We start from the raw sequence: 127,619 nt of genomic DNA, 5'->3' as shown, positions 1-127,619 counted from the left end.
TATTAGTGACGATAAGCAAATGTTAGCGACATTTTTTTGGCGAAAATTTGCAACTATTTGCCAATCCGTTGCCACTATTTGTGAACGTTTGTAACTCCTGGTACTCGATGGGTCAATTCTATATGAACCATATTTCACTGAGCAGCAAATGCTTGCGAACGTTGCGAATTTGGATTCGCCAACTTTTCTGACGAATGTTGGCGAAAATCAGCGACATTAAGTGACGTTTAGCGACAATTAGCAACATTTGAGCGAATGTCTCCGAAAGTGTTTGCGAAAGGCAGTTGGCGACTATTACCGACTGTAAACAAATGTTAGCGACAACTTTTGCGAAGATTAGCAACTATTTGCCAATCCTTTGCCACTATTTGTGAACGTTTGAGACCTTTTTCTAACTACTGGTACTCAATGGGTCGATTTTATAAAGGAACCATATGGTAACGTGGTCGCTAGCTTTGGCGAAAAACAGAGAACTGACGAAAACAAAAAGCAAAACCGTTTAACAACCGTTCGCAAAGGCTTACGACTGTTTTGCAAACGCTAACGACTGTTTTGCAATCGCCTGCAACTGTTTGCGGAAAAATAAATTCGCAAAGAAATTTTGAACATGTTAAAAATTTTGAACATGTTCAAAATTTCTTTGCGACAAGAAAAACTGTTTACAACAAAGAAAACTGTTTGCGATCTTTCTTGCAACCTTTTATAACATTTTACAAACTCTGCCGAAACCCCAAATTCGCTACGTTCGCAAGCATTCGCCGCTCAGTGAGATAGGCCCTTACGTGGTAGCTAGCATTGGCGAAACAAAAAGAACTGGCGAAAACAAAGAGCGACACCGTCTTTATACAACCGTTTACAAAGGCTTACGACTGCTTTGCAAAGGCTTACGACTGTTTTGCAAACGCTTGCAACTGTTTTTGCGGGAAAATAAATCCGCAATTTTTGCTTGAACATGTTCAATAGTTCTTTTCGACAATGAAAACTGTTTGCTAACTTTCTTGCAACCTTTTGCAACCTTTAAAGTACCCTGGCGAAACCCCAAATTTTACGTTCGCAAGCATTCGACGCTCATTGAGATACCCCCTTTCGGCCTTCTTGGGGACAGCCGACGACGTGTCATGATATAATGGTAAACATGATACATGCATGTGCATTTATCAGTGTCATGTTCTGTTAGTCAATGCACACTGTCTTCATGTTCCTCTTTCCTATGCCACATTGTACATATCTCCCTCTCTCTCTCTCTAATGTAATTATAGAACGTGTCCACTCTCCAAATTTCTTAGGAGTTATTATCGATCAACATTTATCATGAATTGAACGTATATTTACTATATCTAAAGGAAAATATCACGGAATACAGTTGTGTCATTAGCAAACTGCGCCACCTTTTGCCTTGTCTTCACTTCTCTTATTTTGTGTTTAAAGTTCAATGTATACTTTACTATATATCCTATGTGAAATTATGTTCTCCATTTAAAATATGTTTTCAATGTACTTTTTTTAAATGGACTTAAATTAATTAAATTGAATTGAAAAATTGAATAATAGTTATCGCCATTCTGTTAAGTTTGAAGAAAAAACAACGGTTTACAGACCTTTAGTTAAATACTTAACATAGCCTTCCTTCGTAATACCCCCTTCCCATCTTAATGATATTATTCTGTCTTTTCTTTCTTCAACATTTGATAGGAAAGTGTATAACCTGTCTCCTGTGCCATGAGTTACCTTATTTCGCCCCATATTCTGGTTACGCACATCAATCCTGCTCCGGAAACCTTCATGAGATGATATGCCCTCAGGGTATCTCAACTTGTATGACTTGGACGGGCAACTATGTGCATGAAACTTCCTATGGTAAGTGTCTACACCCCAGAAAGTAATACACTTACTGGACATATGGTGGTATAAATGTAAACAGTGGTTTACCCCCCCCCCCCCTCCCCTGCCTCAAACTTAATATGGCAAGAAGGAAGAAGTTTAAATCAAAAATATTATGAATACTAGTAAAAACAAGTTTTTTTTAGCATCTCTGTCTAGATTGTCTTTCTGTAACTAACAAAATACACAAATCAATTTTTAGCCTTTATTAGAAAACTTAATGGGGAAAATGTTTATGGTTATTTTTGACCGCCCACAGCAAATTAGTAGTTCAGACCACTTTTGTGAATTCTAGGCGATGTAGTTCTTGACCAATAACAAAATAAAGCAAACACAATTACAAACTACAATCAAACATGAAAAAAAAAGAAAAAAGAAAAAAGAAAAAAACGATTTCCCCTAGCACCATCCCGTCAAGGAAACTTTACCGTTTTATCATCATTCCACATCAAAATAAAAATAAAAATACCTTTTTCATTTAATAACAGGCTTCAGCAGGGCTAGGGTGCATATACCCCTTTAGAATTGCAAGCAAAGAGAACAATATAAAGAGAAAGCAAAGGAAAGGATTACCAGAATAATGACATCCAACACTCGTCTTTTTTCACCGCTAAACCGAAAAATACATGTCCATGTACTTTATTATCATATCTTACTTTGTTTTATATATTTTTATGTATTGTATTGTAAATATGTTATGCTCTCATACCCCTGAAGGGGGTCGATAGAGTCAAAAATAATGTTATCTTATCTTATCTTATCTTATCTAGCGATTGGGGTTATAATTATCTTAATGTTATTATTATCAAACGAATCATTATTATTATATCTTTAATAATCATAATCATAATTTTAATTATAATGATTATTAACATTATTGATAATTTGCTTTACTATTATCATTACCATCAACAACGAAATCAGTACTACTATGGCTCTGTTCATCCCAACAGCTTTAGGATCACTTCATAGCCACCCATTTAAACGACGTAGTTGTGCCTCTGAAGACATCGTCTCCTCGATTTCTTCGGGAGACCACTGCGTAGAGCAGTCCGTAGTCGACGCTTACTTTTCCGCCGTACTGAATTCATCTACATATACTTTTCTCAAGTTCGTTGGCATCACAAACGCAAGCATCTGTGTCTGCGATAGCACCGACAAGTGCACCCCACCTTCCCCCACCTTTGATTCCACTGCAGTGGGTGCAGAGAGCGTGCCAGGCTCTGGAGAAGCTGAGGGCTCTCCTGAAGCATCAGGTAATATAGCTGGCGGAGTAGACGTACCGTTTTAGAAACCACTGTCAAACGGACTAGTACATCAGTAACACTGACGAAAGGGTACACGTTTTCAATAAATACTATTATAAAATAAAGCTAAAGAGAGTGTTTACTAATTAAGTTACAAAATAGTTCTAGTTTAAAACAATTCTTTTGTAGTATAGTCGCTTACATGTTGACGCCACTGCCAAAAACATTAGTCCATGGCTAACACTTTCGAGCCCGACCCCAGAACGAGAATACTCCGAGCAAGATGTGATATATTCCGACAAATTACAAACAATTGGTTGGTTTGAAGTTAACTCATACTATCATTCGTTTTCAGTTAGTAGATCACGTTTACAATTTGATATCTTCAAAGGTATAATGTTCAATAAATATATTAAGAATATAGCGTCTACTAATAATCCTAATGGCGAAACAATTCTGGTTTTCCACATTTTTCGATATGGAGGTAGATATTTTGAATTGCTACCAAGCACGACGATTCTCGTTTCTTCTAATATTTATAATTTCTTTCCCCCGCTGAACAGGAAATTTGAGAAGCTGCATCACGTGCAAGGAGATAACTTCAGATGATGTCGTCATAGATCCTGGTGACACTGAACTTGTCTCGTGTGCGGACAACCCTGGTCAGATGATATGCCCCGAAGGTATCTCAACGTGTATGACGGGCGTGGTCAACATCGCCTATATGCTTGGGTCGGGTGAGTGCCAAAGCTCCCATTACTTTGCGCACGAGGCGTTATTTATCGACGTGAGACTCCGTCAGCGAATTGTGAGGTCTCCGATGAAGCATGTGATGGCTGATTGAAAAAATAGACAACGACAAACTTAAGTTTCATTAATGGTTTAAGATTTGATTATATTAAAAAGAATAATTAGCGCAAGTTGAATTGCATGGAAATTGTGCGATATGCATTTAGAAAACAGATTTTGACCTTGAGTGATTCCGTGCACACTCTTCTCACTTGCATGAATATTTAGCATTTGGAATTTGAGTCCGTCCGTTATCCATTTTATTCCTTTGTTTTTAAGATTTAGGTTTCCTAAATGAACGATAATTCCCAACATTCATTTTCCTCGATTAAGCAAATAAACCATTTTATGATGGAAATATCAACAGGTTTTTATTCATTCGGGCATTTCTACAAACAAGCTCCTCTTTTTTGCAGTTTTTCTTTCGCTTCCGTTTTTACTATACAACTGGAATAAAATCTCATTGTTCCCCTTCTGTCAATCATGTTAATTATTTTGTTTTCTCATCATCCTTTTTTCCGTATTACCCGAATAGGGCAAACCGTTACGTTGACGGACAAGCGACGTGCTTGTGCCCCCCAAAACGTTGTCGCCTCCACTTCTCCAGGAGACCACTGTGTAGAACGATCCGTGGTTGGCGCCTACTTTTCCGACAATGATCCGGCTGAGTTGTTCCCAGATACAGAGGAAATGATCTTCGATCGCCTCTTAAACGCAACCTTCTGCGTCTGTGACAGCGCAGACAAGTGCACCCCTCCTTCTCAAGCGAATGGTGCAAATGCCTGGGCTAATACTGGAGGGGATAATAGTCGCACAAAGCCCACGAATAGCGCAGTGAACCTCGAATCTACTCTCGGTCTCTTCATTGCCTCGCTTATTTATGCCTTATTCTGTGGGTTAAAGGATATGCGATAGAGGGCGTCTCTTTGTTGTCCCAAATTGCTAGTTTAAAGGGATAGTTACGACACTGGAAGTAAATTTTGTATGGATCCGTCATTTCATGGATCTCCAAATAGTTTCCTCCCACCAGCATAAATTGCTTGTGGGGGGGGGGGGGGGGAATTCTTTGGGGCTCGATCGTTTGACACTATGAGTGATGACAGCGTGTACGCGCATGTCACAAACATCTCTCCCATACGCTATGCTTATCATTAGAGATCATATAAAGAAAAGATTCATCATCCCATATTGGAAAATGAAAACATCACATGTTTTGTATGCAAAGATGGGGTGTTCATGTCGGAACTCAATTGAATTGAATTCTCTTCAAGACAACGTCTTTGATTGTCGTGGTGCCGGTCACGCCGGAGAAACATAGAGAGGGTAGAGGGTGAAAAAGGGAATATACCCTCAAATCGAGGGTATAGATTAGTATACCATACGTGCGGGAATGTATACTTATGTATTTTAATATTCATTACGCATCTTATTCTGAGTTTGGCTCTTCAGTTATTAAGGACGTTCGGCAGTAGTAACTCATGTTCGTGCGCACATCAGCTGCGGGGGGCCAGCTGATCAGGTATTTACCATGTACAATATCAGGAACTCCAGGCATTGTGCATAAGGAAAATATTTAACCAACTAGCCCTGCGAAAAAAGCTGGTCTACCACAGTCCACTGCAAACCGAATATTGTACAACCAAATGAAAAATAGATATAAGATCGAAAGTCCTTTATTTTGTTATCTTGATCATTTACAAAAGTTCATTTAAAACAGTTGTACAAACAATCAAAAGGCTAATGCATGCATGTTTTGATTAAAAAACAAATTTAATACAATGAGAACAATTATATTACTATGTACGTGTTTTGTTTTGATGTTTTATGTGTGAGCCGAAGGGGGCGGGCTAAATACCGATCTGAAGACTAATACATTTGTAATTATTTATAATTTTAAATCATTACCAGGAACATAAAGGAAGATAACAATAAAACAGAATTCATGACAACGAATGACCATATATAGTTGTAATAAAAACACTAACATAAGAAAAGGAACAGCCAACGAATGCCTGTCGATAAACAAACGAATGGTGTAGGTAGGAAGTTCTTCTCATTAGCTGATGGTATACAAAAACGATGTATGTACGTTTTCATAAACAAAAAAAGCAAGCCAAGCATTCATAAATAAGTATATTAAATTGAATAAATCGAAAAGGCAAGTTTCCATTTCACCATAGAAAATGAAAATAGAATACAGCCACTTTTTAATTTGTACTAATTTTACTTTTTATTGTATTTATTGTTGACCTCTTTATGAGAATTCATAAACAAGTGATGAAGCTATTGATTAAACTATTTATTTATATGCATCAACAATTATGCAAACGATTTATTGCCTCCTTCCGTAGAATATGTTTTGAGAACTGAAAAAGTAACAATAAAACATCTTTGACATTTTTTTTTCTCTTGGCTTTTCATATGTTACATTGTATGAACTATGATATGGAAAACAGAAACGGGAGAAACGCCGCTCAACGGCTCCAGGAGCGTTTGCGATTCATTTGATGTGGCAACGAAACCGGGATACCATCAGGGGCCCGTTTCACAAAACTTATCATTAGTGGAAAATGACAGTATTTGTTATAAGCTACTGAAATCCTTGCTTCCGATTGGTTACCAGCTGATCTGTCACTGATTTTTGTCATATGTCATTAAGAAGAAGGCTTTGTGAAACGGGTCCCTGGTGTATTTTCTTGTGTTGTTGTTGTTTTTATTTCCGTATAAAAAATAATCATATACAAATACAAATACAAATATACGGCTGGTTGCCCATATTCAGCTGCAACGATAATTGTTGCTGCTGGTCTTCCATGGGGCCAGTTTACAATATACAAAATATACATAATATTACAAATTAAAAAAATAAATAATTACAAAGTATCAGTCGAAAACTTAATACAAATACTTAAAGGAAAAACAAACAAAAAACGAACAAATAAACAAACAAACAAACAAAACAAACATCATATAAACATACATGAAGAGGTACTACAACAAGGTGATTATAGTCTGTTTAGGTTAGTCTTAAAGGTGGCAAAAGTGGGTAGTTGACGCAAATCAAGGGATAATTTATTATATTGAAAAGAAGCTCTGTACACAAAAGTTCTTTTACAATAATTAGTTCTTGGTTTAGGTAAAGAGAGATTATATGCATTACGGAGGGAGTATGGAGAGGGTTTAAACTCAAATATGTCTTTCAAATATTCAGGGGTCATGTTATGTATTGTTTTGTAAGTTAGGAGTAATAAATGGATTTGTTGCCTTTCACGTATCATTTGCCAACCAAGACAGCTATGAATTTGACTGGTAGAAGTATGCGAATAAGGGTTAACTTTAAGTATGATTCTACCGGCCCTATTTTGAATTTGTTGAAGTTGTATTAAACTGTTACTGCAGGCAGATTGCCATACTACATCCCCGTAATCAAAGTGCGGCAATATGATGGAATTATAGATTAATTTCAATTCAGACATATTCACAAATTGTCTTAGTCTACATAAATAACTAACCATTTTACTTAGTTTGTTACACGTCTGTTTAATGTGAACATCCCATTTTAATTTTTCATCCACATGTACACCGAGATATTTAAAGCTTTTTATTTGGGACAACTGTTGTTCTTTGATTTTGATATTCAAAAGCGGTTGTTTTTTAAGCATGTTATGTGTTCCTAGTAAGATGCATACAGTTTTGTCGTAATTGATCTTTAAGTTGTTTTTATTCATCCACGCATCAAGGCCATAATTTCTTTATTTAAAACAGTTTCCACCACTTTTGGATTTTTATGTGAATAATAAATGATTGTATCATCTGCATAAAGATGGACCTTGCAGGTGTTGAAAGCAGAATTGATGTCATTTATAAAAAAATAATGAACAACAGGGGCCCCAGCAAAGAACCTTGCGGCACACCTTTCGTAGTTAATCTTTCATCAGAAAGGACATTATTTACCGAAGTTCTTATTCTTCTGTTTTATAAATAGTGTTTGAACCATTGTAATTCTACACCAATTACACCCATATAGATTCAAGTTTAGATACAAGGATTAGGTGATCAACCATATCAAATGCTTTTTGCAAGTCTACGAAAATTGTTCCAACGTAATTACCTTTATCGATAGAGTAAAACCAATCATCTGTGACTGCGGCTAGTGCTGTCACGGTGGAGTGTTTTCGACGAAAACCTGACTGATTTTGGGAGAGCAAGGAATGACACTTTAAATAATCAAGCAATTGTCGCTGAACGACTCTTTCCATAACTTTAGAGGCGCAAGGCAACAGTGAGATCGGCCTATAATTATTGAAATCAAGTTTATCTCCTTTTTTGTGTATTGGTATTACTTTTGCGACTTTCCATTTGTCAGGCACAACCCCTTCCGATAAAGATTTGTTGATTAAAAAGGTAAAAGATTCAATCATTTCAGATATTGACTCTTTAAGAATATACATAGAAATTTCATCTAACCCGACGGACTTTTTTGTTTTCATTGACATTACTTGTTTCAAGACATAAGATTGAGATACATTAACAAATTTAAATTTTCTGTCAGAAACCTTTTCACCATGGACAGTTAAAATTTTTGTGAACAAGTTGTTTAAAAGTTTAAACAACTCTTGATTAACGGGTGACCTGATCTGAGAGTTGTTTAAAATGTTAAGCATCTGGAGTTGTTTAAAGTTTAAACACTTAAAATCACAATTTAAACAACTGGTGTTGTTTAAAGACGGTTGTTTAAAAAGGAGCTGTTGTTCAGTGGGGGTTGTTTACACCAACTGGGTTGTTTAAAGAAAGTTGTTTAAAAAGGAGCTGTTGTTCAGTGGGGATTGTTTACACCAACTGGGTTGTTTAAAGAAAGTTGTTTAAAAAGGAGCTGTTGTTCAGTGGGGGTTGTTTACACCAACTGGGTTGTTTAAAGAAAGTTGTTTAAAAAGGAGCTGTTGTTCAGTGGGGATTGTTTACACCAACTGGGTTGTTTAAAGAAAGTTGTTTAAAAAGGAGCTGTTGTTCAGTGGGGGTTGTTTACACCAGCTGGGTTGTTTAAAGAAAGTTGTTTAAAAAGAAGCTCTTGTTCAGTGGGGGTTGTTTACAACAAAAGGGTTGTATAATGGGGTATAATTTGGGTTTGATACTCTGAATAAGTGCACCACTACTTCTGGGTCTCTATATAGGTATATGAAGACTAACAATATGGTAGGGTAATTCTGCAATTCATGAATTAGCGCCAAAACAGTGCCCATTTTGCATGAGCGCGCATGCACGCACGTATAAACTGCATATCTAGGGATGCATGCAATCTCTATGGCAAGGAATTTAGCACACGATCTATAACCGAGTGCGCGATCAGTGCCGCACTGCATGACGCGACGATTTTAAGTCTACCTATATTCTGACATTTGCGTACAGATACTGAAAATTTTAACTGTGAACTTACGCTATAAGTTAAAAACTTCAAATTGGTTAATAGAAAAGTGATTTCAATACAGCCACTGAATCCCTGCAGTCACTTAGAAGCGCGTTGGTAGCTTGGTCGGCCATGATGTGTGTTGTGTTGTGGGTTGGAAAGTAATAACTATTAAGCTAAATAAATGTAAGTTTAGAGACAAACACAATGGAGCCTGCAGAAACACGTGTGGTTGCTTTGGTAGTTTAATCCAGACTCAATGTCCATGTGCTTTTACATATGTACCAATCTGTGTAGTCAACAGAAGACCCTTACATATACTTGCATTGTGTGTATGCATCTAATATGAATAACAATGAGCTGTGCCTGAACAGCTGCACTGCATTTCTAAGTGGCATGTTAATTTCAATTGCATGTTAGTTTCAAGGAACCTGTTTCTAAACATAACAATGTGAAATAAAGCTTTTAGCCAGCGCGCACTTTACTGGCACGAGACACATGACGTCATATGTAAACAACACTGTCTAAAAGCTCTCGTATAGTAAATATAGCAGTCATTAAATTTTAAACAACGAATATTTAACAAAATTACTTTCGTTTCGAGCAACATTGTTTACAATTTGTTCAACTGTTGTTTAAGATAGTGTACAACTGTAAGTGAACATCACTTTTTAAGCAGCGTTTTTACTGTGTGGGCATAAAGCCGGTTATTAGCCCTTGTGTTATTTGTGCATACATTTGTCGCTATATCTGCAAAGTGGTTATTAAAATCATTCGACATTACACTTGAATTTTCTTTTGGAAAAGTGCTGTTAGAAGAATTACAATTACCCATTAAACTTTTGAGTGTTGTCCAAGATTCATTTCTATTGGTGACTTCAGACAGTTTATCACATATGTGTTTACGCTTGGATTTTCTTATCTCGATGGTAACTTTATTTTTCATGCGTTTGTACAGTTTCCATAAGTCATCACTGTTTCTCTTTTTGGCTTTCAGTTTTGCTTTATCTCTCTTTTTCATTAAAGTAAGTATTTCACTATTCATCCATGGGGAGGGTTTTTTTCTCACTCGTCTTGTCTTTAATGGCATATGCTTGTTAAATACTTCCAACAGCAACTTTTCCCATTCACTAACTGCATCATTTATATCACTAAACTCTTTTACTTTCTTCCAGTTTTGATTACGCAAATCAGACCTGAAAGCTTCTAAATCTACATTTCTCGACTTTCTGAACGATACAAATGTTTCACTTTGGGAAGTATGTTTAAATTTCTACACCAAGTAACTGATATGATGGTTACTCATACCATTTTTAATAACACCAAACGATTTCACCTTATCGGGATAATCCGTTAACATATGGTCAACAAGTGTGCAGGATCTATCGGTTACTCTTGTATACAATGTATCATTTACCTGTTTCAAACAATATATATCATTTATTTGATTGTAGACTTTCGTATTTCCTTCAAAAGGTTTTTTCGTGATATCACAGTTAATATCACCCATAATAATGAGTTGCCCATTGAGACCATTTGCAAAAACAAAAAAATGTAAATGTTCGGGGATAACTATCCCTCGTGATATTGCAGCATTCCGGGGGGGGGGGGGGGAAATACAAATAGGTGCAACTTTGCAAATTGGATAAATACCCCCCAAATCAATAGAGTCGAAGAATCGTAACAATGCACACAATATCCTTTAAAGATGGCAAGTACCTTTAAATTTTGATTCCCTCCCTTCAACACGCGTCCGGGTAATCGGTTTACAATTACGCGTGGTATTTAAGATTCAGCTCGAGCCAACCAGAAGCATTGTTGCTGTTCACGGAGGTAGAGGACAGTTCAAATTTAAATCCGTATTCCCAGAGAAACTGTAAGTATTATTTCAGTTTGTATTCTTAGCTGGTTGATCATTTCTAACCGATGTAATCATGATGTTGAAGAATGCCAACTTTTGGTAAGGGTTACAAAGGTTGTTAATTTTTTTTAAATGACTAGTGAGGACATTGTAGAATTACATCAGAGAAAAGAATGGCTCTAGATCTTAAAATGTCCTTCATTTGTTAATGTCTTTCATTTGTTAACGTCTAAGTTTGACGCGAAATATAGTTATGTTTGGACCAAAATTTAAAAAAATATGTTAGAAGAAAAGAAAAGAAGGGGGAGGGGGCGTTGGGGGATGTCCAACATTGCCTCAGACAAGCTGTGTTAATGCATATACTGAATGAAAGGAAAGTATGTAATAATGTTCTTACTCCCGTGGCAGGTATACCGACATGAATGTCCTCATCGTTATTGGGCTACTTTTTGGCCTTTTTACTACAGGTAAGTGAATTTCGATACTTTACTTATACAAAATACCCGACAAAGAAAGACCATACCAAGAGCAGGCTTCATTTGTAAACACTTCATGTTTTTCTTCCATTTTCTTCCCTGTTACCAACATATACGAAAACAATGGTAATACCAATGGAACTAATGAATAAATACAAAAATATATAAAGATATAAATCAAAGGATGAATGAACGCATGGATAATAGATACATTTCCTTTTTTTTGTATGATAACGTACTGATAACAATTATAATTCGAATGGCAATGATGATGTTGATAATGATGTTGTTCATGACGATGTTGATACTAATACCAATGACAATACTAGTATTGATGATAACAATAATAATAATAATACTACTAACACTACTATTACAAATCCCATGTGCTTATCATGTGCAAACTGAATGATAACCTTTAAAGAAAAAAAAACGTTATTCGGCTAGAGCCCTTCTGCTTCGTCAAGGGACTGTAGCATCCAAGGAATCTCGTATGGGTCACAGTACTTCAGTTACTCCAGCGTAGGCATATTGCCACTGGACCACATGACTCGTCAGCTGTCTGCAATAAAGGCCGCTACTGCAAATGAAATTAAAAAGATCTTAAGGGGGTATCTCACTGAGCGGCAAAAGCTTAAGAACGTTTACGAATTTGGATTCGCCAACTTTTGTGACAAATGTTGGCGAAAATCATCAACTTTTAGTGATGTTAAGCTACATTTAGGAACATTTGAGCTAATGTTTCCGAAATTGTTTGAGAAAGACAGTTGGCGACTATTAGCAACGTTTAGCTAATGTTAGCGACAGTTCTTGCGAGAATTAGCAACTACTTGCCAATCCTTTGCCACTATTTGTGAACGTTTGGGATCTTTTGCTAACTCTTGGTACTCGATGTGTCGATTTTATAAAGGAACCATATGATAACGTGGTCGCTACTATAGGCGAAACAAAAATAACTGGCGAGAACAAAGAGCGACACCGTCTTGCAACCGTTTGCAAAGGCTTACGACTGCTTTGCAAAGGCTTACGACTGTTTTGCCAACGCTTACGACTGTTTTGCAAACGCTTGCTACTGTTTTTGCGGGAAAATAAATGTTCAATACTTCTTTGCGACAAAAACGAATGTTTGTGACAATGAAAACTGTCTGCGAACTTTCTTGCAACCTTTTGCAACCGTTTAAGTACCCTGGCGAAACCCCAAATTTGCTACATTCGCAAGCATTCGCCGCTCAGTGAGATACCCCCTTTCGGCCTTCTTGGAGACAGCCGACGATGTGTCATGATTAAATGGTAAATATGATTACATGCATGTGCATTTATCAGTGTCATGTTATGTTAGTCAATGCACACTGTCTTCATGTTCCTCTTTCCTATGCCCCATTCTACATATCTTCCACTCTCTCTCTCTCTCTCTCTTGTCTCCCCCCTCCCTCTGTCACACACACACACACACACACACACACACTTTTTTCTATACCCAATCTTTTCGCTCCGTCTACACATACATGTAAATAAAAATAAAATAGTCGTGCTTTGAAAATAATAATGAACGAATATTGTAATCGTAGTTAAACGGGTTTATTGATAGAAGACAAATTAAACATTTTTAATGACACTCAAAGACTAACATCAATTTAATTCACCAAAGATCACAAGTCACATTTCAAAAACAAATATTGATATTGGTTAGAAAAATGAAAGGGACAGACGAGATCAAATTTGAAAGAGGAAAAAAGTGAAAAAATACATGTTTATATAAACATTACAATGTTGAACAAGAACATGATTTTAAACAATAGTGAGAGACATTAATTAGAATACAAACAATGTGCGAGAGTAAATAGAATAATCAAAATATCAATAAATGTTTGAGTTATATATTCGCCCAACGTTTAATATAAATAAAATAGAAAACACATAACCCTTGAAAGTATATGCATGAATAAAAAAAACGCAGAACTAGAAATCGGAAGTGTTTTGACAAAGTGCATAAATAATAAATGGGAATATGTGTATAACTTCCTGAAAAAGAAATTATTAATGAGGAGTTATGTCATGTTTCACAGTGGTTTAATTGTAATAAGTTATCTCTTAATGCCGCCAAATCTAGCATAAGCAAAATACAATTACAGAAATTGATATTAGTATGAATAATGTAATTATAAACGTGTCCAATTTACAAATTTCTTAGGAGTTATTATCGATCAACACTTATCATGGTTTGAACATATATTTACTATATCTACAGAAAAATATCACGGAATACAGTTGTGTCATTGGCAAACTGCGCCACTTCTCTTCTTTTGTGTTTAAAGTTCAATGTATACTATACTATATCCTACGTGACATTATGTTTTCCATTTAAAATATGTTTTCAATGTACTTTTTTTTTAATTGACTTGAATGAATTAAATTAAATTGAAAAATTGAATCGAATAATAGTTATCGCCATTCTGTTAAGTTTAAAGAAAAAACAACGGTTTACAGACCTTTAGTTAAATACTTACAATAGCCTTCCTTTGTAAAACCCCCTTCCCTTCTTAATTATATTATTCTGTCTTTTCTTTCTTCAACATTCGATAGGAAAGTGTATAACCTGTCTCCTATGCAATGACTTCTATTTGTTCCCCTCATATTCTGGTGACAACCTATATCAATCCTGCTTAGGAATCCTTCGTGAGATGATATGCCCTCAGGGTATCCCAACTTGTATGACTTGGACGGCCCACTATATGCATGAACCTTCCGCAGGTAAGTGTCTACACTCCAGAAAGTAATACACTTACTGGAAATATGGTGGTATAAATCTAAAACAGTGGTTTACCACCCCCTCCCTCCCCTGCCTCAAACTTACTATGGAATGCAAAAAAGAAGAAGTTTAAATTACAAATGTTACGAATACTAGTAAAAAAAAAAAAGAAGGTTTTTAGCATCTCTGTCTAGATTTTATTTCTTTAACTAACAAAATACACAAATCAATTTTGAGCCTTTACTAGAAACTTAATGGGGAAAATGTTTATGTATATTTTTGGCCGCCCAAAGCAAATTAGTAGTTCAGACCACTTTTGTGAATTTTAGGCGATGTAATTCTTGACCAATAACAAAATAAAGCAAACACAATTACAATCTACAATCAAACATGACAAAAAGTGAGAAAAAACAGAAGAAAAAAACTATTTCCCCCAGCACCATCCCGTCAAGGAAACTTTGGCCGTTTTATCATAATTCCTCATCAAAATAAAAATTAAAACACCTTTTTCATTTAATAACAGGCTTCAGTAGGGCCAGGGTGCATATACCCCCTTCAGAATGGCAAGCAAAGAGAACAATATAAAGTGAAAGCAAAGGAGAGGATAACCAGAATAATGACATCCAACACTGGTCTTCATTCACCGCTACACCAAAAAGTACATGTATATGTACTTTATTATCATATCTTACTTTGTTTTTTTTATATATTTGTCTGTATTGTATTGTAAATATGTTATGCTCTCATACACCTGAAGGGGGTCGATAGAGTCAAATAATATATTATCTTATCTTATCTTATCTAGAGCTTGGGGTTATATATATCTTAATGTTATTATTATCAAATGAATTATTATTATTATATCTTTAATAATTATAATCATAATTTGTATTATTATGATTATTAACATTATTGTTAATTTGCTTTTAAAACCATTACTATTATCATTACCATCAACAACGAGATCAGTACTATTATGGCTCTGTTCATCCCAACAACTTTAGGATCACTTCATAGCCACATACATAAACGACGCGGTTGTGCCTCTGAAGACATCGTCTCCTCCATTTCTTCGGGAGACCACTGCGTAGAGCAGTCCGTAGTCGACGCTTACTTTTCCGCCGTACTGAATTCATCTAAATATACTTTTCTCAAGTTCATTTACAACACAAACGCAAGCATCTGTGTCTGCGATAGCACCGACAAGTGCACCCCACCTTCTCCACCTTTGATTCCACTGCAGTGGGTGCAGAGAGCGTGCCAGGCAAGGGTGTCGATTTGTATCCGTGGTTGGGGGGGATGATAGGTGCCAAAATATTTTCGGCAATGGATCAAAGCAACCAAAGTGGTAGAAGCGTGTGGCAAGTTGCACCCCTCCCAAGCGCGTAGCCAGGATTTAATTTAAGGGGGGGCGGTAGTTAGCACACGAAGCGCGGTTCCTAGGGGGTTGGGTGCAGGGAGGGGGAGTCCCCCCCCCCCCCGCAAAGCGAGGAAGCTTTGACGTTTCACTAAATTATTAGAGAAAGAAGACGATTCGTTGGACCGTTCTCGACTCTTAATCCTTGTTTGAATTAAATTCTCCTTCCTCCGCGCGTAGCGCGGTAGCTCTGACGTTTCATTAGATTATTAAAGAAAGAAGACGATTCTATGTACCATTCTCGACTCTTATTCCTTGTTTGAATCAAGCTCCCCTTCCCCCGCGCGTAGCGCGGAAGCTCTGACGTTTCATTAGATTATTAAAGAAAGAAGACGATTCGATGTACCATTCTCGACTCTTAATCCTTGTTTGAATCAAGTTCCCCTTCCCCCGCGCGTAGCGCGGAAGCTCTGACGTTTCATTAGATTATTAAAGAAAGAAGACGATTCTATGTACCATTCTCGACTCTTAATCCTTGTCTGAATTCATTTTTACCCAATCCTGCGCGAAGCGCGGAAGCTTTCACATTTTATTACATTATTAGAGAAAGAAGACGATTTGTTGTATCGTGTCCTTCATGAATTCAGTTTCCCCCCTACCGCGCGAAGCGCGGAAGCTTTAATGTTTCAATAAATTATTACTCTTTATCCTTGTCTGTATTCACTTTCGCCCATTCCGCGCGTAGCGCGGAAGCTTTCACGTTTTATTAAATTATTAGTAAAAGAAGACGATTAGTTGTATCGTGTACTTTGACGTTTCATTTGATTATTACTCTTAATCCACGTCTGAATTCAGTTGCCCCCCTAACAGCTTTGCCCTGTTCGCTAAATTATTAGAGAAAGAAGACGATTCATTGTACTGTTCTCTATATTAATCCTTGTCTGAATTCAGTTTCCCAACTGAAAATAAGTTGTGACATAATAATCTTTCTCCAAAAATGAAAAATGTTTTAGGAAATATCAGGAAATAAAATGAGTGAAAAAAATAAAAATAAAGATACAATGACGTGAATTTTAAAAAGGGTGAACGGAAACAACATAACAACTAGTGAACTATTTTATAAGTCATACTAATGTCCGAAAATCTTTCTCTTTGTCTCCGATCTCATCACGAAATCGTCACAGAGTTCATCTATGTTTACACTGTCCAGGATTGTCTGATGTGCATTGCAGATTGCTACTTTTGTGCTTCGCGCTTAACATTTAGCTCGTTGCTTTTGATGCTGCGTCTTTGCATTTGGCGCACTGCATTTCTATGATATGCTGTTGATTGAACAAATTGAATAAATTCATCAATTCCTGATGAAGCCGTATGAGCGAGAATTCAATTTATTCTTGTCTCATATACGGTTGTCTTATTAACTTCGTATATAATGTATGTATTATGAAAATGAGATAGCAAAATGTGTATATTGATGGTCATCTTGCGAGTAATAACAATTAACTACTCTCATCGGACTCTCATCATTAATTTTTCTCTTCATTTAAAAAAATAATTTTATGGTGAATTATTGGGGGGGGATGATTGTACAGGCCATCCCCCCCACCTGAAATATTGGGGGGGATATATCCCCCCCATCCCCCCCGGGATCGACACCCATGGTGCCAGGCTCTCCTGAAGCATCAGGTAATATAGCTGGCGTAGTAGACGTACCGTTTTAGAAACCACTGTCAAACGGACTAGTACATCAGCAACACTTACGAAAGGGTACACATTTTCAATAAATACAATTATAAAATGAAGCTAAAGAGGGTTTTTACTAATTAAGTTACAAAATAGTTCTAGTTTCAAACAATTCTTTTGTAATGTAGTCGCTAACATTTTGTCGCTAACACTGCCGAAAACACTAATCCATGGCTAACACCTTCAAGGCCCCACCCGAGAACGAGAATACTCCGAGCAAGATGTTATATATTCCGACAAATTACAAATAATTGGTTAGTTTGAAATAAATCGGGCTATCATTTGATTTTAGTTAGTAGATCACGTTAATATTTTGATATATTCAAAGGTATAAATGCTCAATAATAACATTTTGAAATAAAGCGTCTACTAATATAAGGCCTAACAAAAAAGATGTTGTATTGCCCTTTAGGTGCGAGAACATGAGTCGGTCGGAAATCAATTTTTCTGTTTTAATACTTTTTTTTTTCTTTTTACTCCCTCTTTTGGCATATATTTTTTTGAATGCTTTAATTTATTTTTTTCTTCTAAAAAAAAAAAATAAAATAAAAAGCCAACCGTAGATTTCAAGATTTGTTGGTCGGTCGCAAAGCGCAATACAACATATTTTTTTCTTAGTTCTGTTTTAAAACAAATTGTTGATATGGTGGTAGATTTTTTAAACTCCTACCAAGCACAACGATTCCTGTTACTTCTAAAATGTCTTCTTCTTTCCCCCGCTGAACAGGAAATTTGAGAACCTGCATTACGTGCAAGGAGATAACCTCGGATGGTAGCATCATAGATCCTGGTGACACTGAACTTGTCTCGTGTTCGGACAACCATGGTGAGATGATATGCCCCGAAGGTATCTCAACCTGTATGACCGGGATCATAGACGTTGCCTATAGACTTCAATCTGGTAAGTATCTACACCCCAGCAAGTAATTAACTTGCTGCAGTTAAGGTAGTCCTGAATCTGCCCGGTCCTTTATAATAGGTCATTTCGTAGTTAGCACATGGGTCAAATGACCCCACGTATCCACAGATCTGTTACTCATGGAGAATACCCAATTTGTGTATTTTAGAATAATCAATGCCGAAGTCATGTATGTGCTTCATGAAAAGCTCTGTTTTCCCTCTGGTATCATAAGAATGTACACGTAGGTGCACACATAAATAATAGGGACTTTTAGATTTGCGGGGACTGATACGTGTGACGTCCATTTAAGGCAGTGCATTAAAAGGACGTCGATCGTAGCAATCTCCATTGTCTTCGTGCGAATCTAAAAGTCCCTAATGATTACATAACATGATCACGTATTCCTGTCGGTGGGTTTTACAATTTTATCAGAAATGAATTTAATCTGCCCATGCGCAAATAGTATTTACGAAAAGTATTTACGAAAAGGCTTATTCCCTACATACTTGATTCAAGCCGTCGAAGATGGCGTTATCAACAAACTCATAATCGGGTGTCCTAATTTAATGATCACGCCATCATCGGCTGGTAGTAAGTAAGTAGGGAGAGGTATATCATTGGCGTGGTGGAGATCAAAATTAAATAGGCCAGATTCTGGACTATAGTTATGGTGGATTGTATCTAAACTTGTGTTCACCCCCACACACACACACACACACACCTCCAATAAACTACAGACTGCGAAAAAAAAAAGAAGTTTAGACTAAACATTTTAAGAATACTTGTATAAAGGGATTGTTTTTATTTATGTTGCAAAGAACTAATAAATGTTTAATTTGTTCGCCTTTCTTAAAACAGAAAAGTAAGTTGTAATTGATTTCTTTTCTTCATAGATTGGTTTAGCCGCCTATAGTTGGTCAATTCAATTTTGAATTTGATTAATTTAGAATCTTTGTTCATCCTTTTTTCAATATAATGGTTAGGACTTCTAGGAAGTAGAATTCTGCTTGTAACCGGGGCCCTGTCACAAACAAGAACCATAACGAACAGAATATTCCATTATATGTATATAAAAGAAAATTGCAAGCCCAACAAATGACAAGGTTAATTTCCAACGGCATTTGAAAGACAATGCTAATTAAGAACTTCCCTCTAAGCGAAAGGGATTGAAAATGGCTTTTATTCGGAAAATAACGACTATTAGTTGTAGAATCAACTTAAGCTATTGCAATCGCTTAAGTAGTAGTATGATTTTCAAACCCTTTTACATAATGATCGTAGGTTTTGTGCTGCACAAAGATTCAATTAGTTTAATATTGGCCACTTCAAGTAGTGGGTTATTGATGTAGACAAATGCTCATGTACCTGTAACAGCTCATTTTTTGGTATGTCATTACCAAAGAAAAAAAACAAGATGTCAGTCAGTCACTCATTAGTGTCTGACAGTAAAGTCTAGAAGATAAACAGGTTTCCTTGCATAATTTGAATACTAGGACACTGCTAATGTTTAAATCCCACAGATAGGACAAAAATGACATATTCAAAATTCCTGCAAAGTTCTACAGGATTTGATGTTGGCTGCAAAAGGGACATAGTATCTAGAAATGATAGAGATTGGGGTTATTATAAAATGTTGTCATTATTTTTTGTATTCATAATTAGAAGTATTGCTATTTCATCAACAGCATCTTTATCAGTTTTCCTATTGCTATTCCATTAAAATAAAATAGGACAAAATGTGACCATCCGAGATGTGAAACGTGCTTGTGCCCCTGAAGAGATCGTCTCCTCGATTCCGTCGGGAGACCACTGCGTAAAACAGTCCGTGGTGGACGCCTACTTTTCCGACAATGACCCAGCTGAACTGTACCCAGATATAAATGGTATGCTATTCCTCGGGATCACAAACGCAAGCTTCTGCGTCTGTGACAGTGCCGACAAGTGCACCCCACCTTCACCCACAGTTGATTCACCGTCAACAGGCGCAGAAGGCGGGACAGGAACTGGAAAAGGTGAGAGCTCTCATGAAGCATTAATATGTAGTTGGAACGATTTTCAAGCTAGTCCCTGGGCATAGCCTCTATTCAGTATGAGTCCACATTTGATATTAACTATAGAGGTTCGCACATAGCACATTAAGGCTTGTTCATATATGATACGGTAAACCGCCAAGGATTTTTGTTTAAGAGTACACGAATGGCAACTGCGCACAACAAAGGACTTCACCGAGATCTGTAAATGAGACGGCCATCGCAGCCATCGGACGCTAGAAGAACTTAATTTAACTTAATTTAATTTAGGAATTTTATATTAAATCTTGAGCTAAGGAGACACAGCGAACATACCAAGAGCTTTGCTTTAAAAAAAATGTAAAGCGTACGTATTACAATTTACGTCATCACAAACAAAAAACCTTTTCGCTTTTTCCTCGCCATGTCTGAACCGGCCTTTAAAATCATAGTCTCACCAAATAAATGACAAGTTCAAATTACAGTTACTACTTTTTGGTCTTTCTGTTTAAATACTATACGCTACAGAAAATTTGAAAATACGAGTAGCTACTGATATATATTAAAACAAATTGCATTTGAAAACGCTTAAGGAAGGAGGAGGGTAGCTCTTGCAGAAAACAACTTTTTTCCATTATCGTGGGTCGTTATTGTTGGAAGAATTAATACAATATCAAGCCGTTGACCGATTCAAAGCTTGAATGATAGTTTTCACAAAAATATATTTTGTGCCACTAATCAATTCTTCTTCTTCCATTCAAAATATTCAACAGGAGATTTGAGAACCTGCATCAATTGTAAGGAGATAACTTCTGATGGTAACATTACATACCCTGGTGACACCGAACTTGTCTCGTGTTCGGACAACCCTGGTGAGATGATATGCCCTGAAGGTATCTCAACCTGTATAACGGGTGTAGTCAACATCGCCTATATGCTTGGGACGGGTGAGTGCCAAAGCTCCCATCACTTTGCGCACGAGGCGGTATTTATCGACGTTAGAATCCGTCAGCGGATTGTGAGGTCTCCGACGAGGCATGTGATGGCTGATTGGAAAAAAACAACCAACGCACAAATTGCAGTTTCATTAATGGTTTAAGATTTGATTATATTCACAAGAATAATTAGCGCAAGTTGAAATGCATTGAAATTGTACAACAGGCATTTAGTTAACAGATTTTTACCTTGAGTGATCACAAGCAAACTCTTACAACTTGCATGTTTATTTGGCATTTGGAATTTGAGTCCGTCCGTAATCCATTTTATTCCTTTGTTTTTAAGATTTAAGTTTCCTGAATGAAGGATAATTCTCAACATTCATTTTCCTTAAATTAAGCAAATAAACCGTTATATGATGGAAATATCAAAATGTTTGTATTCATTCGGGCATACCTACACCCAAGCTCCTCTTTTGGCAATTTTGGTTTCGCTTCCATGTTTCCCATACACTTGCATGAAATCTCCTTGTTCCCCTTCTGTCAATCATGTTAATTATTTTGTTTTCTCATCATCCTTTTTTCCGTATTACCCGAATAGGGCAAACCGTTACGTTGACGGTCGAGCGACGTACTTGTGCCCCCAAAGACGTTGTCGCCTCCACTTCTCCAGGAGACCACTGCGTAGACCAATCCGTGGTTGGCGCCTTCTTTTCGGACAATGATCCGGCTGAGTTGTTCCCAGATACAGAGGAAATGATCTTCGATCGCCTCTTAAACGCAACCTTCTGCGTCTGTGACAGCGCAGACAAGTGCACCCCTCCTTCTCAAGCGAATAGCGCAGTGAACCTCGAATCTACTCTCGGTCTCTTCATTGCCTCGCTTATTTATGCCTTATTCTGTGGGTTAAAGGATAAGCGATAGAGGGCGTCTCTTTGTTGTCCCAATGGCTTGCTTAAAGGAATAGTTACGACACCGGAAGTAAATTTTGTATGGATCCGTCATTTCATGGATCTCCAAATAGTTCCCTCCCACCAACATAAATTGTCCGTGCGGGGAATCGTTCGGGGCTCAATCATTTAACATGAGTGACGACCGCGTATATGCGAGTGTCACAACCATCTCTCCCCCCACACTATGCTTATCCTAATGAGATTTCCTTCATATAAAATGTTTACTATCCCATGATGGGCAAATGTTTTTTGTTTTTTTTGTTGTTGAATGTTTGGCGTTCATGTCGGAACTCTATCCAATTAAATTATATTCAATCTAACAGTTATTCAACAGTCTCTGATTGGTCTGATGCCGGTCATGCCGTAGTCTAGTTCTGGACCCTTTTAATGATTTTTGTTTATTCGCCGACTATAAGCGTTTAGCCGAGTGATGGCGTGATCTTTAGTGACGGCGTGATCCGACCGGTTCTCGGGATCACGCCGTCACTAAAGATCGCGTCATCACGGCGAATAAAAAAAACTGATTAAAAGGGTCCAGAACTAGACTATTTATTATGGTGTGACTGAGTATTGTTACTGGATTTTCCTGAACCATGTATGATTATAAGAAATGGAAAGGGGCGTGCCTGTTTACCTAAGTGTATATAATATCCATTATGAATCTTATTCGGAGTTGCCTCTTCAGTTATAGCAAGGACGTTCGGCAGTAATGTTCGAGCGCACCACAGCTGTGCATGGGCAGCTGATCATATATTCGCTTTGGGGAATGCAAGGAACTTCTGGACCAGGCATTGTGCACGAATATTACATTTGACCAGCTGGCCCTGCGCAACTAAGGTGCGCATGGTCGTTAAAACTGGTCTACTGCAGAGTATTGCAACATCAAATTGTACAATCACAAGAAGAACAAAATCCGAAAATGTATTTCTCTTGATCATGTAAACAAGTTAAACAACTTTCAATAAAACGCAATTGAAAAGAAACCCAGATGCTTTTATTTATTTATATTTATTTATTTGTTAGTCTTTTTTAGCAGGGTGGCTCCATCAGTAGTTAAATACTGTTTTCTGTTTTGAGTTAGATTGTTTGCTTTATTGTATGAAAAACAGGAACGATTAAAGCACCACTGAACGGATTCATGAGCGTTTTTGATTCTGTTAATGTGGAAACCAAACTGGGATACCGTATTAAATAATTGGTCTACACAAAGCTCAAAAAGCCGTTTGAGTACTCCTTGGTTTCTAAAATTTATAATCCTTCTGCTGAACCTAAACAGTCTTGAACATTTACATTTAATGACGAAATCAACATGTTTTGACCAGGAAAGCTGGTCACGTGATAAAATAAATGACAATATATTCATGGGAATCAACCACCTGACCAGTATTTGAAGTACAGTGACCTGTCAAAGTAATTGTGTTACTTTCCTTGATTATTTGTATACATGATGTTGCAATGCTCACCAAACACCAATCATGCTCGCCATAGACCAGCATTAATGCACTTTTATTATGCATTGCGTAACACCGTGTACTTAACGGGAGCCCTTATGGCAGCCGGTTTCTAAATTGAAATGCAATAGCTATACTGTCTATTATATGGCCATGTAAGTAGTAATTAATTTGATAGCTTCTTTGAGAGGGTCAACGTAGACTGGTGGCACAAACCAGTATTAATCACATAACGTCGTAAACTTAAATGAGCTTATCCTCCGATGTCTATTAAACTTTAGTTGACTATTTTCCCATCTACTGTCTTTTTATTCTTTGAACAAGAGGCCCTTACAACATAATGCTGGTATCATAATAGACAAGTATGCTGCTCATTATATAACACTGTAATTTTGAGTTTAATTATACTTTTCCTGGTGCCATCGTAGACTTCTGACGCCAAACTTGTAATGTCTTTCTCTTATAAAATAAATGAAGTTATCCTCCAATAAACGTGGTTCCTCTGTGTTTTCATTCTAGTGTATTTTCTTTAGTTTAACAAAGACTCATCCTTGTGCGCTTTTAACAAACCGCTGGAAAATTGAAGTGCATGGAAGAACAGGAACATTTTGAAATTGTTCTGAAATGGGCTATCCAACCGTTTGTCTATACTTTACACATTTACTTACTTTCTTATCATTTGAAATGTGTTTTATATGTATGTTTTAAAAACTTGTATGAATATATGGATTTCGGAAATAAAAACAAACGAACACATAAAATGCAGCCCATTATGATGCATTGTACTTTTGTAAAACCCTTTTTCCCCGGTTTCATAGTAAAATCCTGACACTGAACATATAAATAATTGCAACTTATGCATTTAAATGAATGTGTCTTCCCATGAACCTCACTTGCCAATTTTATCATCGACTGTACTTTTTATTTCATCAATCAACAAAAGGCTATAACTACTAGGGGCTCTGTGGGTGAGAAAAAAAAACTCAATATAAAAGTAGATCATTAAACAGTACTTGCATTAATATACACAATGGGAAATAATTATGATAGTAACACAGTTCTATCAAATTTCAAGGCAACATTAACAACAGTATTACTAATTGTGTAATAAAAGAAAATGACGAGTTTTAAATATTGAAAAAAATCACTACGTCAAAGGGAGAATAACTGTGCATTGTTTGTTTCACTTGAACGTTAGTACTTGAAATACAGTTAATAATAATAACAGTAATAATAATAAATACAGGAAGTTATATACAATGATCATATACACTGTATATATCAAGCGCTTTTAGCGAATTTTTCAAAGCGATCTTCAATATTGAAAGCATTAATGGAAAATGTAACAGCAAATGAATACACAATCAATTACATCATACAACTTAAAGATAAAGAACAGCTATGGTCATGCGATTGTATTGTGAAAGAAACGTTGTGGAATCGATCAAAAAAGGTTGATCATCTAGCATATAAGTATTGGTGTGTACTGCAAGGTTCTGGAATCATCAAAATGAAAAGAAATTTGGCTCAGTCTTCGTAAAGTTACAAGCACTGTACACAGAAAAAAATGTATATGGGACTACGTACACGGGCGCAACACGTGCGTTTATCTCTCACACACCAATAGATAATCTAATTTACCAAATATATCAATTAGTAGGCGGTTTCCCGGCAAATTGTTTATCATCATGTATTAGTCAAAACATACTCTTTCACATGATTGGTAATAAGAGCTTCCATTTCATTTTTTTGAAATTGGTGCGTTTCCAATACTGGTCTTTACCTTTAAGAACTAACAACGATCAAATAACGGTAGTTCAGTATACGAAGGATAACATCATTAAATATAAAGCATCGAACTTAAGTACACAGAGTTTTAAGAATCATTCTTAAATCTACTATAGATTTAACAAGAAATAAAGAGATATGAACTGGAGGTTTTGATATGGAAATTAAATTATATGCAATATTTTGGGAGAGCGTTTGAAGTTTACCGACTAAAATGAGAGAATCTTACAAATGCCTTAGAGAATGATTGTCTTTGCCGCTTGTGGTTAAGCATTGTTGAAAATCGGGATTAACACAAGAATATAGTCTGAAGACTGTTTTATAACGCGGTTTTAGACCACTGGTCGGTTGTAACTGATAAGTAAACTAGTTAGCCAGCTAGTGTATCTCAAGGGGTATTTTTGTTGACCAATGGACTCATTTTCCAATTCCAGTATCAAAAAAGTTCATACCAGTACATATAATATACCTACCACGTACTCCTACCCAAGTGAGGTCGTAAACGGTTTTTTGTGTTGCAATGCCTTCGCACTTCATCCCTGCTCCTTGCAAATGAAAGTTTATTCACCCTCATATAAAAAAAAATCTGGATCCGCCCACATGTAGCCCCCTGGCCCCATATCAACTGTACAGTTTTCATTTTGTATTTAAGCGGGTGATCTTTCATGTAAAACGTTTAGTTGTGTACAAATAATCAGGAGCATCGGACCAGTTGATGAGCTAGTGGACAGTTTACTTTTTAATCGGTGTTTACAGACAAAATGTAAGTGACATGTTACCCCTTCTTTTTCGAATAACTTCCTTCACTTTGAAAATACCCAATATTAGGTATCTTATTTTAGAAAATCGAATCGTTCATTAATACGTTGTTTTTTGTTAACCTAAGTCGTTATAAATTCCTCTTATTAAGTGTAGGTCGAAAAGTAAGCACCCATGCAAGTTTCTTTGATTGTATTTGTTTTTCTCGTTTACACCATGGGTTCAATATAATTTCCCCCATACATATTCAACAGATTAACATAACCGAAAACAAATTGAAGTAAATGTTACCTTTTATTTAATAGCGGGGAATTTTACATAGAGTGTTAAAAGAAAAGAAAACTTAAGTTTAATACTCCGATATAACAAAACCTTCAGTCCACTTTATATGCCATTTGCATTTGGAGTGTTATTTTGTATAGTCCTTCTATTTATATATGCTTTAGTTTCATATTAATTCATTCGGTTTTTGATTGACGTTAAATAGTTTTTTAAATATGCAAAGTTCAACGTACCAGAGGACAAATAAATTGTAAATATATATTCGTACCGTATTTGATTTATTTATCAAAATGTGTTCAGAGCGTTTTTTTAGAAGAAAGTACAACTGTTAATTCCTATATCTACTGCCCGCTTTAATTCCAATAAAGAACAATCACCTTCATTTTCAAACCTATTGATAGGCATAATTTCTCTTATTTCCTTCTCCCATGACAGAAATCAAGATGAAGTTACTTATCGTCGTTGGGCTACTTTGCTGCATTTTTATATTCGGTATGTATTACATAATATATTAGAACAGCAAATGATCCACGTAAAATATCTGTTGCTTGTTTGACTGCCTACAAATTAGCTTTATTTTGACGTTTTTCTTTAATAATTTAATGTATAAAATTGCCCGCCTTAATGCATTGATTTATAACAATTATATTCGAAATTGTAAACTCTTTTAAGCGACCTGGGAAAATTAACTTCAATTCAGATTGGGAATGAATTAATATTTTGTAACACTTCATTACAAATAAAATTGAGTTTTGGTAAAACAAAAAATAAAATAAAAATTCTTATAGAAACAAACGAAATTTACACTGAATGTTCAAGATTACAAATAAATGTCATTTGCCAAACAATTTTGGCAAAAAATGTATTCTGGCTGAGTAATGGGCATATAAAGATAAAGAAATCAAGGTAGGTAGCCCCCGACACCATTTGTGTAGTCCCATATACACCTTTATGTGTACAGTGCTTGTTACTTTACAAAGACTGGGTCGAATTTAATATGATTTTGATGACTTCAGAACCTTGCAGTACACATCAGTACTTACATGCTACATGATTAACTTTTTGTGATCCATTCCACACCTTTTCTTTCACAATGCAATCGCATGACCTGGGGCCCGTTTCACAAAGCCTTTTTTCAATGACAAAAGACAAAAATTAGTAACAAATCTGCTGATAACCATTCAGAAGCACGGATTTCAGTAGCTTTTAACAAAAACTGTCATTTGCCACTGATGACAAGTTTTGTGAAACGCCCCCCTCCCCGCCCCCGGAACTAATGTTGACCGACCAAACGCTAGCGCGTTCATCATCTTGATCATGGGCATTGGTTTATAGCTGATTTAGCTGGTGAATACTTTTTAAAGAATTGCATGAACCCTTCGCCATTTCTGAACAGGATGCATACATTCCTGAAACGTTCAGTTTTACATTTAACTTAAAGGTATAGACCAGTTATGGTCATGCGATTGCATTGTGCAAGAAACGTTGTGGAATCGATCAGAAAAAGGTTAATCATCTAGCATATAAGTATTGGTGTGTATACTGCCAGGTTCTGGAATCATCAAAATGATAATAATTTTGGCCCAATCTTGGTAAAGTTACAAGCACTGTACACAGAAAGATGTAAATGGCTATACGTGATATCTATCCAGTCCGGGTAAATATAATAATTTACCAAATATATCAATTAGAAGGCGGTTTCCCGGCAAAATTTGTATCATCACGTATTAGTCAAAACATAATTCTTTCACATGATTGGTAGTAAGAGCTTCCATTTCATTTTTATGAGAGGAGGGCGTTTCCAAAACTGGTCTATACCTTTAACTAAGAAGTGCTTTATTCTGAAACCAGTAGGAACTAATCGCTTAAAGGCAGGGAATGTCATTGACATCACAACCACTGCTGTAATATACCATCAATTGCGCCATATTTCGGTGAAGGCGTACCTAAACTCAGTTCCTTCAGGCAGGTTAGCACGCATTATGGACATGGCCGTCGACACATAGGGACAATGTGAACAGCAAATGGCAGTATATGTATGAGTGAGGTAGTCCCGGTGGGGTCACTCACTGTGACTTAGGGACCGCATGACCGTTACCAAAATCGAGGAAAAAGGGGTCAATTTCAAGCAATGTCCGCGGACAAAATATTCCTCGAAATATAGAAAAAAAAGGGGTGCATAGGTGTCCTCGAAATTGATAAATAGGGGTCAGGCAAAGGGAAAAGAGAAAACCGGGAAGAAAAATTCTCGGAGCCGAGTCTTGTCCTTGAAACAAGGTAAAATAGGGGTAAATTTTCGAAAGTGTCCTTACAATCAATAGTGGTATTTCAAAGTTGGCGTAAACAAGTGGGTTAAATATCACAAAATGTCCTTGAAATTGACCGCAATAGGGGGGTATTTGCCTTTGTGGTAACAGTCATATGCGTCACCCTCTTCTTTTGGAGGTTAATCAATTCAAAATTATTCCGTAATCCACTGGTTTCCGAATTGATTTGTAATTTGATGCCATCTTTTGTTTATTTCTTTAGAATTCAGCTTGTATTTACACTGGAAAACGAATCGATCTGTTATAATATTACTCGTTAAAATCGTGTAGATTCATTGCTCGTTCAAATGTGAAACGGTTAACAGTCGCAAAAAAAAGGTCCAACTCACATTCACTCAGCTCTCTATCATAAGTTTCAGAGATAAGAAGCCTAACAAATTTATGTCATAAAAAATGAAACAAATAAAACCTGCTGCGGTTCAATGAGGCATTTGATAGATGTAAATGTAATTTATATTATTGAAGAGGAAATTAATCTATCGTAATCCTGGTAATAAGGACTGCTTGACTTGAGGGAGACTTGATAGATGCGGGTATCTCCGAACATTCAACCCTCTTTTTTGTCCAGGTGGTATCAATGCAGGTTTCTCTGTGTTCGCATGGTTGTTAGAAATTGCGCGCGCAAGGGGTACATTCTAGGGATGTTGGGGAAGATTGTCGGAAAGCGATTATTTCTCACTATGTTGGGAAATTGTGTAATAACGAATCATTTGTTTGTTTGCTCTGTTTTGTTTGTGTGCTTTTAATGAATATGTACCCTATGATCCTAGTTCAAAGTTATATTTAGAGTCCTTATCATACCTGTCTAAAAATGTTTGAATTCTGGGTGAAAAAACTTGGTTTCCATATATCAAGATTGTCTAATAAGATTTAACAAGGGAATGCATAATACAACAATGACATACATGTAACATAGAGAAATAATGATGATGTAACTTATGAGAAGCCTTTTATTAAACAAAATTTGTTCTCAAATATGGGTAATTTCTTATCAACTTACTGTCGTCAACAGAAAAAAAATAAGCAGATGAAGAATAAATTACAGTGGACAATCAATGAGCGTTGCGAACACGACTGTGGAAATAAAATTGTAAGACTCGTGACTTAAAACAGTTCATCATGTTATCCAAAATATCCGATTCTGCCTAGTTGCTGAAAACATTTCTTGGTTAACATTATAGAATTAATGACTGCTTTGAGAGAAATAGTTGTTTTTATACGCTCAAGGGAAGGTTAGAATTGTGCTATTACCCGAGGCGTGCCGATGGCAATAGCCCAATTGTAACCTTCCCGAGAGCGTATAAAAACAACTATTTCTCGAATATTAAAGCAGTCATTATTACTTTTATATGCCGAAAAAAAATAGACTAAAAAATAAAAAATACAAAATAAAAAAAGTTTTGTCGAAGATGAGATTCGATCTCTTGCGTACAAAAGGTGATGAAACTAAAATCAGCGCCTTAAACCGCTCGGCCAGCGCGCTCTGCATTTGTTGCAGTTTTCTCTAATATATACATTAAAATGGATTGAAAACGGCTCCGCGTGGTAGATGCTTCGCCGCTGCTCCATTAAACGGGCCCTTCTTTTACTTTTGCAATGCATATTGGCACGAACTTAGATCAAGATCTATCGGCAGATGTTGTTTTTTTTGTTTTTGGAAGTTTATTTTCGTCTTCATGTCAACAATGCAAGATAAAATTGTCGGTAAGATCGATCGAGATTCAATTGTATTGCAATTACCGACCAATTCTTCGCACACGTACGGTATCCTCGATCGCTCAGACCATTTTTTAACATGTAAACCTATGGGGTAACCATGGAGACTGAACTATTTTCCCGGTAGCGACTTTGCGTTTTACACCCTGGCCTGGACCTTTTCCCAATAAATTTCAAGGAACCGACTGGGAAAAGTCTATCCATGACAAGATATTGCGCGCGCACGTAGCTCTTCTGCAATGCTCAACGTACGTCCTATATGTCCAGTGTCGCGGTACGCGGTACATGTACTTTTGTATCGAGACGTACGAGTGAGAGAAAAACAACGAATAACAACAGAAGGAAATAGAGAAAAACAATAAATAATTAAAGAACAGAGAGGAAACAAAGAATGTCATAAGCAGAGAGAGAAAACAAAAACTAACTTGAAAGAAAGAGAGAAATTAGAGAAGGAATTAATCAAAGTAAGGAAAGAGAGAAACCAAATAATATTATGGTTTTTGTGGTTTAATTCCGCCTTCTTCAGGGTTTCAATTTTTGACGTGTAGCCTACTTTCAAACCATTTGCTGATTCGGACCCCCCCCCCCCCCCTAACACACGTGTACACATATCGACACATACACAGACTACACTCGACATAATATGTGTAATGGTAATGTAATACATAAACTGTGATTTAAATATTGCACTCGTACCATTTTCTATTATTGTGGGATCACGTCTTTCATTTTTTAAATTCATGTCATTTGTTTCTAAGACCTAATTTCTCTAATTCTCTTGACCCCTCTCCCTTTATATTTGTTTTCTAAGACCTCCCCCCCCCCCCTCATCTCTCTTCATATTTGTTTTCTAAGACCCATTTCTCCCCCGCCCCCCCCCCCCCCCATCTCTATTCATATTTGTTTTCTAAGACCTCTCTCTCTCGACCCACTCTCTCTCTCGTATGTATTTCTCAGACCCCTCTTTCTTTCTCTCTCATTAACCCCCTCTTCATATTTGTTTCTAAGGCCTCTCTCTCTCTCTTCATATTTGTTTCTAAGACCCCCCCCCCCTCTCTTTCTCATTTCTTGATATTTGTTTCTAAGACCTCTCTCTCTCTCTAGCTCTCAATTCATGATATTTGTTTCTAAGACCCCCTCTCTTTCTCACTTCTTGAATTCATATTTGTTTCTAAGACCTCTGTCTCTCTCTCCCTTTCTCTCTTTCTCATTTTAAATTCATGATATTTGTTTATAAGACCTCTCTTTCTCTCTTTTTCCATTCATCACTTTGTCTAGTGTAATGTACAGACACATAACATATAAAGGAAATTATACACCAGTTTTACATGAATTCATTTGCACTTTATTTACTGCTTTACATTCATATACTTTTTTTTCGTGAAGGTAATCTAATCCTTCAATGTCAGAGAAGTAATACAAAAGATACAGGAGTATGTGTATGCATAAATAGTTATATAAAGAAGAAATATGTAGTAAAAGTGAAAGCAAACAATAGTAGAAATAAGCTTCTTAACTTGTTGTTCTGAACTTGAAATCCTATATCTTCTCCCTTAATCTTCAGTATTGCAGCTGCGTACGGTGTGTATAAATGCTGCATCGACGTACGTCTGTGCATGTACGATTCGATTTGGAACTGGCGCGCCCGATCGAGGAGCGTAGACTAGACTCATTCAAGCAGTTTTATTGCTATTTACCGGGAAAATGTCCAGGCCAGGGTGTAAAACGCAAAGTCGCTTCCCGGTAACCATGGTTATTGGGATTTTAGAACTGTTTTAACCATGGTTACTGGGAATTTTCGGGAACAGTTAAAGTTTATGAATGCAATTTCGACCAATCAGATTGCTGGATCACTTAAGTGAGGTATATGATGTATTTTATGTATTTGTATTAATGGTCATTCGTGGAAATAGGCCATTCTCGTAATGTAATCAAATCTAATGGAGACATCTTTGCTAAGTGCCATGTTACAAATCAGTGAAAACTGTTGTTATGTGATACCTACGGAATACAGATTTCCTTCAATATTTACTGCTACATTTTGAAGGATATTATGCCACGGAGAATAGCGACCGAGCGAGAAGATGTGTGTATTATTATTAGTCTAAACGCTGCACTCTTGGACCTTTCAGAGCTTTAAAGTGCGTTGCAGTCTTTACTCAGTATTTGCTATACCTTTTTGTGTGTGCCCTTTTTCAAATTTTCCGGGGGGGGGGGGAGTGGGGGCCTCCTAACAAAATTGAGGAGAGGGGGACGTCCTAATCGTCTTACCGGGATCGCTGCCCCTGCTATGCAGTATGATTTCCCCAGCTCGTAGTTGAATTTTTCACCCGCTCGCAGTTGAATTTTCCCCCGGTCACAATGACCTTCAAAAGTACAGTCGTTAAAACCGATTATAAAACGATGACGTACGTCCTAATCAAATGATTGGTTGAAAGCGTACACGTGGCCATGCATTTATTTAGCCTAACGCGAAATTTGGATAACTACAGGTTATTATCCTATGGTCATTTTTTGTTTGTTTTGTAGCTTTGTTTTATTGTATTCATTCAGTACAAAATATATAACAAACAAACATACAGCTTCATTGATTTACATAACATATCAAAATATAAAGAAAATTGTACATCTCTCAAAAAATACACAGTACATAATGTTTACAAATCAATAATACTGAACAAATATTATAAATCAAAGAGTTACCTACAGACAGACAGACATACCACACACGCTCACATACTCAGACACACATACAAACTTACATATCCCTCCCCCCCCCCCCCATTCCAAAGCTCAACAACCACCCCCCCCCCTCCTCCCTTCCCGGCCATTCACATCTACACATTTGTTGGAAATCCCGTCTCTTCCTTTTCCTTAAGACCAATTAAGTGCCTTTCTCCCCCGCTAATTCCTTTTCTTCTTGCCTATTTTCTATTTTTTTTTTTTCTTGAGGAATTGGGGGTCTATTTATAGTTGAACTATATTTAAAAATCATATGTTTTGTTAAAAGAATAATGTGATTTAACAGTTGTTCTCCTCCCACATTGGATCTTTTTATTCCTATATGAATTTCTTGCCAGTGTAGATTTGTTAATGCTGATAAAGCAAAAAGGTCACCTCAGTCCTTCCAAATATTTGCTACCTGTTCACAGGTAAAAACAGATGCTCATAGGTTTCTTCGTGTTTATTGCAAAAGGAGCAAAGATTGCTCATTAAGTTATATAACATTTTATATTGAAATTCCATAAGCTTTCTGTCCAAAGTGGATTTTCGGGGTCTTAAGAAAATTGTTCTCGTCTCATTTTCGACCATATTGTATGTACGTTCTAAGTTGCATGTAGCATAAGATTTTTCCGTTCTCATTTTTAACAATGTACTATAGATATATTTTGATGTTATGCCTTGCAAAAGACTGTTGGTTATCTTTCTTAGCTCATAGATCTAAGGAGAACTATAGAGCTTGGAAAGGATGAGTGGCGGGAGCGCTATAAGCACTATAGTTCTCCTTAGAACTATAAGCTAAGAAAGATAACCAACAGTCTGTTTCAAGACTACACAAACAGTCCTTTTCAGAACTACACACACCCTCAAGAAAGATAACCGAGAATCCTTTTTCAGGAATGCTCAATTCTCTCTCTCTCTCTCTCTCACATAGTGCACTCGCAATCCTACTGTATGTGTATCACTTTATTATCACGGTCGTAGCTTAGCTCCATTGACCCTAAAAAGGCCGGGCTATTTGAGGTCTTAGTACGGCCGGGGAGGGGGCATTATGCCCCCCTTAAGATCTTGGCCGTGAAACGGCCGATCTCCGCGAAAGTGTGCACGCATGTCAAGTGAAGTGTAAAGCATAATATGATAATTTCAATTTTTTGAAAAAAATTACTCATTTGCATATTTATGGTAATTTATGCAAATGAGGTCATACAATCACAATTTTACCCATAAATCATATATTTTTCATATTTAAGTATTCTTTTTCACTACATATATTCATAAGACCATTTGGAATAATAATGCGACAAAACAATTTGGAAGAGCCAGCCTATTCCTTATGTTATCTCTTGTTTTGATAATTTCTTATAATTTTTGTTGTTTTTGTTGTTTTATTTCTTTTCTAACTACAATTCAACTATTTTGACCTCAAAACAACCACCTAAACTTTAAACAAGACCCAGTAACCAATGTTTGATCTTTCTTTAAGAAAAATGGCATTTCCTTATGCTTTCTACACAAATAAAAAAATGAGCTATTTTGGGGCTGACATGCAAAGACAAAAGGTCACGTGACCTTGTAACTGTAGGTCCGATCTTCAATTTGTTTTGGTTAAAGATTCGCAGGACTCGAAAGAAAAAAGGTCAGCGATCGGCAGGGCGCCATCCATATGCGTTCCTGAACAATCAGACATATCGTGGAGGGTTATTAGGGTTAATAAGGCGCAAGCATTCAAGAAAAAATATGATATAATACGATATAATATAGAATACAATAGAAAATGAAATATAACATTATGCTCAGAATGCTGCAACCAGCACGTGTTCTTTCAAGTGGCAGAAAGTGCTACAATTTAATAATTCCTACACTTAATGTACTACACTGGCTTCTTGTAAAACAAAGAAATGAATCCCAAATTATGTCGTCAACAGGGAAGGTAGTGCATGGATCTGGACCGATGTACTTTTAGACATGAGATTCAGGCAGATTTCGGTCAACGATAAAATATATAAATTTTGTAATTTTATTTAAAATAAATATTTGTTAACCCATTAATACCTAAAGGGAACGAAAGGTCTCTGTATTTAATCACGGGTAAAAGAGATAGAGTAACATCAAGGAGAAGAATTTTAATTCGTTCTTTTTCTGAATGCAGGGGAGGCCCTAACCTGCGACCAGTGCGTAGCGATATATTCAACTAATGATGAGGTTTTGAACATATCAAGTATCGCTAAAAACTCATGTACGAAGCCTACACAGACAGATTGCAAAGGAAATGCCAGCTGCGGGACAATGATCTACAAGTTTAACTTCATGCATAAGACAGGTAAGAACAAACTAAAATAGATATTTCAGAAACCAAACAAGCAAAGAAACTATAACGATGAGGTCTTTAGAAAATGGACGAGCTTTGCTATGAACTCATGTACGAAGCCTCGAGAGGTAGATTGCGATTAAGATGTCACAAGGTGCATGAAGTTAGTTAAGAACACTTAATAAATACTTCAATGACACCTTCACTGACTTCACCACTAAAAATACAACGTTCACCAATGGCATCGAATGCAGAGGTTAAAGACCGCCTGCACTAGTTTGGTCAGGAGGGATTAGACCACCCAGGGTGGTCACTAACAGGTGGCTATCTCATCAACTAAGCTCTCAATTAACATAAGAAAAAGAGGATAATAGGGGACCAATGGTCACCGATTATGCATTGTTTTTTATATAAAGGGCGCAAGTAGCTACAAGTAATACAGTGTGGCTGTAAAAGGTTGTTTGACTAGGAGTAGGAATTTCTACTTAGGGTTAAACGTAATACGCGACTGCTTGTAAGTTCACGGAATGACCTTGAAAGAGCATCTCAAAGATCCCTCAAATCAAGATTTAAGACACACACATATTTTGGGTTTTTGGGCAGACGATATAAACCTAATGATGTTTATTTTGATCACGATCATTATCATTATTATCATTATGCTGATTATAGTTATAATCATCATCGTCCTCAATATAACATGGTCTAATGTATCGGCTTGCAGAAGGACTCATCGTCATGACGGACTTTGAACGAGGATGCAACACCGGGCAGTATAGCCAGTTGATCCCGAGTGGAGACGTATGCCTAGACGATGCGTCAGTCGAAATTATCAAAGCAGATTTGCCAGACCCAGAATCAGTGCTTCCGCCCGTTCTTCGTGCGATGTACCTGAATTCCAGCTTAAGCTTTTGTGTGTGTGACAGCGAGGACCTGTGTACCCCGCCCTTACCAGTCGCTCCGACCCCGCCCTCACCGGTTGTTCCGATGTCTGAGCCTTCCCCAGGTAAATAGTCGCTGCACCATGGCGTATTGAGAGTGAAAGTTGTGACACGCGCGCACATTCGCGCCCTAGGGTCAATATTCATGGAGCTCAGAGCCCGCCCCCCCCCCCACTCAGAGGTCGGAATGACCGCATGCGTGTTGCCAAATTGTCCGGTAAAGGGGTACTTTTCGTGCGACAAAGTCCGGCCCGAGAATTGTAAAAAAAAAAAAGGGTGTATTTGACTTTTCACCCGGAGATTTCTTTAAAAAGAGGGTGTTTTTTTTTCTTTTTCTCTCATGTCTTTGAACTCCTGAGAAATTATTCCGAATTTAGGGGGGTACATTGAGCATTTTTCCTGATTTAGGAGGGTCTCCAAGGCAGGAAAAGCCTGCGAAATGCCCGCGAAAGGGGGGTTCGGAAATATTGGCAGTCCTCAGATAGGGGGTGCTTTCAAAAAGAGGGAACGAGCATATGCGTACCCTATATAACATTGAGTGGGGGGGGGGGGGGGGCTCAGAGAAGCTCCTCTCTAGACCAAACTCTATCCGAGAGAATTTCGGCGCTCCTTGAATGTTGTTGCTGTTAATTTGGAAAATGTTTGCATGTTCGTACTCCATTTTTGAAATGAGAAAAAGAAGGCAAATAAGAAAGAAGAAGAAAGAAGAAAGATGTAGCAGAAAAGGAAGAAGAACGATGAAGAATAAAAAAGGAGAAGAAATAAATACATACTACTACTACTGCTACTTATATTTCTACTTCTACTACTGGTAGTAGTAGTAGTAGTACTACTACTACTACTCCTAATATTACAAATAATAATAGGAATAATGATAATAATCATTAAAATAATAATGATTATAATAATACAAATGGCGTATTATCTAAGGAACAGCCCAAAACATCCGTCCAACTTCTATTATACTTTTTTCACAATTCTCAGAAATAATAAGAAAGGAAATCAATTTTGAAATTGGCAACGCTGGATTAGGGCGATGGAAAAAAACCTACTGTTACTCGAGATTCTCTCCATATTTCGTGCACAGATAATTTTGTTTTCCTCATAAGCTTGTGTATCGTACACACCGGTACAGCTTTGGCGTTGCGATCGTTACTCATAGTCACGCTGTAATACGATCAATCTAAAAATAATTTATGCTAACCTGCTACTTAAAGATAAACTCCAGTTCTGGTTTTTAAAAAAAATTAATTCTCACAGAATCAAACGAAACTTACACTGAATGTTCAAGATTACAAATAAATGACATGTGCCAAACAATTTTGGAAGAAAATGTATACTGGCTGAGTAATGAGCATAGAAAGACAAGGAAATCAAGGTAGTACTAGCCCCGACACCATGTGTGTTGTCCCATATATTGCTTTCTGTGTACAGTGCTTGTTACTTTACCAAGACTCGGCCAAATTTATTATGATTTTGATGACTCCAGAACCTTGCAGTGCACACCAATACTTACATGCTACATGATCAACTGTTTTTGATCCATTCCACACCTTTTCTTTCACAATGCAATCGCATTACCAGAACTGGAGTTTATCTTTAACTTCATTTTGTCGTTTAACAGAACCAGGCAGTGCTATAACGTGTGTCACCTGCATGGATATTACTTCGGAGAGTGATGTTGCCATCGCTGCCGACAAGGGAATTCCCTCCTGTTCAGATAACCCGACCAGTGTGACGTGTCCCGCTGGCGTATCAAGCTGTATCTCAGTGGAAGTCAACGCCTCCTATAGCCGTGACTCAGGTGAGCGTCACCATCGACGTGCGCTGCTTACGAGGTGTCATTGTTGACGCAGGGTTACGTCAACAACTGGCGCAGTTATTGGCGCAACAACTGGCGCAGTCATTGGCGCAACATGTGGGAATGACATCGTATAACGAATGCTAAAAAATAAAAAGTGGTATTATAGTATTAAACTAATGTCACGAACATCATTTGGGTTTACATTCTTCGGCCCTGCTTCTGTATACTGCCATAAAAACATCATATCAATAACAAATGCCAAAGTTATTTAACAAATTTACTTTCAACCAATCGAATACAAGGGTTGCAATAGCTTATAACATGTATTGTAACTTGTCAATGATAACAAGTTCCTGATTAGCGTAGGCTATTTAATATATGAGGCGTCATTGCGGCATTGACAGCGTTGATCAGGCTTGTAAAGGCATCACCAAGACGCTAGTAGTTAAAGGTGCCAGTGCCCAGGGGTGGATCCAGCCGGCGGCAGGGGAGGGGGCCAAAGAGGGGGCCCAATTCGTGAGAAAATATTTAGCGGCGTAACAGCCAGCCAGTGAATACGCGTTTTTACCTGTTTTTCACAGGGGAGGGGGACCGCCCTACCCCCTGGATTAGCCACTCCCTATACCCTTACATAGCAACAAAATAATTCGGTGTTGCAGCTTTATGTTAGGTACATGATGCCTCAGGAACCATGTCTCATTTTAATTGCGTATAATTGAACAAATCAGTATATCAATAAATGTCATTCAGATTAGCACGTCGATAAGCAATATTTTGCCTTTTAGAGAAGTTGCCATCTGTAAACTATTTTCACTGTTTTTATTCTTACCTGCGAAATAAAAGTTAACTTAATTTTTACAATTACTATAAGTTGTCGTTATTATAATTATATATCGTCATATCTAATCTGATTTCAAATGTAGGGCCTAATGTGATGCTGACAAAGGAGCAACGTGGATGTGCATCCCTAGAAGGAGCTTCCTTGATCCCCCAGGGAGATGCATGCCTCGACAAAGCAAGTGCGGAAGAGTACTTGAAAGCGGCTGATTCGCTGGCCGTGATGTCAGATGGAGATGACTTGACTTTCGAGAGCATCTCTGGCGTTACCCTCTGCGTCTGTGACGGCGCCGAAAACTGCATGCCGCCTTCCCCTCTCGCAGACAATACTACACCGCGCGACTGTGATCTGGTGTCCTCGGCTGCAGGGCTTGGCGCAAGTTACGCCTTTGCTGTTGCCTCGATCCTAAATGTCGTTATCTCAATGTTTATTTTCAAGCAGTAAGAATGTGTTGAGATTCCCAACCATGCAGATAATACAAGCCCATTTAATACAGAGTTTGGCCAAACTTGGAAGGGGAACAGGGACCCGTTTCATAATTTTTTTTATCTATAAAAAATGCAACATTTCTATGACAAATTTGCTCTCAGCCAATCAGATGTCTTGATCTCAGTAGCTTATAACAGTAGCTTGTTAATGATATTGATATCAAGTTTTATGAAACAGGGTCCATTTCTTGGCGCCATAATCTGACCTATGAATACGCTAGTGCACGCATAGAGATGCATGTGTCACAACTAATGTTCTCAAATGTGAATTTGAATGCAATTAGCAATAATTGAGTAGAATTTAAATTGAATTTCTATCCAGCATGATGTATTTATCCCTGCTAACTATTTATTTAACATGAAGTATCGATTAAACCCCTGTATTATAATTTCCAGATATAAAATCAGGAGCGGAGATTCATACTAAACGGATTGTATGGTAGTATTTGTGGTTGTGGTGTGGTGCTGGGGTTGTTCGGGTATGTCTGCGTTCGTGTGTGTGTTTTTTGTGGGGGGGGGGGGGGGGGGTAGCTGCCGCCCTGCTCCAGTTACTGACGCCCCCTTGTAACTGGGCCCACGAGGTGTTTCTTGGTGCGATGAATGTTTGGTGGTTTCCATCAATGTGTATTAATATAAATTATCTCGAAGCCTGTAACACCGGCTGCGTAGTCAGCAATTGTTCTTCTTCGTCATACAATGTAACTGATTGTTTCATGTTGTTGTTCTCATCTTTATATTGGCTTATGCATAGCCATATGGTTTTTAAATGTCTATGTATTGGATTAACATAACATTAGTTTGTTTGAATAGACAATTTTATCGTATTTGGCTATCATCGTTTCTTCGTTATACATTTAATATCTGCTGAATATTTTAATGTTCAAGCAGAAAAAATATTGCAAATTCTTTCATGGAGAACAAATATTCAGACATTATTATGTACCGACAATATTATTGCATTTTGCTCCTTTCATCTCTCTAAAGTGTTATATTGCTGATCCATGTTTTTATGCTAACTCATAAAAGGTATATATTAAATGTTAATTTATGGAAAATTTATTAGCAGTTTTTCTCTCATTTCGCGCATCATGCATTTGAATATAAGCACATTTAACAAAGCATAGTAAATTTTGCCACAACAAAACGCAAATAAATGATTTAACATAAAAAGGAGGGCGAATTGAGTGTAAGTTCACTCAATTAAATTAGTAGCATAATGATGCAGAATAAAGAATAAACATACACTAGACAGAGAAAGAAAAAGTATGAAACAAAATATAAAATGTTACTGCAAGAGGGAGAGAAAAAAGGATTAATAGATAGATACATGGTATAGCTGGATAGATAGATAGGTAGGTAGATAAACATATATATATACGTTGGGAGAGAGAGAGAGAGAGAGAGAGATAAAGAGAGATATATATATATATATATATATACACTGTCGCTCATATAGTTGGAATATTTTTGTTTTACCCCAATATATGGAATTATTTTTAAAAGATTTTAAAAATAATAGATCTAGATAATAGGGTACATTCTCAGATTGTATTGAATAATAATTTGCCAATGTGTGTTTTGCGTGACTGCTAAAGCAAGTGTATGCTACTATGCCTATCAATTAGGGGACCTACGCCCTTAAATGACAGTAATGAGGATTAATGCCCAACAAAAGGGCACTAATATAGCACATCGACACGGTTTTGATCCTGGGGCCTCACAATTACGAGGCCATTGCTTTGTCACTGAACCATGAGTGTACGCAGCGGGAGCTAGGGCAGGGGGCAGTTTCCATAAATTTAAAAAACACAAAGGAAATTTTTAGCCCGGTCCCAAACATTAACAAATCCTCTGGACGGCCATGCATTTTTGCTCAAGGCATGGGCACACAGATTTTTTTTATGTTGGGAACCGGGCTAAAATGCAAACAAATATTGACAATTTGGCGGATCCAGACGGCGGCAAGAGGGGGGGGGGGGGGCCTAATTCGTGAGAAAATATTTAGCGGCGACTCAGCCAGCCGGTGAATAAGCAGTTTTTTTCTTTAAAATATTTATTTATTATCATTATTATTATTATTATTATTGCCAGTGGGGGGGGGGGGGGGGGGGGGGGGCCCTGTCGAACACTTTTGTACACGTCATGTGATTCCTGACTGAACTAAAGGTTTATAATTATGATTGCAGCATGAGCTAAGTCCAGCATTTTGTGTGCCAATATCTTAAAAAGAGAGTGCAATCGCCGAAATTGATTGTAATGGTATGTTAATTGATAACGTAGACATTTTAAGTTTCTATGGTACTCTTGTTTTCAGCGCTCCTAAACATGAGTAGTCGTAATAGTAGCGTTTCAAAGTTTCAAAATTCAATCAAAATAGTCTAGGTTAGTGCAAATATCAAAATACTTCTTTGTTATTCAATGATTATTTTTCATGATTAATTTAATGTAATAGATCATTGAGTTTTAAATAGGGCCAAACTTGACTAGTTACATAACAATGTAAGAGAGGTTGTTTTTAAGGATAATACAGTTTAAGCTGTCCGGCTTTTTAGAAATAATGCTTCAAAACAAATCGAACAAGCTGTTTATTTCTTTATTCATGGTCTGTTTCTACTGTTTATCTATTTTTATTGCCAACCCTCGAAAACGAATTTATTATGCATTTCACAGAGGAAAGTTTGCATATTGATAAAACATATGGGCGCAGGTCAAGATTTATACCCACTCAAGTGTGAATTTGGCGCATCTTTCCTCATCTTCTTCAACCAGGAAAAGGACTCATTGTAGCCTTAGGACAGGATGGTGACATAAAATTGAAAAAAGAACATCATAATCAGATTATCCGACCCCGGAAACCCCATGAATTTTAATATCAACTTTTATCATATTGGTCTTTTTCCTTTTGGAACTACTCTTGACCTTTTACTCGGATGGCGGCAATTTTTTATTTGGCCATATGGCCAGCATGACATATCCAAGGAGACCTGTAATTGGTACAAGCAACATCATAATCAGATTCTCTGACCCCGAAAACCCCCTTACTATATACATTTTTTATCATACTAGCCCTTTTCCTTTTGGAACTCCTCTTGACCTTTTACTCAAAAGTGGCAGCCAATTAGATTTGACCAATATGACCAGCATGACAGCCCCAAGTAGACCTCAAATTGGTAAAAGAACATGATATCCAGATTCTGTGACCCCTAAAACTCCATAAATACATAAACTGTTATCATTTGAGCTCTCAGTTTCCTTTTGGGACTCCTATTGACCTGTAACTATTAGATGGCGGCCATTTTGGATTTGACCAATATGATCAGTTTGGCAGCCTCAAGAATACCTCAAATCGACGAAAGAACATCATGATCAGTTTCTCTGACCCCGAAAACCCCATACATATATAAACTGTTATCATACTGGCCCATTTCCTTTCGTATCTACACTTGACCTGTAACTCAGATTGCGGCTATTTTGGATTTGCCCAATATTACCAGTATGACCCGAGGAGATCTCAAATCGATGAAAAACATCATTATCAGATTCTCTGACCCCGAAAACCCCAAAAATATAAAAACTTTTATCATACTAGCCCATTTCCTTTCGTAACTACACTTGACCTGTAATTATCAGATGGCGGCCATTTTGGATTTGACCAATATGACAAGTATGGCAGCCCCAAGGAGACTTCAAATAGATGAAAGAACATCACAATCTGATTCTCTGACCCCCGAAACCCCATAAGTATATAAACTATTATCATACAAGCGCTTTTTCTTTTGAAACTACGCTTGACCTTTTACTCAGATGGCGGCCATTTTGGATTTGCCCAGTATGGCATACCCAGAGGGTGCCCTTCTTGGCGTCCGGCAGAAATCATAGGGTATGGTATAATCTACCTCTGGGCCAAATTTGGTGCTTTTAGAAGAATATGCACCAAACAACCCTTAGTATACTACCAGCCCCCACTATTAGGGAATGATTGTCTTTTCCGCGTTTGGTTAAGCATTGTTGAAAAACAGGATTTAACAAATAATATAGTCTGAAGACTGTTTTATAACGCGGTTTTAGACCCATGTTCGGGTATAACTGATAAGTAAACTAGTTTGCCAGCTTAGTGTATCTCAAGGGATATTTTTGTTGACCAATTGATTAATTTTTCCAATTCCAGATTCAAATAAGTTCATACTAGTACATATAATATACCTACCACGTAATCCTATCCAAGTGGGGCCGTAAATGGGTTTTTTGGCAACGCCCACTTCATGCCTGCTCCTTGCAAATGAAAGTTTATTAACCCTCATATAAAAAAAAATCTGGATCCGCCCACATGTACCCCCTGGCCCCATATCAACAGTAAAGATGTTTTTTAAATTTTTTAAGCGGGTGATCATTCATGTAAACCGTTTAGTTGTGTACAGATAATCAGGAGCATCGGAACAGTTGATGAGCTAGTGAACTGTTTACTTTTTAATCGGTGTTTACAGACAAAATGTAAGTGACATGTTGGGTTGCATTTCAACCACTTCTTTTCGAATAACTTCCTTCACTTTGAAAATACCCAATATTAGGTATCTTATTTTATAAAATCGAATCATTCATTAATACGTTGTTTTTTGTTAACCTAAGTCGTTTTAAATTCCTCTTATTAAGTCTAGGTCGAAAAGTAAGCACCAATGCAAGTTTCTTTGATTGTATTTGTTTTTCTCGTTTACACCATAGGTTCAATCTAATGTCTCCCATACATATTCAACAGATTAACATAACCGAAAAAATGAAGTAAATGTTACCTTTTATTTAATAACGGGAATTTTTTACGTAGAGTGTTCAAAGAAGAGGGAACTTTAGAACTCCGATATAACTGCACCTTCAGTCCAGTTTATAGGTCATTTGCATTTAGGTTGTTATTTTGTATAGTTCTTCTATTTATATTTGTTTTGTTTCATATTGATTTATTTGGTTTTTGATAGACCTTAAATAGTTTTTAAAATATGCAAAGTTCAACTTACCTATATGGAAGACAAATAAATTGTCATTATATATTCATACTGTATTGGATTTATTTATCAAATTGTGTTCAGAGCGTTTTTTAGAAGAAAAATACAAGTGTCAATTTTTCATTTACTGCCCGCTTTAATTCCAATAAAGAATAATTACCTCCTTTTCCAAACCTATTAATAATCATAATTTCTCTTATTTCCTTCTCCCATGACAGAAATTAAGATGAAGTTACTTATCGTCGTTGGGCTACTTTGCTGCAGTTTTATATTCGGTATGCATTACGTAAGATATATTTGAACAGCAAATGATTCACATACAATATCTGTTGCTTGTTTGACTGCCTACAAATTAGCTTTATTTTGACGTTTTCCTTTAATAATTTCATGTACAAAACTGCCTGCCTTCATGCATTGATTTATAGCAATTGTATTCGAAATTGTAAACTGTTTTAAGCGACCAGGGAAAATTAACTTCAAGTCAGATTGGGAATAAAATTGTAACACCTGATTAAAGATAAACTTAAGTTCTGGTAAAAAATATTAAAAAATTATCAAAGAAACATACGAGACTTACACTGAATGTTCAAGATTAAAAATAAATGTCATTTGCCAAACAATATTGGTAAAAAAATGTATACTGGCGTAGTAATGAGCATAGAAAGATAAAGTAATCAAGGTAAGTAGTCCGATATACATCTTTCTGTGTACAGTGCTTGTTACTTTACCAAGATTGGGCCGACTTTATTATGATTTGTATGACTTCAGAACCTTGCAGTACACATCAATACTTACATGCTACATGATCAACTTTTTCCGATCCATTCCAAACCTTTTCTTTCACAATGCAATCGCATGACCAGAAGTTAGCTTTATCCTAAATGTTGACCTACCCAACGCTAGCGCGTTCATCATCCTGATGAGGCGCGTACGCAGGGGGGGGGGGTCGAACCCCCCCCCCCAATTTTTTGTTTGTGTTTGTGTTTTGGAGGGGAAAAAACCCTCAATTAAAAAAAAAAAAAAAAAAAATAGTGCTTATGGGTGACCCAAAAAAGGTGACCTTACCCCCCCCCCCCCCAACGGAACGAATTATCGATGTTCTCTTACCCCCCCCCCCCCTTCATTTTTGGAGAGGAGGGCGTTTCCAAAACTGCCTGTGATACAGATCATGTAGAAAATCCACAAAAATGGAAATGAAATCATAATTGTAATTACTTCTTTTGGATGTTAAAGAGAAGGTTGAGTTCTGGAAAGAGGTAACAAATAATTTGTGAGCGTTATCATTGTTATTATGCAAGGGTGGAAGAACATCAGATTAAACATGTTCCCTGAAAAGCATGGCTCTTCAAATGCCTTCATATTCTAAATATGACATGAAACATCGTAAAAATCCGGGTAGGAATTTTTCGCCATGTGTTCGTGTAGTCCCATATACATCATTCAGTGTACAATGCTGGTAACTTTGCCAAGATTTTGCCAAATTTCTTATCATTTTGATGATTCCAGAACCTTGCAATATACACGAATACTTATATACTAGATGATCAACTTTTTCTGACAGTCTCCACACCGTTTCTTTCACAATGCAATCACATGACCAGAACTCAACTTTATCTTTAATAATCAGTTAAAAATTATTCCGTAATCCACTGGTTTCAGAATTCGTTTGAACTAGGATTCCATTTTTTGTTTATTTGTTTAGAATTCAGCATGTATTTACACTCTAAATGAATCAATCTATTACATGATTCGCTATAATCCTGAAGATTTATTGCCCGTTCAGAAATGACACGGTAAATCGTCGCAAAAAGAAGAAAAAGAGTCCAAGTCGTATTCATTCAGCTCTTTATTTTAAGTTACAGAAGTAAGAAGCCAATTAGCTTTTTGCCATAGAAATGAAACAAATAAAACGTGCTGCAGTTTACCGCTGAGCATCTGAACGAGACGTATGATAGATGTAAGTGTACTCTATATTATTGAAGAGGAAATTAATATATCGACTGCTTGACTTGTGGGAGACTTGATAGCTGCGGGTATCCCCGAACATTCAACTCTCTTCTTCTTTTTTCCAGGTGGTCTCAAAGCAGGTGTTTTTGTGTGTACGCATGGTTGTTAAGAATTTCGCGCAAAAGTGCTGATATCTGGGGGTGTTTGCAAAAACAACTATGTTGGGAAAATGTTAAACGAATAATATGTTTCATTTTTTTTTTTTTTTTTTTTTTTTTTTTGGGGGGGGGGGTGTTTTTGAATGAAAGTTTTTGCTTTATATTTCGCTCTTAATTTGCAACTATTTAACTATACCTGTACTTGCATGTACTTTACTTTGTAAAGCGCATAGAGAAACCTCGGTTTATTATGCGCTCAATAAATCTATCTTTATTATTATTATTATTATTGTTCCACATGCCACATAAGAAGATTGTCTCATACATGATATTTTACTTCGGAATGCATAATAAAACAATGATAGATATGTAATATAGAGAAGTAATGATGTAACATGTGGGAAGCCTTTTATTTAGCAAATTTTGTTCTCAAATATGGGTAATTTCTCATCAACGTACTGTCGTCAGCAGTAATAATAAAGCAAATGAAGAATACATTACAGTGGACAATCAATAAGCATTGCGAACACAACTGTGGAAACAAGACTGTAATACTTTCGTGGCTTGAACAGTTCATCATCTTATCCGGAATATCCAAACAAAAACAAATGAGGGGTGGGGGGACGTCTCCATCGTCTCACTGGGATCGCCGCCCCTGCTGTGCAGTATGATTTCCCCAGCTTGCAGTTGATTTTTTCTCCGGTCACAATGGCCTTCAAAAGTACAGTCGTTATAATTAACTATTAACAATTGACTATTTGCTGGTACTTATATACACAAATACGCTGGGAAGTATTTACTGATCATGCTTTGATGTCGTCTCAGTTAGACAGGGGAATTACCTTATCCCTGTATTTAATGCAGTATGATGTGAACAAATTAGACTAATATAGTATAATATATATTGCCATATAATACATAATTTCATATGATATAATCTACAATGCAATATAAAATGGAAAAAAAATATGATATACAGTATTAACAATAGTAATTACAATAGGTAAATTAATATAGTGCAGCTACTATATATATATATATATATATATATATATATATGTATGTATACTCTACTGCACTTAATAAAAGGTATCACATTAATACCACGACCGTAGCTGAGCTCCAATAATAGGGCGCTTAAGCATTCGTGGAATAACATTATATAATATGATATAATATAATATATAATACAGTACAATATGAAATATAACATTATGCTCAGAATGCTACAGCCAGCACGTGCACTTTAAAGTGGCAGAAAGTTCTACAACGTAATAATTCCTACACTGATTGTACTACACTGGCTTCTTTTAAAACAAAGACATGAATCAACAATTATTTCATGAACATGGAAGGCAGTGCATGAAACTGGCCCGATGTACTTTTCAGACATGAGGTTCAAGCATATTTTGGTCAACGATTATAAATATATATTTTCTTTTTTTATTTAAAAAAAAAAGGATTTGTTAACCCATTAATACCTAAAGGAAACGAAAGGTCCCTGTAATCAATTGTCAGCGGTTTAAAGAGATAAAGTAACATCCAGGGGAAAAACAAACTTACTTTGTTCCTTTTTCTAAATGCAGGGGAGGCTCTAACCTGTAACCATTGTCAATCGGTATATTCAACCAACAATGAGGCTTTGAACATATCAACTATGGCTGTAAGCTCATGTAATAAGCCTACCGAGTCAGATTGCAAAGGCAATGCCAGCTGCGGGACAATGATCTTCAAGTTTTACTTCATGCATGAGACAGGTAAGAACAAACTATAATTGATATTTCAGAAACAAAACAAGCAAAGAAACTATAACGATGAGGCCTTTAAAAACTTACGAGCTTTGCTATGAACTCATGTACGAAACCTCAAGAGGTAGATTGCGATTAAGATGTCACACGTTTCATGGCAAAGACCTTTAAAGGCCTGTTGCACTACTTATAGCTACCTGCGCTCTTTATATAACACACACTGTCTAATCGATGACCATCGGACCTCCAAAATCCTCTTTTTCTTATGTTAATTGAGAGCTGAGTTGATGAGATAACCACTTGGACGTTGCGTAAGACCATCTCAAAGATCACTCAAATCAAGATTTAAGACATACATGTATTGTGTTTAAATTTTTTTTGGTTTGGGGGCAGAGGAAATAAACCTAATTATGTTATTTATCACGATCATTATCATTATTATCATTATGCTAATTATAATTATAGTCATCATCGTCCTCAATATAACGTGGTCTAATGTATCGGTTTGCAGAAGGACTCATCATCCTGACAGACATTGAACGAGAATGCATCCCCGCGCAGTATAGCCAGTTGATCCCGGCTGGAGACGTATGCCTAGACGATGCGTCAGTCGAAATTATCCGAGCAGGTTTGCCAGACCCAGTAACCGTGCTTCCTACCCACCTTCGTGCGATGTACCTGAATTCCAGCCTCAGCGTTTGTGTGTGCGATAGCGAGGATTTGTGTACCCCGCCCTCACCGGTCGCTCCGACCCCGCCCTCACCGGTCGTTCCGATGACTGAGCCCGCCCCAGGTAAATAGCAGCTGCACCATGGCGTATTGAGAGTAAAAGTTGCGACACGCGCGCACATTCGGGCCCTAGGGTCAATATCCATGGAGCTCAGAGAAGTTCCTCTCTAGACCAAACTTTATCTGAGAGAATTTCGGCGTTCGTTGAATGTTGTTGCTGTTAATTTGTAGAATGATGCATGTTCGTACTTACTGTTTAAAATGAGAAGAAGAAGAAGGCAAATAAGAAAGAAGAAGAAAGAAGAAGGAAGTAGAAGAAAAGGAAGAAGAACGATAAAGAATAAAAAGAGGAGAAGAAATTAATAACTCGATGAATAATTGAATACATACTACTACCACTGCTACTAATATTTCTACTTCTACTACTGGTAGTAGTAGTAGTAGTACTACTACTACTAATATTACAAATAATAATAAGAATAATGATAATAATAATTATAATAATAATGATAATAATCATTAAAATAATAATGATTACAATAATACAAATGGCGTATTATATGAGGAATAGCCCAAAACTTCCGTCTAACTTCTATAATACTTTTTTCACAATTCCCAGAAATAAAAAGCAAGGAAATCAATTTTGAAATTGGCAACGCTGGATTAGGGGGATGGAAAAACCCTACTGTTGGACGAGATTCTCTCCATATTTCGTGCACAGATAATTTTGTTTTCCTCATAAGCTTGTGTATCGTACACACCGGTACATGGAAGTTGACACATGTCAGTGCTAACCTGCTACTTAACTTCATTGTGTTGTTTAACAGAACCAGGCAGTGCTATAACGTGTGTCACATGCATGGATATAACTTCGGAGAGTGATGTTGCCATCGCTGCCGATAAGGGAATTCCCTCCTGTTCAGATAACCCGACCAGTGTGACGTGTCCCGCTGGCGTATCAAGCTGTATCTCAGTGGAAGTCAACGCCTCCTATAGCCGTGACTCAGGTGAGTGTCACCATCGACTTGCACTGCGCACGAGGCGTCATTGTTGACGCAGGGTTACGTCAACGACTGGCGCAGTCATTGGCGCAACATGTGTGGATGACATCGTAAAACGAATGCTAAAAAATAAATAGCGGTAACTTAGTATTGAACTAATGCCTGAAACATCATTTGGGTTCACATTCTTTACTCTCAACCAATCGAATACAAGGGTTGCAATAGCTTATAACATGTATTGTAACTTGTCATTAATAACATGTTCCTGATTAGCGTAGCCAATAATACGAGGCGTCATTTCGATTGCGTTATTGACTCTGTTGATCAGACTTGTACAGGCATCACCAAGACGCTAGTACTAGAAGTTGAACGCAGTGTCAGTGAAATGTCTACTATGTTCTTCTTTTGAAGCTGTTAAAGCTCGTTCAAGTGTGACGTTCCAAAACCACGGCTGTTTTTCTTTTCTTCTGATGACGTCAAATGTAACTTATGGATATACTTCACATTCGTGTCTAAGTAAATACGCGCACGTCCTTTGTTGCGCGCATTTGTCGTGTATTAACATGTACACCAACAAATCCCGCCCTAGTTTATATCCTGTTTTCGATGAAAGATCATAACAAGCCTATACCCTCACATAGCAACAAAAGAACTCGGTGACGCAACATTACGTCAGGTAAATGATGCCTCGCGCGCCATGTCTCATTTAAATGGCGTATACAATGAACATCTCAGTATATTAACAAATATCATTTCGATAAGCACGTCGGTAGGCAATCGTTTGCTCTTTAGAGAAGATGCCATCTGTAAACTATTTTCACTGTATATATTCTTACCTGCGAAATAAAAGTTTACTTGATTTTAACTATAACTATAAGTTGTCGTTATTATAATTATATATCGTCATATCTAATCTGATTTTAAATGTAGGGCCTAACGTGATGCTGACGAAGGAGCAACGTGGATGTGCATCCCTAGAAGGTGCTTCCTTGATCCCCCAGGGAGATGCATGCCTCGACAAAGCAAGTGCGGAAGAGTACTTGAAAGCGGCTGATTCGCTGGCCGTGATGTCAGATGGAGATGACTTGACTTTCGAGAGCATCTCTGGCGTTACCCTCTGCGTCTGTGACGGCGCCGAAAACTGCATGCCGCCTTCCCCTCTCGCAGACAATACTACACCGCGCGACTGTGATCTGGTGTCCTCGGCTGCAGGGCTTGGTGCTAGTTACGCCTTTGCTGTTGCCTCGATCCTAAATGTCGTTCTCTCAATGTTTATTTTCAAGCAGTAAGAACGTGTTGAGATCCATCCCCATCCATGCAGATGATACAAGCCCATTTAATACAGAGTTTGGCCAAACTTGGAAGGGGAACAGGGACCCGTTTCATAATTTTTTTTATCTATAAAAAATGCAACATTTCTATGACAAATTTGCTCTCAGCCAATCAGATGTCTTGATTTCAGGAGCTTATAACAGTAGCTTGTAACTTGTTAATGATATTGATATCAAGTTTTATGAAACAGGGTCCATTTCTTGGCACCATAATTCTGACCTATGAAAGCTCTTATTGCGTAAATGCATGTGTCACAAATAACTTTCTCTAATTTGAATCAAATGTAATTATCCATAATTTAGTGGAATTTAAATTGAATTGCTTCTTAGCTTGAGATATTTAGCCCTGAAAACTATTTCACATCAAATATCGATGAAGCACCTATATTATTGATTTTTTTTCTTCGGATTGAGTCAGGAGCGGTGGTTCATCCTCCGAATAAAAAGATTGGGTGGTAGTATTTTTGTGATTGTGGTGTGGTGGTTGGGTTGTTCGTGTATATATGCGTCCGTGTGTTTGGTGGTGGTGGTCAGGCGCGTACGCAGGGGTTTTGGGGAGGGGGGGGGGGAGGGGGTGGGTTAACCCCCCCTTTAATTTTGTTTATGTGTGTAATTCGGAACCAAGCCCCCCCCCCCTTTTTTTTTAATGTCCCCCCCCCCCCAAAAAAAAAAAAAAAAAAAAAAAATATGCCAATGGCTGACCTTAAAAAAGTGACCTTATCTTAATTGTTCTTCTTTTTCATACAATGTAACTGTATTGTTTCATGTTGCTGTTCTCATCTTTATATTGGCTTACACATAGCCATAGGGTATTTAAATGTCTATGTATGGGAACAACATAACATTAGATTCTTGGAATAGTCTATATTATCGTATTTAGCTATTATCGTTTCTTCGTTATACATTTAATATCTGCTGAATGATTTAATGTTCAAGCAGAACAAATATTGCAAATTATTTCATGGGTAACAGATATTCAAACATTATTATTTACCGACAATATTATTGCATGTTGCTCTTTTCATCTCTCTAAAGTGTTACACTGCTGATCCATGTTTCTATGCTAACTCATAAGGTATATATTAAATGTTAATTTTTATGGAATATGTATTTTTTTTCTCTCATTTCACGCATCATGAATTTGAGTATAAGCACATTTAACTTAGCATAGTAAATGTCGCAACAACAAAACATAAAAAGGAGGGCGTATTGAGTGTAAGTTTACTCAATGAAACTAGTGGCACAATGATACAAAAAAGTAATAAACATACACTAGACAGAGACAGAAAAAGTATGAAACCAAAATATTGCAAGAGGGAGAGAAAAAAGGATAGATAGATATATAAATGTTATAGCTGCATAGATAGGTAGGTATATAAAAAGAGTTATATTCCACATACTAAGAATCTCGCTGTACGATTAGTCAAAAGTAAATCATGTGATGAAAGAAGTTCGCCCATTATTGATGGGAGAAGCAAAGAGTTCATTACACTGTGTAGATAGTACTACTATCTACACAGTGCAACGCACTTTCACTGATGAAGATAGAGATACTATTTACACAGTGCAATGCACTCTCACTGAAGATTATCCAAAAGCGCACTAAAACAGGCGTAGTTAAGCGCGCATTACTAATGAGCGCAATTGAAGAAAACACATGCGCGCACCGTACCCTCAAGGAGTTGGGTTAAACTTTTAACTTTTTTGGTGTGATTTTGAGCCTAGGTGTCTTTTATGTAGATGCATACACGTCCTTTTCTTTTTGTAGTTAAATTATTTTAGATGTGGAATATAAAGCAAACAATCACCTTTTGGTTTCAGGCGATGGCGAACTATCACTTCCTCGTCGATCAGAATATATACGCTATCTTTCCTCAGCTTCGCATCGGAAAGATAGCTACACCCAGATAGTTTGTCCCATCACCTTCACCAACGGTAATTATTTGCTTAATATACGTGGAGAGAGAGAGAGAGAGATAGAGATAGATATGGAGAGAGAGAGAGAGAGGGGGAGGGAGAGAGAAAGAGATTATACTGTAGGCCTATCATTATGGTGAAATTCAAGCGCAAATTACATGTACACAACATAATAAGGAATATCCTTATTCAATACTATTGAGATTGCATTCCTTCTTCCGTTACAAGATATTGATATTAATAATATGCAAGACCTATAAAGCACTTAGTAACATGCCACACGCGTTGGAAGATGAAATGAGAAAAGCGAAGGTGTGGGTCATTAATAGGGACTTTTAGATTTGCACGACGAGAACGTGGATTGCTTGTACGTGTGACACCCTTTTAAAGCAATGTGACGTCACTGCCAGTGCCTTAAAGGGACTTTGTAACATTGTTTAGATGAGAGATAGTGGTGCTAAGGTAGTGACTTCAATGCTAGATGTAAAATTAAAGATAATCTAAAAATTTGAGTGAAAACGGACCATTATTCATGGTACAAATTGGGAAAAACTGATCTGATCGATTCCTTAATTCTCCCAACTATATTATTACATTTAATTTACATTTTAGGTGAATAGAAATCGTCACAAAGCAATACAATGGCTCTACATTCCATTCCAGACATTTAAGTGTTGATAGATTTTGTATAGCCTGTTTTATGTCTTTTTTTTAATGGAAAAACGGTTGGGAAAATTCAAAAATGGTTGGGAGAATTTAATGTTAATCACTGAGGGTGTCATACATCGACGTGGTTTAAGAATTTTTTCAGGATTTTGTGCATGTCAGAGGGTTAGTACAGTAGTAGGAATTATAGTAAGCAAATAACTACCGTTGGTGAAGGTGATGGGACAAACTCTCACTTCCGAGGCGATCTGGATGTAGCTATCTTTCCGAAGCGTATACATTCAGATCGCCGAGGAAGTGATAGTTTGCCATCGCCTGAAACCAAAAGGTGATTATTTGCTTTATATTCCACATCAGAAACATTTCACTTCTTCCGTCATTTTAAAGCAACAAGTCATCAATTAAAAGCTAGCAAACGGTGTACGATACGTACAGTGCATGCAGTATGGTGGTGCGACTATAATTCGCGCGTGGCCAAAGTTCGCGTACTAACACTAAAAGCGCTTAAAGAGGAGGGCAATACGCAGCGTATACAATTAAAGTGCGTTGCACTGTGTAGATAGTACTACTATCTACACAGTGTAACGAACTTTTCGCTTCTCCCATCAATGATGGGCGAACTATCTTTCATCACGTGATTTACTTTTGACCAATCGTAGCGCACGATTCTTAGTATGTGGAATATAATAAGTAACATTTTATACAAAAAATTAAGCAATTTTTTCATCAACCTTTAACAATGTAACCAAGTCACTTTAAAAGGACGTCACATTGCCTTAACAGGATTACTCACTTTGCAGTCCACGTTCTCGTCGTGCAAATCTAATACTTCCTAATGATGCAAAAGAGAAAGCAGATAACATGGATAACAAGTCAAAAGAGGAGGGACCAATGGGGAAAAAGTGATGGTTGCAGACGAAAATGTTCACCAAGCAGCCTATCAAGAATGAACAGCGCCATCTCAAGACCGTTAACATAAAGTGGAGCTGCATGACACTTTCTTTTACTGCAGACAGATGGCAGGATATCACGTTTAATCTTCTCCTTTCCTTTATTTTTCTCGTCACGCTCCTACCTCTTATCATCAATGCAGTCATTCCTCCCCTTCTTGCTCTCAGTATTTTAAAATACCCTCTTCGTCTTGCTCTCTCTCTCTCTCAATCTCTCTCTTCCCCCCCCCCCCCCTCTCTGTCTCTCTCTCTCTCTCTCTCTCTCTGTTTCTATCAGGCCTACATACATAGTTAGAAGACCCAATACGAGATAATTGCTCCGAAAAGCCTACATCAGTGCAGGAGGATAACAGGAACAAATAATATTTACAAAAACTTATACGAATATTTAGTACGAATTGGTTCTGATTTACACATCACAACAGATTAACTATACTGTTATTTCTTCAGGTTCTGAATGTATAATAGGCCTAACCCCATCAATTACTAGGTATCCATTTTCCCCTTTGGTTGGGTTTGGCAAATATGGATTAATGTCCTGTCAAAGGACGTTGGTGACGGGTTGGAATTCGAACCTTCAACCTTTAAAGTGAAAGTCAAATCAAGAACGAACCATATATCACATTAACATTTACATAGCTAATGCTATGACTCAAATGTACACTTGCAACTCTCGGCTTCAATAAATCGGACAACGGATATCTGCTACAGAGAACTTGCACTCCTATAATGCGAACTCGACCCAAACAGAGGTACGATTTGATTCATAAGGGGGAGGGGGAGGGGGGAATTAGCGCAGAATTAACAAAAACAACTTGTGTATTCCTATCATGTATAGAGTTACTAACGTTTGTATTCCTATGAAACATTTTATGTGAAGTTGGTAGTCGGGAAAATGTCAAAATAATCACATTAAAAAAAAACTTAACGTGCAGTAAGAAACATTCCTTTATTCGACATGGTAATTTCATAGTTCTAGATTTCATAATGTATTAGTTTCGTCCTGCACTGACGTCTTAGAAGTTCGAAGTTCAGTCACCGAAAATCATTTCCGAATGTCGGAATTGGTTCTTTATAGTAAACTTTACTTGGAATCTGATCATCGGTAAAGTATTTCCGCATTATCGTGATCCGAGTCCCCAGGGACTCGGATCCATGGACACTTTTTACTCTGAAAAAACATTTCCTAACTTCCAAAATTGTATCCACCAAAGCGCGCGTTTAATGGATTTTTACTTTATTTAGTCAAGCCAATCTATCTTGCAGGCCTATTAAGTCATTCACAATTTAAAATAAAGCAAACTACAATTTAAATTTATTGAGTCAAGCATTGATTAGGCTGAATAAATGAATATTATATTTATTAATTTCACTTTGCCGTTAACGATTATTGAAGACGAAATATAACTTTCATTAAATTTGGTTTTAAATGATATTACTGATTTATTTAGTCAAGCCAATTTATCTAGTAGGCCTATTAACAGAAACACTATAAAACTGTCTATATATTCTTCGTGGTGCGAGTCCCCCTTGCGTGTCAAGATTATCGAATTTCCCATAGGAGGGGACTTACACAGTGGCGGATCCAATCGGCGGCAAGAGTGGGGGGGGGGGGGCTAATACGTGAGAAAATAGTTAGCGGCGACTCAGCCAGCCGGTGAATAAGCAATTTTTTTATATTTATTTATTTATTATCATTATTATTATTATTGACAGTGGGGGGGGGGGGGGCTGTCGAACACTTTTGTACACGTCATGTGATTCCTGACTGAACTAAAGGTTTATAATTAGATTGCAGCACGAACTGTCCACATTTTGTGTGCCAATATCTTAAAAAGAGAGTGCCATCGCCGAAATTGATTGTAATGGTATGTCAATTGATAACGTAGACATTTTAAGTTTCTCTTCGAATTCTGCGATTTTGTAAAAGCTATGGTACTTTTGTTTTTAGCGCTCCTAAATAAGCGATAATATGAGTAGTCGTAATAGTAGCGTTTCAAAGTTTAAACATTCAATCAAAATTGTCTAGGTTAGTGCAAATATCAAAATATTACTTTGTTATTCAATGATTATGTTTAATGATTCTTAATGATTAATTTAATGTAATAGATCATTGAGTTTTAAATGCGCCAAACCTGACTAGTTACAAAAGAATGTAAGCGAGATTGTTTTTAAGGATAATACAGGTTAAGCTGTCCTGTTTTTTGAAGATAATGCTTCAAAAGAATCGAACAAGCTGTTTATTTCTTTATTCATGGTCGGTTTCTACTGTTTATCTATTTTCATTGCCAACCCTCGAAAACGAATTTATTATTCATTTCACAGAGGAAATTTTGCATAGGAGAACTATATATATATATATATATCTATAAATATGTTATACAAATTATTTTGCTTTCTTATGGATCCGTACAATATGGCACAGCTTTAGGGGCCTGGAAGAGCCCCTACCAAGGGTTCCGGGCGGAGCCCCAGGATGCTCTCGAGTTTATTTGACTTTCAAGAGAAAGTGTCTCTAAGATACAAAGAGAGGTTATTTCTTAAATGAAGTAAAAGGACTCTTGAAAATAAAATGCCCTTTCATTTCATTTTAGAAATAAACTCTAATCCATCTCTTGATATTTAAATTGCACTGCTCCTACTGTGTGCTTTCTTCACACTATTCCTGATCTATAAAGGGTGCTTTCTTTATTTGATCATCAACAGTCTAATCAAAATGCTAGGCCACGAACTTTTCGAAGCGTGACCAGATTCAAAGAATGCTTCAATGGGGGCATTGATGTATGTAGAAAAAATAGGATTAAGATCCCATGCAACGCTTTGAAATGTTAAAGAAGAATAAGAAAAATAAAGTTGAGATTCGACCTTTATGTCTAGACGTTGCAAATGCAATTCGTATTGGTATTTTATTCCATCTCAGAGTGATTAATAACGTCTATAATCACTCTGTGATGGAATAACAGAGTGATTATAGACGTTTTTTGTAAGGATAATAAAGATAAAGCTGTCCGGGTTTTTAAAGATAATGCTTCAAAACAAATCGAGCAAGCTGTTTATTTCTTTATTCATGGTCTGTTTATACTATTTATCTATTTTCATTGCCAACCCTCGAAAACGAATTTATTATGCATTTCACAGAGGAAGTTTGCATAGGAGAATTATATATATATATCTTAAATATGTATATATATATATATATATATATATATATATATATATATATATATATATATAAACAAATTATTTATTGGGCTTATTTAGCTTTCTAATGGATCCGTGCAATATGGCACAGCTTTAGGGGCCCGTAAGAGCCCCTACCAACGGTTCCGGGGCGGAGCCCCAGGATGCTCTCGAGTTTATTTGACTTCCAAGAGAAAGTATCTCTAAGATACAAAGAGAGGTTATTTCTTAAATGAAGTAAAAGGACCCTTTGAAAATAAAATGCCCTTTCATTTCATTTTAGAAATAAACTCTAACCATCCCTTGATATTTAAATTGCACTGCTCCTACTGTGTGCTTTCTTCACACTCTTCCTGATCTATAAAGGGTGCTTTCTTTATTTTGATCATCAACAGTCTAAGCAAAATGCTAGGCCACGAACTTTTCGAAGCGTGACCAGATTCAAAGAATGCTTCAATGGGGGGCATTGATGTATGTAGAAAAAACAGGATTAAGATCCCATGCAACGCTTCGAAATGTTAAAGAAGAATAAGAAAAATAAAGTTGAGATTCGACCTTTATGTCTAGACGTTGCATAATACAATTCGTATTGGTATTTTATTCCATCTCAGAGTGATTAATAACGTCTATAATCACTCTGTGATGGAATAACAGAGTGATTATAGACGTTTTTTGTAAGGATAATAAAGATAAAGCTGTCCGGGTTTTTAAAGATAATGCTTCAAAACAAATCGAGCAAGCTGTTTATTTCTTTATTCATGGTCTGTTTCTACTATTTATCTATTTTCATTGCCAACCCTCGAAAACGAATTTATTATGCATTTCACAGAGGAAGTTTGCATAGGAGAATTATATATATATATCTTAAATATGTATGTATATATATATATATATATATAACAAATTATTTATTGGGCTTATTTAGCTTTCTAATGGATCCGTACAATATGGCACAGCTTTAGGGGCCTGTAAGAGCCCCTACCAACGGTTCCGGGGCGGAGCCCCAGGATGCTCTCGAGTTTATTTGACTTCCAAGAGAAAGTGTCTCTAAGATACAAAGAGAGGTTATTTCTTAAATGAAGTAAAAGGACCCTTTGAAAATAAAATGCCCTTTCATTTCATTTTAGAAATAAACTCTAATCCATCCCTTGATATTTAAATTGCACTGCTCCTACTGTGTGCTTTCTTCACACTCTTCCTGATCTATAAAAGGTGCTTTCTTTATTTTGATCATCAACAGTCTAAGCAAAATGCTAAGCCACGAACTTTTCGAAGCGTGACCAGATTCAAAGAATGCTTCAATGGGGGCATTGATGTATGTAGAAAAAACAGGATTAAGATCCCATGCAACGCTTTGAAATGTAAAAGAAGAATAAGAAAAATAAAGTTGAGATTCGACCTTTATGTCTAGACGTTACATAATGCAATTCGTAATGGTATTTTTTTCAATCTCAGAGTGATTAATAACGTCTATAATCACTCTGTGATGGAATAACAGAGTGATTATAGATGTTATTTTGTAAGGATAATAAAGATAAAGCTGTCCGGGTTTTTAAAGATAATGCTTCAAAATAAATCGAACAGGCTGTTCATTTCTTTATTCATTGTCTGTTTCTACTGTTTTTCTATTTTCCTTGCCAACGCTCGAAAACGAATTTATTATGCATTTCACAGAGGAAAGTTTGCATATTGATAAAACAGATGGGCGCAGGCCAAGATTTATACCCACTCAAGTGTGAATTTGGCGCATCTTTCCTCATCTTCTTCAACCAGGAAATCGACTTTATTGTAGCCTTAGGACAGGATGGTGACATAAAATTGATAAAAGAACATTATAATCAGATTATCCCACCCCATAAACCCCATGAATTTATCAACTTTTATCATACTGGTCTTTTTCCTTTTGGAACTACGCTTGACCTTTAAATCGGATAGCGGCCATTTTTTATTTGGCCAATATGGCCAGCATGGCAGCCCCAAGGAGACCTGTAATTGATACAAGCAACATCATAATCAGACTCTCTGATCCCGAAAACCCCCTTACTATATAAACTGTTATCATACTAGCCCTTTTCCTTTTGAAACTACACTTGACTTTTTTACTCAAAGGTGGCAGCCATTTTAGATTTGACCAATATGACCAGCATGAAAGCCCCACGTAGACCTCAAATTTATAAAAGAACATGATATCCAGATTCTCTGACCCCGAAAACTTCATAAATACATAAACTGTTATCATTTTAGCTCTTGTCCTTTTGGAACTACTATTGACCTGTAACTATCAGATGGCGGCCATTTTGGATTTGACCAATATGACCAGTATGGCAGCCCCAAGGAGACCTCAAATCGATGAAAGAACATCATGATCAGTTTCTCTGACCCCGAAAACCCCATACATATATAAACTTTTATCATACTAGCTCATTTCCTTTCGTTACTACACTTGACATGTAACTCAGATGGCGGCTATTTTGGATTTGACCAATATTACCAGTATGACCCGAGGAGATCTAAAATCGAAGAAAAAAACATTATTATCGGATTCTCTGACCCCGAAAACCCCATAAATATATAAACTTTTATCATACAAGCGCTTTTTCTTTTGAAACTACGCTACCCTTTTAACTCAGATGTCGGCCATTTTGGATTTGCCAAATATGGCATATCCAGAGGGTTCCCTTCTAGTTGGCGTCCGGCAGAAATCGTAAAAGTATGGTATAATCTACCTCTGGGCCAAATTTGGTGCTTTTAGAAAAATCTGCACCAAACAACCCCTATTTTGCGCTAACAGCCCCCACTATAAGGGAATGATTGTCTTTTCCGTGTTTGGTTAAGTTTTGTTGAAGAACAGGATTAAAAAATAATATAGTCTGAAGACTGTTTTATAACGCGGTTTTAGACCCATGGTCGAATATAACTGATAAGTAAACGAGTTTGCCAGCTTAGCGTATCTCAAGGGATAATTTTGTTGACCAATGGATTCATTTTTTCCAATTCCAAATTCAAATAAGTTCATACTAGTACATATAATATACCTACCACGTACTCCTATCCAAGTGGGGCCATAAACGGGTTTTTGGCAATGCCCACTTCATGCCTGATCCTTGCAAATGAAAGTTTATTCACCCTCATATAAACACTAATCTGGATCCACCCACAAGTAGCCCCCCTGACCCCGTATCACCAGTAGATATGTTTTTTTATTTTTATTTAAGCGGGTGATCATTCATGCAAACCGTTTAGTTGTGTACAAATAGTCACGAGCATCGGAACAGTTGATGAGCTAGTGGACAGTCTACTTTTCAATCGGTGTTTACAGACAAAATGTAAGTGACATGTTGGGTTGCATTTTAACTCCTTCTTTTTTTAATAACTTCCTTCACTTTGAAATTACCCAACATTAGGTATCTTATTTTAGAAAATCAATCATTAATTAATACGAACCCATTCCAAAAAAAAGTAGACTTTCCAAAAAAGTCTAAAAAAATGGACCGTTTCATGCAATTTCAGATGGTCTAAAATAATACTTTTTCACTCAAATAGAACCAAATTTCTTGGGTTACAGAAAATAATGGTCCTTACCTTTGTCGTTATAGAACAATGTTCTTGCAAGTATCCATCAAAGGTTCGTCGATTGCCACACTTTGATCTGTACAAGGTTTGTCGATTGCCACACTTTATTCTTACCAACGTTCGTCGATCGCCACACTTTACTTTGACCAAGGTTCGTCGATTGCCACACCTTGATCTGTCCAAGGTTTGTCGATCGCCACACTTTACTTTGACCAAGGTTCGTCGATTGCCACACCTTGATCTGTCCAAGGTTTTTCGATCGCCACACTTTACTTTGACCAAGGTTCGTCGATCGCCACACTTTACTCTTTCCAAGGTTTGTCGATCGCCGCACTTTACTCTTTCCAAGGCTCGTCGGTCGCCACACTTTACTCTTTCCAAGGCTCGTTGATCGCCACACTTTACTCTTTCCAAAGTTTGTCGATCGCCACACTTTGATCTGTCCAAGGCTAGTCGATCGCCACACTCTTTCCAAGGTTTGTCGATCGCCGCACTTTACTCTTTTCAAGGCTCGTCGGTCGCCACACTTTACTCTTTTCAAGGTTCGTCAATCGCCACACTTTTCTTTGATCAAGGTTCGTCGATCGCCACACTTTATTATTACCAAGGTTCGTCGATCGCCACACTTTATTATTACCAACGTTCGTCGTTTGCCACACTTTACTCTTTCCAAGGTTTGTCGATTGCCCCACCTTGATCTGTCCAAGGTTTGTCGATTGCCACACCTTGATCTGTCCAAGGTTTGTCGATTGCCACACTTTATTCTTACCAACGTTCATCGATTGCCACACTTTACTCTTCCCAATTTTCGTTGATCGCCACACCATACTCTTACTAAGGTTCGTCGATCGCCACACTTTACTCTTTCCAATGTTTGTCGATCGCCACACCATACTCTTACTAAGGTTCGTCGATTGCCACACTTTACTCTTTCAAAGGTTCGTCGATCTCCACGCCACATTGTTACCAAGGTTCGTCGATCGCCACACTTTACTCTTTCAGAGGTATGCAATTGCCACACCTTGATCTGTCCAAGGTTTGTTGAATGTGACACTTATCTCATACAGAACAATGTATATCAATCATAATCAAATCTTTGAAACAACAAAGTAGTTTTTATTCAAAATATATATATATATGATATTCACTTTATTATTACTCTTACAAGTGCTGGTAATCAACTGCAGTCCATGTTCCCCTGTTCAGGACATTTTGGGAACCACTCATAAATGGGTTAATGTAACATGGGTTTAAGAAAGTGAAAAATGCTTGTTATTACAGAGTGAAAGGTCTGTATTACTATTTGAATTAAATGAATACATATGGAAGACTTATGTTTTTCAAAATATTATCATAGGAACATGAATATTCTAGTTATAGAAATATTTGAAAAATTCAAAGATCATTTCAGTAATGCAGATATTTAAACATTATCTATATATGAAAAAAATAGAAGGAAAACAAAATTGTCATTGTTACACTCATTACAAATTACATTGAAACAACTTTTAAACTAGCTCTGATAACAATGGTTTATGTATAAACAGGGAGCCCCCCCCCCCCAAAAAAAACAAACAAACAAACAAACAAAACACAACAACAACAACAACAATGCAATGGGGAACTTTCCAAAATAAAGTAACAAAATGATTGTGTCCACCGGATAGAATGTCCGTTCAGATGAGAAACGATACCAAGAACAGTAATTTTGGACGAGTAGTTTTTGTTGTAAGACGTCTTAAGTAAGACCATGTCAGGTTCCCACTTTTGCCATTTTTACCAAGTCACTTCCTTATAAATCGCAGTTCCTGTCATCATATCATCGAGCAACTATGCCCATCATTGGCACACAGCTGAATGCACACTAATAATGGCATACGTATTGCTCATTGTTCGACGCTAAGGCGCATTGACTTGGTAAAAATTGACAAAAAAGGGAACCTGACATGGTATCACTCTAAGAGATGCAAAACTACACTACCAAAAGGACTATTCTTGGTATCGTTTTCATTGGAAAGGGCACCCTATCTGTTGGACATATTAATTTTGTTGAAAAATCAACTGGTTACATCACAAATCCATCTGTTCATTAATTTCTCTCTACTCCCTAAATCATCAATGTGTAGCATTGAAAAGATATGCCTTTACACTGATTACATTAAAGGGGTGGTATAGTTTTGGCAAGGCCGAGCTTTAGTATCCAAAACATGCACAATAACATTACAAACAAATAAGTACAACACCACCATGCTCGAAAGGTAAAGAAAAAGTGACTTAGTAAAAGGCCCATCATTATTTTTTAAAAAGCCATTCAAACAAAAGAGGGTGCTCTCTAAAAAGCAGTGGTTTCAACCATTTTTCATACAAAATTATGCATTTGATGTCTGTCATTAAAATTGTAGACATTTTCAAGTCTTACACTCAGTTTTTCATTATCTCACAAAATAAAGCCTAATTTGCTTATTTGCATACATACAGAGTGTCTCTGGCTTAATTTTCTTCTTTTGATCCAAGGAATATGTAAATTCCAATATATTGGTAAAAACACCATTAGATATTCCATTTCCATTAAAGGGATCCGGTAACTTTGTTTTAGATTCTGAAACAAAATCCTGGAGTTAGCTCATGCTGCAATGATAATTATAAACCTTTAGGTGAATCAGGAACCCCATGAATTTTACAAGCCGATCGCCTGTCTGATTATTAAGATATTTATGATTGGAAAATCACACTACAGTCTATTGGGGAAAACAAGTTTGGTAAAACCGGTCACAGATTTTTAAAAACTTTTTTGAGGCACTTCTTGATCATTTTGAAGCGCGATTTTTTTTAGGGCTTCAATATTACACAATGTCACAGACACTGATAACACGTAGGGCCGTGCATCTCAGATTTAACATTGTTAAACGATGCCTATGATACATTTGAATAAATTATGCAAATTAGGCCTAATTTGCATATAAACAGAGCTTAACAAAACAAATCTTTTGATCCAAAAAATATGTTCTCTTTTAAATGAGTCAATAAAGACACCATTGTAATGGAATATTTTTCTTTCTTTCTGATGCAAGCAGGATTGGTGCTGGGCGCATCATCATACTTTTTGTTGAACTGATTCATGAATAATTCCTATTTGGCCTGATAGTCTTCAACTTCAAACTTTTTGTACCTTTTTGGTTTCGATCATGCCGTTACACTACATACAAGGTCATTTGCAAAATTACAATCATAACAATGGAGCACATACATCTTTAAATCATTTATAACACATATACTAGACTATTGTACATTATAGATGTTAAACACAAATATTCATGCTGAAATATGTCATGCATTAATAATAATCTATATACTTTAATTGCATTGAGTGAGCAACTATCAATACCTTAGAAGAAATATTCTCACCTTATCTATGCAGTTATCAAGGCCCAGGAAAGAAATGATGAACGAATGGTGATTATCCAGAATGATGTATCCTTCTTAAATTGTAGTCCAAGTTTAGGTGCACACCAATTCCTTTATATAGTGTTATGTAATGGTAGTACAAGTCTACACCCCTCGGTAATAATATGTAATATCACTCAGTATATGCCCCAATACAGATAAGACCCACCCTGCGAAATACCAGACCTCCTTCCAAGACATTTGTTTAATAACTTATTCTAGCCAAATAAACCCCAAATTGTATACACTCGATAAGAGCCCCCAAACCTCCAAAACAAAAGAGTTCCTGTCTTTCTCCCAATAACCAAAACCCCCTTTGTTTCATAAGACCCTTTCCCAGAACAGATTACATGTGTTAGCTAAATGACTGTGAGAGGGAACTTGTTTTTGTTCCTTTGACACAATTAACCTACCCTCATATCCATTTTGTTTCCTTCTGTATAAATTATGACATGTTCTGGCTTTGTAGAGAGGAGATTAGTTTTGATCTCCATTTGATCAAGACCCTCTTTCTAGCTGGCTCTCTCTTCATCTTGTATTTTACAATGTGGAAATTCATAATGAGGTGACCGATTCGAGTCTCCAAAGTTTGGAGATAATAAATACTCTTAATATAGTCTATCCTTACTTCTTCATATTTATTGATGTACCTCTCCTACCGCCAATAACATAACACACCGATCCCACAACAATAGGCCTACATAGACTTCCATGGAGATATTGGGATGTATTTCATAGTAAAGAGACCATTTCTTTTAGACTAAAGCTTAATTTTTGATGGGCCAGAGAGTGTGTTTGTTCGGTGATAACACAACTTGACAAAAAGGCATCTTAATTATTATTGCGCATGTTTTTTTTTGCTATAGCAGGCTGCATGGATCAGTCCTAAATTTTGAATCAGTGCATGGCTGCTGCTACAGAGTTTCAGCCATACTTTCAACCATGTAAAATACCTACAAGCATGTATCCAACCTTGATCTTCATCGCTTCTGAGCATATTTTCCGCTTCATGTTAACTTTGGGGTAATGCATGGATTTTGAGGCCTTGAGCTCAAATTTTAATTAGGATTTCATGACTATACTTGATATTTCTGATTTGCTTGCTTCTGCATATATCATGTATTTTATTTATAAAAAAGTTTCAATTACTGTAAATGTACATTCACAGTCTGCAGGTTTTTATTTCAAATTGATACATAACAATTTTGTTTTATTTAGATTTAGAAAAGCTGTAATTCTATTCTTTGGAAGAGCATATAATTTCATTCATGAATTGATTTCAAATGGTAGTTGGAAGAGTGTGCTCAAAACTAACATTTCCTAAATTCCTTGACCTCTATTTATCAAACCATAGACTTACATGTTTTAAGTCTATGAACAAACAAACCTACAGAAGCAAAAGTTCCCTCCTCAAAACATGGATTTATTATTGTATAACTCCATACCCTTGACAATTAACATAACAAAGTTTATCTGTCATGACGAAAACTCGTCGTTTAAAATTGAAACCCCCATTTGACTTTCACCATTTCTACTTGTACTAGAGCTGAGATTGTGATTAAGCCCTAAGTAAACACTATAGCGCTGTAATCAACCCCCACCGAGACCTTGATGAGGTGATAGCGAGAGAGAGATAAGCATGATACAAGGGGAAAGGAAGGGAGAAGGGAGAAAGACACATGCAGGGGTTGCTGCCAGAGTTAAAATTGTTGTTATATTGCCAATTATGGGTCATTTTGCTTCGTTCGAACTTTCATTTTGGTCTTCATCTAAATTATTAGTGACTTTAGGACATGAAAATATCTTAAAACAAGTAAAATACTTATTTCCTACTTCTCATTTCCTTTCAGGCAGACCCCAGTAAGAGTTTGTTTACACTAGTATTACGTAAGATGATGAAGAGTCCCACTGCAATCCAATATCTTAATCTCTCACTTAGAGCCTCAAGGCTCTGTCCCAGTTTTTAAGGAGAGAATCGAAAGTGGGGTAGTGGTATTGAGACAGACATTGACAGGAAGTATAATATTATGTTAGGAAAATATCTACATTATGTGGTAAGCCAAAATTCAGCGAGATGCACCCCCGATAAAAATGGTTATTTAACGTGTATATCCGACTCTTCAAATGTTTTTTTTTGCAAGTTTTTTTTGGGTGTTTTTTTCAAATTTTGAAACTTCACTCACTATTTATTGAATAGTACATTATAATGTCTATAGTTCTGGCTCAATATTCATGACGAATTCAATGTCATTATTTGAATCCTGAGCATAGCAGAAAGATGAGAACTGTGCCATGTTTTTGCTTATTACGTATTCATGAGGAGCAAAAACGTGCATACGACTTGAATAAATACGGGCGATTTGGCGAGCGCTGCGGTCTGACTGGGTAGTGAGACCCCATCAGATTTCCATTGGTGCCTGTGTAATAGTAGTAGCTCTCTCAAAGTTTTTAACGAGAGAAACAAAACTGGGGTAGTGCTACCCTACCAGATTACATTGACTGCTGTGCTATAGTGGTGGGGTACAACGAGAGCTTTTCGTAATGTAATAATGCCCCTGCCACAAGTTTTACATACATCCACTCACTCGCACGCGCTCCCAGACACTTACACACACACACACACGGACACGCACACAGAGCAAATGCAAACACCATAATCGTACTCCCAAACCAACACAGTGCATCAACCTACATTGCCAACTCATTGCAGATGAGGTGATGTACTTCTGGCCAATGATATATCGTGCAGGGAGGTGGATAGTGGAAGTATTTTCTGTAGAGCATGTAGTAAGCAGAAAGTCTACATTATAGGCCTACTGACAGGAGTCATTTACTGCATTGAAAAACTATAAAAACTTAATCTCTGTGAATATCAATCAATCATATCATGATTGAAAATAATCATTATATTTTCAGATATAACAAGTCTAAGACTCTAACATGGCTACAGCAGCAGGGATTAATCATATTCATGATCTGTCTATCGATGACATGGATTTTCATTCAGGCAGTATTTATGAGTGAGTTACTACAAGATTTATTGCAACTAAGTCTGCATGATGTAGACCTAGCAGAAGCACCAGTATGTATTGCTGCCAGTACTCCCAAGAAAAAGCAAAAATTTGCTCCCTCGACTTCACTCAGTCAGGACGATTTGTCTATTGATGGTATGGATATATCACAATTGAGTCTTGATGATGTATCTTCTGAAAATCATCAAGTTGGCGCTAGAAAACAACATGGCGATCTCTTCACTCATCATGTGGATGAATATTCATTCAATGAATCAGACACTGCTCATCATCAAGAATTTGTGCAACCACCATTGTGTAACATCGGAAACACCCTTCTTGTGATTACAAAAAATTATTTGATTTGAAAGGCCTGATTTGTGATTTGACTTGTGTTAAAACTTATAATAACTTATTTCAAAACAATTTATTCACTCTAGATACCCTTAAATATGGATTATCATCATTTAATTGGGTTTCTTTGCTTTGGACATTGCGGAAAATTGGTTTTAACCATAAAATAGTATTGTAATAATGTGTTGCAAATTTTTTGTTTTGGTGGGTAGCTGCCATGTGATGTTAACAAAATGTTAGGATAGATATGTCCTGCAGTTCATATATTTTCTACTACTTTAAATTCAAAGTTGTTTCGGAAGTTACAAAATCGTTTACAGAAAATTTGAGACAACTTTTTCAAATTTTGAGTATTTTTCGAATATTAGCGCTACTATAATTAAATTATATTTTCCTTCAATATAATCACTTGGAGTAACTAATAAGCTCATTCAAACCATATACAATCTCATGTATTTATTGTTCTAGTGGGTTAAATGAGGGTCTACATTGTTTACGGAAAATGTAACGTCCGAAGCACCATTTTCAATTGCTCTGTTCCATTAAAATACAGGAGTTGAATCAGATTACTGTTATTTTTCTTTAAGATCCACCCATGCTCATTAATCATCAATAGAAAGAAGAAAACAAATTGTTTGTTGCTATATATTTTTTTCAGCTCAAACCAAAATGGTATGTCAATTTTGTTACAAAATTCTGTAAACAATTTGCTGCTCAGGGATACCTCATGCATATAAAGCAACATTTTTTTATTAAGCTATGGCCTATGGGAGGTCAATCTAGGTCCATGCTACAAGAAAAAGTTGTAACTGATGTCTAATTCTTTATCTTTGAAAAGTTTCAGGCTCTCAAAGGGCCATTTAGCTATTTTGTCATAGTTTTAAAAAAACAACAGTACCATGCATATACACAAGGAGAGTATCTTTTTAGGGGGGAGGTAATGGGGTCAATGCCTGATAGTGATAGTCTTGTATTTCAGGCAGTGATAGTGTTATCAGTGTTAATATCTCACAAAAACCTCTGTTTAAAAGAGGAAGCATTAAAAAAGAAAATGGCGGCTGGTTTTGTGTAGAGCCCTCTATACCAAAACTTAAATATCCCTTGAAGAGAATACATGTAGTTTCTAAACTAAAATATACATTATAATCTTGTGCAGTCACTCACTTGGCATTCGTGCCTCTTGTATATTAGTGACAAAGATGTTCAAAGACAACCTTGAACATTGATCTCAAAAGCTCTCAATATTGTGATTGTTTATAGACATACCATGCAAAAAGCTGTACCAATTTTATTGAGATTTCAGAGTCTTGATGGGAAGGGTTTCCAAAACTTGGCCTATCGGCATATAATGCATGTGTTCGTTTATGATATTTAATAAGTTCACAGTGTCGATATGCATTGAATAGTCATGAATTGTCTGAATGAAATATACTGCACAGCATAATTCCTATAGGTTTGGGTAATTCTAATTATAGGCATTATTGTGCATGTAGGTAAATGTATAAAACAAAGTGGTTGTAGTTTGTTATAGTCTGTTATTCCACACGCGATGAATTGTATGCAATTGTTTTGTACCTAAATAATGATCCTTTCATATCATTCACAAATTACATTTCCACACGACAAATATTTTGCAATTTGTCATACCCATGATATGTTAAAAATGGGCTGGAAGTTATAACCAGTACGTAGCCTTCATTGATCTTGAATTAAAGCATCTTCAATATTTATAATATGTCAATTGTATTGACTTTGAATACATACAGTATTTCTGTTCACATATTATTTATACATATTTACAATGATTCTTAATAGCCATTGACAGTGCTGTAATGAGCAAACAATTTTGGGGTCAGAAGAAAGTCTTCATCCATTCATCACCAGGTATAGCATAATGGCAAGATTGGCAGGGTTGCAAACTTAGAGCTTGAGACTTTGTGAGGGAGTGAAGCAACTGAGCTGGGGGTTGGGGGTTGGGGGGGGGGGGGTGGGTGAGGGCAGGGTCCGAGGATGTTTGAGCGGTGTCTCCCTCTCCCACGATAGGGAGATTTTGCATTTTCTTCTTAATAATGTGCAATCTGGTCCATACCGGTCCTACAATTCAGTTATATGTGGTTAAGTGCATAATGATTTTACCGATTGTGATCAAGTTAAACTTTTGTCATGAAGAAAACATAATTATACCAAAATATGCACGCCAAGAATTAATGTTCATGCCCATTTAAAGCATAACACCACATATACTTATGATACAACAACATGAACAAGATATACCAGATGCAGACAAGACCGATTCCCGAGGGAGCATAGAGACCAAGTGACAGGAGGTGTGTTTGGAGGGGAGGGGAAAGAGTGTCTGCCCCTGCACAGTAAATGAGCTTTTGCAATTCTGTTGCACACCTGGGAAGGAAATTTGGCTTGAAATGAAGTAGAATCTGAGTTATAGAGTCTAAAAAAATACTCCTTTTTTTCAAACACTGGTATCAAATTAAGACATGTTTTATTATTATTGGGGGGGGGGACACTTTTTTTCTTGACAAACCTTCGTAAGAGTAAAGTATGGTGAATGAGGAACCTTGATAAGAGTGAAGTGTGGCAATCGACGAACCTTAGTTATAGTCAAGTGTGGCGATCGACAAACCTTGGTCAAAGTAGAGTGCAGCGACCGACAAACCTTGGTCAGAGTAGAGTGTGGCGATCGACGAACATAATAGTCAAGTGAGGCGATCGACAAACCTTGGAAAGATCAAGGTGTGGCAATCGACGAACCTTGGACAGAGTAAAGGGTGGCGATCGACGAATCTTGGTAATAATAAAGTGTGGCGATCGACAAACCTTGGACAGTTCAAGGTGTGGCAATCGACGAAACTTGGTAAGAGTAAAGTGTGGCGATCGACGAACCTTGGTAAGAGTAGAGTGTGGCTATCGACGAACCTTGGTCAGAATAAAGTGTGGCGATCGACAAACCTTGGATAGATCAAGGTGTGGCAATCGACGAACCTTGGTCAAAGTAAAGTGCGGCGATCGACAAACCTTGGAAAGAATTTAAGTGTGGCAATCGACGAACCTTGGTCAAAGTAAAGTGCGGCGATCGACGAACGTTGGTAAGAATAAAGTGTGGCAATCGACAAACCTTGTACAGATCAAAGTGTGGCAATCGACGAACCTTGGTCAAAGTAAAGTGTGGCGATCGACAAACCTTGGACAGATCAAGGTGTGGCAATCGACGAACCTTGGTCAAAGTAAAGTGCGGCGATCGACGAACGTTGGTAAGAATAAAGTGTGGCAATCGACGAACCTTGTACAGATCAAAGTGTGGCAATCGACGAACCTTAGTCAAAGTAAAGTGTGGCGATCGACAAACCTTGGACAGATCAAGGTGTGTCAATCGACGAACCTTGGTTAAAGTAAAGTGCGGCGATCGACGAACGTTGGTAAGAATAAAGTGTGGCAATCGACAAACCTTGTACAGATCAAAGTGTGGCAATCGACGAACCTTTGATGGATACTTGCAAGAACAATATTCTATAACGACAAAGGTAAGGACCATTATTTTCTGTAACCCAAGAAATTTGGTTCTATTTGAGTGAAAAAGTATTATTTTAGACCATCTGAAATTGCATGAAACGGTCCATTTTTTTAGACTTTTTTGGAAAGTCTACTTTTTTTTTGGAATGGGTTTACGTTGTTTTTTGTTAACCTAAGTCGTTATAAATTCCTCTTATTATGTTTAGGTCGAGAAGTAAGCACCCATGCAAGTTTATTTGATTGTATTTGTTTTTCTCGTTTACACCATGGGTTCAATATAATTTCCCCCATACATATTCAACATATTAACACAACCAAAAAAAAAGAAGTAAATGTTACATTTTATTTAATAGCGGGAAATAGTACATAGAGTGTTCAAAGAAGTTTTAAACTTCGATATAACGGCACCTTTAGTCGAGTTTTTAATGTCATTTGCATTTGGGGTGTTATTTTGTGTAGTTCTTCTATTTATATATTTTTGTTTCATATTAATTTATTCGGTTTCTGATAGACCTTAAGTAGTTTTTAAAATATGCAGAGTTCAATGTACCTAGATGTATGGAGGAAAAAACAATTGTAATTATATATTCATACTGTATTGGATTTATTTATCAAAATGTTTTCAGAGCGTTTTTTTAGAAGAAAGTACAACTGTTAATGGCTATATTACTGCCCGCTTTGATTCCAATAAAGAACAACCACCTTAATTTTCAAACCTATTGATAGGCATAATTTCTCTTATTTCCTTCTCCCATGACAGAAATCAAGATGAAATTACTTATCGTCGTTGGGCTACTTTGCTGCATGTTTATATTCGGTATGTATTACACAGGCGCGGATCCACGGGCCGATTCTACCGGTCCGCCCCCCCCCCCTAGCCCCTCAAACCGGTAAAAAAAAAATGGGATAGTAACGTACAGTTCTCATTTTTTAAAACAAAACACAAAAGCGGCCCCCCTGACCCCCCTGACCCCCCTAAAAAAAAACATTTCCCCCCCCCCATCCCCACAAATAATCGCCGTTCGCCGGCTGGTTGATTCGCCGCTATATATTTTTTCAAGATTTGCCCCCCCCCCCCCCCCTCTTGCCGCCGGCTGGATCCGCCCCTGGTTACTCACAGATTGGTCGTTACTGTTACACTATATGACAGATTGGAAAAAATGTGTAAATCATGGAAATTATAACCAGTATACGATGCGAAAATGATTCTTCTCCAACTTCCGGATACCAACCTGGGAATTTTTGTTGCGTGCGTGAGATTTGGTTATTTGGTGAGTCCAGGACGTACTGCGCAACTTTCAGCGACACTTGCTTTAAATGGTATACATGTATATATTGCTGTAAAAAACAAATCTGCCACAAACTTTCGAAATATGTGAGAGAAAGAGATGATACGGTACTCGCTTGTATTATATTTTAAACATACATTTTATTTTCATTTATAAAATGTACCTTTGAAAGTAAATGGTCAACATTAATTTTGTTAGTCTTTAGCAAGTGTCTCATTTAAATTAAATATTGCTACAGACCATGATTTACGTCATTCATCACAAATATTGCGACCTGCCAGTGACACAAATGCGGCATGCTTCTCTGACCGTAATTAAATGCCTAAAACTCCTGAGCTTCCCGCTCCTAAACCCCCACACCAATTTACGCTTCGCTCGCTACCCTCTATCTGATCGTAAATACTTTAGCACCCCCCCCCCCACTTTAATAAACGTTCCTCGGGGCCTGTGTATACGCATACAACACTGATCGTTATGGTGTCTTTAACGTGACATAGCTTCTTCTCCCCTTGCAGACGAGAAAGAAAACAAGGTCATTAAAGGGATTAAGCGACAATGATTGTGATTCAAATTGCGCAAATATTTGGTTGAATAAGCACTGCTATTCACCAGAATCTTCTATGTAAAAACAACTTTTACAAATATCAGCCATGCTTACTGAGTTGAGACGTTCCATTCAATTTAAAATACCCATTAAAGAATACACTTCTCCTAATCTGAAAGTGATCTTACAGCACAGTGGCAGAATTGCATGGCCGAGAATTGTGAAAGTCGTTTTTACAAAGAAGATTCTGGTGAAAAGCATTGCTTATTCAAAAAAATCTTTGCATCAATTTGAATCACAATGATTATTTGTCGCAAGATCCTTTTATTAAATAACCTTGTTTTCTTTTTCGTTTACAGGGGGAGAAGAAGCTATGTCACGTTAAGAAATCATAAATATCAGTTGTATTATGGGTATATATACATGTACATATGAATACAGAACAAAATGTTGAGTATCAGAATGTCATTTTGGAGTACCTCTATGAAAAAGTACCCCATCTTACTTTGCCGATACCAAATTGTCTGTAGCTCGTATCAGTATTAGTATGAGCCAATATAAAGTTATTATTCTTTATTCAGTTCAGTACAGTGCTTTTCCTCAAAAATAGTTTCACTATTTTGTTAACGTTGAGACGCTAAGAAATGGTTTCAAATGTACATTACACAAACCCTGAACCATTGCATAATGATGGTGGTTCTCTCTCTTTCGTTCTCTCTCTCTCTCTCTCCCTCTCTCTATTTATTTTAATCATGCATTATCAACTCCATAGGAAACAGCAACAAAAAACTTAGGGTTATCTGGGATAGGTGAAAGTAAGAGTTAAAAAGAAAGTAATGTAAAAATGGCGCTTCACCTCCTCCCACCCTTAAAAAAAAATAAAAAAAATAGTGATCCTCCTCTCCAGCATCCCCCCCCCCCCCCCCCCCCCCCCCGCTTATTCACCGGCTGGCTGAGTCGGCGCAACATTTTCCCCCCAAAATTGGAGAAAAAAAATATATATATAATCTTAACCCCCCCCCCCGCCCATTCCCCGTACGCCGGCTGGCTGATTCGCCGCTAAATATTTTCTCAAGATTTGCCCCCCCCCCCCCTCTTGCCGCCGGCTGGATCCGCCCCTGGTATTACATAAGATATTAGAACAGCAAATGATTCACATACAATATATGTTGCTTGTTTGACTGCCTACAAATTAGCTTTATTTTGGCGTTTTCCTTTAATAATTGAATGTACAAAATTGCCTGCCTTCATGCATTGATTTATAACAATTGTATTCGAAATTGTAAACTGTTTAAGCGACCTGGGAAAATTAATTTCAAGTCAGTTTGGGAATAAATTAATATTTTGTAACACTTGATTAAAGATAAACTTAAGTACAAAAAAAAAAAAATTCTCACAGAAACAAACGAAACTTTACACTGAATGTTCAATATTACAAATATAGCGACCTGGGAAAATTAACTTCAAGTCAGATTGGGAATAAATTAATATTTTGTAACACTTGATGAAAGATAAACTTGAGTAAAACAAAAAATTAAAAAAATCTCACAGAAACAAACGAAACTTACACTGAATGTTCAATATTACAAATAAATTTCATTTGCCAAACAATTTTGGTAGAAAATGTATACTGGCTTAGTAATGAGCATAGAAAGGTAAAGAAATCAAGGTAAGTAGCCCCAACACCATTGTGTAGTCCCATTAACATCTTTCTGTGTACAGTGATTGTTACTTTACCAAGACTGGGCCGAATTTATTATGATGTTGATGACTTCAGAACCTTGCAGTACACATCAATACTTACATGCTACGTGATCAACTTTTTCTGATCCTTGAATCTTGGTAAAGTTACAAGCACTGTACACAGAAAGATGTATATGGGGCTACGCGATATCTCTCCACTCCGGATAGATATAATAATTTACCAAATATATCAATTAGTAGGCGGTTTCCGGGCAAAAATGTGTATCATCACATATTAGTCAAAACATATTCTTTCACATGATTGGTAATAAGAGCTTCCATTTCATTTTTTTGAGAGGAGGGCGTTTCCAAAACTCAAATTGGAAATCATAATTTTAATTACTTCTTTCGGAGGTTAATAATCAATTGAAAATTAGGCAAATGAAGAATAAATTACAGTGGACAATCAATGAGCGTTGCGAACACGACTGTGGAAATGAAATTGTAATACTCGTGGCTTGAACAGTTCATCATGTTATCCAAAATATCCTATTCTGCCTAGTTGCTGAAAACATTTCTTGGTTAACATTGTATTGTATGCATTTGTATTGATGGTCATTCGAGGAAATAGGCCATTCTCGTAATGTAATCAAATTTAATGGAGACATCTTTGCTAAGTGCCATGTTACAAATCAGTGAAAACTGTGGTTACGTGATACCTACGGAATACATATTTCCTTCAATATTTACTGGTACATTTTGAAGGATATCATCCGACGGAGGCTAGCGACCGAGTAAGAAGATGTGCGCATGGTGCACTCTTAGGCCCTCCAGAGCTTAAAAGTGCGTTGCAGTCTTTAGTCAGTATTTGCTCGACCTTTTTGTGTGTGCGCTTTTTTCAAATTTTCCAGGGGGGGGGGGGATTACCTTCCTTACAAAATTGAGGGGAGGGGGACGTTCCAATCGTATTACCGGGATCGCCGGCCCTGCTGTGCAGTATGATTTCCCCGGCCAGCTCGCAGTTGAATTTTTCCCCCGGTCACAATGGCCTTCAAAAGTACAGTCGTTATTATACAGTTATTGACTGGCAGGGGGTGTAATAACATTATTTGGACTGCTGAAGGGAGTTATATTTTCCCAAGTGGTTATATTTTCCCAAAGCGCGCAGCGCTGAGGGAATTTTTTGGGGAAGAAAAAAAAATGGAACAAATAATTTTAAGGGAGAACACAACAAAACATTGCCCTAAAAAACATTTTTTTGGGGAAAAAAAAAAATCGAAAAAATAATTTCAAGGGGGAAAAAAATCATGAAGAAAAAATACTGGAAACAAAAAATGACTCTCGGTAATGGTGTAATGTGTGTAATTGGTGACATACAGTCCTCAAGAGGGCGACATGCATTGATTAAAAATATATTCATTTTACCAGCTGGTAAGATATAACCGGCCAGGAAAATATAACAATTTGGATCCTCGCAATTGATATCACGTGACGAGCTCTGGACCAATCACATCTCGGTATCTGTCTAAGCTATCTAATATCGACTATTAACAATTGATTTCTTGCTGGTACGCTGCGAAATATTTACTGATCATGCTTTGATGTCGTCACAGTTAGACGGGTGAAATTATTTCCTCCCTGGATTGAATGCAGCATCATGTGAAGAAATTACAATAATTTTGTATGTATATTGCCATTCAATACATAATTTTATATCTACTATACAACAAAATATGAAATTTAAAAAAAATACGACATACAGTAGTAACAATAATAATTATGATAAGTCACTTGATATAGGACAGCTACTTCATGTATATATATATATATATATATGTATATATATACTCTACACTTAATAAAAGGTATCACATTATTACCACGACCGTAGCTGAGCTCCAATAATAAGGCGCTTAAGCAGTCAAGAAATAATATTATATAACATAATATAATATGATATAGAATACACTAGATCATGATATATAAATTATATTCCACATACTAAGAATCTTGCTCTACGATTGGTCAAAAGTAAATCACGTGATGAAAGATAGTTCGCCCATTATTGATGGGAGAAGCAAAAAGTTCGTTACACTGTGTAGATAGTACTACTATCTACACAGTGCAACGCACTTTCACTGAAGATAGATGTACTATCTACACAGGGCAACACACTTTCACTGAAGATTATCCAAAAGCGCACTAAAACAGGCGTAATTAAGCGCGCATTACCAATGAGCGCAATTAAAGCAAACACATGCGCGCACCGTACCCTCACGGGGTTGGGTTAAACTTTTAACTTTTTTGGTGTGAATTTTGGCCTGGTGTCTTTCATCTAGATGCATACACGTCCTTTTCTTGTTGTTGGTAAATTGTTTTATATGTGGAATATAAAGCAAATAATCACCTTTTGGTTTCAGGCGATGGCAAACTATCACTTCCTCGTCGATCAGAATGTATACGCTATCTTTCCTCAGCTTCGCTTCGGAAAGATAGCTACATCCAGATCGCCTCGGAAGTGATAGTTTGTCCCATCACCTTCACCAACGGTAGTTATTTGCTTATTATGCTCAGAATTATGCAGCCATGCATGCAGCATGTTTCCTTTCAAGTGACAGTATGTTCTACAACGTAATAATTCCTGCACTTATTGTACGACACTGGATTCTTGTAAAACAAAGAAATGAATCAAAAATTATTTTATTAAGTGGGAATACAATGCATGGGTCTGGCCCGATGTACTTTCAGACATAAGGTTCAAGCAAATTTTGGTCACCGATAAAATATATATTTTTTGTAATTGTATTTAAAAGAAATATACCTAAAATAAACGAAAGGTCCCTGTATTCAATTGTCACCGGGTAAAAGAGATATAGTAACATCAAGGAGAAGAATCTTAATTTCTTCCTTTTCTGAATGCAGGGGAGGCCATAACCTGCAACCAATGTCAATCGATATATTCATCGAACGCCGAGGCTTTGAACATATCAGATCAGGTTAGAAGCTCATGTACGGAGCCTACACAGGCAAATTGCAGAGGAAATGCCAGCTGCTTGACAATGATAGTCCTGTTTAACTTCATGCATGAAACAGGTAAGAACAAACTATTAAAAGATATTTCAGAAACCAAACAGGCAAATAAACTATAATGATGAGGTCTTAGAACACCGACAAGTTTTGCTATGAACTCATTTGAGAAGCCTCGAGAGGTAGATTGCGATTAAGATGTCACAAGTTTCATGACAAAGACATGTATAGGTGTCGTGGATGAGTGGATACGCCGCCGGAATGTCGATCACAAGGTCCGCGGTGCGAATCCCGCAGCAGCACTAATGACCTTTGGCAAGACATTGATCTACATTTGCCACACTCCACCCAGGTAAAGTAAATGGGGACCGGTAGGAAGGAATTCCTTGAATGATACCGAAATCGGTAGTCTAGCAGGGCCGGGGTAATATTGGAGCGTTTTGAGCACCTTGCAGGGTGGATATGTGCGCTCTATGAATATCCAATATTATTATTATTATTATCTACCATCAACCTTACGCAAAAGAAAATTGGAACAGGAAATTAACAAATATTTAACTGGCACTTTCTCTGACTTCACTACTAAAACATACAAAGTTCACCTATATCGAATGCAGAGGTTAAAATGTTGTTTGACTAGGAGTAGAGATTTCTGCTTACGGTGACATCTAGTACGCGACTGCTCGTGAGTTTACGGAGTAAACTTGAACGTTGCGTTAGAGCATCTCAACGATCACTTAAATACAGATTTAAGACACACATATATTTTGTTTAAATTAGTTTTGGTTTTTAATGATGTTAAAAAGAGGAAATAAACCAACTGATGTTTATTTTTATCACGATCATTATCATTATTATCATTATGCTGATTATGATTATAATCATCATCGTCCTCAATATAACGTGGTCTAATGTATCGGTTTGCAGAAGGTCTCATAACCATGACGAACTTATTACGAGGATGCGACACGCGGTATAGCCCGGGTGGAGACGTATGCCTAGACGATGCAGCAGTTGAAATTGTCAAAGCAGATTTGCCAGACTTTGGAACCAATCTGAAGCCCTATCTTCGTGCGATATACCTGAATTTCAGCCTAAGCTTTTGTGTGTGCGATAGCGAGGACTTGTGTACCCCGCCCTCACCGGTCGTTCCGATGACGGAGCCTGCCCCAGGTAAATAGTAGCTGCACCATGGCGTATTGAGAGTGAAAGTTGCGACACGCGCGCACATTCGCGCCCTCGGGTCAATAGTCATGGAGCTCAGAGAAGTTCCTCTCTAGACCAAACTCTATCTGAGATAATTTCAGTGCTCGTTGAATGCTGTTGCTGTTAATTTTTAGAATTATTTTTAAATTGAGAAGAAGGCAAATAAGAAAGAAGAAGAAAGAAGAAGGAAGAAGAAGAAAAGAAAGAAGAACGATGGAGAATAAAAAGAGGAGAAGAAATTAATAAATCGATGAATACTATTGCTACTTATTTTTCTACTTCTACTACTACTACTACTAATATATCAAATAATAATAAGAATTATGATAATAATCATTACAATAATAATGATTATAATAATACAAATGGCGTGCAATATGATGGACAGCCCAAAACATCCGTGCAACTTCTATAATATTTTTTTCACAATTCCCAGAAATAATATGAAAGGAAATCAATTTTGAAATTGGCAACGCTGGATTAGGGGGGTGGAAAAACCCTACTGTTGGACGAGATTCTCTCGGTATTTCATGCACAGATGAATGTTATTTTCCACATAAGCTTGTCTACCATGCACACCGGTACATGGAAGTTTACACGTGTCAGTGCACTAAGTAAGCTTTGGCGTTGCGATCGCTAGTCATAATCACGCTGTAAAGCGATCACTTTAAAGAGAGTTTATGCTAGCATGCTACTTAACTTCATTTTGTCATTTAACAGAACCAGGCAATGCTATAACATGTGTCACGTGCATGGATATTACCTCAAAGAGTGATGTTGCCATCGCTGCCGACAAGGGAATTCCCTCCTGTTCAGATAACCCGACCAGTGTGACGTGTCCCGCTGGCGTATCAAGCTGTATCTCAGTGGAAGTCAACGCCTCCTATAGCCGTGACTCAGGTGAGCGTCACCATCGACTTGCGCTGCGCGCGAGGTGTCATTGTTGACACAGTGTTACGTCAACGACTGGCGCAGTCATTCACGCAACATGTGGGAATGACATCGTATAACGAATGCTAAACAATAAATAGTGGTAAAATAGTATTGAACTAATGCCACCAGCATCATTTGGGTTCACATTCTTAGGCCCCGTTTCATGAAATTTATCATATCAATTAAACAAATGCATACGTTATATAACAGCTTTACTCTCAACCAATCGAATACAAGGGTTTCAATAGCTTATAACATGTATTGTAACTTGTCATTGATAACAAGTTCCTGATAAGCGTAGGCAATTATACGAGGCGTCATTTCGATTGCGTTATCGACTGCGTTGATCAGACTTGTACAGGCATCACCAACACGCTAGTAGTTGAACGCAGTGTCACTGTAATATCTATTTTGTTCTTCTTTTGAAGCTGTTAAAGCTCGTTCAAGTGTGACGTTCCAAACCGCGGCTGTTTTTCTTTTCTTCTGATGACGTGAAATGTAACTTATGGATATACTTCACATTCGTGTCTAAGTGAATACGCGCACGTCCTTTGTTGCGCGCATTTGTCGTGTATTAACATGTACACCAACAAAACCCGCACCGGTTTATATGTTGTTTTCGGTGAAAGATCAGAACAAGCCTATACGCTCCCATAGCAACACACAGCACAAGGTGACGCAATATTACGTCAGGTAAATGACGCCTCACGCGCCATGTCTCATTTAAAAGGCGTATACAATGAACATCTCAGTATAGTAACAACTATCATTTCGATAAGCACGTCAGTAGGCAATCGTTTTCTTTTTTTTTACAGAAGATGCCATCTGTAAATTATTTTAACTGTATATATTCTTACATGAGAAATAAAAGTTTACTTGATTTTAACTATAACTATAAGTTGTCGTTATTATAATTATATATCGTCATATCTAATCTGATTTTAAATGTAGGGCCTAATGTGATGCTGACGAAGGAGCAACGTGGATGTGCATCCCTAGAAGGTGCTTCCTTGATCCCCCAGGGAGATGCATGCCTCGACAAAGCAAGTGCGGAAGAGTACTTGAAAGTGGCTGATTCGTTGGCCGTGATGTCAGCTGAAGATGAATTGACTTTCGAGAGCATATGTGGCGTTACCATCTGCGTCTGTGACGGCGCCGAAAACTGCATGCCGCCTTCCCCTCTCGCAGACAATACTACACCGGGAGGCTGTGATCTGGTGTCCTCGGCTGCAGGGCTTGACACTAGTTACGCCTTTGCTGTTGCCTCGATCCTAAATGTCGTTATCTCAATGTTTATTTTCAAGCGGTAAGAACGTGTTGAGATCCATCCCCAACCATGCACATGATACAAGGCCATAATCATAATACAGAGTTTGGCCAAACTTGGAAGGGGATCAGGGGCCAGTTTCATACAAGTTTTTATCTATAACAAATGCGAAATTTCTATGATGAATTTGCTCTCAGCCAATCAGATGCCTTGATTTCAGTAGCGTATAACCGTAGCTTGTAAGTTGTTATTGATATTGATATCAAGTTTTATGAAACAGGGTCCATTTCTTGGCGCCAAAATCTGACCTATGAAAGCTCTTGTTGCGTAGATGCATGTGTCACAACTAACTTTCTCAAAATTCGAATCAAATGCAATTAGCCATAATTTAGTGGAATTTAAATTGAATTGCTCGTTAGCTTGAGATATTTAGCCCTGAAAACTATTTAACATCAAATATCGATGAAGCACATAATTATTGATTTTTTTTCATCGAATTGAGTCAGGAGCGGTGGTTCATACTTAGAATAAAAAGATTGGGTGGTAGTATTTTGTGTAATTGTGGTGTGGTGGTTGGGCTGTTCGTGTATATGTGCGTCCGTGTTTGTGGTGGTGGTGGTCAGGCGCGTACGTCTGCTGAATGATTCAATGTTCAAGCAGAACTAATATTGCAAATTATTTCTTAGGGAACAGATTTTCAAATATTATTATGTACCGACAATATTATTGCATGTTGCTCTTTTTATCTCTCTTAAGTGTTATACTGCTAATCCATGTTTCTATGCTAACTCATCAGGTATATATTAAATGTTAATTTTTATGGAAAATGTATTAGCATTTTTCTCTCATTTCGCGTATCACGAATTTGAATATAAACACATTTAACAAACTACAAAGCATAGTCAATTTCGCAACAACAAAACAACAATAAATAAGATTTAACATACAATGGATGGCGTTTTGAGTGTAAGTTCACTCAATAAAACTAGTGGCACAATGATACAAAAAAGGGAATAAACATACACTAGGCAGAGACAGAAAAAGTATAAAACGAAATATTGCAAGAGGGAGAGAAAAAAAGGATAGATAGATATATAAATGTTATAGCTGCATAGATAGGTAGGTAGATACAAAAGATATATACGTTGGGAGAGAGAGAGAGAGAGAGAGAGATGGAGAGAGAGATAAAGAGAGAGATACAGATGGAGAGAGAGAAAGAGAGGGGGGAGAAAAAGAGATTATACTGTAGGCTGATCATTATGGTGAAATGCAAGCGCAAATTACATGTACACAACATAATAAGGAATATCCTTATTCTTTAATATTATTGAGATTGCATTCCTTCTTCCGTTACAAGATATTGATATTAATAATATACAAGACCTATAAAGCACTTAGTAACATGCCACACGCGTTGGAAGATGAAATGAGAAGAGAAAGAGAAGAGAAACGAGCATCATTCAACTTTGAAATACCAGGAGGATACTTTTGATCGTTTGTCTTGAAAAAGGTGAATTACTTAAAGAAATAGATCACGTACATCTTATCTTAATGTGGGTCATTAATAGGGACTTTTATATTTGCACGACGAGAACGTGGACTGCTTGTACGTGTGACACCCTTATAAAGCAATGTGACGTCACTGCCAGTGCCTTTAAGGGACTGTGTAACATTGTTCAGATGAGAGATAGTGGTGCTAAGGTAATGACTTCAACGCTAGATGTACAATTAAAGATAGTCTGAAAAGTTGAGTAAAAACGGACCATTATTCATGGTACAAATTGGAAAAAACTGATCTGATCGATTCCTTAATTCTCCCAACTATATTATTACAATTCAATTACATTTTAGGTGAATGGAAATCGTCACAAAGCAATAAAATGGCTCTACATTCCATTCCAGACATTTAAGTGTTGATAGATTTTTTATAGCCTGCTTTATGTCTTTTTTTTCATGGAAAATGGTTGGGAGAATTTACTGTTAATCACTGTTAGAGGGTGTCATACATCGACTCCTTCAAAGAAAACCATAGATATCTTCGTGGTTTGAGAATTTTTTCAGGATTTTTTTTGCATGTCAGAGGGTATTGTATAGTAGAATGAATATAGTAACTAACATTTTATACACAAATTAAGCAATTTTGTCATCAACCTTCAACAATGTTACCAAGTCACTTTAAAAGGACGTCATATTGCCTTAAAAGGATTACACACTTCACAGTCCACGTTCTCATCGTGCAAATTTAAAACTCCCTAATGATGCAAAAGAGAAAGCAGGTAACATGGATATGATAACAAGTCAAAAGAGGAGGGACCAATGGGGAAAAGGTGATGGTGGCAGACGACCATGTTCATCAAGCAGCCTATCAAGTATGAACAGCGCCATCTCAGGGCCGTTAACAGAAAGTGGAGCTGCATGACACTTTCTTTTACTGCAGACAGATGGTAGGATATCACGTTTAATCTTCTCATTTTCTTTATTTTTCTCGTCACGCTCCTACCTCTTATCATCCATGCAGTCATTCCTCCGCTACTTGCTCTCAGTATTTTAAAATACCCTCTTTATCTTGCTCTCTCTCCAACTCTCTCTTTCTCTCACTCTCTCTCTCTCTCTCTCTCTCTCTGTTTCTATCAAGCCTACTCACATAGATAGATAGATAGAAGAGCGAATACAAGATAAGCGCTCCAAAAAGCCGAGCATTAGGGCAGGACGATAACAGGAACAAATAATAATATACGCAAAACCAAGAGTAGCCGCAAAACAACAAAAAGACATTGAAAAGTTACAAAACATGAGATGATACAAAAAGAAATGATAACTAAAAAACGAATTACTACAATAGTTCTAATTGGTTTTGATTTACAAAGGATGGTCACATCAGTGTAAATATTGCTCTTTTTTCAGGTTCTGCACTTATAATAGGCCTAAGCCCATCAGTTACGAGATACCCATTTTCCCCTTTGGTTGGGTTTGGCAAATATGGATTATAATGTCCTCCCAAAGGACGCTAGTGACGGGATGGAATTCGAACCATCAACCTTTAGTGTGAAAGTCAAATCAAGAACGAACCACTATACATAACAACAACATTTACACATCTAATGCCATTTGGCATGACTCGAATGTATATGTGCCACTATCGGCTTCAATAAAACGGACAATGGATATCTACTACAGCGAACTTGCACTCCTATAATGCAAATTCGACCCAAACAGAGGTACGATTTGATTCATAAGGGGGTGTGGGGGGGGGGGGGGGGTATGAGCGCAGAATGAAACAAACTCTTTTACTCCTATCATGGTTATAGTTACTGCCGTTTGTATTCTTGTGAAACACTTTATGCGTAGTCGGGAAATATATCAAAATCATCACTTTAAAAAGAAAACTGTACATGCGGTAAAAAACATTCCTTTACTCGACATGGTGATTTCATAATTCTAGATTTCATAATGTGCTGGTTTTCTCCTGCACTGACGTCTTATAAGTTCACATGGAGGACCTAAACCGGTTGCTATGAAACTCGCTTTCCTTCATTTGCACAAAAAAAAAAAAAAAAACTTTTTTTATTTCACGACGAGCTGCCCTCACTATCATATGGCTTCGGGCGAACGGTTGTCATAGCAACCACCGTGTCATTTTCATAATAGGCGCGCTTCCCAGCGATTTGCAGCGAAGAAGAGGATAACACGACGAATGCGGTACAGGGACGAAAACAGCGAACGAACAATAATGCCGATAAACGCAGAACTCACGCATCCTAAATAACAGTCTGTGAATTCAAATATAACTTCTTCTACACGGTTGCTTACGCCTTCGTTTTAAACAGTTACCGTTCCATTATTAGCCGTTTTGGCGGGAAAAGACATAATTTGGCGGGGAAAAGTGTAAATTACATTTTGGCGAGGAGGAAGGAAGGATCCATGGCATATTTTGTTTTTGGTGATCGAACACAGAGAGCAGCGACGTTTGTAATCTATTGATTGATTGTATGAATTGGAGGAGTCGTGATTGAGAACCGTTTATTTCGCCGAAGAGCAATCGCATACACTCTGCGGCGGAATGGGGATCGGCGCTTCTTACAGTAAAGCGCGCGCCATCCATTTGGATCTAGATGGGAGGATTGAGAAGGTATGAATTACTCTATTGGAATTTCATTCATGTATGTTCTTCTTGAGAGCCGTATGGTTTGGTTTGAAAGAAAGCATGTGTACGCGTGTAAGTAAGCAACCAGAGTACCGACGGCTTAAGTCCTCGCCGAGGGAATTGGTAATGAGGATTAATACCTCATAATGTACATTGTTGCTCATACAATTATACTATTCGTTTGATTTGATTTTAATTCTGCATTTTGTCCAACACAATAAAAATTAAAGAAAGAAACAGGAAAGGGAGAGAGAGAGAGAGAGAGAGAGAAAGAGAGAAAGAGAGTAGCGAGGGGGTGGGAGAGAAAAAGAAAGGGAGAGAAGAACGATAATTCTGTTTTCTTCAGCGAGGGCTGTAATCATCTTTAAACTTTAAAGTAGCCCTTCAAACCATAAACATTCTTTCTCTTTGTTTGGTGATTTAACAAATGAATAAGTCAGTACGTAAATCACTAAACAAATACAATAGTCACATGAACTATTATTAAACAGACCCAACAAATCAGAATAAGATATGCATGACCTATAAAGTTCAAGGAACAAAATGCAAAGAAGAAGAAAAATATAAAGATAAATCAGATTAAAAAGAAGAAAAAATAGAGGAAAGAGCGAAAGAGATGAAGAGGACGAAAAGGGACAAAATGATACAAACACAAAATCAATAGTAAAACTAATGCTAATAATACAAATGAATTTATTTGAAGACATAGAACTTGTAACTCTGTCAAGTCTGTTCATAGAACTTAACTGTTCAAAAATCTGCTTCGGATTATGTCAATATTTCCGCATTTCATCTATGCCGTTCATATTTTTTTCCTGAATATATCTCTGCGGTAACTTTTTCTTTCTATTTACTCTGCACTGCAATTTACTCAAGTGGAAAACATTTCAGCGATAAGTATTGTACATGTAATTGATTTTCCCCGATGAAAAAATAATCAGGCAAGATTAAATACACCCACTGCTCTTGGCTTCTCGAATGAAATAGATATAGTGAATGAAGTCGTATGCTTCAGAAGCTTCGTTTTCAATCCCAGTTATTTCAATTTCGACTCCGGCGGCAGTTCCGAATATTTATCCATCTACTGCAGTGGCGTATTCAGACATTGAACTCAACAGGGGCAAACCATCGTAACTTGCATGATCCCTATGGTTCAGCTTAAGAGAACCCTATTCGATGGCCCAGCTTTGCGGAATATATAGATGTACGACATATATTGGTAGACGATATTGTCCCAATTTTTTGTATTCATTCTTTAATTTATATTATGAGTAATGATAATAATACAACATTCAAACCATGACATATATACTCTGTCTTTGCCATGTTACTTGAGTAAACTGTATCACTGACTTATGGATGGAATCTGAAAGCGCTTTGTATTCAGGGGAAAAGGAGCTATATCAATTTGTACTATAATTATTATTATTATTATTATTACAAACATTTCAAGAGTAACCTATAAGGTACAATTTCATTCATTTATACAATAGAAGAGTAAACAAACCCATCATCAAAAACCTAATGAGACTGGACAGGTTGATAGTCCAAACAAACGGCAATTAATCACAACAATCTGTATGCTAATAATTATGATTTGTATTTCATAACTTATAACAAAATTATCTCTGTGTATTGTCTTACAAGCCCATGACCTGATAACTATTAGTATTATAAGTTGATGCATTCTGGGGAAAATTTGTCTAAAGGGGCAAATGCCCCCCCCCCCCCCGCCATTCGCCCTTGCCCCTAATGGCCTACCTCATGATGTGTAGATACTGGTCATTTTATAACTTGTCATGGGATGCCGGTGAGCAAATAGAATCCCTTGAAGGTAGATATGTTGCCTAGCAACTAAGAAATGCTCTCTCTTTGGCCGTAGGGCTTCTTCTGATGTAGTGCATGAGGCAGGGTGGAGGGGGATGTGAGGAGAAGTTGATGTTTTGTTGTTCATGTCCACTCTGCAGAGTGTAAATTCCGACCATTGTCCTGGTAAATAATCTTTATAGCTTTACCTTTGCTTGAATAATAATAGTGATGAATGATACAAATAATACTTATACTAATTATGATTATAATAAAGACGATGACAATGATATAATAGAAATATATCTAATAATACTACTACTAATAACAATTATAATAGTCATCATAATGATGAAGATAATGATAATAATAATGATAACGATACTATTAACAATAATGATACTAATAATGGAAATGATAATAAAAAACAAAAGTAATGGTAATAGTTGTAATAATAATAGTATAGTAATAATGACTGCTTTGGGAGACATAGTTGTTTTTATACGCTCAAGGGGAGGTTACAATCGAGCTATTGCCCGAGGCTTGCCGAGGGCAATATAGCTAGATTGTAACCTCCCCTTGAGCGTATAAAAACACCTATATCTCGAAAATTAAAGCAGTCATTATAACTTATATATACTAAAAAGGGTCATAGAATACATGTGCCACTTACCAATCATGGTAATCAAGTTTGTTTACGCTATCGAGACCTAGTTTAGGGTGTCTGATCGCGCACCACTCGAGTATGTGTGCTAAAATCCTTCCCATTAAGATTGCACGCATAAATATGCAGTCTAGATCTAGGTGCATTAACAAATTATTTCTTAATCGAGATGCAAACCTTTATTGTTTGTGATCCTGAAGTTGAAGGTGATACTAAACAAAATGAGGTGTCATATGAAAGAGCAGGTTTATCTCCATATTTCCAAAGGGACGTCATCTCGTAATTACATGTACATCTAGGCCTACAATCGAGATCGGCGGTCGTCTGCACTGTGTCCAAATGTAGCAACCGAATTAATTGCACAAAAACTGTGTGGTAGCCGCGCTGCGCATTCCACAAAAGAACTTTAACACGTAAACCAATGCGCATTCCATAAAGAAATTGTTAACATATGAACCAATGGGTATTTTAGCAAGACTGAACTATTTTCCCGGTAACTGGAATTTTTTGCCGGGATCTTACTGATTTACTCTAGAACTATTACATGGGTTTGGCATTTTTCGTTTATTTACGGGAATGGCTAAAACCACGACTGCATTTTCGACAAATCAGATGGCTGGATTTCTTTAGTGAGGTATATAATAGTAAATAATATTATTATTACTTACTACTACTACTTTAATACACCACTATCACTACTACTACTACCCCTGCTTCTCCTACTACTATCAATATTGATAGCAAATAGTTACATTCTAGATTTGGTTTGGTTTGTTTTTTCCACGTAAAAAGCACATATACATTCACCATCTCATCAATACAAAAACAAACTAATGATAGTTGCTTAAAAATAAAGTGATGGATCGCTCTATTCAAATGCCATTAATTTAATGGCTGTGTTTTTCCTAGAGGTCCGGAAAAGAAATGCCCTCTGTGTACTGCAGATAGTCGTCCGATCTCACTGTTGAATGATGCGGTTTGCAGGAGGATGCCTGTGGCGGTTGATAGTTGTTTTTCCTTCCGTACTGGCTGTAATGATTTTGTTAAAAATCATTACATGGGTTTCACTGTTTAAAACAGGCCTGTTTTAGCTAACACAATAACGGGGATAATGAAAATCACGGTTTTTACGACGACAGCAACGACGAAAATTGGGTGATGGGTGATGATGATTAGAATATAAATGATAGTGAAAATATTAATGATAATCTTTATAATAATAATTATACAAATGATGATAGTGGTAATATTAATAATACAAATACTAGTAATGATAATGATGATAATAACAATAATACTAGTAATAACTGTGATATTGATAATATTAAAAGTGATGATAATAATAACAATGATAATATAGGATGATGATGATGATGATAATGACTGCTTCTGCTCTGAATATTATGGTACTTTGGTTTAGCTCTAGTTAACAAGCTCATCTTCTGACAAGTTTTAAAAGATCTACCAGGCTGTAGGTCCAATTGGTCTCGTGTGCTGTCGTTCTACTTGTTGTCTTGCCTTTGTTATTTGCATTTATGCAACTGTACGCCTCATTGATTCAGCGTTGCACGGCTGCCATTGAAGTTTTTATTTAATAAACTATTATGAATGAATGAAAAAAATGCTGCGCTACGAACCGCATAACCGCGTGAAAAACCCCAAATGCGCCATTCATTCAAGAGTGTTTTTGAGTATTCTAAAATTTGTAATGTCATAGTATTTGATTTTGCAATGGTCCATATTAGATTTACCAATATGAGAGGTAGTAATTCAATCAAACCAAAAAGAGGTAGGGCCCGCATATAAGTGAAAGCATGACGGTTATTACTTCAAACAAAGAGGTCCCTAGTAATGCGGAAAGTTAAAGAAGAAGATAAATGAGGAAAGACACTTGACAGGCAGAGAGAAAATTCCAAATTTGTAGGTTACTGCTATCTCTGCGTAATAGTTTTCATTTAAAGTGATGTGGCAAAGAAATGCTGGAAGTTCTTGTTTGAATATACAAGGAGGAACAATCTGGTGCTTACGGGTATTTCTGGTTGTCATTCAAGATAGAATACACTACTCAACCCTTATTTAGAAAATGAAACGTATTTTTCTAAATCAATATAATTTCTTTTTTTTTAAATTTTCTTCTTCTTCTTCTTCTTCTTCTTCTTCTTCTTTTCTTCTATTTCCTGTTTCTCGTCTTCTTCTCTGTCCTTCGTCTTCGCATTCTTCTTCTTTAGAAGATTATGTGTTTGGATGCAAAAAAAGATCAATAACAAGTGAGAGGAACATTTTTATTTACACACTGCAAATATAATATTCAAACATTACAATTGTAAACACTGATGGGGTATTTTCTGTTTTATCATTCTGTCTTTCACCAAATGTAATAAATTCATGCAACCACTCATGCATGTATTTTTTGTGATATTTGTCTATCTTTTTTTCGCAGATCATTTTCAGCTCCCATTGCGGATCACGTGATATCCATGACCTCTTGACCTCAGTGGCTGGTGTGAGTAGGTAAGAACAATATTATTGTATCCAATACTCCCTTAGCGCCCCCTCTAACGCATGAGTATGAACATTCGAATTGATTTTGTAAATATAAAGGGCTCATGTATTTCTTTTTTATCGTCTCCCTGTCGGACTTGTTTAACATTCCGATATGCCCCCTCCCACATGTAAATTGTGAATGAGAGAGAGAAGATAGAGATAGAGAGAGAGAGAGAGAGAGAGAGGAAGAGGGGGCAGATAGAGGGAGAAAGAGTGAAGGGGGAATAGTTTTGGAACTTGATTGCGTTACCCCTTTCTCCTCTTTGGTCAACTTTGAGAACTTGCAACAGATCGCTTTGTCGATAAACATGTTTCCCTGGTTTCGTTTTCATTCTTTAGTCCTAAAAAAAAGGGTTTCTTTTTATTTGTTTATGTAACCATTTATTTATGTATTTCATTCATTTCATTTTTTATTTTATTTATCTATTTCAATAAATGTGTCGTAAAAAGAGGAATAACCGACTCAAATTCAAGGTAGGTGTATCACGCCGTGACGGATGGTTTGCTGTAGTGGGTAAACAGAATGCTATTTTTGTCGCTAAAAAACCTCACATCCACTGCCGCCACAAAGTGCATATGGAGGCCCCAACTAGAAGCCGAATGAACATTATAAGCAGCTTATAAAAGTCCTTCCCCTTTTGCTAACAACACATGAAACCCCACGTAGCAACCATGGCAACCATCTTTATTCCATAAACGGCACTCAAGGCAATGGCAGTTTAGCATCTGATAATCCTAGGAAACGATAACTAAAAGAAAATATTGCGTTGCAAAGGCAATAAAGATTGATCACGTGTATGCTAACATGTGATACAGTTGTTTGTTAGTTATTATTCATTATATTTATTTATTAGGCAATAATAGTACAGGGATACTTCAACAAAATTGTGAACAAACATGGATTTATTCATCAATAAACCTCTCCATGATTTTTTTTGCAAATTTTTAATATATATTGATATACGCATACACATATCTTGTGGAGTATGTAAAAGTTACTTTATGTTGACATATGGTGTCTGTTTTTCTAATGTTTACTCTCTCTCTCTCTCTCTCTCTCTCTCTCACTCTCTCTCTCTCTCTCTCTCTCTTTCTCTCATTCGTACTTTTGTTCATAGGTGGGCCAATATAAGTCTAAAAGATCAGCAAGGGGCTTTAGTTTCTATTGCCCCTACGATGCCTACTAATACAGCGAGGTGGGTATCTTTCTCTCCGTATTACTTTAATTAATTGACAGTTCAGTGGGGGTGATTCACAGAACTATGGCAAACAGTTCATGCCACCGGTTGCTCTAACCATTCCTGGTTTCTCAAGTGATGTACAGATTGTGGCTACAAATCTACAGAATTTACATTTTTTGATAGTTCATTATTGAAGGAAGAAGTATTATCTAAAAATCATAATTTGTAAGACCTTTTCTTCCAATTTTACATTTGGTTCAACAATTGTTAAGGGCATAAATTGTCTACTGTAATAAGCCAAAGTTTACAATGTATGTAACCTTTTTTCTTCGACAATGAACTATCAAAAAATTGATTATGTAGATTGTTGACGTCCCTTTAGAAACCAATGGTGAGAGCAACCAGTGGCATGAATGGCCTGTCATAGTTCAAGTCCAACTTAAAGGGATCATTTAACAATGTTAAATCTGAGATACACGGCCCTACGTGTTATCGGTGTCTGTGATATGGTGTAATATTGAAGCCCTACAAAAATCTCGCTTCAAAATGATCAGAGGTGCCTCAAAAAAGTAAAAAATCTTTGAGTGACCGGTTTTAACATACTCGTTTTCCCCAATAGATTGTAGTGCTATGAAAACCGTCAGGCGAACGGTTTTCAAAATTTGTAATTCCAATCATAAATATCTCGATAATCAGACAGGCGATCGGCTTGTAAAAGTCATGTGGTTCCTGACTGACCTAAAGGTTTATAATTATCATTGCATCATGAGCTAAATCCAGAATTTTATTTCAGAATCTGAGACAAAGTTACCGGATCCCTTTAAGTCGATCTTAGTCGTCGTGAAACACCCCCTGATGTGCTGTATGTGTGATTCTGCATTTATAAAAATTGACATTTTGTTTGACCAACGTTTCTATTTTCCACTTTTTTTAAACAATTTTAAGTAATGGAAATCCGGGGGAATCAACGAGTTCATACCGATAACGAAAGTCAAAGCAGAGTAAACCAAAGTTATTCCTCAATAAAAGGTTATATCATGAATGCTCTTTGAAACAAAAGAATCTTAGCCTGGTTTGTTGTCGATGATGTTGTTGTTGGCGAAAGATAACGTGTCGTATTGTATTGGTACTGACATTTTAATGACTCTCATTCACTTTCGTATCCAGAGGGAATATATCAGTCAAATAAATTCATTATCATTCAAGCGCAATCGTATGGATATTGCTGACGGCGATATAAATCTGATCATCGGGGATTCAATCATCAAGACGAATTCATTAGTAGGGTTGCTATAGCTGATTGAACAATGGATGCATTATGATAATCAATAAAATTGCGTTTGCAGACGTCGTTTCGTTGCGGCAAATCACTTTATAGTGAGAAAAAAAAGAAAAAGGAAGCGCATTGCTGGTATTTTGGATACGAACAATTCATACCACTCACACGTTATAGTTAGGGTGATAAACACAATATGTTTAATACTATTATTATAATAGTTGTTTTAGTAATTGCCTGAGACGATTGTATTTTTCGACCTTTTATTTCAGGGAGCCTTACAAGGTCATTGTCTCTCAGAACCGGCAGGGTGAAGGTAAGAATACGAAATGAATTGTTAAGTTGAAGCTTAAATATGAATTTGATTTTGAACGATGACATCATATCCACACCGTATATCACCAATTTTTGCAAAACCGACTTATTTTTCTCCATCAATCGTTAGACTTGACTAGTGGCCAGTCATCCATGGTGGCACTATTGTGAGCAGCCTTTACTTAACATTTCCAGTTTGGTTTCTAATATTCAAGCTTTATTGACTCGTTATTTATAATAAACTCAACTATAAAGTTTGAGATATATGGACAACGCTGTAGCATCTTGTTTGCATAACACAATTCTTAGAAGGTTATGTTGCATGCAAAACGTGATATAATAAGTATTAATATTAGAGAATAGCCTAGTACATATTATAAACGTGTCAAATTGTGCTTTTATTTTTCATTTCACACGAACCATTATTTCCCTATGTGCATTAATACTTAAATTCAGAAACTAATGTACATACGCGCATATGTAAACGTCGCAGTTATTCATGAGAGAACCAGCGCATGCCTGATTGACAAATTTATTCTAGGGGCTTTCCCCTGGCGGGTACAAGCATCACTTTTTCAATGCGAAGTACCCTCCAGTATTACAGCATTTCGGTGCTCTACCGTATTCGACGGTGGTGTCGGTTCTTCTTCAGATGGGGAGGAGGTGCAGTGAATTTAAGAAACAAAAAGTATTACATGGTATACACAAGTAGTTCTAGAACGAAGATCGACGCATCTATTTCTTTGTTCATTTATTCATTCTTGTATTCATCTCAGTAATTAGTTTACTTATTTCTTTGTGTATGAAGTTTTAGAATTAGTCATCAATTATTGTGTTCGTAAGGAATTAAAATATTAAGAGGGTACTCCCACGCGAATAATTTGAGATTAATATTCATAACTGTATTATTAAATGTCAAACCACTTTTTCATCGCTTTTATTGCAAAGAACATCTCAAGCGTTCACAGTATTTAATTAAAGGACCTTGATGATCATACGGTAGATGAGTACGGTTGATGAAAATCATAATGACAATGCGTAAAACAACGTATCGTTTCTACCCGCCCCGATCAGTTCAGAGATAACGCACTCTAATCGAGTTAATACATACATGAGGCATGCAAGGGTTATTAATCATTTACCAAGGTCTTTAATTCCACTATTTTACTCGTATAATACAGTCATTTTTTTAATGTAGCGGTGTCTCTTAGTAATTGATAAACGCACGCGGGTTATAATTGCAACCTAGAACATAATATTAAAGTTATGTTTATTAAATCGTGGGTGCAATACTATTATCTAGAACTTATTTCTTAGAGCGATGTTTTATTTAAGCGTATTTTCTCGATTTTCGCTCCTTAGCATAAAGTGTACAAGAATTTTAATTCAGTATTTGCTTAGCACAACGATTGTATCTTCTCATGGTTTAAAAAAAGGCAAAGAAGAAACAAATCAAAACACAGACATACAAACAAAAAGACAAAAGATATTGTTACATTTGGTGTTATATAACCCGCAATGTTAACTTTTCCTTTAGGTCCTAACTGTATTTCAGGCTCGTTCTAGCTCATTCAATCAGCTCAACACAATAACATTGTTGTTATTGGGCTTAACAATCTATAAAAACTGCTTTCCACTTTCTATTATTATGTAGAGATGATGTTTTTCATTTATGTGAATATATTTTTTAAATGATCAGTTGAAACTTGTGTGTATATAACTAGCTCACCCCCAAAAAGAAGTGTAGGTATTCTGATAAAGTGAGATGTATTCCTGCCCTTTGATGTACTATATTCATTACGAAAATGAACAAGAGACAGTCAAACATGTACTAAATAAACCTGTCTACAAAGACTTTTTTGTTTTTCTCTTGGGTGGTCGCTATAGACAGGTTTGATTGTATATGATGACCTTCTTGGCATGATGGAAAGTCTCGTAGTATGACATGGGAGCAGCCATTTTCTTGATCATGTGACATACCAGGTGAAGTTGTTCATATATCACGCACCAAGTTGTAGTAGGAAACAAGTTTTAATCAATAACCAAACCTTTACTTTCCAACGAGGAAAAGTCATAGCTCAGACGATAGCCAAACCATCATCCTTCAGTGCCCCATGGGACACTACATGATGCTGACTTGGCTTCACTGTTAATAACAATAAACAAAATAGATAAAAGAAAAAGAGAGACTAGAGTTAAAACAATCATCATATCAAATCAATCACAATAAAAAAAAAAGCAAGTCCGAAAACAAAATTATATATAATTGCAAAAACAACACACATAATTGGTAGATTTCGAATAAGTCAAGTGTGTTAGTTGTCCTCACTTCAAGTTTTACATCATCTTGACGTAGTATTCTGTGTCACCTGCGTCATGAGGCGAACGTAATATAATGAGATTGGCCTTTTATTTTTTGTACAAAACATCTTTGATTAAGAAGAACAAAGAATGATTGTTGTTATAATGAGCACTATAGCATCTACGATTGTCGTACCTTCGTGTTTGCAGCCTCAAAGGTGGACGGTAGAAGAAAGAAAGTCGTGTTACCTCTTTGTTTTGCAGATTGCAGAGCTGATTTTTCATTCGTTGCCATACTTTCGCGTAAACCTAACTAGCTTTTGTCTTTTCATCTATCAACGCAAATCGTTGCCTCAAGGACTATATGGTGCGATAGACACAATTGTACTCACACAGCGTATCTCCAACACATGTACACACCACACACACGCACGAACACAACAAGACCGATTTAATTCGCGATATACCTCTTCATGTTGCAAGTCCAAGCCCGGCATATCTCTTATGTCATTGAGCAAGGCATTTGATCTACATTGACCATCTCCACCCGGGTGTTAAGTAGGTATAAAGCAGAAGGATGCGTACTTCAATGTGATTGGATTAGCAAGTGCGCGCCCATCAAGAGGGCGACTGGCTGGAATGCTCGCAATGGAGTAGAGAATGTGCCCTGTAGATTGTGTTTTTAAAGTAATGATTGGGATAGCCACTCGTTGGTACAATCAGCATAACGTCGCTTTCGCATAAATTGATTTTTTTTATAATTTGTTTAATGACACAAATTAAGCAGAATTTAAATAATATTTGCTCTTACTTGCAATCTAGATATTTTTTTGTCGAATAACCATTTTATTGTTCTTGTTGTCGTTGATTAAGGTGTAGAGAGTTAGCTTAAAGGTACTATGTCCCTTTTGCAGCCAACCTCAAATGATGTAGAACTTTGCAGGAATTATGAATATGTCATGTATGTCCTATCTCTGAAAGTTAAACGTTAGCAGTGTCCTCATATTCAAACTATGCAAGGAAAACCGTTTACTTGCTAGACTTCACTGTCAGACACTATTGAGTGACTGACCGGCTTTTTTTCTTCTTTGGTAATAACATACATGAAAAAGGTTGTAAAGGGTACACGAGTATTTGTCTACATCAATAACCCACTTCTTGTGATGGCCAAGATTAAACTGATTGAATCTTTGCGCAGCATAAAACGTATGACCATTAGGTACAATTTTCTGAAAATCAAGACTATTACTTTTGGGCTCTATAGCCCTAAAGTCGATTTGACAACTAATAGTCGTTTTTTCCCACTTGAAGATATTTTCAAGCCCCACCTTTTTTAGGGAAGTTCTAAATTAGTATTATCTTTCAAATGCAGTTGGAATTTAATTTTTTAATTTGTTTGGCCTGCAAATGGGACATAGTCCCTTTAAATGGGAAATACGATATTCGAATCTGACGTACTAATGAAAAATAGACAGGTTTTGTACACCGTATCCTAGAAATTTGTTGGTAGAAAACAGTATCTGTACATTTTGGCGAAATACTTGATATCTTAGCTACTCACTTTAATACTGAGGGTAATATACAGAGTGTACAATGATAAATCATACTTAATTTTTTTTTTCTTCTCGTTCTCTACTTGAACAAGCATGTCCAATGAAAGGCAATGCGAGTAATCCGCTTATTCTTAATTTCGTGTTCGAGGAGCTGGTAATTTGTAAGATAATCAATGGTATTGGCGTTTGCCCAAAGACGAGTTTAAGAATTTACGGGTTTTCGCCCGGCAATCTCAACAAAAAAAGGAAACGGAGACACCGCTCAGCGGTCTTCAATTCGCTGATCAATTCAGTGACATTTGCTAATGTGTAATGCAATTCTACCCAATGACAATGACAATGCAGAGGCGTTAAGCCAGAAAAGCTCAAGTGGACGGCGAACGGCTCTAGGCGATATTCTGGACCTGCAAATTCTTAAAATAGAGCTATACCCTCAGCCTCACCCTCGTACTGGGAAATAGAAGGATAGCCGCATGATAGGGAAATGTCTTAAAACAAAGAAAAAGGACATTGAAATTGGCCGGGGGTAAACGAAGAATACACCTGGAAAGCTGAAGTGACCGAATTTGGTTCCCGACGCCACTAAGTTTGGTGCTGGTCACTCTTCTGTCAGGTCTCTTTAGATTTCCCTCTGCATTCAACCCCACTCCATGTAGGTGGACAAGAGAAAGGGTGCTAGAAAAGGGACAAAGTAACTGCTGGGATTGGGTTAGAATTCGATTGGAAAAAGGAATTCTTCATTGATACCCTAGCCACACAAAGACCCCCCCCCCCCCACCCCCACCCCCAAGAAAAAACAATAAACGAACAAACAAACAAACACGATATTAATAATGGTGATAGTAATTATAATAATACGAAATAAATGAAGACATGAACGAATAAATACAAACAAATTAATATTTTTTTTTTTAAAGTAACAGAATTAACCATTCAATGACGAAATTAATGCCAAATTAAATGAATATATAGATTCTAAAAAAGAAAAACAAATAAGAGAAAAACAACAGAAAAAGATAGAGGAAGATGGAGAAATCTAAGACGACCATCATCCGAAAAGGAAAGGGAATATAATTCGAACGGGAGAAAGGAAGACACGTTTGATAATATGGAAAAGCTCAAATGGCCTATTTTGTCTCCCGGCGGTAATCTGACCTGGAAATTTTGTTTCTTCTCTTTCTATTCTTTTTGTACAAGAGGTACAGCCAACGCAGAGAAGGTATATATATATAGAGAAGGGAACAACGTACACAGATGATGGGAAGTGTATATCATGAAAATTGAAGAGTTTTCGTAGGGTGTAAATATTCATTAATGTTCGTGCGCATAGTGAGAGTGTGTATTTTGGGCATTTGGCGTGTAGCTATGAAAGATATGGTAATGCCTATGTCTTGTTTTGACTGATATGTTTGGGGGATCAATTAAATTAAGATATGCATTTTGGACAAATACAAATTGACTTCAGAAATCTAAAAGGTGAGTTCATTTGCTGACGGTGTCATGAAAATACCAACAATAACATAATTGTTGATGATAATACAATTATTATAGTTACATGATAATTCTTTTAAACAAAATAACAGCGTATTTCTAGTGACGTTTTAGTTTCATCCTCCGCTCACCTCCTCTCTTACGTGCGGCAATTTAATTATTTCCCCAAGGAACGTGTTATATCAAAATTGTGTGTACGTGATTGTCTCTCTTTAGTGATGGAATTACACGTAGATACTATTTTGCCTATTTATTTCAACACTTGAATCTCGATTGTATTACCCTTTAAGAATGCATGCAATTTGAAAGAGAAGACGTTCTGAAAGATCATGCTAGGATGGGCATAAATCATCTGAAGATCGAACACTTTGCGCCCTCGTGTATGACAGGGTGAAACAAACGGTAATTCACTTTCTGTATCTTAAAACGTGGACTTTAGCCTCTGATACTAAAAAGCGTTTGGAAAGTTGCGAAATGCGGTTCTTAAGAAGAATGATGGAAATCCCCTGGACTGACAGAGTTAGTAATTAGGAAGTTCTTTCACGAGCTGGAGTGCAAAGGAAAATGATACGTGAGATGTTGATTAGGCAGTTGAAGTTCATGGGTCACATTACACGTAAAGAAGGCCTAGAAAATCTTGCTTTGACAGGGACAATTGTGGGAAAAAGGAGTAGGGGAAGAAAGAGGATACTTTGGATGGACAGTCTGCAGAAATTGTTGGAAGAGAGAGGAGTGAAAGAACTAGGAGTGGTACTAATACAGAAGGCTAGGAACCGAGGGTTGTGGAACAACATGGTCCCCAAAGTCAATCGATATGGCACTTAGGGCGCGTTCATGCTTGATTTTGAAGGCAGAATGAGCGATTTGTAACGCGTAAACGCTCATCGTAATCGCAGTTCCACGGTGCACTGTTCATGCTCACTTCTCCAGGCAATTCTCCTTGGGTGGCCTTCAGCTGGATTCGCAAACCTGTGTGCGCATGCTACGTAGACCCACTAAAGGTCAGTGCGTTGACCCCATTTAAACGCGTTTACAAATTGTAAACGCATCTTTTTGTGAGTTTACGATCGGCGATCGTGATCGCCGTTTTTCCGTGATTCTACAAAAGTGAGCATGAACGCAATCGTGTTTTAAACTAAACGCGTAACAGATGCCTGATTCTGGCCGTCAAAATCAAGCATGAACGCGCCCTTAGAGAGAGAGAGAGAGAGTATCTTAAAGCAGAAATACACCTATAGTCGATTTCAATAGGCATTTGTTAGGGGTTGAGGATCCATCCATATCAAGGTTTTAGAAAAATATACATATACAAATAAACTAAACTGTCATAGGGTGAAACAAACGATAATTCATAAGAAATGATATTAAAGAAAGGTACTGGAAGTATAATATCTACTGGATAAATCGTGATATTCATGAATCTGAACGCTAATTTAGTGTAGGTATACCGAACTGGAATATACCAATCTAACTCGATATGATGGTATTTTCTTTAACCCCACAATTCCTCCACCATGATAAAAATAAAAGAAATCATAAAGATATATGGAAATTATGATTATGAGGACTTTTTGTATAGAGGTGGTACCAGCCTCTGATGGGCGCTCATGGCGCTTGCTCTCTCTCTATATTTATTATATTAAAACGGGGAGCCGCGTGAAAAATTGAGTCATATACAATAGGTATTCTGGAATAACATTTCTTCATGATAAAATGCTCAAATAATATCAACTTGAAAATTCTATTGGGGAATTCAATTGAAAACACGATTAAGTGTTTTGTATTCCTCGCTTAATGCAACACGGCACAATTCCTGGCAATGAGATGACCATAATGGTACGGTAACTAAAACAAAAAAGTAAGGTTGAAAAACGACGTTGCTCTAGAATATCTTACAAGTTCAGCGCAAATAGGGTAAATACAAGGCTCTACACGTGCTTAACCACAATCGGAACACTCGACTAAAGTATATCACTTAGATATACTTTCAATCATTAATTTCTTTGGAAGAAAATATAAGGTCAATTTTGAAAGCATGCATATACAAAGTCGTTTTGTCAAAATGTATACGGCCTACAAGTTTCATTCAATATACTTTCTTGTTCTGTTAGCAAACCAATTTCTTCCATGGTAGTAATTTGAAGGTTTAACAAATGGTAAATAACCTTCGGTATTCTCGACTGCAATGCATATATATATATATGAAAGATTACATCAAAACCATTTAAAAAGAAAGGTGATACATTTGTTATGATATATTTATAAATACATACAAAATCATGTATGTATGTGTGAAATTGACTTTCTTTATACTTTGAGTCGTTTACATTATCATAAAGTTGTATTTTGGACAAAACATCTCATTTTACTGTCATCCGCAAAGCTATTATAAGAAAAGCACTGTTTGCAGGCATCGTCGTGATTGTCATAAATGACATATTTTAAAGGGAAGATTTGTTTGTTAATACGTGCCCATCTATGATGCGGCTGTATGAACACTGACTTACAGACCATTCCGCAACCTGCTAAGCACTAGTTTATACAAGTTTATCTTAAGACACATTTATTCAAAACTGCTTTCGATGATTAATTAATTCTGTTCACCTTAATGTGTATTCCATATGTATGCTAATTTATAGGTTTATTTGCACTGTTTTGTTTTGTTTAATATGTAATTGTTTATCAGTCTAATTTGTTTGTTATACCGCTTAGAGACTTCGATGGTAAGCGCTTTATAAGTAACGTTGTTATTAGTACTATTAAGTAAAATTTGATGCATTTTGGCAGGAATCTGACGTGAGGGGCAAATTGCCCCCTCGCCTCTTCTTCAAATATGTTAGTGTTATTGCAATAGTAGGCTCTTTCGCTCTTTCGTCTCATTTGAGTGGTCCTGAAAGTGACCGAGTTCCGATGCCTATACCCTCTGACCAAGGTGTGTTTAATGGCTACTAGAGAAGGCAGTGGAAGCGAGAATTGCAGAGAGGCCCTCAGGAAAGAACAGTATTGATCAATGTCAGTTCTGATAAGGTCACCCTCGATAGTAAGGACTACGCGGTTATCATTTTGTTAGCATGTATGTGTTCGGAAACCTGACAATCTAAAAAAAAATTATTTATTGAATATTTGCTACATAGCTGCCAAAATTGAAATAAGTGAAGTGGAAATATAAATTATTTCTAGTAAACCTACAGCTGGCCATTCGACGACAAGAACACAAGATTTATCATGTTTATTTCATTATGTCATATGGCATACACACATATCGCAAAAAATATAAGTGTTCTAAATTCAGAAAATCCATCTTTCAGGGCTGTCAATATCAAAGCGAATAATTCACCTTCTGGCAAATTTTCTCAAATCCGATGTCACACGCGTTGTTTCAGGGCCATTATCTACCAACCTATCAAGTATTCTAATGTATACCATCATGTAGTCCAATCAATTTGATTGAAATAGTTCAAATGAAATTGATATTTCATACTGATGCAGAGGTTAAAAACTACCAATTTGTGTACGGGCTTCAGAATTGAAGCGTGGCAACCCTGTACCAGTGATGCACGTCGAGTGAAAGTATTAACATGATAAAAGGGTTTTCTCCGTCTTTTTTTTTTTGTTTGTGGGGGGGGGGGGCAGAGAGTGGATCACAGTTGTAACTAGGAAGATAACATACGAGAAAACGAGATAGTCGAATGAGGGGATTGTGTTAGAGGCATGTTATTGTCCTTGTGTCTTTTTTTTAAAACCATCTTCTCTGTATTATTATATTTTTTTCACCACTGTACATAAAGGAAGGTGTAGAAAAACGTGCCCCAATTCGCCACGTGTCTATTCCACTTTTGACCGAATTAGGATTATCAAGATAGTATATGATAATAAGGATATTATTCCTACTACTCCTTTAGAATCGTGTTATGCTTGGAGACTTCTCATACAAAATGAAAGAAGTCACTTTTGTGTTCTGCCAAATGGTGAACAAGGACATAATGCCGACGTTTGCAATAAAATTGCAATCAATTTTACATTATGTGAGATGATAACAAAGTTTGAAAACTCATCTAACACAAAAGGGCAACGTGCAATTCAATTGACTCCTTTTTAATATGTGTCGGCATGGCAACATGATTTGTTTCATTTTGTAACTATGGTGATGACCACTGGTAAATAGATGCAACAACCTTAGAACCGTGTTAATTTCCATTTGCAAATGGAAATCTATACATAAAACATGTTCTTAACGGTGTGATTGGAGATAAGTACTCTACATCAATTGGCAATACCGTTCGATTGTGGCTAGGTGGGAAAAAAGGGGAAAAGAGATGAAGAGAACGAAGAGAGAAGTAGAAAGAGGGAGAGGAGATAGTTACAAGAAGAAGAGGAGACGGGGAAAGGGAGGAGAAGGGATGATGAAAAGAAAATAACCATGGAGGAGGAGAGGTTGGAATAGATTAGGATCAGAGAAGGACGTATTGGGGAGGGGGAATAGGGAGAAAAAGGAGTAATAGGTGTAAAGGAAGAGTTAACAGTTCTAAAAGAGGAGGTTAAAACATGGCAGAATGAATTCGGGGAAGAAGTAGGAGGAGTATGGGGATAAAGGGAGAATTATATTATAGTTACAATTATGTCATGTTAATCTTTATCTCCATTTGTACTTCATTATACATGGAATGTAAAAACTATATATATCATAAATGCATCTTGCATGCAGATTCATATAAGAACCGCATCATTCTCTATGTTGAACTAAAGCTTGTTCAACTCTAGGTGAAATGCATTTATGAAATAATTTTCTTTAGTCTTACGTTCAGTTTTATTTGTTGTCCTCATTTTATAAAAAGGTATGATATCAACTTCTGGATTCTTTCCGTGTTCACATCTTGATATATCTTCACTCACATTTAGAATGTGATGAAATGTAGGGCAATGCAAAAATAGTAGCAAGAAAGTAAACAATGCGCATTACCCTGGGCACGCTTGATAGTTCAATGAAATATTATGGTGAAAAGGATGTTCAGGTCACAGACACATGAAAGTTACAATTAGGTAAAAAGGAAATGCGCTTTTTATGAAAATAATAACAAGGCTCATAGCCTAGGAAAAATGAAGAATGATATGAATGAGCTTGCCGAACACAATCGGAGCAACTTTATTATTGCGTACCTATGACCGACCCGCCATTTATCCCTCAAATCTAACTAACATTTGATATGCTGTCAACTTTACTTTAAAAAAACCTTGATCATTAAATCTTCATATATATATATTGTATTTGTTAAAAAGAATGACATTATAACGTTTTGGCAGGGGATAATAATAATTAAATTTAATTTAATTAAATTCATTTTTTTTTCACTCAGAAATCATAAAATATAACAAAGATAAAGGTTTACATGTGGATAATCATAATGATAATACCTATAATAATAACGGTGATGATAATGATGATGATAATAATGATAGTGATAATAATAATAACAATGATAATGATAATTATAATAATAAGACAAATAATGATGAAAATGGCAATAATGATACTAATGAAAACAAATAATAGTGATAATTTGTTTCATGCATAACATATCGCATAAAATATTGTGAATAACATATCTATATATACCACTCGATATCAATACTTAAAAATTTGCTCTTCTTAACAGCTCACGATGAAGTCCTTCATGGTGTTCTCACGCACGTTTCGGAGCAAATGACAAAGTAAGTTTTCTTCTCCTTTTTTAAAATTGTAAATCTTTTCCTTTTCCATCCGATTATTCTTCCTTCTCACTTTCTTATTCCTTTTCTTTTTCTTTTTCTTTTTCTCCAGGTTCCCCTTTAAATTCTATATATTATATATATTTACTTGTCATTCGTGGTGTTTGATGTTAATTTGCTATTGCTGTCGTTGCTCTTCGTCTTCTAATATTACTCTTATTACAACTACTACTACCACTACTACTATTACTACTACTGATGCTACTACTACTAATAATACTCCTACTAATACTACTGCTGTTGTTACTACTTCTACTACTATTATTACTACAATTAATAATAATAATATTAGTACTGCTACTATTATTACTATCGCTACTTCTACTTCTACTACTGATGATAATAATACTCAAACTGAAATAAATACTATTACTAATTTTCTCTCCTTCTTTACTTTGTTTTGCTCCTACTTTGTTCTCCTACTTTGTTTTTCTTCTCATTATCCTTGTTCTGGTTCCTCTTTCCCTTCTTCTCATTCAGTTACTTCTTTACTCATTCTCCTATCATTTCTACTACTGTTTTCCCCTTTTACTTTAATAAAACAAACATTAACACATTTTAATTATTGCCTTTGTCGCCATTTCAGAAGATAAGTTTGTTGGGTTGGTTATTTGATCAATTCGGAGGTAATATTTATATCTAGAATTTGCATCGTTTTTCTTTTACTCCCTCGCCTTCTATATCAATACAAGTACTTATATATATATATATATGAAGAAATTGCATCATTATTCAACGCTTTTTGAGTGATTCAATGCACTATTCAGTGTATGGTCATTATGTTTGAGGGTATGAATTGAAATGATTGCGTGCTGATACCTATGGCTCTACATTCACTGTTTGTTTGCGTATATAAGTGTCGTGTTTTAAACGACACAATCGCTTAGCTCGCATTTGACATTAACATCTCACCATTTGACTTAAAATACATATGCATTTCATGAGAGAAAATAAACATCACCTATGTAAAACAAAAAAGAAGGATATTTCTACCTGCTATTTCTTTGATAATATTCATGCACTTTTTATCTTTTGCAGGGCCTTCCGAATAAACGAGATGAAAGATGAGATGCTTAACCGGCTTAACGTCATGCAGCAAAGAATCGAAAGTAAGATTTAATCCTTTTCGACTAGAAATTCATTTCATTTCCCACAATATCACTCGAATAATTGCCTGTTACTAGTAATGAACTGTTAAGGTTATATCAAATTCATCGCATTGCTCGTCCACTTTGTATTATTTGTATTCTTTTGAATATATGATTGGGCGACAATATGATTGAGGGCAATGTTATGGTGCTTTCTTTGAATTATTTTTAAAAATAAATTGACAATAACAAATTTGATTAATATTGATTGAATGTCTGGTGTTTTTGAAGGTACAGAAGCAGTGGTTCCTGAACAACAACGTAAGCAAAAGAGCAGTGATAATATTGACACACTCAGCCTAATCCCTCTAGCATTTCCGTATTTCTTGCATGACCTCAAACGTAGTCCTACATGCTGTTAGAACTTGAATTAGTTAAAACATTACTGAGAGCAACGCTGAATAGAATACATCCGCTACGCAAGCCACTGGCCCCAAGAGGCTACATCTTACTCCTGTCCTATCCTTGTAAATTGTAACCCTTACACTAACACTAATACCGAAACCATTCCTAGTCCTATCCTGTTCCTCAACACTGACACTGAACGTAATGATAATACCCACCCTAGTCCGTAACCTAAGACTAATCCTATAACTGTATTACCCTGACACTAGTCCTATCAATCGTAACCCTGAAACTTACACGGACGCTGATACTATCCAAACCCTTGTCATAAACTTAACTCTAACTCTAACACTACAACACTGACACTAATTCTCGTAATCCTTACACTGACACTAAACACGGACACACATCATAATGATAAACCTAACTCCAGTCTTAAACCCAATTCCTACCCACCAGGAAAACACTGATACATATCCTATTAATCCCAACACTGATACTGGACACTGAAACTAATCATAATGCTAACCCTTTCTTGAGTCCTATACCTAATTTTAGAAGATGATGAAGCGGATCCTAATTACAAGATTGGTTGAGAGCGTACACGTGACCAGGCATTTTGTTTGCCTAACACGTAATTTTACTAATGACCGGTAATTAGCAAATACTAATGACTGGTCATTAGGAACAAAAGTACCTTGTGTTGGTAATTCTTACTAATGCCCTCACTGCTGTGTATTATTTGTTTACTAAGGTGATTACATTGATATTTATCCTATTAATCCTTACCCTAACACCAAACACTGTCACTGATCCTAATGCTACTTTTAATCCCATCTCTGATACTTAACCATCACCCTAACCCAATCCATAAACCTCATTCTGTAATAGTACAGATCCATGGTGGGGCGATCAACAGTTAAGTTAGTTCCTATTTCTGACTCTGTGATTAACAACTTAGGCTCGTTCAGAAATGAAATGAAGCGGTAAACCGAGGCAGCCTTTTTTTTTTGGTAATATTTTGTTATACTGACATGAAGTGGTAGAGGCATCACATTGTTTAATCGCGAAAAAGAGAGATAAGTGAATTCATGCAGGGCCTGTTATTAGACAAGTGTGCTAAGTTGCTATTCATTAACACTTACACAAATACAACGGGGCTGTCTTTTTGTTTTTGTTGTTTCATCGCATCATATTTTAAGGAATCTTTAGGGTAAACATATTCCCTGTGAAATGCCATCTGAAAACCTCCAATTAGGGAAAGGCGCTCCTTCATTCGCATGCGATAATGCATAGTGTTTATTATGTGGTCTAGAATAGCAGAGTATTGATTCTATTTAGCATTTGTCTTCATCAAAAACCCATTTCTTGTAATGGCCACAATTAAACAGATGCAATCTTTGAGTAGCACAAAACGTACGACCGTACGGTTCATGGGTCTGAAAATCAGACTATTAACTAAAAGGATTGCGATTCCTAAAGTCGATTTGACTTCTAACGATCGTTATTTTTCCCCCAAAAGACCATTTTAAGCCCTTTCGTTTTGAGGGAAGTCCTAAAGTTTCATCTTTCATATGCCAGTGGAATTTCACATTTTCACTATCATCTTTTTTCTTTCTTTTTCTTTCCTTCTTCCTTTGATTTTCTCTCCTTTTCTTTCCTTTGATTTGTTTAAATTTTCTTTCCCTATTCCTTTGATTGGGTCTTTTTCGCGCTCTCTCTCTCTCTCTTTAATCGATGGTGGCTTGGAAAATTCTATAACGATCATAATGATTTAGAAAAAAATAAAAAATAATGTCCCATACTCCTTTTAGATGCATGTCTTTTTTCCAATTTTAGAAATTACTTTTAGTACCCGCTTTTATTTGATGCAAAGCATAGAAATTATTAATTAGATTAGTCTTTTATTTCTTTTGTTGTACTTGAATTCACGCACTTTTACGCAAAGACCCAAATAGTAGTTTTGATTTGATGTGATGTGACTTCTTTAAATTTTAGCTTCATTATAAAAAAATTAAAATAACTACGCTTTGATTTATAAGCTTTTGGCATGTACTGTATCTGTTCAACTATGATTTTTTTCCGTTGTGTATGATTTAGAAAATGTATTGGCATGACAGCTCTATTATGTGTACATGGAAATTAGTTTTCCTCTACGTGGTTCGTTATGTATTGTAACAAGGCTATGTTATATTGCATCCAGCGTTTAAAGTGCATTTCTTTATATCATTCATGTTTTAAGAAACAATATCATTTAAGTAATAGAACAAATCTCAATTGAGATCGAAACTGAAGAACACCTTTAAGCTTACACGTTACCCCCCCCCCCTCCTAAAAGGTTATCCGTTTCCTGCCATGAGTTGGTAAAAACTGAAGATATGAAAGGCATCATTTTACTTCTATCTGAAAGGATTATCACTTACTGTCTCGCGAGACGAGGATTTGCTCTTCCGAAAATGGAACCTGTGTCGCAGGCGGGGCTCTTTGTCTGATTTTGGAATGGAGGGGGGGGGGGGGGGTTCCGATTCCGCCGGAGGTGAATAATACGCCACCGGTCACATTTACAACATAACAAACTACATACATGGAAAACACCCACACCCACGCAACACAGAGAGAGAAGAAAATGCATGGTGTGTATGGCTGCATAGCATTATTCATTATTTTAAATTATTTATTATTTGAAATTTGTCTCGAGTGTTTTTTCATAGGCGTTACCTGTCATAACAACTTTATCAAATTCCTAGAGGAGAACAATTTTCTGCATGCAAGGTATTCAAAGTGCAAGGTCGGAGGCACAACATAGAAGTACGAATACATTTCCCACGCAGCATGGAAGTCACCCTAGGCTTGTACTTAAACATGCTCAAGCAGATTCACTGTGAGAAGTTCCGTTCTTTCGATGTCATTAATTGTGGAGAACGTCAGAAAAGAAAAAACCTCCCAGAAAAGACTGCTCTTCAAATGCCCCAATATTTGAAATATGATAGAAAACAGCGAGCAGATTGGTTCAAACATTCAGACCACATTAGTGTAGTCCCTTATAACAACTTTTGAGTATGGTGGATGCCTTTTTTTAGGAAAATTGTATCGATTATTTTCGTTTTCGATCATCCAAAATCCAACAGTATGCATTGATAATTTCCTATTTGTAACATAGTTATTACATCTCCTTGCTGTTTTCAGATAGTTTCTTTCACATTACAATGATATGTACAGAACTCAACTTCATCTTCAAATGCAAGGCTGAAAGTGAACTTTGTATACCAGCTTACCCCGTTTTGTATGCGATTATCTTCATCACCATGAAGCGGCACTTAACTGGAAGAAGAATATAGATGTCAAACAGTCAACCGTGATTTCTTATTAAGCCATTCCTGACAGGCATTTATTGAAACCGAACAAACAGGGATTATTTATTAAAAAACAGCGTAAGCTAAAAGAGAAGAAAATAGAGGAAAGCCAAAATGGACAGAGCCTAGTATATTTTTATTAGACCAAGGGAATTCCCCTTTCTTTTAATGTATACAAATAATTCTGAATTTCATGCAAAATGTGCTCAATAGGTCTATTTTATCTGAAAAATTGGACTGGGGACAAGTGAAATGTAATTTTTTTTCACAACCCTATTTTTAATTTCTTAAAGATCAGGACTCAACCGCTTTTGAGTTTATATTAAATTCATTTTCACCCGTAGAAAAAAAATGTACCCTGCTTTTCCAAGATATTATGGTTAGTTATATGCATTATACATTTACATTAACAATCCATGAATCGTTTTGTAACTATATTTATGCTAACCTTTAGCGTGTTTTTGTTATCGTAGTGGAAGGCATGAAGGCGATAGAGATTGAAAAATGTAAAATGGAGATACGAGCCATCAAGGATGAACTACTTGCGGCAAAGAGGTAGGCATGGCAACAGCTTCATGTACTCTAGTTGAAAAGGAACGAATCCCTTAAAAGCTTTTTCTCACTCTCTTTTTGTATAAACATAGAATGAACAAAACATTGTAAGTTGCGTAGCGTGGTTAGATAAAACTAAAAGGGGAATTGGCATTATTGTAGGTCATACAATATGGCATAAATATGCGGGAAATGATCATGTAAGATACGCATGATAAGATTGTGATATAAGTTTCAAAGAAATAGTACTTTACTTGTCTTCTTCAAAAAGCATCTGAGAACATACCTCGAAAATATTCTTAAGTTCCGTTTAAAATATTTCACAGGTATCGGCTTGACTACTCTTGGAAAAGTGAGATTTAAATTTAACTTGTATTATTATTATTATCTAACATGTTTTGATCGAGTTATGGAAACAGAATATTTGAATTGAATTGAATTGAATTATTGTTATTATCATTACTATTAGTATCATTATAGTCATTATTGTTATTACTAATATCTGTATTATTATATACAGTTAGCAACTGAATCATCCATACTTTTACCCAGTTTTTTAAATATTAAAAAAAAATGATTTATCCCAATTCATCTTTCTTGAGAATGTGCCATATCAAAGCTTACACATCTAAAAGTATCAAACGAAGGCCCTAATTCAGCCAGTTCATCTTTCATTCTTGATTGACGAAAACACAACAACAACGTCAGATTTGCAAGGGGTATGAATAATTTTGTTGTTTACTGTACATGTTAATAGTAAATCTGCGTGGGCTAAAATTTAAACTTTATGTCTTCCGTTTCTGCCCGTTTTTAAGCCGCCATGCAAACTTCTGCAAGTGCACCATACCGGCCGCCCAGGGGAACGATACACGGATCGTCGCGAAGCGCGATGTCCCGAAATACCCCAAGGTAAGACAATAAGAGCACTGGCAGGCCTGTCCTCATCAGCACGAGTTGGTGGCCAAATAATCCGCTAAGTTCAGACTCGGGATAATTATTACCCCGAAGGCCGAAATAGCGTCTACACCAGACCGATACGCTCACCAAAAAAAAACTAGCTCGTAGAGGTGCACAATAGCCTAGCGGGATATTTTGGAAACACGACAAAGATTTATCGGGATATTTTCTCGACCAAATATCTTACTAATTCCAACCAGCTAGGGTTGATGATGACGCAAACTAACTGGTTAATTTGCGATTGGGATAGTTAAACTAGCGGGCTATTTGGCAAACTCGAGCTGATGAGGACAGGCCTGTTCGACGTCAATGAAAATCAGACAATGGGTACACCAGCCTCGGGGGGGGGGGGGGGGGGGTGGGGGTGGGGGGGGGGAGGTTAGGTAACCACCATATAACCCATTATCACATATAAACCGGCTCCAGACTGGCTGACTCTTTGCCGCTGGAAGTAATTTTGTTCTGTAAAATATTATATTCAGTAGTACAAATCAAAAGAAGTAAGTGTACCAATTACATCATTCAGAAGTTAAATCAGTTACAAATCAAAAATTAAATTTGTGCACTTTCTTTAAAAAAAAAAAACAGTTATACGTAGAGCAATTACAAAGATTATACGTACTAAGTTTTATTTAAAGAGAAGCCAATCCATCAATACTTGGTACGTAAATAATATAATTCTATGAATAAAACATAGAACAACCCCTGCAGATAAAGAATTACCAAAAGTAACACAAAGACGCACACACATTTTTGCTCGGTCTGTTGTCGGGCTCATCTGAGTGACCAGGGTATATTGGATAAGCTTGGGAGGGGAGGGGGATATTTTTTGTTAGCATCACCATCACACTAATGAGTATATTAAAGCGTTACATGTACACACGATTTGCCTTAGTTTCCAAACAGACAGCTGTCTTTCAACATTTGTTTCCAACATTTTAGCCCGTTTAGCTTTTGATAGAAAGTAAAGAAATTCAACAATATGTCATAAATAAGGAATGTGACGATTCTTTTCTCTTTAAGACGAACGCATCATATATTACCGCCCGTTACACAACAGATTGTTCAACTTCTAAATGGGTGATACGAATTTGACAGCCATTATCATTCACGACGAGCTTTTTGTTTCTTCTGATGCTGTATCTAGTTGCATCACTTCATTACCGAGAATGGACTAATGGTCTCTTTAAAATTGCCTTTACGCTTTGAAATACGACATTCCGCCGTCCTTGCCTTGCCGTCATTGGCTTCTGTAACCATGACAACCAACAAGTATGAATCTGGTTTTGCAGCAATTTATTTCGTTCCACGATCGAAAAGGCCATTAAAGATGATGTCTTTTTTTTTTCTTTCTCTCGTGTTTTTTCCCGCATTCATACAAATCTATTTTACGGGTTTATCTCAATCATCTGGACGATGGAAAGTGATCCAGGGCAAGAACATAGGAATATTTCATAAAAGAGAGATAACATTGAAAACATAACAGCAAAAAGAAAATACTCTAATCGAACAAATATGTAATTGATTGACATGTTACCGCTTTCCATTAAATGACTGTTTTAGATCGTGCATCTGATGCAATGAATTCAGGTTTGTATTGTTTTTCTCATTAGTATTGTGCTCCTTAACTACATGTATCTTCTTCTTGTTGTAGGCAGCGCGTAGATAAAGTACATTTCCCCCATTTTAAATCAAGCGATAACGGCAAATTACAATGGATAACGCTAGTTAGACGTGCTAAGCATGCATCGATGACACGGAATTTAAATCTCTGCTTTTACATTCATATACTTCCGGGTACATCTAAGCCAGACTCAATTGTGATGAAATTACGTCATTAATTTTAACAAATGGGGATTGTGCATGTAGTGCATGAAGATAAAATGTAAGTGAAGATGTATCTTCTACTCAATTGGACGTCAGTGCAGGTACATATCAAAGAAGCCATACTTTCTCCTTCTCTTACATTTGTCTACTCGGCCTAATAAAAGCTCGGGCGAAAAGCCTCGCATCCTTACAGCTATGGTTAAAGAAAACACAGGAACGTTCACTTTTGCATTATCAAGTTCAAATAAAGCTTGTCCTTGTGTGTTACTACGCAACGGGGTTATTACAATGAAATATAACCTTAAACAGAACAAACGATTGTACCAGGGAGATGGGAGATTGTGCTTATTAATAAACAAGGTACGTTGACAAAATGAGGATGTAGAATGTTTAGGAAGCTCCTTTTTTCAAGAAGGATGAAATCGTCGAGATGTTGTTTTTTCTGATCAATTTGTTGCCACTCTCACGAATGATTTCCACTACGCTTTTACAAAAGCATCCAATCTCCCTTATATTTCCTCAATTTCTTCGCAAAGCTTCAATCTTTTTCGCACAGTATTCTAGAAGTTAAATCAGACTTTCTATGATGCACCTGTCTCATTGTTTCTCTTGCTTTATTGCAGTACACACTGTCACGCGAGACAAAGGAGTACCTCAAGAAGCCGACGTTCGACATTTGGCATTGGGAATCGAATGAGGTAAGTTTCTTTTATCACACACTGTATTAAATTAAATGTATCCAAAGGCCAATAATATGATTAAGTATTTCTCACAAATGTAGATAAGACAATAAAATGGAAAACAGATGAATAATAATAGCTCACATTTATAATGCGCCTAATACTACGTTTCTAGGCGCGGAACATATTATTACCCCGGTCATCGGATGAAGTGGTTGAATCATTACATATTTACAAAAACGTATGGGTAGATGATCCTAGACAGACTACAAACATAACGCAGAAAGAAACCAACAAATAATACAGTAGTGAAAAAGTATATTGAAATATACTTTTAAAGTGAATTACAACAACATTAGCTTTCAAACCTAGGTGCCTTTTTCGATCTGTTTAAAAATGTATTAAACTATATATATATTAATTGAAGTAAACACCAGCTGCTGCTAGCTTTTCACAATAATTAGTAGTTTGCGGTCACACATCCTATCAGTCGTAGTGCGTAAGATTGTGTCTGAACTTAGAGACTACGCCGATTGCACGGTCCATTGAACCCGATAGGCTCTGTACTAAAACCTCACATAAATACAGCCAGAGATTGACAGAGCTAGGCTTTTGCTCATGATGTTATGGAATTGTGCATGAGTGTGAATTTAGAGTCTATGTATGCAGACTAGTATGACAGTCTGCGGAAATCCTTCACTAATTAGCATCAGTCCACCGAGTCGACTTGATATTTATGGTGATTAGTCGCTAATTGACTGTATTTCAAAAGCACAACAGGGCATTACATAACCGTCTTCAAATCAAACAACTTGTTTTTCCTACTCGATATCGTCTATCAGTTTTGTAGCAATATGTATTCTGTTAACAGAATATTTTACAATATTTATCTGAAACCCCACTACTCTAGAGTTATGCATTTGTTTAAAGCGCCCAATGGTACACATCATATGTCAGTATTGATACGCAAATTGTCATTAAATCGTTTGTTCTGTTATAAATTAAAATAAATATCTATGCAAGGGCCTCCTTTAATGTCCATTCCAATGTCGACATTTGTCGATTTTTTTTCTTCTGACACAGATGCTCTGTCTTTTGGAACACATGTACCATGAGCTGGGCTTAGTAAACGAGTTTCACATGAATCCGATTGTTCTTCGGCGATTTCTGGTAAGCATGAGGTGCATTGAGGAGATACAATGGCTCGGTGGTAGAGGATTGGTCTCGTAACCAAGAGGTCCCGGTTCGAAACCAAGTCAATGCGCCTGTGCCCTTTTAACCAAGTCCCTCCGGGAAAACTTAAAAAAGTATGGCCATACGTGTTATCAGTGTATGTGATATGGTGTAATATTGAATCCCTAAATAAATTGTGCTTCAGAATAATCAAGAAGTGCTTCAAAAAAGTAAAAATCTTTGAGCGACCGGTTGTACCATACTCATTTTTCCCAATTTTACTGTACTAGCTGTTATAATAACCATTGGGAAATGATTCTTTAAATTAGTTATTCCAACCATAGATATCTTGATAATCAGACGGGCGATCGGCAAGTCAAAGTCATGGGATTTCTGACTGAACTAAAGGTTTATAATTATTATTGCAGTATGAGCTAAATCCAAGTTTTTTTTAAGAATCTGAGGCAAAGATACCCAATCCCTTTAAAGTCATCGGTCGTCTGGTACAGTCAAACCTGTCTATAGTGACCGCCCAAGGGAAACACAAAAAGTGGCCTTTGTAGACAGGTGGTCTTTGTAGACAGGTTTCTTCAGTACATGATTCAATGAGAAACCATTTTCAAGGGAAACAACAAATGTGGCCCTTGTAGACAGGTGGTCTTTGTAGACAGGTGGTCACTGAAGCAGGTTTGACTGTACTTACAAGCATATATACATGCTTTTTTAGCGGTCAGGTAAAACAATAATCAGCCATCAATTGGCATTGTGGTATCATAAAGAAATCGGGCGTTTTTCAAAGATAAAAATAGAGGTTTATTCACTTGTCTCTATAAAAGCCCGGCGCTAACGTCATTTTGAAGGATATTATCTCTCATGTGCTACTTTCCAACCAGGTGTAAACAGGAAAATGGCAGTGCTAGCGTAATAGCAACTACATGGCCCGCCTAATGTAAATATTGTTATCACTATTAGTATAAATATTATAATTATCATTGTCATCATCAATATCATTATGTAGAAGTAGTAATAGTAGTATTGGTAGTTTTATTATAATTTAATTAGTATTCTTATTGAGTTTTTCATGTAGTTATTATTGACTGAATTATATATTTATTAATTCATTTATTGTTATTATGAAATACATACATGTATCAATAATCTACATTATTTTAGAAACTTGATGTAAACGCAGAAGCAAAAACAGACCCCCGTTGAATAAAACGTATCACTGGTGGTAACTTTGCTATCAATAGTAACTACCTTGGCAACATCACCTAACAGTCAATCAAATTAAGGATTCAATGGAAGTTTCCATTCATTGCAAAGTTACCAATCAATGCTAATGTATACTCAACGGGACCCTGGTCACTGTACTCTAATGACCTTTGACCTTCAGCTTTGTGTCCAGGAGAACTACCGCAACAACCCGTTCCACAACTTTCGCCACTGCTTCTGCGTGACGCAGATGATGTACGGGATGATCTACCTGTGCGACCTGCAGTCTAAGGTGTGCCTCTCAGATCTGGGCATCCTACTCACGGCGGCAGTGTGCCATGATTTGGATCACCCAGGGTTCAACAACACGTGCGTATTCATACAATTCTGCTGTGGTGGTGTAAATTGGGACTTTTAGATTTGCGTGGACTGATACGTGTGACGTCCATTCAAGGCAGTGCATTAAAAGGACGTCGATCGTAGCAATCCACGTTGTCGTTGTGCAAATCTAAAAGTCCCTAATGGCTTGAATGTGGGACCGCACTATTTGTAGCTACTTGCGCCCTCTATAAAGCCAAACAATACCTAAGCGGTACCCGTTGATAATCCACGGTCCCCTTTCTCTTAAGTCAATTGAGAGCTGATTTGATGAGAAAACCACCTGCCAGTGACCACGCATGAATGTCAAATCCCTCCTCGCCAAACTAGTGCAGACGATTTAAAAGCCATACTGTACTAGAAGCACCGCCGATAAATCCCCTCTAGCGCCATCTCGGGTCAATATTCCGTATCGGCTAATTTTCTTCCGATGTCAAATACCATATCAATCAATTTCCCTTTTTTGTTGTTGTAATTCTTGTAATTTGTTATTGAGTGACTCATAGCAATGAGCATGAAACATTAGACGTCATGCGTTGATGTGACGTGAAAAGCAAAAGTTCAGAATTGTAACATTTAAACACTCGATTTGCCAAATACAAAGCTATTTAAAAACTCCTTACATTAGAAGAAACATAGAAACAATAGTAATTTGTTTGTTATCATCATTTTAATCGATATTATTGAAAGGTTACTTTGAAATAATTGCATAATCACACTCTTACTACTAGACTAACCCCGGGTTATAATCATTTGGTTTATAAGACGGATACCAATGGACCAATACAGTAATACAACACATAAAGGGACGGATACCAGACCAACGTTCAATACCTATAGCTATTCAATAGAACGACCATTTATTTAATTATTCTCATCTTGAACCCACCATTCTGCAATGGCCTTCAAGATCATCGACAACACTCAGAATTCAGAATATGTTCTTGAGTATTGTTTTCCTTTTGCATACAAAATAGAGGACCACTAGGCCCGTTCACACATAACATTCAGTGCGATTTGGATCGAGATGCAAAGACTGATTTTGTTTAATTTTTTTTTTATTTATTTATTTTTTTATTTATTTATTTATTTATTTATTTTTTATTTATTTATTTATTTATTTATTTATTTGTATTTTTTTTTTTTTATTTATTATTATTATTTTTTTTTTTTTTTTTTTTTTTTTTTTTATTTTTTTTTTTTGGGGGGGGGAGTGATCATTCACACACAAGTAGAATTCTCACTCGACGACAAGAACGTCCGAACTGCGCAAGCGTGAATCTGGCCGATGTATGAGCGTTTGGAATCCTGGGATTAAATATATCGATTTTTGATTCTCAATACTATTCACAAACACACAGCGCCCGGAAAACTATCGCAATTATTCTGCAAAATTGCAAGATTTACTGTGAATTGGATCGCGACGCAAATCGCGAAGGTAGGTGAAATTTTTGTCCACACACGCCAAAAAAAAAAAAAAAAAAAAAAAATTCAATCGCGATGCAAAAACGATTTTTAAGTACCACTTTTTTTTCTGTAGGTGTGAACGTCCCTATTGTCACAGAGCATTCGATAGGAATGTTACGTATTTTGTATTCTTACATTCCTTATTCTGGATACAGATATCAGATCAATGCTCGAACCGACCTGGCTATCCGATACAACGACATATCACCTCTAGAGAATCATCATTGTGCAGTGGCCTTCAAGATCATCAGCAACCCAGAATGCAACATCTTCAGGAACGTGCCGGAAGAACAGTTCAAGGATATTCGGCAGGTACATAACAAGTGCAGGAGGGTGTTTCACAAAGCCCTTTTTCAATGACAAATGGCAAATATTAGTGACAAATCTGCTGATAACCAATCAGAAGCAAGGATTTCAGTAGCTTATAACAAAAACTGACCTTTGTCAAAGATAACAAGTTTTGTAAAACGTGGCCCTGTTTTCTTCATTTGAAGACCATTAATTTGTCATAGTCTACTTGAAATCAGAATAGCTTTGAATACAGATATGATTAAACCTTTCGTAATCCACTTACTATATAATACAATTAAGGGAAAGTGTACTTCATAGTACTCTAGTGTGTACTGAGTTAGCTTGGATATGTTCCCTTTTTATAGCACCCTTAATTGTCTATGCCAAACCTTTGTTCGCTGTAAGAGATTTTACATTGAAATTTAAAAAATCTCTGTTGTTAATCATTTTTTGTAATATCTAAATTTTGATAGAAAAGTGAACTATAACTACGAGAAATTGCAATTTTGAAATACTTTAACGAAAACCATTGCTTTGGACAATGAGGAATGCATATGACTTTCTCGAAAATTATTCATTATGTAAACTTACTCTTCGAGTTTAAAACCATATTCACGTACCTCTTTCAAAATACTTAAGGGGTTCCTAAAAATGTAGATCTTGTCGATAATATATACATTTCTTTTCGTACATGGAATTTTTTTAAAGCGATTTAAATATACCAGATTACAACGAAATTCAGAACAATTATTATTATTAGTAGTAGTATTATTTATTCGGCAAAAACAAAGAAAATCATTGAATACAAAACAAGATAATATTTGGAAATGAGTCACATGGATGCTGGGAAAAACTCGAAGGTCTTCTTTTCCAATCCATGAGACTTTACTGAAATGGTAACAATAAAATGGTGAGGTTTAACAACTGATGAATCACTGAAATGTATGAATTAGTGAAACTATTTTTTTTATGACAGGGTATCATCATGCTGATCATGGCGACCGATATGGCCCGTCATTCGGAGATCCTGGACCAGTTCAAAGCCCAGGTCGAAAGTGGATTCGACTTCTCGAACCAGGAACATCTCAACTACGTGAGTATTCTCATAGGTCCGGGGTGGTGTTTCACAAAGATCTTAAGTCAAACTTAACTCAAAGTTGGACTTAAAAGTTATGGAGAGCCATTTGGAACCATAAAATAAAATGTATTCAAAAGCAAAATTCAAATATCTCAGACGTTTTTTTATAAATTCTACATCGAGAACATGAAATCTCCTTGATAATAGAAAACGTGAATGTTTTGAATCAACATTTTATGCCTTTTAAAATAACTTTTTTTTGTTTCATACATGCTAACGGCTTTCCATAATTGTTAGGTCCCACTTAGAGTTAAGTTAAACTCAGGATCTTTGTGAAACACCCCCCCCCCCCCTGGTCCGATTGCTTGCTAAAATTAAGCGCATCGAGACTTTCCAATGTTATGCGAATACAAGCATGTTTCGTTCATATTATATAATTGTTGTGACCCATGACATCAAGTCCAATCCCAACTACTGTTAGAAAATTGTTGTGGTTAATTTATTTCTAATTGCATCAGGCTTTGAAACTGCTAATGGTGTCCAAAGCCGAATGACCCCTTAATGTCAGAAATACCTCTTTAGCCCAGCGGTTTTCATTTGAGTCAAAGTATGGCAGAAAGGGAGAGAATATGACGGGAAAAGAATACGGTAGAATGCCCCTCCCCCTCAGCATTGTTGGCCATAAACCTTGCCTTTGATTCACTGATATCGATTCGTGCCCTTTACTCGTCAGACAGTTTTGGAGACAATTTAGGATGATTCCCCTGATTTGAAACTGGGGACGAGTTATACATTACAATGTAAGGACAACTATTAAATGGCATTTGAAGCAGTAAAAAAAAATCGTATATTCATACTAGTTTATATTACTTTAAATATTTCAACACAAGTATTATCAATATGCAATAGTCTTATATTTTATTTTATTTTTTTCCCAATGTGACCACTGTCTATAGCTTCGAATGGTATTGATCAAGTGCTGTGATATCTCTAACGAGGTTAGACCGTCTGATGTTTCGGAGCCCTGGGTGGATTGCTTACTGGAGGAATATTTTATGCAGGTCAGTAAAGATTGTGTATGTTCATGGATTTGACGGGTCATGTATTCATGGCTGCTAATGAAGTTGATTTGTCATAGAAAGTAGAGCATCTGCTTAGCAAAACAGAAATCTCGCGAGAGAAATCTGATTATCATTTTGATTAACCGAAGAGAAAAGTAAGTTTCCAATACGATGATTAGATTTGCCCCCTCCCCAAACAAAATAAAGGAATGATATTGAAAATATATTAATAATAATAATAATAGTAGTATAGTTCGTTCTTTCATAGCGCATTTCAGGACCGAAGGCCCTCTCAAAGCGTTATACAATGTACAATGTACGTTTACATAATAATTACTCGAAGCATTTATCAAAAAGGTGGGTTTAAGCATAATTATTGTCAATAACATGATACCATATGAAACATGATACCATATGAAAGAAGCCATGTCCAGTGAACATATCAAGGGATACCCTAAAATATATCATTTATTGAATTTATGTTCAACATAGATTGAAATTAAACGTATTGATAGCAATTTGATTTTTATTTTGCTGCAATGTAGAGTGATCGGGAGAAGATAGAGGGTCTACCTGTAGCATCATTCATGGACCGTGACAAGGTGACAAAGCCCACAGCTCAAGTCGGATTCATCAAGTTCGTCCTCATCCCAATGTTTGAGGTGGTGGCGAAGGTGAGGTTCTTTTATTTATTTTTATATTTTGACCTTTCATTTTGCACCAGTGCCAATTGACCGGTACTTTGTTTGCCAGGCGTGTAGATCTGCTATAAACAAATATGTACCAGTTTAACAAATGATCGCTTCAAGCAACTTAAAAGGCATTTCAATATTTGCTCTATTATGAACTTGATTATATTTAGCTCCAGGACAACCATTTTAACGCAGGCATAGATTAAACTTGAACTGGTGAAATTTCAAGCCTGGCTGGAATGATCCCCAGGGAGGGGAGGAATGTGCATACATTGTGTGCGGGCAAGCCGGAATCCGATGATCTGGGTAATGATATAAATGTAAAGCGCTTAAAAACATCATCGATATTTAACGCGCTATATAAAATCGGAATATTACTACTATTATATTTATGTCATGATAAAGGCAATGTGGCACAAGGAGATTAATAGTGTGGCATATCTATAAAGAATCGAATATACAGGGGTAGTAGTAGTTGAGTAGTTTGAAGACGTGCCGTAGTTGATTGGTATAAACACAAGATTGGAGATGCCAAGGACGTTGGTTCGATCCCCGACATGTCACTTTTGAAAAACTTATTTGACTCAAGCAAGGTAGTGCTTCTTTTTATGAGCACAATAATTATTATCTATATCCGTTTTCTTTAAGTTATGCACACACACCCAATTGCCAAATGTTCCCAGGAGGCGATTTACATCGATTTACAAAGTTTAAATGATATCTTACAGCTTTATGATGCATGTTTTTGAGCGCAAGGAAGAACTGGATAAAAAATAAGACTCTCAGATTAAAAGATAAAATAAAAACGTTAAAGGAAAGAACATCCGGAGCAATGTCTTTTGTCCATATATGCTAGACCATTTACTGCATTCAATGGCCTCGCTATAGAGACATGTCTCTATAGTGAACTCTTAAATGTCACCACATTGTACGGGTCATTGTAATGGCAGAAGAGCCATATAATATATTTTGTACGGCTTCAAACAATACATTCAAATAGTCGCATGTTCTTTCAAATATTTTGGTTTCCTTTGATCGTTGGTATACGGCATAGAGTCGATTATGCACAGTAGGTTATATTAAAACTATTTTAGTTTAAATATACACAACCTAATCGGATAATGGCATGGGTAAGCGTTTTTACACGTAGTCTCATGTAATGTAATAAAAAATAAGCAGCTTGTGTGAATTTTATTTAATGACAAATTACATGTAAATCCATTTTATTAAATTTAACAGCTCTTCACTCAGCTGAATGATTCAGTTGTAGAGCCGCTGCGATCCGCCCTCTACCGGTATGAAGAACAGAAGTTGAAGGAAGATCAGATCAAAGAGAAGCTGAGAGAGGTATTAATCAAGTTTTGTTTCTAGAGTAAAATTCATTGTTGGTTATAAAACAAATCTGACTTCATTGCGTAGAAGATCGCATATTGAGTGGGGCGCGATTTACCATTGGTAGAGCAGTGGTCCCGTAGCCGTTAGGTAACGGGTTCAAATCCTATTCGATATGCTAATGCCCTTTGGTAAGACATGTTACATCTTTACCAAGTCCTTCATAGAGGAAGTAAAGCCATGGGACCCATGTGTGCTCACTAACAAGCATACACATGTTTTCTTAGCGGTCAGTTAATACAAACAAACCAACCAACTACCCATAAATTCGTGGTGCGATTTAAACTCTTCCCTGAACAAGATGGACATTTATCCACGTATGAATATCACAGCTCAAAGCCTGTCACTTAGCGTGAAGGGATTTGTTTGTTGTTCAAACGTGTTAAACAAATATTAATTCTTCAGATTTTTCCAATATTTGACAGACCTGCCTTTACGATAGAATAATGGAATCGCAGTTTACTTGATTTTGGCATGGACTTCCTACTGAAGGGTTACTTTCAAGCCAATTTTTGACAAATGTTTGATCGTTATGAGTTTATTAAAGACAGGAACAAGAATAGATTATGATTTTGTCATGCTCGCAACGAAATAATCTCTTTTAAATGTTCATGTTTGTTTTACAGACGGCAAGAATTCGAGCGGAACAGGAGGGCGTGGACTAAAGACACCCAGATCATTTCTTTAGATCTATCCTAATGATAAATTTATCATCAAGATGAGTTCTATTCTTGCTACCAAAACAAATCAAAATCTCTATTTTCGCACTTTCACGGGTTTATTTTTCCAATGCCTTCTATTTTCCAAACTTGGGTGCATGACATATTAAGCACATTGAGGCGAGAGAACGGTGCTTGTGAAATTTCTGTAAATATGCAAATATTTGTGATTTAGCATATATTTGTACTGTGGTGATACATTTGTTTGAGAGTTGAACTATTGGTCTGAATACATTTGTAAGACAGCGGATATTTTTAGCTGTTCAGCTACAGCCTACGTCAGTGATGTGACCTGATTTGTGACCTTTCTGACGTCATTGGCAATAATCTGGGCGTAGACATTCGAAACGAACATTCGTCTTTGTCCAACGTACGTTTGACGGCCCGGATATATAAATAACTTGCTTCACACCCCTTTCGAAAATCTCGGAGGTAATGGTCCGAATTCACTAAGGGGGTTTGTAGACAAACCGAGGTTTATGTGCGTCATATGACGCGTTTTGACGCGTTTCAGCTTAAAGTTTGTCCGAACCTTTGTCTGAACCTTGGTCTGAAACTTGGTCTGAAACGCATCGAAACGCGTCATATGACGCACCTTAAAGATAAACTTGATTTCTGGTCAAAAAGGGAAAATTAATTCTCACAGAATCAAACAAAACTTACACTGAATGTTCAAGAGTAGAAATAAATGTTATTTGCCAAACAATTTTGGTAGACAATGTAAACTGGCTGAGTAATGAGCATAGAAAGATGGGGAAATCAAGGTTAGTAGCCCCGATACCATTTGTGTAGTCCCCTATACATCTTTCTGTGTACAGTGCGTGTTACTTTACCAAGACTGGGTCAAATTTAATATGGTGTTGATGACTCCAGAACCTTGCAGTACACACCAATACTTACATGATACATGATCAACTTGTTTTGATCCATTCCACACCTTTTCTTTCACAATGCTCAACTTTATATTTAATCTAGGCTTGTCGACGAACCTCCTTTGTGAATTCGGGCCAATGTGTTTGTATTGATATGAAAACATCAAACATGTGCAGAACTCTTTTTGAAGTATTTCAAGCTAACTCGTTTAATTTATTTGGAAAAGCTATTTGAAATATTTCAAGCATGTTCATATTATGTAACTTTGTACTCTGTAATTGTAAACAAAAAATGTATAAATGCTGTTCATAAGTTTATTGATTTATTGTCGGATGGAAATATTACACGAAATATTTGATGAATATTAAACTAACGAAGACGTTTAAGCCGAAATCAAACAAAAATTCAAAAGTGGCCTTTTCATGTATTTTTCAAAAACACTAAATCATAGCCAACATCACATCTTAAAACAAGTGTCGTGGTAGAGTTGATCATGTACTTGACTCCCAACCCAAGGGGTGAAACGGTTGAAGGTTCGAATCCCAGCCCGACACTATTAAATCCAACGTCACTTGGCAAGAAATCAAACCATTATTTTCACCACTCTCCACCCAGGTGTAAATGGGTAACTGGCAATTGCTGGGGTAATGGTAATTGCAAGGTCCGCAATAAGAGCAGTATTGATACTGATATGCCTACCTTGATTACTAAGACTTAACTATTATCATTATTGTGTATTAGTATTAGTATTATTAATACTATTATTTTCCTTATTGTCATAAGTATTATTATTATTATTTTCATTGTTATTGTTTTCTTAATATCATTATCATTATTGTTATTGATATAAATACGATTATCATTGTTAAACAATTTGCAATGATAACATAGATTTCATTGCACATACGATAGGATATATAATTCTAAAAGCAGGGTGCTAGGTTGGAAATAAAACTTATCATGATTTTTTCAATCCTTATTTACATATCTTAACATTAATTTGTTTTATCTCACCTTTCTCTGATCGTGACTTTGGAACATTTTTGTACGCATTATAAAGAATCATTTTTTATACACCTCCAAAATCATTGTGAACTATATATATATTATTGCAAACTTGTCAAAACAACAAAGGCAGACTTGTGTTCATTGAATTCATATTCATATTTGTTTCCGAAGTTATTCCCGTTCAGTATATATATATGTCACTTGTGTTTCTTATTGGTTGGTATTGATATTTATATATGTAATTAAGTTGAAGTGTACAATTGTTTGTTTGTTTCTTAATTGTTCAAAGATTCTTGTGTTTACGATTTTACAGTATTATTATGTTTCGCATTGTCCGTTATTTTGTGCAATATGTAACGTAGCAAAGTGCAGCAATAGCTGTGAAGTTGTTTGAGTGTTCATGTGTACAGTTTCCGTGTTTGAATTTGCACTCGATTGTATACTTTGAATCACATGTTTATTTCTATTCACCATGCCCGTATCTTTTGTCCGTCTTTGAGAAGGGGCAACAGTCTATACACATGAATTGCAGGGTCGCAATTTAAGCCATTTGGTGTGCACCATAGCAGGGGCGGATCTAGCTTTTTGCTAAGGGGGGGTTGACCAAAATAATGACGATGCGGAGCATCGTCCACGAGCCGCGAAGCGGCGAGCCGATTTTTTTTGGGGTGTTTATTTGAACCCCGTAAGTGATGTTTTCCTGGCATCTATTAACACAATGGAGACCATAAAAAGCAGTGCATGATAACGTCTTTTTAAATCAAGTAACAGTTAAATACACAGTTATATCCAGAGTTATCATGTGTTTGGTTAAGTTACCTGATGAGTTGAATATCTTCTCACAATATTTGCACTTGAAAGGGTTTCTCTCCAGCGTGCGTTCTTTTTTCTTTCTTTTTTTCTTTCTTTTTTTCTTTTTTTTTCCTTTTTTTTTTTTTTTTTTTTTTTTGGGCCGCCCAAGGGGGGGGGGTTGCAACCCCCCCCACCCCCCCCCCTGGATCCGCCACTGCATAGACCGTGAGAACATTGGTAACATGATTAACGTCATGATAAACTACTTCCTCTATCAAAACCGGAGGACAAACATGAGCGGTTCTAAAAGATTTTACCTTTTATTATCCTTAAAGAACGGTGTTCTTGTGCATGGGAAAGGGACCCCCCCCCCCCTCTCCTTCTAGAACCGCTACGCCCTTCGGAAAACATATCACGTCATAAAGGTACTACAATATTGAAAGATGTCAGCGCACGAGCTGAAAACAAGACAATACATATTTGCATTTTTCTTTCTTTCTTTCATTTGATCAGAAAAAATAAAAACTAACGAGTAACTGTTCGTTTAAAAATATTATGGTGCCACTACATCTCTAGAAAGGCTGTGAAATTCTTTTCAGATCCGTGTCTATTGTTAGAAATGTATAACCTACGTGTGATAAACACGTATAAATACGCTTAGATAACGGACGCAGTCAATAGGGACTTTTAAATTTGCCTGGACTGATACTTGTGACGTCCATTCAAGGCAGTGCAGTAAAAGGACGTCGGTCGTAGCAATCCCCATTGTCTTCGTGCGAATCTAAAAGTCCCTACTGAACTTAGGTCAACTTTCGGAACGCAGTGTATTGCTAATTATCTCATAGTAAAATAATGTAAACAAAATAACAAATATTCCATTAATAAAGTTTGAATGTAATGAAATGGTTCAAAACAAAATGAAGTCAATTAAATAAAAACGTTATTTGAAATAAGTCATATGCCTTGATAACTTAAAAAGGGTTGGGCTATACTGTACATATAATTAACTGTTTGATCATTGTACTGATGTTAATACTTGATTTGTCGTTTCAGTAATGTTAAAATGTCGATTGTGTTTTGGTATTAGATTCGCGATATTAATGTTTGTCATATGATGGTTTTGCACTGGGTTTGCTTTAATAAAGTTTTAACGCAATTTGCTGCTCAGCTGTAACTAGCACGTGCCATTATTTTACGATTCTCTGTGAGCAATCATGTAGGCAGTAATCGCGATGATTGTGAGGGGTTTAGTGAGATGTTTGAAAGAAAAGCTACTGGTTATAATAGTTTGGATAAAAATTGAGTTTTTGAGGAGATTATGACGACGGGAGAGGATAACAAAAATAAAACCGCAAACAATGCAGAACCA

General features: G+C 36.7%; 6 protein-coding genes and 1 long non-coding RNA gene across 8 annotated transcripts; 6 read left to right on the top strand and 1 right to left on the bottom strand.

Annotated features, from left to right (window-relative positions):
- Nucleotides 1-2,812: 2,812 nt before the first annotated feature.
- Nucleotides 2,813-4,922, top strand: LOC115921307. The gene is made up of 3 exons (XM_030978660.1): nucleotides 2,813-3,137; nucleotides 3,692-3,865; nucleotides 4,453-4,922. Exons 1-3 carry the CDS (start codon nucleotides 2,813-2,815, stop codon nucleotides 4,830-4,832), a joined length of 879 nt encoding a protein of 292 aa, XP_030834520.1. The 3' UTR covers nucleotides 4,833-4,922.
- Nucleotides 4,923-18,357: 13,435 nt separating this feature from the next.
- On the top strand, nucleotides 18,358-24,248 carry LOC115921015. Its single transcript, XM_030977938.1, has 4 exons — nucleotides 18,358-18,408; nucleotides 20,139-20,420; nucleotides 21,191-21,364; nucleotides 21,954-24,248. The coding sequence occupies exons 1-4, from the start codon at nucleotides 18,369-18,371 to the stop codon at nucleotides 22,274-22,276; spliced, it is 819 nt and encodes a 272-aa protein (XP_030833798.1). The 5' UTR covers nucleotides 18,358-18,368; the 3' UTR covers nucleotides 22,277-24,248.
- A 1,977-nt stretch (nucleotides 24,249-26,225) lies between these two features.
- On the top strand, nucleotides 26,226-40,783 carry LOC589676. Its single transcript, XM_030977936.1, has 6 exons — nucleotides 26,226-26,307; nucleotides 27,022-27,077; nucleotides 35,499-35,669; nucleotides 36,382-36,663; nucleotides 38,223-38,402; nucleotides 39,326-40,783. The coding sequence occupies exons 2-6, from the start codon at nucleotides 27,029-27,031 to the stop codon at nucleotides 39,682-39,684; spliced, it is 1,041 nt and encodes a 346-aa protein (XP_030833796.1). The 5' UTR covers nucleotides 26,226-26,307; nucleotides 27,022-27,028; the 3' UTR covers nucleotides 39,685-40,783.
- A 4,157-nt stretch (nucleotides 40,784-44,940) lies between these two features.
- On the top strand, nucleotides 44,941-52,205 carry LOC105444478. The gene is made up of 5 exons (XM_030977937.1): nucleotides 44,941-44,997; nucleotides 48,414-48,584; nucleotides 49,087-49,368; nucleotides 50,132-50,311; nucleotides 51,236-52,205. The coding sequence occupies exons 1-5, from the start codon at nucleotides 44,949-44,951 to the stop codon at nucleotides 51,592-51,594; spliced, it is 1,041 nt and encodes a 346-aa protein (XP_030833797.1). The 5' UTR covers nucleotides 44,941-44,948; the 3' UTR covers nucleotides 51,595-52,205.
- A 9,363-nt stretch (nucleotides 52,206-61,568) lies between these two features.
- On the top strand, nucleotides 61,569-83,035 carry LOC100889825. The gene is made up of 6 exons (XM_030977935.1): nucleotides 61,569-61,675; nucleotides 73,020-73,076; nucleotides 78,698-78,868; nucleotides 79,730-79,975; nucleotides 80,729-80,908; nucleotides 81,893-83,035. The coding sequence occupies exons 2-6, from the start codon at nucleotides 73,028-73,030 to the stop codon at nucleotides 82,249-82,251; spliced, it is 1,005 nt and encodes a 334-aa protein (XP_030833795.1). The 5' UTR covers nucleotides 61,569-61,675; nucleotides 73,020-73,027; the 3' UTR covers nucleotides 82,252-83,035.
- Nucleotides 64,973-86,742, bottom strand: LOC115921014. The gene is made up of 3 exons (XR_004062677.1): nucleotides 86,723-86,742; nucleotides 85,500-85,501; nucleotides 64,973-65,613 (listed from the first exon to the last, which is right to left on the bottom strand). It is a non-coding gene; the product is annotated as an uncharacterized LOC115921014 (long non-coding RNA).
- On the top strand, nucleotides 85,925-124,001 carry LOC589578 (high affinity cGMP-specific 3',5'-cyclic phosphodiesterase 9A). Of its 2 annotated transcripts, XM_030977933.1 has the most exons (18): nucleotides 85,925-86,337; nucleotides 91,263-91,333; nucleotides 92,485-92,562; nucleotides 94,096-94,139; nucleotides 105,138-105,192; nucleotides 106,288-106,358; nucleotides 106,629-106,658; nucleotides 110,569-110,650; nucleotides 111,463-111,556; nucleotides 114,055-114,129; nucleotides 115,195-115,281; nucleotides 116,681-116,868; nucleotides 118,500-118,656; nucleotides 119,612-119,728; nucleotides 120,670-120,774; nucleotides 121,320-121,448; nucleotides 122,706-122,813; nucleotides 123,485-124,001. In XM_030977933.1, the coding sequence occupies exons 1-18, from the start codon at nucleotides 86,269-86,271 to the stop codon at nucleotides 123,521-123,523; spliced, it is 1,599 nt and encodes a 532-aa protein (XP_030833793.1). In that variant the 5' UTR covers nucleotides 85,925-86,268; the 3' UTR covers nucleotides 123,524-124,001. The 2 variants fall into 2 exon arrangements, with proteins under 2 accessions (XP_030833793.1, XP_030833794.1); XM_030977934.1 differs by lacking the exon at nucleotides 106,629-106,658.
- Nucleotides 124,002-127,619: the final 3,618 nt, after the last annotated feature.

Source organism: Strongylocentrotus purpuratus, unplaced genomic scaffold (assembly GCF_000002235.5).
Source record: "Strongylocentrotus purpuratus isolate Spur 01 unplaced genomic scaffold, Spur_5.0 spur5_scaffold_1, whole genome shotgun sequence".
NCBI lineage: Eukaryota > Metazoa > Echinodermata > Echinoidea > Camarodonta > Strongylocentrotidae > Strongylocentrotus > Strongylocentrotus purpuratus.
This window is presented reverse-complemented; position numbering and strand designations above follow the sequence as displayed.

What these genes read in the sequence shown, in the direction of transcription:
- LOC589676 (XM_030977936.1), top strand. Translation starts at nt 27,029, where the DNA reads ATGAAGTTACTTATCGTCGTTGGGCTACTTTGCTGCATTTTTATATTC. An exon ending in GATGTCTGAGCCTTCCCCAG is followed by an intron (nt 36,664 to 38,222) that starts GTAAATAGTCGC and finishes GTCGTTTAACAG; the next exon opens with AACCAGGCAGTGCTATAACG. An exon ending in CTCCTATAGCCGTGACTCAG is followed by an intron (nt 38,403 to 39,325) that starts GTGAGCGTCACC and finishes TTTCAAATGTAG; the next exon opens with GGCCTAATGTGATGCTGACA.
- LOC115921307 (XM_030978660.1), top strand. Translation starts at nt 2,813, where the DNA reads ATGGCTCTGTTCATCCCAACAGCTTTAGGATCACTTCATAGCCACCCA. An exon ending in GGGCTCTCCTGAAGCATCAG is followed by an intron (nt 3,138 to 3,691) that starts GTAATATAGCTG and finishes CCCGCTGAACAG; the next exon opens with GAAATTTGAGAAGCTGCATC. An exon ending in CGCCTATATGCTTGGGTCGG is followed by an intron (nt 3,866 to 4,452) that starts GTGAGTGCCAAA and finishes TTACCCGAATAG; the next exon opens with GGCAAACCGTTACGTTGACG.
- LOC589578 (XM_030977933.1), top strand. Translation starts at nt 86,269, where the DNA reads ATGGGGATCGGCGCTTCTTACAGTAAAGCGCGCGCCATCCATTTGGAT. An exon ending in AGTGGTTCCTGAACAACAAC is followed by an intron (nt 106,659 to 110,568) that starts GTAAGCAAAAGA and finishes TTGTTATCGTAG; the next exon opens with TGGAAGGCATGAAGGCGATA. An exon ending in TTGTTCTTCGGCGATTTCTG is followed by an intron (nt 115,282 to 116,680) that starts GTAAGCATGAGG and finishes TTTGACCTTCAG; the next exon opens with CTTTGTGTCCAGGAGAACTA.
- LOC115921015 (XM_030977938.1), top strand. Translation starts at nt 18,369, where the DNA reads ATGACCGGGATCATAGACGTTGCCTATAGACTTCAATCTG. An exon ending in CGGGACAGGAACTGGAAAAG is followed by an intron (nt 20,421 to 21,190) that starts GTGAGAGCTCTC and finishes AATATTCAACAG; the next exon opens with GAGATTTGAGAACCTGCATC. An exon ending in CGCCTATATGCTTGGGACGG is followed by an intron (nt 21,365 to 21,953) that starts GTGAGTGCCAAA and finishes TTACCCGAATAG; the next exon opens with GGCAAACCGTTACGTTGACG.
- LOC100889825 (XM_030977935.1), top strand. Translation starts at nt 73,028, where the DNA reads ATGAAATTACTTATCGTCGTTGGGCTACTTTGCTGCATGTTTATATTC. An exon ending in TTGCTGCATGTTTATATTCG is followed by an intron (nt 73,077 to 78,697) that starts GTATGTATTACA and finishes TTCTGAATGCAG; the next exon opens with GGGAGGCCATAACCTGCAAC. An exon ending in CTCCTATAGCCGTGACTCAG is followed by an intron (nt 80,909 to 81,892) that starts GTGAGCGTCACC and finishes TTTTAAATGTAG; the next exon opens with GGCCTAATGTGATGCTGACG.
- LOC105444478 (XM_030977937.1), top strand. Translation starts at nt 44,949, where the DNA reads ATGAAGTTACTTATCGTCGTTGGGCTACTTTGCTGCAGTTTTATATTC. An exon ending in TTGCTGCAGTTTTATATTCG is followed by an intron (nt 44,998 to 48,413) that starts GTATGCATTACG and finishes TTCTAAATGCAG; the next exon opens with GGGAGGCTCTAACCTGTAAC. An exon ending in TTACTTCATGCATGAGACAG is followed by an intron (nt 48,585 to 49,086) that starts GTAAGAACAAAC and finishes ATCGGTTTGCAG; the next exon opens with AAGGACTCATCATCCTGACA.